Source organism: Neoarius graeffei, chromosome 23 (assembly GCF_027579695.1).
Source record: "Neoarius graeffei isolate fNeoGra1 chromosome 23, fNeoGra1.pri, whole genome shotgun sequence".
Taxonomy (NCBI): Eukaryota; Metazoa; Chordata; class Actinopteri; order Siluriformes; family Ariidae; genus Neoarius; species Neoarius graeffei.
The window spans coordinates 46,087,928-46,227,696 of record NC_083591.1 but is presented as its reverse complement, the minus strand read 5'-3'; the positions used below and the strand labels follow the sequence as shown (position 1 = coordinate 46,227,696).

The following is a 139,769-nucleotide window of genomic DNA, read 5'->3' as shown; positions in this document are numbered from 1 at the left end:
TGAGAAAAATCCAACCGTTAATTGAAATGAATTTATTCAGAGAAAAACAAATCCCTCAGGTGGCACGGTGGTGTAGTGGTTAGCGCTGTCGCCTCACAACAAGAAGGTCCGGGTTCGAGCCCCGTAGCCGGCGAGGGCCTTTCTGTGTGGAGTTTGCATGTTCTCCCCGTGTCCGCGTGGGTTTCCTCCGGGTGCTCCGGTTTCCCCCACCGTCCAAAGACATGCAGGTTAGGTTAACTGGTGGCTCTAAATTGACCGTAGGTGTGAATGTGAGTGTGAATGGTTGTCTGTGTCTATGTGTCAGCCCTGTGATGACCTGGCGACTTGTCCAGGGTGTACCCCGCCTTTCGCCCGTAGTCAGCTGGGATAGGCTCCAGCTTGCCTGCGACCCTGTAGAAGGATAAAGCGACTAGAGATAATGAGATGAGATGAGATAAAACTATTTGTTTGGTACTGCAGTTCAAAACGGATCCAAAATGCGCCAACAATCTAACAGCAGAAACTTTTTCTCTCATCCCGTCGCTAATCACTTGTCAACATAGAAACTGTACTGCATATACTACACATGCACAGGGTTTTACGCTAACTATTAGGCACTTACATGCCTAATGTTTGAGATAATGAGATGAGATGAGACAAATCCCTCATCAAGAAATAATTAGTTTCAACAAAAACACGTGCCACTATTATTGGCGCCCCTGGAAATTATAGTGAACACAGTGTAACCGAAGCATGCTTCCTATTTAAATTGTGTAGTATTTTTGAGTTGATTGGAGTGTGTAGGAACTTTTGAGCTGTAATCCATGATTTCCTGATTAACTGGGGAACAAATATGAGGTAACACAGAGGCCAAATTCCCTTAGTCATCCATCAACATGGGGAAGATAAGAGAACACACAAACCAAAGGAGGGAGAAATGTGTTGACTTTCATCTCATTATCTGTAGCCGCTTTATCCTGTTCTACAGGGTCGCAGGCAAGCTGGAGCCTGTCCCAGCTGACTACGGGCGAAAGGCGGGGTACACCCTGGACAAGTCGCCAGGTCATCACAGGGCCGACACAGACACGGACAACCATTCACACTCACACCTATGGTCAATTTAGAGTCACCAGTTAACCTAACCTGCATGTCTTTGGACTGTGGGGGAAACCGGAGCACCCGGAGGAAACCCACGCGGACACGGGGAAAACATGCAAACTCCACACAGAAAGGCCCTCGCCGGTCACGGGGCTCGAACCCGGATCTTCTTGCTGTGAGGCGACAGCGCTAACCACTACACCACCGTGCCGCCGTTGACTTTCATAAGTCAGGGAATGGTTATTTAAAAAAAAAAAAAAAAGCTACTTGCCTGAAAATGACCATTTCTACTGTTTGGGCAATAATAAAAAGTGGACACCAACTGGAAGTATTACAAACTTGTCTGGAAGAGGACACAAGTTTTTGTCTCCATGTACAGTGAGGACGAGAGTAAGAGAGGCAAAAAAAAAAAATCCCCCAAGATCACTGTTGGTGAATTATAAGAAAAGGTAAAATCTTGGGGTTTCCAAGTCTCCAAAACCACCATCAGACTCCACCTCCATGCCAGCAGATTATTTGTAAGCTTTGCCAGAATAAAACCTTTTCTGTCAGTTAACCACAAACATAAGCACCTGAAATTTGTGAAATGTTACTACAACCTTGACTGGAACTGTATTCTCTGGTCAGATGGAACAAAAATTGAGTTTTTTGCCAGTAAACACTCAAGGTGGGTTTGGTGTAAAAAGAAGGCTGGCTATAATGTAAAGAACCCAATCCCAACTGTAAAATATGGTGGAAGTTCTATGATGTTTGGGGGCTGTTTTTCCTCCAAAGGCCCTGGAAACCTTGTTAGGGTACATGGCGTCATGGGCTCCATGAAACACCAGGATATTTTACAACCCCTATTCCAAAAAAGTTGGGACAAAGTACAAATTGTAAATAAAAACGGAATGCCATGATGTGGAAGTTTCAAAGTTCCGTATTTTATTCAGAATAGAACATAGATGACATATCAAATGTTTAAACTGAGAAAATGTATCAACAACAACACATCTCAAAAAAGTTGGGACAAGGCCATGTTTACCACTGTGTGACATCCCCTTTTCTCTTTACAACAGTCTGTAAACGTCTGGGGACTGAGGAAACAAGTTGCTCAAGTTTAGGGATAGGAATGTTAACCCATTCTTGTCTAAAGTAGGATTCTAGTTGCTCAACTGTCTTAGGTCTTTTTTTGTCGTATCGTCCGTTTTATGATGCGCCAAATGTTTTCTATGGGTGAAAGATCTGGGCTGCAGGCTGGCCAGTTCAGTACCCGGACCCTTCTTCTACGCAGCCATGATGCTGTAATTGATGCAGTATGTGGTTTGGCATTGTCATGTTGGAAAATGCAAGGTCTTCCCTGAAAGAGACGTCGTCTGGATGGGAGCATATGTTGCTCTAGAACCTGGATATACCTTTCAGCACTGATGGTGTCTTTCCAGATGTGTAAGCTGCCCATGCCACACGCACTAATGCAACCTCATACCATCAGAGATGCAGGCTTCTGAACTGAGCGCTGATAACAACTTGGGTCTTCTTTCTCCTTTTTAGTCTGAATGACATGGCGTCCTTGATTTCCATAAAGAACTTCACATTTTGATTCGTCTGACCACAGAACAGTTTTCCACTTTGCCACAGTCCATTTTAAATGAGCCTTGGCCCAGAGAAGACGTCTGCGCTTCTGGATCATGTTTAGATACGACTTCTTCTTTGAACTATAGAGTTTTAGCTGGCAACAGCAGATGGCACGGTGAATTGTGTTGACAGATAATGTTCTCCGGAAATATTCCTGAGCCCATTTTGTGATTTCCAATACAGAAGCATGCCTGTATGTGATGCAGTGCCGTCTAAGGGCCCGAAGATCACGGGCACCCAGTATGGTTTTCTGGCCTTGACCCTTACGCACAGAGATTCTTCCAGATTCTCTGAATCTTTTAATGATATTGTGCACTGTAGATGATATGTTCAAACTCTTTGCAATTTTACACTGTCGAACTCCTTTCTGATATTGCTCCACTATTTGTCGGTGCAGAATTAGGGGGATTGGTGATCCTCTTCCCATCTTTACTTCTGAGAGCCGCTGCCACTCCAAAATGCTCTTTTTATACCCAGTCATGTTAATGACCTATTGCCAATTGACCTAATGAGTTGCAATTTGGTCCTCCAGCTGTTCCTTTTTTGTACCTTTAACTTTTCCAGCCTCTTATTGCCCCTGTCCCAACTTTTTTGAGATGTGTTGCTGTCATGAAATTTCAAATGAGCCAATATTTGGCATGAAATTTCAAAATGTCTCACTTTCGACATTTGATATGTTGTCTATGTTCTATTGTGAATACAATATCAGTTTTTGAGATTTGTAAATTATTGCATTCCGTTTTTATTTACAATTTGTACTTTGTCCCAACTTTTTTGGAATCGGGGTTGTAAATCAGAATCTGGCTGCCTCTGTCAGGAAACTAAAACCGGGTCGTAATTGGATCTTCCAGCAGGGCAATGATCCAAATGTCCAAATCAACACAAAAATTGTTATCTGAGCACAGAATCAAGCTTCTGCCCTGGCCATCTCAGTCCCCTGACCTGAACCCCATTGAAAACCTGTGGGGTGAGCTGAGCTGAATAGGAGAGAGCACAAGAGAGGGTTGAGGACCCTGGATGATCTGGAGATGTTGTGTAAAGAGGAACGGTCTCAGATGCCCTGCTCTGTATCTCCAACCTTATAAAATGTTATAGAAGAGACTGCTGTTTTACTGACAGAGCGAGGTTGTACAAAGTATTAAATCCAGGGGTCCAAGCATAGTTGCACATGTGTTTCTGTTGAAAATAATTATTCCTTGATGAGGGATTTGGTTTTCTCTGAATAAATTTATTTCAATTAAAGGTTGGATTTTTCTCATTTAATCAGTGTGAGATGAAGCGACTTCGCCAAAAGGTGAATATTTTTCGAACCCTTTTTATTAATCTTTACAAGGGGTGCCAATCATTGTAGAGAGCACTGTATTTCTGTTTGCATGAGGGATGAGTCTCTACATTTAAATTAATAGTCAAAGTACAATTGAACACTAAATTAATAGTAAAACAAGAGCAACAGGATAATAAACTACAGGAATCCACAGCTTACATTATAGAAAAACATACAATACTTCTAGAGTCGGAACAAATGCAACTAGCCAGTCATAAGAGGGTATGAATGTTAATAAGTACAGGAAGACAATACCATGTAAGGTAAGTGATGGGTCTAGATATTCAGAAATATGGGTGCTGATCCATTTAACAGAAATAATCCTTGCCAAAAATAATGCAAACCATTTCACGGCAACTATTTACCTATATGATGTTAATACTACTACTACTACTACTAATAACTTTATTTACATAGAACCTTTCGTATAAAAAGACGTTCAATGTGCATAACACAATTTATACCACAGTGCTGTTGAATTCTTGAATCCGATTGGTCAGGGCATGATTAATTTTCTATAACAGCAGCTCTAAATGTAATTACAGTCGTTCAGACTGTAATTCAAATCACAGGTTTATATTAATGCACTTGTTCTTATACCATATCGTTTCTATGGTAACAACTCATTCACAGGGACTTGTATTGACTTATATTGCTTCATGTAAAGTAAGGCCAATAATAATTATTCTATCCACATTCACTGGATATGAGTGATCGCGCGCTCTGATAGCCTAGTAGTAGCTAATTGTACCAATCAACTCGTATACCGTGTTTAGAGAAAAACAAAATGGCAGAGCATGTTGCTGAACCAATCAAGGACGAAATAAAAACTCTACTCGAAAACAAAACCCCTAAAATTGTTATCAAGTATTTAAAAGAAACAGGAATAGCTAAAAGAATATAGTCCCCCCCCCCCAAAAAAAAAAACCTCCAAAGAAGAGGAGGGAATCCCCCAAAATACAAAAAAAAAAAACCCGCAACAAATTATGGAATAAAAATATTTGATGGCAAGAACGTATCTTTTTTTATTTTGAAGAATTATTATTATTGCATTTTTCACAAATTGCTACTGTAATTTTTCCAGTTTGTTTACATTCTAAGCGGAAATGATTTTGTCGGACGTTTTGTCTAAAGTTTTTATTTATCGAATTTGCTAAAAATAAAAATGCTCTGTTTCTCAAAATCCAGTGAATGTGGATAGAATAAAAGAGTTATTCCACTCAAGCTTGTCGTACGTGACTTGTAGCCGACTCAGCGCTAGGTGCTTCGTCGACTATCAGCTCATGTACGACTCAATTTCGTGGGATAATTGTTAAATGGATTTAAAAAAAAACATTTTTGTTATTTAACCATGACATACAAAATGTACACTTGTTGATATGTAACAACAAAGCTAAGGGGGAAGGAGTCTCCAGTGTCAGTGCTTTGTAACACTCAGTAACTAAATAACATCCAGTTTTTAAACTTTTTGCAGTATGAACTACAACAACTGGTTACATTGATACAAAAAAAATATGTGACGTATATCATTTAGACAGGTTTCCCACAATTCTGTCCTTTGTTCCATAGGAGAAAAATCAATGGGGTTGTGCTGAGATGGCTCTTCGGCCATTAAGTGCTTTCAATACAGAAAGACTGGATGTTGACTAAGACTGATATGATCAAAGCGACGCTGCAACGTGTTGTTTGCATCAAAGGAAGAAAGCATGCACCGTCTGTTCACATCAAAACACCTTTTAACTTGATCTGTTGGACTTTTTGTCTTTTTGTCACATCAATATCATAATCAGGCTCATAAAATTGATGAAGAGGCAGACTTGGTACCATAACAAAAGTGGAAGCAGACTTCTGCATTCAAAAGAAATAAAAAATGCTCCAAGGATAATCTCATCTCATCTCATTATCTCTAGCCGCTTTATCCTGTTCTACAGGGTCGCAGGCAAGCTGGAGCCTATCCCAGCTGACTACGGGCGAAAGGCGGGGTACACCCTGGACAAGTCGCCAGGTCATCACAGGGCTGACACATAGACACAGACAACCATTCACACTCACATTCACACCTACGGTCAATTTAGAGTCACCAGTTAACCTAACCTGCATGTCTTTGGACTGTGGGGGAAACCGGAGCACCCGGAGGAAACCCACGCGGACACAGGGAGAACATGCAAACTCCACACAGAAAGGCCCTTGCCGGCCACGGGGCTCAAACCCGGACCTTCTTGCTGTGAGGCGACAGCGCTAACCACTACACCACCGTGCCGCCGCTCCAAGGATAATATAAGTTTTAAATTGTTTGTAACTTGCATTGCCATATTGTCTAATATTTGTGTTCTCATCTCATCTCATTATCTCTAGCTGCTTTATCCTGTTCTACAGGGTCGCAGGCAAGCTGGAGCCTATCCCAGCTGACTACGGGCGAAAGGCGGGGTACACCCTGGACAAGTCGCCAGGTCATCACAGGGCTGACACATAGACACAGACAACCATTCACACTCACATTCACACCTACGGTCAATTTAGAGTCACCAGTTAACCTAACCTGCATGTCTTTGGACTGTGGGGGAAACCGGAGCACCCGGAAGAAACCCACGCGTACATGGGGAGAACATGCAAACTCCACACAGAAAGGCCCTCGCCGGCCACGGGGCTCAAACCCGGACCTTCTTGCTGTGAGGCGACAGTGCTAACCACTACACTACCGTGCCGCCGCTCCAAGGATAATATAAGCTTTAAATTGTTTGTAACTTGCATTGCCATACTGTCTAATATTTGTGTTCTGTTGAAAGAAATAGATATATGAAGAAAATGGTGATGTTTTTTTATGCAAATGGCCGCAGGAATAACACTGTGACTGCATCCAAAATCCCTCATAATATACTGAGTGTCAAAATGATATTTAGCAGGCAAGATCAGTGTAGGGGTTTGGATATAGCCTTTGTCTTTTAATTATCACTGAACAGAGGATTGTTCTTCCTGAAGCTCTATAAATAACTTTGTTTAGTGAAGTGTTTTAATGATAAGGAACTAGCCATGGGTCTGAAATGATGCCCTGCTCCCGGTTCCCTGCAAATACCAAAGTCCATGATGGACAAAGATACTTTCAGTAGTATAATGACATGATAATGAAAGTCATGAAGGCCCTCATGATTGATATGTTTTATGACCATGAGGCATGTATATCATTGTATTTCTTTATTATACCGGTAGGTATGTCCATTTTGTGCAGAACACAAACCAAAATTTCAGTTCATTGACGTTGTTGAGGGGTGGCACGGTGGTGTAGTGGTTAGCACTGTCGCCTCACAGCAAGAAGGTCCTGGGTTCGAGCCCAGCAACCAGCGAGGGCCTTTCTGTGTGGAGTTTGCATGTTCTCCCCATGTCTGCGTGGGTTTCCTCCGGGTGCTCCGGTTTCCCCCAAAGACATGCAGGTTAGGCTAATTGGTGGCTCTAAATTGACTGTAGGTGTGAATGATTGTCTGTGTCTATGTGTCAGGCCTGCGATGACCTGGTGACTTGTCCAGGGTGTACCCCACCTCTCGCCCATAGTCAGCTGGGATAGGCTCCAGCTTGCCTGCGACCCTGTAGAACAGGATAAGTGGCTAGAGATAATGGAATGGACGTTGTTGAGTATAGCCAGGGGCCCACAACATTCAAATTTGGTTACAGTGGTGGAAACCACAACCCACCATTACTGAAGTTAATAATATCACATATACATACATACACACATTATATATATATCTCATCTCATCTCATTATCTCGAGCCGCTTTATCCTGTTCTACAGGGTCTCAGGCAAGCTGGAGCCTATCCCAGCTGACTATGGGCGAAAGGCGGGGTACACCCTGGACAAGTCGCCAGGTCATCACAGGGCTGACACATAGACACAGACAACCATTCACACTCACATTCACACCTACGGTCAATTTAGAGTCACCAGTTAACCTAACCTGCATGTCTTTGGACTGTGGGGGAAACCGGAGCACCCGGAGGAAACCCACGCGGACACGGGGAGAACATGCAAACTCCACACAGAAAGGCCCTCGCCGGGCACGGGGCTCGAACCCGGACCTTCTTGCATTTTATATATATAAGAGTTATTCCACGAAATCGAGTTGTACATGAGCTGATAAGCCATGTACAGTTGTGGTCAGAAGTTTACATACAGTGACCTGAATGCCATCTTGGATATGAATGTCATGGCAATATTTGGGCCTTCAGTAATTTTCAGTGAACTCTGAACTGTTCTTTTTCTGTGGCAGAATGATTGTACAGCATACATCTTTAAAAAAAAAAAAACCTAGAATTCGGTGCACAATTTTCTTTGGGTTTTCTGAAATCAACACAGGGTCAAATATTTACATACAACACACCTAATATTCGGGTAAAATGTCTCTTCGCAAGATTCACCTTGACCAAACATTTTTTGTTTACCATGAACAAGCTTCTGGCAGAATTCTGGTTGGATATTTCATGACTCTTCATGGTAGAATTGCTAGAGTTCAATTACATTTATTTATTTTTTTTCTTGGCATGGACTCGACTTATAAGCATGCTCCATATATTTTCAATAGGGTTGAAGTCAGGGCTTGTTTTAAGCTTAATGTTAGCCTGCTTTATCCTCCACAACCAGCTCTGATGTGTATCTGGGTTCATTGTCCTGTTGTGACTCCCAATCATGTTCAAGTTTCCAGTGGTTTGAGGTTTATGCTGAAGAATTGAGGTAGTCCTCCTTCATTATTCAATCCACTTTGTACAATGAACCAGTTCCACTGGCAGTCAAACAGCCCCAGAGCATGATGCTGCTCCCACAATCACCACCAGCTGGTACAGTGTTCCTCTGTACATCGTGGTCATTGTGGCCAAACAACTCAATCTTTGTCTCATCTGACCATACAGCTTTCCTCCAGAAGGCTTTTTCTTTGTCCATGTGGTCAGTCGCAAACTTTTTTAAGCTTGAAGGTGTCAATTTTGGAGCAGGGGGTTATTTCTTGGATAGCAGCCTCTTAGTCCATGGTGATATAAAACTCACTGAACTGAAGACAGTGATCCATCAGCTTCCAGTTCATGGCAGGGCTGTACCATGGTGGTTCCTGGGTTGTTCCTGACAATCTGAACCAATTTCCTTTCAGCTGAGGGTGACAGTTTGGGTTGGCAAAGTGACTACACCTCCCAGTAACTTACATACTGGAGCTTTTTATTTTATTTTCTCTTTTTAAATTTTTTTGTGTGTTTGTGCAGTTTGATGTTTTTTTTGTTTGAGTGTTTTTGTCTGCTGGTGGTGGTGTAGCTCCAGACCCAGTTTTGGGCGTCGGTTCCCTCCAGGCCTTGGTTCGCCATGGATGATGCCTGTGCTCTTAGCTATGGACTGCAGTGAGCTCGTTGCTCATTTTAACATCGTGGTTGTTCAGTGCTCTGTGCTTTAGTGCTTGGCATGGTGTTCCAAGCGATGTTGCTCGGTGGCATCATGGCGGCTGTGCAGGCAGTTTGGGATGTACCGGCACTCTGCGTGGCGGTGCTTCTGTGCTCGCTTTGTGGATCCATGGCATGCTGTTCTGAGTGATGTTGCCCGGCGGTGGCGCGGCGGCTGTGCTGGCAGTTTGGGACTTATTTTCGTGCGCCTTTTGGTGGGATTGTGGCTGCTACACCATTGGAATGACGTCCTGGCCTCTATTTGGTGGACTTTTTTTTCCCTTTTTGTTCCCTATAATTGTAAAGCGACCTTGGGTTTTGAGAAAGGCACTATATAAATTGAAAAATTATTATTATTGTTATTACATAGAATTGTTTGAACTGATCTTGGGATCTGCAGTTGTTTAGAAATGGCTCGAAGAGACATTCCTGAGTTGTGTACTTCTGTGATCCTCTTTCTCAGATCTGCACTGAGCTCCTTGGACTTTCCCATTTTACTGCATGTTGATCAATCCATTGAGTGCTGTAAACAAACCCTTTTTATGAAGGCACAGAGAAGCGACCAGCTGTAGTCAATCATGATCACTCACAGGAAGTTAAGAGGCCTTGGCAAGATAAGAGACATTTTGGAAGTCTCAGCACCTCCGAATTAATAATCTAAGTGAGTGTATGTAAATATTTGACCTTGTATGTATAATTTTGACCCTGTGTTGATTTTAGAAAACCCAAAGAAAATTGTGCACCGAATTCTAGTTTTGTTTTGTTTTAAAGACGTATGCCATACAATCATTCAGAAAAACAAGAAAAAGAACAGTTCAGAGAAATCATTGAAAGTCGAAATATTGCCATGACATTCATATCCAAGATGACATTCATGTTACTGTATGCAAACTTCTGACCACAACTGTATATATAAGGGAGTACTTCTGAAAGTTCTCACCCAGAAAATGTCACAGATTGTTCATGCATTAGTTTTCAGCATAGTCTCCTTTAACTTCAATGCACTTGGTCCACTGACGTTCAAGCTTCGCTATCCCTTCACAGAAGAAGGTCACATCTTGAGCCTCCAGATCCTCCTCAACAATATGGATGACTTCATCATCACTCTGAAAATGGCAACCATGCAAGTGGAATTTCAGTTTGGGAAACAGATAGAAGTCAGGCGGTGCCAGGTCGGGTGAGTAAGGTGCATGGGGCGGCAGTTCAAAGCCACATTTGGCTGCTTCTGCCCCTGCCCCCTTGTGCTGTGTGGACGGGCGCATTGTCCTGGAGCAACAGCACGCCAGCTCGAAGCTTTCCTCTCCTTTTTTCTTTCATTGGAACTTTTGTGGACAGTGATATAAGGCTATAAATATGCCTTCAAGAATAATGAAATTAAATGTTTCTCCATTAAAAAAATCACTATAAAGAGCAGTAAACAGTAATAAATGAAACAAAAAACATTGTAGTCTCAGGTACATTTTGTGGCATTGTATAAGGAAATGAGCTATAGGTTTTACTGAGCATCTTACAGAACCAGACACAGTTCTTCTGGAAATTTTGACTCATTATCTCATTATCTCTAGCCACTTTATCCTGTTCTACAGGGTCGCAGGCAAGCTGGAGCCTATCCCAGCTGACTACGGGCGAAAGGCGGGGTACACCCTGGACAAGTCGCCAGGTCATCACAGGGCTGACACATAGACACAGACAACCATTCACACTCACATTCACACCTATGGTCAATTTAGAGTCACCAGTTAACCTAACCTGCATGTCTTTGGACTGTGGGGGAAACCGGAGCACCCGGAGGAAACCCACGCGGACACGGGGAGAACATGCAAACTCCGCACAGAAAGGCCCTCGCGGCCACGGGGCTCGAACCCGGACCTTCTTGCTGTGAGGCGACAGCGCTAACCACTACACCACCGTGCCGCCCGGAAATTTTGACTGTCACACTTATCACACCGGACCTTCTTGCTGTGAGGCGACAGCGCTAACCACTACACCACTGTGCCGCCCGGAAATTTTGACTGTCACACTTATCACACCTCTTATTTTTGCAGCAAAACCCAGCAGCTTTCATTATGTTTTGTGTCTGAAAAGTGCTCTCACCCAGCACAATATGCTGCTTTCTTTACTGACAGTGTTTGACAAAATGCAAACATTTTTCTGTAACATTTTAATTTTGTGCTGGAAAACTAATGTTTGGAAAGCTTAAAAGTTTTTGTACTGAATTGATAATGGAGAAGTCATAAACTAAAAATCTATAACAAAGTTTGTACTAAAAGGAAAAGATTTTTGCATGGTACTGTATGTATGTATGTATGTACCGGTATGTATGTATGTATGTATGTATGTATGTATGTATGTATGTATATTCCAGTAATTTCAGCAGTACATCTTTTCCATGACCACAAGGTACATCTGCTGACATGGTTATTTAAGAAATGAGAAGCTACTCACTGCATCAGTTCGGGTTAAAAGAACTGTTGCCAACTGCGGTAATTATCAAATCAAAGGCTCTGAAGTATTTACTTATTTAAATCCAAATGGTGACTTTTTTTTTTTGGCCAGGCAGTGTATATACAGTACCAGTCAAAAGTTTGGATAACCCTACTCATTTATGTGTTTTTCTGTATTTTGACTCTTTTCTACAACCCCGATTCCAAAAAAGTTGGGACAAAGTACAAATTGTACATAAAAACCGAATGCAATAATTTACAAATCTCAAAAACTGATATTGACTCTAAATTGACCGTAGGTGTGAATGTGAGTGTGAATGGTTGTCTGTGTCTATGTGTCAGCCCTGTGATGACCTGGCGACTTGTCCAGGGTGTACCCTGCCTTTCGCCCGTAGTCAGCTGGGATAGGCTCCAGCTTGCCTGCGACCTTGTAGAACAGGATAAAGCGGCTAGAGATAATGAGATGAGATGAAAAACTGATATTGTATTCATAATAGAACATAGACAACATATCAAATGTCGAAAGTGAGACATTTTGAAATTCCATGCCATATATTGGCTCATTTGAAATTTCATGACAGCAACACATATCATCATCTCTAGCCGCTTTATCCTTCTATAGGGTCACAGGCAAGCTGGAGCCTATCCCAGCTGACTACGGGCGAAAGGCGGGGTACACCCTGGACAAGTCGCCAGGTCATCACAGGGCTGACACAGAGACACAGACAACCATTCACACTCACACCTACGGTCAATTTAGAGTCACCAGTTAACCTAACCTGCATGTCTTTGGACTGTGGGGGAAACCGGAGCACCCGGGGGAAACCTACGCGGACACGGGGAGAACATGCAAACTCCACACAGAAAGGCCCTCGCCGGCCCCGGGGCTCGAACCCAGGACCTTCTTGCTGTGAGGCGACAGCGCTAACCACTACACCACAGTGCCGCCACAGCAACACATATCTCAAAAAAGTTGGGACAGGGGCAATAAGAGGCTGGAAAAGTTAAAGGTACAAAAAAGGAACAGCTGGAGGACCAAATTGCAACTCATTAGGTCGATTGGCAATAGGTCATTAACATGCCTGGGTATAAAAAGAGCATCTTGGAGTGGCAGCGGCTCTCAGAAGTAAAGATGGGAAGAGGATCACCAATCCCCCTAATTCTGCGCCGACAAATAGTGGAGCAATATCAGAAAGGAGTTCGACAGTGTAAAATTGCAAAGAGTTTGAACATATCATCATCTACAGTGCATAATATCATCAAAAGATTCAGAGAATCTGGAAGAATCTCTGTGCGTAAGGGTCAAGGCCGGAAAACCATACTGGGTGCCCGTGATCTTTGGGCCCTTAGACGGCACTGCATCACATACAGGCATGCTTCTGTATTGGAAATCACAAAATGGGCTCAGGAATATTTCCAGAGAACATTATCTGTGAACACAATTCACCGTGCGATCTGCCGTTGCCAGCTAAAACTCTATAGTTCAAAGAAGAAGCCGTATCTAAACATGATCCAGAAGCGCAGACGTCTTCTCTGGGCCAAGGCTCATTTAAAATGGACTGTGGCAAAGTGGAAAACTGTTCTGTGGTCAGACGAATCAAAATTTGAAGTTCTTTATGGAAATCAGGGACGCCGTGTCATTCGGACTAAAGAGGAGAAGGACGACCCAAGTTGTTATCAGCGCTCAGTTCAGAAGCCTGCATCTCTGATGGCATGGGGTTGCATTAGTGCGTGTGGCATGGGCAGCTTACACATCTGGAAAGACACCATCAATGCTGAAAGGTATATCCAGGTTCTAGAGCAACATATGCTCCCATCCAGACGACGTCTCTTTCAGGGAAGACCTTGCATTTTCCAACATGACAATGCCAAACCACATATTGCATCAATTACAGCATCATGGCTGCGCAGAAGAAGGGTCCGGGTACTGAACTGGCCAGCCTGCACTCCAGATCTTTCACCCATAGAAAACATTTGGCGCATCATAAAACGGACGATACAACAAAAAAGACCTAAGACAGTTGAGCAACTAGAATCCTACATTAGACAAGAATGGGTTAACATTCCTATCCCTAAACTTGAGCAACTTGTCTCCTCAGTCCCCAGACGTTTACAGACTGTTGTAAAGAGAAAAGGGGATGTCTCACAGTAGTAAACATGGCCTTGTCCCAACTTTTTTGAGATGTGTTGTTGTCATGAAATTTAAAATCACCTAATTTTTCTCTTTAAATGATACATTTTCTCAGTTTAAACTTTTGATATGTCATCTATGTTCTATTCTGAATAAAATATGGAATTTTGAAACTTCCACATCATGGCATTCCGTTTTTATTTACAATTTGTACTTTGTCCCAACTTTTTTGGAATCGCGATTGTACACTGTAAAACGATATTGAAGAAGTCAAAACTATGAAATAACACATGGAACATATCGGGAATTATGTGGTAAACAAAATTAAAAAAACCAAAATATCTTTCATATTTTAGATTCTTCAGAGTAGCCACCATTTACCTTGATGACGCTTTGCACACTAGTGGCATTATGTTAACCAGCTTCATGAGGTAGTCACCTGGAAAGCCTTTCAAGTAACAGGTGTGCTTCATCAAAAGTTGCAATTTCTTGCTTTCTTAATGTGTTTGAGGTCAAACAGTAAATAGTAAATAATAAAAATACAATAAATACCAGCAGCACGGTGGTGTAGTGGTTAGCACTGTTGCCTCACAGCAAGAAGGTTCTGGGTTCAAGCCCAGCAGCTGACGGGGGCCTTTCTGTGTGGAGTTTGCATGTTCTCCCCGTGTCTGTGTGGGTTTCCTCCGGGTGCTCCGGTTTCCCCCACAGTCCAAAGACATGCAGGTTACGTTAATTGGTGGCTCTAAATTGACTGTAGGTGTGAATGGTTGTCTGTGTCTCTGTGTCAGCCCTGCGATGACCTGGCGACTTGTCCAGGGTGTACCCCGCCTCTCGCCCATAGTCAGCTGGGATAGACTCCAGCTTGCCTGCGACCCTACACAGAATACGCCGCTACAGATGATGGATGGACAGTAAATAGCCCTATTCCACAACTGTAGTAATCCATATTATGTCAAGAACTGCTCAACTAAGTAAAGAGAAACGACATCTGTCGTTACTTTAAGACATAAAGTGCCTTTTAATTCATAAAAATAAAGAAAGACCATTGAATTAGAAGATGTGTCCAAACTTTTGACTGGTACTAGACAAGAAGTCAAGTCAAGTTTATTTGTACAGCGCTTTTAACAATAAACATTGTCGCAAAGCAGCTTTACAGAATTTGAATGACTTAAAACATGAGATAATTTTATCCCTAATCTATCCCCAATGAGCAAGCCTATGGTGACAGTGGCAAGGAAAAACTCCCTCAGACGACACGAGGAAGAAACCTCGAGAGGAACCAGACTCAAAAGGGAACCCATCCTCATTTGGGCAACAACAGACAACATGACGCTTGCATTAACAGTTTTAACATGAAGACAGTTTCGTTGATGTTATAACTCTTCATTGATGGAAACTTGAGTGCAAAACTGTTCATGACAACTGCAGTCCTAAAGTTAGCAAGTCAACTGTAGTCCTCAGCCATAAAAGCATTACTGTAAGGGTCCAGAGCGTCTTCCAAGTGTGACATATGGGGCCGTCCTCCACAGGAGCGATATGATGAGACTCCAACCAGACAACCAAGAAGCTTTTATTTATCACATGTATACTCAAGCACAGACTTAAGTGAAATTTCTCCTCTGCACTTAACCCGTTTGAAGCACATGCACACACAAGTGAGCAATGAGCACACACACACACATACCCAGAGCAGTGGGCAGCTATACAGCGCTCGGGGAGCAGTTGGGGGTTAGGTTCCTTGCTCAAGGGCACTTCAGCCCAACCTTCAGGCCATGGCTGCCCCATGTTAACCGAACCGTGTGGAAAACTGGAGCACCTGGAGGAAACCCACACAGACACCGGGAGAACAAGCAAACAACACATAGAAAGGCACCCATCAGCCACTGGGCTCGAACCCAGAACCTTCTTGCTGTGAGGTGACAGTGCTAACCACTACACCACAGTGCCACCCAGTAATTACCACTACTGTACTATATATAAAACACACACACACGTGTGTGTGTGTCTAAGTGTCTTCTTCTTCTTTTGGCTGTTCCCGATTAGGGGTCGCCACAGCGGATCTTTCGTCTCCATTGCTCCCTGTCTACCGCATCCTTCTTTACCACACCTGCCACTTTCATGTCCTCTCTTACCACATCCATGTATCTCCTCTTTGGCCTGCCTCATTTTTGTTTGCCTGGCAGCTCCATCCTCAACATTCTCCTTCCCACATGCTCTGCATCTCAGTCTCATCTCTCTTAGCTTAATTCCCAAGGTCTCCACATGTGCGGTCCCTCTGATGTGGTCGTTCCTTATCCTGTCCAACCTCGTCACTCCCATCGCAAACCTTAACGTCCTCAACTCCGCCACCTCCAACTTTGCCTCCTGTCTCTTCGTTAAGGGTACGGTCTCCAATCCATACATCACAGCTGGTCTCACTACTGTCTTATACATCTTACCTTTCACTTTTGCTGGGACTTTCCTATCACAAATGACTGCCGAAATCCTTCTCCAACTACTCCAACCTGCCTGCACTCTCTTTCTCACCTCACTATTGCAGCCCCCATTTTCCTGCACAGTTGACCCCAGGTATTTGAATTCACCAACTTTCTTTACGTCTACTCCTTGCAACTTCACTACACTCTCATCCCCATTCTCATTGATACACATGTATTCTGTTTTGCTACTGCTCACCTTCATTCCTCTTCATTCCAATGCATCCCTCCATCTCTCCAAACCCAACTCAACCTCCTTTCTACTTTCACCACATATCACAATCGCATCTCATCTCATCTCATTATCTCTAGCCGCTTTGTCCTGTTCTACAGGGTCGCAGGCAAGCTGGAGCCTATCCCAGCTGACTACAGGCGAAAGGCGGGGTACACCCTGGACAAGTCGCCAGGTCATCACAGGGCTGACACATAGACACAGACAACCATTCACACTCACATTCACACCTACGGTCAATTTAGAGTCACCAGTTAACCTAACCTGCATGTCTTTGGACTGTGGGGGAAACCGGAGCACCCGGAGGAAACCCATGGGGCCGTCCTGGAGTGGCCTAGCCAGTCTCCAGATCTCAACCCCATAGAAAATCTTTGGATGGAGTTGAAAGTCCGTGTTGCCCAGCGACAGCCCCAAAATGTCACTGCTCTAGAGGAGATCTGCATGGAGGAATGGGCCAAAATACCAGCAACAGTGTGTGAAAACCTTGTGAAGACTTAGAGAAAACGTTTGACCTCTGTCATTGCCAACAAAGGGTATATAACAAAGTATTGAGATGAACTTTTGTTATTGACCAAATACTTATTTTCCACCATAATTTGCAAATAAATTCTTTAAAAATCAGACAATGTGATTTTCTGGATTTCTTTTTTCTCATTTTGTCTCTCATAGTTGAAGTGTACCTACGGTATGATGAAAATTACAGGCCTCTCTCATCTTTTTAAGTGGGAGAACTTAAACAATTGGTGGCTGACTAAATACTTTTTTGCCCCACTGTATGTACATCCCATCTACCTTGATAACGTTCTTCCATAACCTTCAAATAGTTTTACTACAGGTGGCACGGTGGTGTAGTGGTTAGCGCTGTCGCCTCACAGCAAGAAGATCCGGGTTCGAGCCCCGTGGCCGGCGAGGGCCTTTCTGTGTGGAGTTTGCATGTTCTCCCCGTGTCCGCGTGGGTTTCCTCCGGGTGCTCCGGTTTCCCCCACAGTCCAAAGACATGCAGGTTAGGTTAACCGGTGACTCTAAATTGACTGTAGGTGTGAATGTGAGTGTGAATGGTTGTCTGTGTCTATGTGTCAGCCCTGTGATGACCTGGCGACTTGTCCAGGGTGTACCCCGCCTTTCGCCCGTAGTCAGCTGGGATAGGCTCCAGCTTGGCTGCGACCCTGTAGAAGGATAAAGCGGCTAGAGATAATGAGATGAGATGAGTTTTACTACAGTGGAATTTTGCTTATCTGGAGGGTAAGCTGTGGAGAAAAAACTTGACGTGCTAGAAAAAAAAACTGACTGCAATTTTGGAATCAGCATGCCAATTTTAGTTTTAATCCGCATAAAAATCTAACTCAACAGAGAATTTTTTTCGAATTGTTCCCCAGTGTGAATAGAGTTTGTTTGACTCCAGAGGCGGGTGATTGACAGCAGTGGTGTTGTGCGCGTGAGATCTGCGTGCGCGCTCCCGTGTGCCAGTAGTGAAGGCTTGGATTTCTCCGCGCTCGCTCGCGCTCGGTGACTCTCTAGAAACGGCGGTCCGGCGCTGCAACTCCCCCCCGGCAAACATGTCCAAACTGGAGCAGGTCCTCATCCTCGATCCTCCGACTGACCTCAAATTCAAAGGTAAGCCAAGTGCGGTTCCGACCCGTAACTGACATCCGATCTGGAGAATAAATATTGTTAAAACCACGGATTTCACACTCCCATTGCCTGCACCCGCCGCCATGTTTGAGGCAGGGGAACTCACTCGGGCAACTGCGGATCCCCGGGCTCGAGTGACGTCGCTATGCGGCCCAACACTCACCTTACTTCGGTTAGCTTCACCAGATAGCTCGCTTTATACATTACACAATACAGCAACCACGATAAATTTTTTTGCTTGTTTGTTTTTGGGTCCAGGTTGATATTCAGTGATGTTTAATTTTAATTTCTTGGTCATCCCCCCCCTCCCCTCGGTGTCCGGCTTCTTTTTGGCACCGATTTGATTAGCTAGCATTAGCATCATGAGCTAGTCAGTGTGGATAGGGTTACAGGGACGACGTGGATGTTGCTAGCTAACTAGCAGGTGCTAATGTGGGCTAATTCTTTGGCGTAACTTAGCCAAGTAAAAAATTAAATAAATAAATAGTTGTACACTTCTCTCACACACACACGTATGTTTTTGTATATTTTAATTCTTAAATATTACATGTGTATGTATATGTATGTTTTTTTTTGTTTTTAATTAATTAGTTTGGTCTGTGTCTGAGAGAATAGCTCGATAAATATTTGATGCTCAGGTGCATTACAAGAAGACAATGTTCCCGCTTCAGTGGTTTTTTATTTATTAATTTTTGAAGGAAGCCATGCAGCCAATCCTGTTCGTTTTTATCCAGTATATATATTTTTTTGTTATTAAAAAATAATAATAAATTGTGAAACATGGCTAGTGTCTAGCTTTAATGAAGTATCTGAAGAGGGCGGGGTTCTTTAGCCAAATGGGATTTTAGCTTGATGGGTTTAGTATGGAAGTAGGGTGTGTGTGTGTGTGTGCGGGCGCAGAGATCAATTCTGCATCATCATCTCTACATTTCAGACTCCTCATTTATCCTTTATTCAGAGTGGCTTTAAATTATGCAAGATCCGCAATCTGGGGAAGAGGAAAAAAAACCACGCATACAAGCTCATAAACCTGTAATTTAACATCACTGAGAGTCTCGAGTAAAAATAAACGAAGTATATATGACGCAGAAACGCACTTGGTAGGTTAATTTGTGAACTGAAATGCATGAATGAGACGGAAAAGGACAACGTAAACATTCAGCCAATGAAATCGCATTATTATGGTCACATGATGTTGGTTTTTAACCAGTCACTGTGTGTCACGTGATCAACGCAGGCATGAGAGAACAGAAGAAATGTTCAATTAGTTTTTATTTTTAAATAATAGAGCATCAGTTCTAAATATAGTCTGAAAATTATAACTTTAAAAAAAAAAATTTTTTTCAAAGGCGGCACGGTGGTGTAGTGGTTAGCGCTGTCGCCTCACAGCAAGAAGGTCCGGGTTCGAGCCCTGTGGCCGGCGAGGGCCTTTCTGTGCGGAGTTTGCATGTTCTCCCCGTGTCTGCATGGGTTTCCTCCGGGTGCTCCGGTTTCCCCCACAGTCCAAAGACATGCAGGTTAGGTTAACTGGTGACTCTAAATTGACCGTAGGTGTGAATGTGAGTGTGAATGGTTGTCTGTGTCTATGTGTCAGCCCTGTGATGACCTGGCGACTTGTCCAGGGTGTACCCCGCCTTTCGCCCGTAGTCAGCTGGGATAAGCTCCAGCTTGCCTGCGACCCTGTAGAAGGATAAAGCGGCTAGAGATAATGAGATGAGATGTTTTTTCAAATCGTTGAATAGAGTTATTGGTTTAGAGCTAAAAATCAGTTAGTTAAAGTGCATATCACGGGTAAATCAATCAGGAGCAAGATCAATGTAATCCTCCTATTTTATATTAAGCTTTGGTCAAATATCGGTCACATTTTGCATTTTGTGCAATACCAGAAAAATTCAGTTGAAATCAAGCCATTTGAGGCGAATTGGTCCGCCTCTGAAAAAACTTGGCGTTTGGATTTCCCGGGAAATGTTGATTTTCGTGACGTCGCGTGCGGGAAGCCTCCTTCCGAATCCTGCGTCAGCGCTGGTTTGTTTATGAGAAAACGACCTGGTGGTTTTCTGCAAATTTCTTCAACATTATCATGTAATTATTAAAATAGTTATCAGATGTATCGTAGGAGGGTGTAGCAACACCAATCTTGATGGGATTAATACTCATTGTTTCCCACATTGCGCTCAGGTGACAATTCCATATTTCAGTGCAAAATTGCTAGCTGCTAAACTTGGTCTACACAGGCTGTGCACTGAAACCGTGCAAGCTCGCGCAGCCTGCTGGCGCTTCCGCAGATGATGTCACAAATCTGGCTCCAGACTCCCTTGGGATTTTTCCAGATGTGTTTTATTTTATTTTTTTCTGCTGTAGACAGATGGCCTTGTGCAAAATTACCCTTCTGGATGAGTGTGTAAAGGTCGTTCTTTCATATATATAAAAAAACCCCCAAAACACCTCCACGAATTTGGTCCAGGATATGCACTTTAAAGCTTCACACTGATGTTTCTAACATGTCCAATAGCTCAAATCCAATCTTTCAGTACATCTGGTTTGAGCATGAAGGTGAAGTCTGATGTAATCTGACCGTTCGGACTGTATATGATTTTTTTTAAATTCCAGTTTGAGGTTTTTGGACATGTGACTCAGCCAGTCGGTCAACTCGGATGTTGTTTTGCTCGTTTTGTCCGTGATGTTTTCTAATGTCCTGGCTTTGTGACAAAAACAGCATTGTTGCACATATCATAAAGGCAGGTCAGGGTAGGGCAGTAGACTGTGTATTATATTTATTCACCGACATTGACATGGACCTGGTCTGACTGCAGTATCTGTGGTTCCATCAGCACCAAATATGTTAAACATTACTGCTGTCTGTGATGTGTTACCGAACCGTGATTGGATTTTGCTGTTGTGGAAAACATACGTAATTCCCAATGAGATTTCCGTGCTGTTAGATAACTGGTTGACAAACTTTCACCTGCCCAGTGTATGCTAGCTTGCGTAGTTTTATTATAACAATCACAATAGATATGTACACACACAGTGTGAAAAAAAGCCCACTTCTGTAATTGCCAGCATGATCACAGAATCACAAAATCTTAATTTAAAAGACAACCCAGAATTGTCTTGCTGTAAAACCAGGATTATGAAGTGCCACACAGATGTAAGATGATAGTGCATGTTCGTGACCAGGTCTTGGTCAAATACTTGCTCAGATGATCATGTCCCATGAGAGACCTCGTCTTGAGGAGTGTTTATCGGACAACGCGTGCGTCTCTGTCGTCTTCTGTAGCCTGCGTCTGTAGTATACACTGGTACAATTTGAAGGTGCTTCCAAAGATTGTCGTCATCATTCATGCTTTAATTTTTCTGATGGAAAGACGACCAAAAACCCTGAATCGTTTGAATGGCCCACTTGAATGGCATCTTCCCACGCAGAAACTATGCAACGGCTATTAAAATACACCTTTAAAAAATTTATATCCCTCTGGTCATACATTAACTAACCCCACCTGTCCTGAGCTGCACTGTTGTTTTCCACCATTAGCCACATGATCTGGCAGTAAACCTTGCCTGCAGGTGCAGGTCGACTCGAGTGTCCCTGTATCACCCAGCACAGAGATCTCCAGCAGTCCATCGCTGCAGGAGGAACGTCTTCGTTTAGCTCCTGTTTACATGATTCTTTCAGCACTGAACTGCTGCTCGAGCTCTGAAAGGCCAGAGTGGGCCCGAGCGACTGTGTCCGCGGAGCTAAAAACAGCAGTGCAGCAGCAGGACTGCTCTGATCGACTGAGTCTCTCTCTCTCTCTCTCTCTCTCTCTCCCCCTTTGTGTGTGTGTGTAATTTCTTCCGTCTGTAGTTCTTTCTCTGTATCTCCATCTATCCTACGTATCCGTTCTCTCTCTGTATCTCAATGCGTCTGATGTCTTTCTCCACCTCTGTCTCACTCGAAGTCTTTTTCTACATGACTGTTTGTTTTTCTCCTGTGCTGTCTGTCTGGCTATCTATCTGTCTTGCTCACTCCCCCCTCGGTCTCCCGCTCCCCCTCGGTGTTATTTATAGAGGCAGGGAGGCCTGGGAGACTGGTACAGCGTGAAAGTGGAGGAGATGGAAGAGCTAGTGTAGAGAAAGAGGACACAGGCTTCTTAAAACAGAATAGTTTTACAACGTTGTGCTCCTGTGAGACTGAATATCCAGTGAATACACTTACAGCTTGTAGAGGACGACAGGTATGGAAGGAATATACAGGTCGTCTCATGCGTGTTGCACCCAGGACACAAAGGAACAATACTGAAAGTATTCCACCGTAATCGGATCGTCATTAATGAGTAATCAGATCTCAGTCAGTATACAAGACATGTAATGTTCATATGCGAAAGGGTATCTGATCGCCCCATAACGTCCCTGTGTGTAGACATTTATAACACGTTATATGCAGTGCAACATGAGAAACCAGCACACGAGCCTGTATCTTAGCGGACTCGGTCGCTGAGCGAGTGGCGTTTTACGGACATTTCTCAAGGATTAAGTTTACAAATGGAAGCTGAATTTAATCATGAATCCGTTTAGCAATTGGCCACGATTCAAAAACCCTGTTTTCCCTCAGCGCCCGATTTGAGACGAGAAGGGAACTGCGAATCGACCTCGGCTCATGATGGAGTGGTTTAATAGGCCAGAATAACAAGAGACCTTGGTTCTTGTTAAAAACAAACAAACAAAAAAAACCCAACAGGCTGTTATCGCCCAGTATTCTGCAGTAAAGCCACTTTTGGTGAAATTTTACCCAGCTGGAAAACTTAAAAGTGGATGATCACTGACCAGGCGAAGACAGAAGGTGGGAAAAAAATATAGATCGCACATGTACTGTGCGAAAATACATAACCACTTTTGAAGAAAGGGTGGCATTATTTTGAAGAGGCGTTAAAATTCCAGTCAGTTCCTTCCAAATGACCTCAAACCAAGAAAATTAGCTATATTCTTAGTGACTTGTTTGAAGCAAGCAGAATATTATCCACAACCATGTACAGCTCTGTACGTACAGGACTTTGTTTTCTGTACCCGGCTTGAGTCAGGAGTGCTAAAGATGAATAATTGAGGACTCCGTGGACGCCATTTTGCAGAGGAAACGGTGCAGATCCAGTGTTCCTGTTAGCTTTCCGAGAGGGCAAGGTGCTAATGGTGATCAAGGGCAAATTTGCGTGCATCACTATAGACAAAGAATCTATCATGCAAAATTTGCCATACTGGGCAAGATCGATTACTTTCGTAAAATAATCAAATCTGAAATTTCTTCGTTAACCAGTTTAATACAATGCTTCATGACGTGGCCTCTACACACGCTTGTGCTTGGAGCGCCTTGAACTGTCAGTCTCAGTAAGCTCTTTCAGCATTTTGCATCCATCTGTCGCCCGTTAACATGACAGCCTAATGTTAGTTAATACCACTAATAGCATTAATCGATCTTTAATATTAGTCCAGGATATTAACGTTAGATTAGATCTAGTCGGACACGTTAATTCTAACGTTAACATTAGTGACCTAGATTTTCTTTAGCTTTGTATCTGGAGTGTAGAGCTATCGGTCCTAACTTTTGACTGAATTTGTTTAGTCCTCAACTTCTAAAGGCCTCTGCATGCTCTTGAGACAAGGCTTTTGCTTTTCGCAGACAGTTGTAATTTATTGTTGAGCGGGGAGTAATAGGTGTGCGCGATGTTATTCACCGGCACAACGCAAGGGGGCGCGAAGTCGCTAGGAGTAGTTGGTGGGTGTGGTTAGTGGAGTGTTTATCCTCCGGTTACTTATAATGACTAGAACTTTTTTTTATTTTTTATAATGACTAGAACTGGAGTCGTATAGATGTCCGTACTTCCTCAATCAACCGCTGTTCATGCTGCTCCATCTTCGCTCGTGTTTTTAAAAATGCCGGTCGTGAAAACAAACCAAACCGGGAAAGTAGGGAAGCGGAAGTGCGTGTACAGCGGATGTAGAGTGGACCAATCAGAGCCCTCTTGTCTGTGACGCTGTCTGCGAGGCTTCTGCGGTGGTCACAATTTTTGGGAGGTGCGCGCAGAGTGTCTGCGAAGGTGGGGGGGCTACGCAGACGCTATCTGCGACACCGTCTGCGAGGACTGGGTTGTCAGCATAAATTGGCCTTAACCCTGCGTCCAAAATCACTCCCTACTCACTATATAGTGGACTGTATAGTGAGTTTGCCATTTTGTAGTGCTGTCCGATGGTGTAGTGAGAATTATTATACCCTATATAGTGCACTCAACCGCGAGTTGGCCTAGTGGTTAGGGTGTCCGCAAGTTCTACTCATGGTCGGGTCATACCAAAGACCATCATAAAAATGGTACCTACTGCCATCTGGCAAGGCACGCTGCAATACAGATGTGAGTAGGGAGTCAAACTCTCGCAGTTACCAGAGGACTAGCCCCCCCCACTGTAACCCTAGCTATGTAATAGGCGAGAGGCAGAGGGAAACGGAGATCGGCGCCGCCACATGGCGTGGGAAGGGACTTTTTTTTTTTTTTAATATAGTGCACTCAAAGTATCTCACAATGCATCATGGAAAGTAGTGTAGTACTGATGGTCACGAACCAAACAATGTATGCCATCATGCATGAAATCAAATCAAAAGGCTCAAATTTGATTTAATAAAAGGCAGCGGCAAAGAAGAAAATATTGAGCCTTGATTTAAAAGAACTGAAAGATGCAGCAAACACACAGTACTTTTGTATTAATTAACGTGGGAAATGCACTCAGTATAGTGGGTTTTTTGTTTTTGCATGTATTTATTATTTTGAAAACCCACCAGCCGACTGATCTGGCACGTTTTAATTGTGCGACAGCAATGGCGTAAATAACAGCGTGACGGAGTAGTGTCCGAAAGCGTTTTAATTTTACCAATGAGCTCACGACATAGTCGTCTATATAGGGAGTAGTGAACGAGTGAGTGGTTTCGGAAACAGGGTGGATCTACGGTACTTGCGTTCTGGCAAACAGAGAGCTGCTTGCTGCTTTTACCAGTTCTCTTTTTCTTTCGCGCCTTTGGAGGTATTGCTGCCTTTCAGACGTACCTTGCTTCTCTGACTCATTATCGTAATAAGGCAAAATGGTCGACAGAGCATGACTATGACCCCGCGCTAATGGCGTGCTGTGATTGGTCAACATGCGTTGCCTTCGTTGAAAGCCGGCAACGCTCGTTTATGGAATCGATTTTGTGCCAAAATGTTCATACAATACTTTTGAAATATCAAACAAAAACGACAAATCAAAATACAAAAAAAGAAAAAAGTCAATTTTTTTTAGACTGGCAAACAAATTATTCGTGTAATCGTGCAAAATATCAGTCTATTACTCTTCAGAAACCTTTTATTTTTGTTCCGCGTCTTTCTCAGTTTTGTTTGACGTAATTAACCCCGCCGACAGTAGTCGGAGGGGTTATTATTTTCACCTGCGTCAGTCTGTGTGTCTGTCTGTCTGTCTGTGTGTGCGCAAGGTATCTCAAGAACCAATGGATCGATTTGGACCAAATTTTGTACGTGTTGCCAATCACCCAGGAAGGAAACCATTACATTTTGGAGGTCAAAGGTCAAGGTCATGGCAGAACTTCGAAATTTTGGCCCAATGTATTTTAATAGGGAAAAGGCGGGGTTTGCACTCGTTAGTGTCCCTGTCTAGTTTATTTTGGTTGCGATTCCAGCTTTCTCGTTTGCGCTCCCTGACTTTTTGCTTGCAGTTTTGGCACAAACTTGACGTGTGGGTGGGCTGTCCAGGAACGCATTCCCATTGGCTAACTTGTGTTTGACTGACAGCTACGCTCAGCCATTCCCTACTCGGATTCTGGCGGACTGTTTGACGAGTGACCGATCCATTGACGGTAAACAAGGATCGAGTGGACTTCAGTGGCGACTATGATATTGAATTTACACTTTGTTGAAGTAATTCAGTATCATAGTCGCCACTGAAGTCCACTCGATCCTTGTTTACCGTCAATGGATCGGTCACTCGTCAAACAGTCCGCCAGAATCCGAGTAGGAAATGGCCGCAACAGCCTCCGGGGGAATGGCTGAGCGTAGCTGTCAGAAGAGTGATAGACTGATATTTTGCAGGATTACACGAATAATTTGTTTGCCAGTCTAAGAAAATTGACTTGTATTTTGATTTGTCGTTTTTGTTTGATATTTCGAAAGTATTGTATGAACATTTTGGCACAAAATTGATTCCATACTCGTTAGGGCTCGCTTTTTTTCTGCGGCGGAACGTATGTACCGGGTGTTTGGAAAGTTTTGGAAGATTATGAGGAGGGCCTGTATAATTTTGGGTGTGCTGCTGGTATTCGAGGGCAGGAAGCATTGTCCTGGTAAAATAAACTAGCTGGAACACTGAGGTCTGTAAAGGTTTGTTTATGCATGATTTGAGGAATACTATAAAGCATGGATTTCTACACCGATGGATGATGGACCAAAGCCAAATCTCTCCCAGATCAGTAGTTCATCGTTAAGTAATGCAACAATTTGCTGAATCATCTGCTTCATTTATTATGTGCATATCATGTTTGGCCATTAAAAACATCATTGTGATTGTAGTAGGCGGCGGTCTGAGTCATAATGAGCTGAGTCATAGGTCTGGCATCTTCCCTTTTTTTTTTTTTTCCCCTTTCCCAAGAGCCGAATGCGTAAACCAAACATCCTTCTTCTCTTTTAAGAATGTTGAACAGTAAAAAAGACTTAGGATGAAAATAACCTGCTGCGTTGGGGAAACACAGCCATGGGTTTTTTTTTCCTTCACAGAAAATATTTATCCAGACTCTTGAAAGGAATGTCGATCAGTATAGGTAATCGTATGGGGCCGAGTAAAATTAAGGATTAATTTCACGAGTGATTTTGAAGTTTTGAAAATTGCCTGAGTCACGAAGCAACGAAATCACGAGTGAAATTGATCCTTAATTTTACGAGGAACCATACGATTACTTGTTTATAATATATAGGGCCAAATTCATACTTCAGAAGCCAGGCTTTCGTCTAAACGGGGGAACAGGGGTGCTGCGCCCTCTTACTCTCGGCGTGTGCCCCCTTACCGACTCCGTGAAAACATCCCAGCAACACTACGTGACAATGTGTCTGTTCATCAAATACGTTATAATTACTCCAAAAATATTCCAATCATAGTAGATACACCGCCAGACGGTGCAAAAACAATCCGAATTGGCGTTTTCCAGACTGAGGCGCCATGTTGTTTAGTTGTTTACTTGTCGCGGCTGCTCTCGCGAGATTTGACATGGGTTACATACAAGGTCAGCTGACTTGTAGAGCGAGATTTCTCGAGACTGAATGACCTTTCACCCACCGGCGCGGGAGTTTTTGACAGAAGTAGTTCGCGAGTTGTTTTTGTTGACACTTGGGCATTTAAAGATGTCATCCCGCGGCACGAAGCGGAAGAAAGCCAAAGACTGTCCGGGGCAGAAGAAGATTACTTCTTTCTTTTTCGATGTTGACAGATAATTTGTTACAATTTCCCTCTCAGATAGCCTCAGAATGTCCCATTGGAGCATTTTTCAAAGGCTTTGCACGGTGGGGGGGGGGACAACCGGCACCCCCCCCCCCCCCCCCCCCGCGCTCCCTCGCCATGGTGAGCGCCCTCATACTAAATTTTTCTAGAAAAAACCCTGGAAGCCATTCGCGTTTTCTAAACCAATCAGGGCGCAAGACTATCTTGCACGTTTGAATCAGTTTCTAAAGCGTCTTTCATCATGACCGTGTATTCTAACTCGCAGCATTCATATGCCACTACTGTGTTTCCGATATGTACAATTGGCTGCGGCAGGCCGCTGCACCTTGATTTTTGCCGCCGCACCTTCAGGAATACCCCTAGGAGCTATATGTATTTGACTACATTATCCGTTGCTTGCCCAGTCTTTGCGTTTGGGGCGAAGCGCAGTTCCACTGGCCAAGCTAGCAGTTACTTGATTGGTTTCCATGGGTCGCCGTGGGCTCTGATTGGACAACATTCCGTCTGGAGCAGCGTAGCCAAGCCAACCTGAGGTAAACTAACTGCTACGTTTTCTTCGCCGATTGTCGGGAGAATTAAAGGGATAGTTCGGGATTTTTGACATGAATCTGTATGGCATCCCCATCAATAGTGTCGTGCAAACACACTGACTTACCCCTGACAGCATCCTGTGAGTCCAGTTCTTGTCCAGTTTTGGTCCAGACGAAAGTAGTCCGGCAAGTTTGTTGGGGTCACGAAAGTAAAACGTTTTTCGTCTCAAGACAGTATGTGTTCAAAAGAGTGATATATTTGCATCACAAAACCGTTGCCAAATAAAAAGTCAGAACTCGAAATCACTTGGCACTATTTTCTCTCCCTTCTTATCACTGCGCGCTGCCGCCAGGTGACAGCGAAACGCAGACCCACTAAGCTGGTGGGAGACCACGGCTTACACACGTGATGGCACGGGGGATGTGTATAGTGGCAGCATCTGTCCCCCCAGAGAGGATCTTTTCAAAAGCAGGACAGATTATAACTGAGAGGAGAAACAGAATCAGAATTAACTAGTTAATTGCAGCAATTAAAGGAATAGGTAGGAAAAGGAAGGCGCAAAGACACCGCGCAGCGCCTGAAAATGGGTTTTCAGGCACTGCGCACCCGTTTTCAGGCGCTGCGCTGTGTCTTTGCGCCTGCAGCGGTGCTTTGCCTGTGCTGTGGCTGAAAATGGTTCCAGATATAAATTGGTCCAGTAAATCCCTTCGTGTTAATTTGCATTGATGTGTACTCGATGTGACTGTACAAGTCATGAGAAATAATTATAAAAAATCTTGAGTTATTTAATTCACTTTTGCAACGACAATGCTAGCTGGACACACCGGATTACAGCGACTAAGCTAACCGGGGCGTTTATAGATCAGGACAATGGCTGGGTCGGCTACAAAACGCTTTGGCTCACTCATCCAACTCTAGGGACTGCAGGGACTGACTCAATTTCATCTGGGGGCGTATTCCTTTAAATCAAAAATAAAATCTTGGGAGCCGAAAGAGCCGGCTCCTTATAGTAAGAAGAGCCAAAAAAGCCGGCTCCCGAAAAAGAGCCGAAATTCCCATCACTAAAACAATGAATGAAACAGCCGTGGCTGTCACCTGGCGGCAGCGCGCAGTGATAAGAAGGGAGAGAAAATAGTGCCAAGCGATTTCGAGGTCTGACTTTTTATTTGGCAACGGTTTTGTGATGCAAATATATCACTCTTTTAAACACGTACTGTTTTGAGACGAAAAACGTTTTACTTTCGTGACCCCAACAAACTTGCCGGACTACTTTCGTCTGGACCAAAACTGGACAAGAACTGGACTCACAGGATGCTGTCAGGGGTAAGTCAGTGTGTTTGCACGACACTATTGATGGGGATGCCATACAGATTCATGTCAAAAATCCCAAACTATCCTTTTAACAATGAATAATCGAATAATTAACATCTTTATATTAAAGTAATCATAATTATTGCTATAATTTTTCCCATTAGATTCCATGGCGGCCGGCGTCGGTGTTTTAATAAGCTATATAGGTGAACGGACGATGCCATCATCCCATTTACAGATGAGCCTAAATACTCTTAAGATCAATATTTCAGACCCTCATTGATTTTTCATAATAAAAACATGTCTTTGTAATCAATTATTTTTAGATATTTTAGTTTTACTATAGATCTTGCGGTTTGCGAGCCGTCCTTGGATACAAACCACAGGTTCTATCTGATAGCCTATACACTAAATATCGAAACTTCAGACCCTCTTCGGTGTGTTTTTAGAACCAAAGCCATAACGTTTGTATTTAACTATCTTAGTTTTACGATGAGATGTTCCAGCTCCTTCTTGTCCGTAGTCTAACACCGAGTCGATAGTTGGAATTGAGCTGAACCGCCACCGTCATTTTACAAGGCTCCGGTGTGCGCTGTTCAAATGGTAGGCTACATTATTTTTGTTGTGGATGAATTGTATTTATACGCTCCATTATAGTGGTGACAGTAAACTTGGACATTTAAAAATGGTCCCACGCCACACTTCGCCGTGCTGCTTCATGTTGATTTTTAAGCGATCGACCTACGCTACGGAAGCTCGTAGGTAACTGAAGCCAGGGTACGGCCAAATGTTTGTCCGTGACAGACAGCGAAATTCATTGCTTGAAGACTTGCACTACACACAACCTATGGACCCTTTTCACGTGACGTCACGAGAAACGCGGCCGCCATTTTGGACGTGTACTACCAGTAGTTTACCACAGCCAACATTGAGGAATGGCAGCAAAGAAAGTGTTTATTTTCAGCAAGACTTCCATCATGCCACTATATTGTTGTGCACCTGGATGTAGTAACCATCAACAAACAAGGCAAGGGTTATTATTTTATCGGATCCCGGTAGATGCTGACCGACGGAGAAGATGGATAGCGGCATACCAACGCTTGTGTAGTGACCACTTTGTTGGAGGTAAGACGAATAAAATTAGCCAGAAAAGGCATTACATTGCTGTTAACATTCCATTCTAGTTTACTGTAATTATGATCTGGCAGCTATTTACACCAGATCCAGTGTAAATAGCTGCCGGAGCCAACGTCTGAGGTTCCGGAGCACGCTAGCTCGCGGCCGGCTCGGACGTTGGCTCCGGCAGCTATTTACACTGGATCCGGTGTAAATAGCTGCCAGATCATAATTACAGTAAACTAGTAAATACAGTTTTCTGCATCTCGCTCCTTTTTTCTTTTATGTTTGTCGCCTTCCTCGCATTCAAACCGATTCGAGCCGAAGTCCACTACATGTCCAAAATGGTGGTCGCGTTTACGAAGGTCACGTGACTGAAAAGGGTCTATAGGCTATTCATTTTAGTTGATGAACATGAACGTCATTCTTCTTAACGACATTCTTAATGGTCAATTATCGATTAATCTAGACTATTGGTTATGTGATGTCCATCCCTAATTCGAGCATACACTGTCGCAGAAAGTACAACACCGACGCAAGTTTTTAAACACAGCCCTTTTTCCGAACGTCAGTGCGTGTGTGTGATCATCTGCGAAATGCCATATCGGATCAGAAATGATCAAAACCACGTTAATTTCAAAATGTCCATGTAAATGTTTTGAAAATATGAACATTTTAGGCAGGTAGCAGTAATCAAGCAGGAGAGTAAAGCAGACTGCCAGAACGGGAAAGAGAATGTGAAAAGAGGGAAGAGAGGGAGGAGAGCAGCCAAAAGAAGGGCAAACACAGGGCCACGGGTTGGGACCGTACATGGGTTGACAAGCCCAGATACAAACCTTGGCTTTATCACACTGACCATGGCAAGTATTCTGTGGCTACTTTAAAGCTAGCCGCACACTACGCTGATTTTCAGCGTACCGAGCCAACTGAAGTCGCGAGTCAGGCGTAAAGACTAGTTTTCGATGGTACCGACTCATCTCACAGCCGATTCGAAAAACTAATCGGGAGCCAGACTGATCGGCGAGAGTCGCTAGCAATAGCCAATCATATCTTTCGCATATAACACGTGATATTTCGTGATCATGTGACTTCTATCTTTTCGAAAAATGAACGGACTGACAATGTCAAACTGAACCGTTGATCAAGGGAGATCCGCGCCCCGACATGCGGTGTGCGCGCGCACTCTGCGCATGCTCAGTTGGGTGAATGTGTCATGCACCGAAACTAAGAGATTTACAAGCCAGGAACGCCTCATGATTCAGTACGCAAGAAAAGAAAGATGATTTACTTCCATTTTACTTTGTATTTGAGTAAAGTGAATGAATAAATGGTCTGTGGAAAATACACTTAACCCTGGGAACTGCGTGCACAGGAGTTTATTTTGTTTCCCCCCCCGGCTGGCTACTTATTTGTCATGGCTGGCTAGTGTGAGCCTTAGTGGAAAGCCCTGGGAATGCGTAAATGTCAAGTTCGATTTTAGATTTCCGAACCCGAAAAAAATGTCGAAAAACCGGCATTAAAAAAATTTCACCCGCACAAACGGCACTCACCCGGCCGGTGGACCGGAAACAGAACATTTTTTAATAATGGCCCAAGATATTAACTTCTGCTTTCTTTCAGTCGTGAGTTAGTCGGGGATATGTGCGTGCCCTGTCAGGAGTCGGCTCTGAAATGGGTCGGTTCGGTACCGCGTGGATCGGCGTAGTGTGCGGCTAGCTTTAATATCAACCAATTCTGCCACTCATAGTCTTGTGTTAATTACCTAGTCTTTCAAGACTAGGTTTATTCATTTATTCCCTTACAAAGGGTCACCATTTTAGAGTGTTTTGTCAAAAAATTTCTCAGAATGCTCCCGTATCCTCGTACTGGGGTGGGACGTCTGAGCGCAGGTCTTGCCACCGCACCTTCAAACATTTTCTAGGGGAAACACTGCACTAGAGTCGTTTATTTGTCTTTCTGCGGCCCATTTTTTAAACACGGAAAGCCAAAAATTTGTACTTTTTTTTTTTGGTATTTTAATTTTCGCTTGCAGCTTTCAATTGGTTTATCATTTCTTCGTCAAATATAGCAAAACGTGGCATTGCTGAGTCAGCCATTTTGTTGACAAAATTTGCTAATTTTTGTAACCGTAACCAAGCAACGAACTAGCCAATAGCATTTCAGAAATACGGCCCCGTGTTGAGGAAAAAAGCCTTCCTTGATTGACCAATCAGAATTGAGTAATTTGGCCCTATGTATTATAAGTATAGAAATTAGGGGTTAACTGATTTCTTATATATCCCCCCCTCCCAAGGCTGATACTGATACCGATTATTAATATCAAGAACACTGATGAATGATATTTGGGGCTGATATTCCTTTGCCATAACTTTTGATGTTTGTAGTATGAAAATGTACAAGAATTCAAATCTTACTCAACTTGCATTAAATGAGCAGAATATTATATTTAACCTCCTAGGGCTTAGCGGTCACATGCGTGGACAGCACTTTTTAGAAATTCGGAACAAGAATCCACATATGTGGACATACTTTTTCTCTAAAAGTACATCTTATCAAAAGATGATGCTTAGTTTTTATTCTAATCAGGTTCTAATAAGCCCAAATAGCAAAGAGAAATAAAAAATGCATGTAAAAAAACAGCTTGGGCCTTAGGAGGTTAAAAGTACTTTGAACAATTCCCGTGCTAAAGGTATGCCGACGACAGGCGTCGTCTCAAGGTGCGTGCGCAAGAATGAGAGGGCAAAATTTACCTGACCACGCACTTTTTGTGCTTTTTGCCAACCGAGTTGTTCATCCTCGACAAGTTCTTATCTTTCCACTCAAAAATGCTCAAATCCAGCAGCAAGAAAAGATGAAAATTGAAGCGTTAGAACGAACACTTTACAAATGGTCAGAGTGGTACTGATAATTCGATGGCGGTTAGAAAGGCCGTTTGTTCTCCTCTGCCAGTCAGCAAGATGCATTCATACAGCATGATCAAACCCATCGCTGTAGTAACTGAAGTTTTTGTTTCTACAGGGTGTATGGTTGCACGGTTACTTATTCATTTCAAGACACAAGTATTTTCGTTAATAAAGGAAGAACGTGTGCATGTAAGTGCCTAATAGTTAGCATAAAACCCTGTGCGTGTGTAGTATATGCAGTACAGTTTCTATGTTGACAAGTGATTAGCGACGGGATGAGAGAAAAAATTTCTGCTGTTAGATTGTTGGTGCGTTATGGATCCGTTTTAAACTGCAGTACCAAACAAATAGTTTTATCTCATCTCATCTCATTATCTCTAGCCGCTTTATCCTTCTACAGGGTCGCAGGCAAGCTGGAGCCTATCCCAGCTGACTACGGGCAAAAGGCGGGGTACACCCTGGACAAGTCGCCAGGTCATCACAGGGCTGACACATAGACACAGACAACCATTCACACTCAGGCCATCCTTAAAAAAAATCCGTTTCCTGTCCACCGGGTGGGCAAAAAAAATTTCAGTCGGGAGGGAGGGATTTATTTTTATTTATTTATTTTTATTATATATGGATGGATAAGAAATCGCAATGTTGTTTTGCTTTTTCTTTCAGTACTTTTTTTTAATACAAAAGCAGACACATTTAATAAAATATGACAGTTAAATCAACTGAAACTTGTACAGAAACTTTGTTAGCATTTTAAATGCTGACTGCAACATTTGCAAAACTTTTACAAAGGTACTTAAAATGTCCGACACACGGACTTTCTGTAGTTCTAAATCGAGCGTTAGGCCTAGTTCGGATGAAACTACACTATTAAAATGATCACTGAATGACTTGTTTTTCTGAATCTTTACTATTTTGTTGTTCGCTAGAATACCATTTTGCGATTTCACACTTAAGCAAATGTTTGAAAACTCCGGATCTGCTTCCTTCATGGTGGCTGCCATTTTTTTGTGCCGCACGGCGCATGCGCAGAGCTGATTCGACAGGGCTTTCCACAAGCACCGGCTGCCGGCCACACAATTAAGTCCAGCCGGCTACTTTAATGACTATTTTTGTAGCCCACAGGCTCTAAATATTAATTTTCGATTTTAATAAAATTAAATGTTTATCTAATGGACTGACAATGTCAAACTGAACCGTTGATCAAGGGAGAGTAACTCATCCGCGCCCCGACATGCGGTGTGCGCGCGCACTCGGCTGCGTGAATGTGTCATGCACCGAAAATAAGAGATTTACAAGCCAGGAACGCCTCATGATGCAATACGCAAGAAAAGAAAGATTTACTGCCATTTTACTTTGTATTTGAGTAAAGTGAATAAATAAATGGTCTGTGGAAAATACATTTAATCCTGGGAACTGCGTGCACGGGAGTTTATTTTGTGTTTACTCCCCCCCGGCTGTCTACTTATTTGTCATGGCTGCCTAGTATGAGCCTTAGTGGAAAGCCTTGGGAATGCGGAAATGTCAAGTTCGATTTTAGATTTACGAACCCGAAAAAAATGTCGAAAAACCGGCGTTAAAAAAAAAAATTTTCACCCGCACAAACGGCACTCACCCGGCCGGTGGACCGGAAACAGAACATTTTTTTAATAATGGCCTCACATTCACACCTACGGTCAATTTAGAGTCACCAGTTAGCCTAACCTGCATGTCTTTGGACTGTGGGGGAAACCGGAGCACCCGGAGGAAACCCACGCGGACACGGGGAGAACATGCGAACTCCGCACAGAAAGGCCCTCGCCGGCCACGGGGCTCGAACCCAGGACCTTCTTGCTGTGAGGCGACAGCGCTAACCACTACACCACCGTGCCGCCCCACAAACTGCTGTTAAATATTCTGATTAATAACGGAGAGTAGATGTCGGGGATGGGCGATATGACTATCGTATCGTAGGAGAAGCTGTGTTCGAAAGGTTGGAGAAGTAGCTTTGGGACCAAAAGGTCGCTGGTTTGATTCCCTGGACAAGCAGGAATGGCTGAAGTGCCCTTGAGCAAGGCACCTGACCCCCCCCCCTACTGCTCCCTGAGCTGCTCATTGCTGTGGGTATCTCAGGGTCCTGTTGTACATCGTTCTGGATAAGGGCGTCTGCTAAATGTCTGCTATGTTATGTAATATCTTGATTCTCTGGTAAACAATATAAATCACAATATGTGGGTTTGCTTGCAAGCTGCCAGCACAATAATCTGGAAAAAATATAAATTTTAGACAAATTATTAAGTGTTTATTGTTAATTTAACAAATGTTAGATTTTAAAATAAGATTTTTACTTGTGAAGTGTCTACAAATATTTAACATTGAAATTTTTATAATTTTTCCAGATTAAATGCCTAGTTTGTAATTGTTAATTTTTTTTTTTTAATATCCACAGTATCTCCGAAAAGCATATTGTGACTTATCCCAATAACAATTTTCTATAATTAGCCTAATAATAATACTTTTAACTAAATGATTTAATTTTCATAACCTGTAAAATGCTGTTGGGGTCAGCCTGAAAGTATTGGCACACCCGTTTCTTGGTTTATGTCCTCACCCTAAAACAAACTGTATCCGACTCGGTGGTTCATCCCGTGAGAGAGACGTGCGTCTGAGCCACACGCGTTTTAACCAGACAAACGGTTTTATATAACGCTTTTGAGTTCCGAGGAGCATTTTACTGCTCCTACCCATCACTATCGCTAGAATTTTCACAGGTAGTGTTATGTAATCTGAAACGGACAAACGCACACTCCAACCAGGGTACGGCTAGTTCGGATTTATTACCAAGCTGTGTTTTTGTTCTTCAGTGGAAATGTGCTACAAATCATCATCTTCTCCAGCATTGACATTGGAGCTTAAATAGGCTTGGGGGGGGGAGGCTGTATACAAATCTTCTCCGACCTAGATTTATGAAAAATGCTGTCTAAATGTCTTTTGGCTGGAAATGCACTTCTTCAGGCTTTGGAAGGAAGGCAAATGCTAGTCTTGTGACTTTTATTTTTATCTGAGATGCGCATGAGTGTTTTTGAGATTGCACACATACTCGCCAAATTAATACATTTAAAATAACACGTTGCTGTCTGTTATTCTTGAAAAATGTTTTTTAATTTGTCCAGTTACTTTGGCTTGCTCATGTAGCGTAGGAGGAGATTTTTTTTTTTGGTCGTCCGCCGTTGGATCATTTAAAATGCTTTTAATCACTATGCCTTGACCCAAGAGAGTCTGAGCTGGTCAGCGTTGTACATAATTGAAGAATTCTTCTCTAATGATGCTTGCTGTTTGCTTGAACATCTAAAAAGTCAGCGATCCTTAGCTCATTTTCTGTTTTTCCAGTTTGATGCGCACATTTAAGTCCGGTTAGTGCAGAGGTGCCTTTGGGGTAGGGTGATAGAACATGTAGCTGTTGCCTTCATCTCTCACCAGAGATTGTCTTCCAGAGTAATTAGGTTTTGTTTTTTAAAAAAGCTCTACTGCATTGTTTATAATGTGGGCGTTTTTAAAAAAAATTTGACTGCAATTTAGTCTCAACATCAGCCGTTCAGATGTTAGTCGTGAGTCATGGGTCCATAATGGGTGGGCCTGAGGTTACTTTCTGTTGCCCCTTTTCCACCAAATCAGTTCCAGGGCTGGTTTGGGGCCCGTGCTTAGTTTGGAACCGGGTTTTCTGTTTCCACTGACAAAGAACTGGCTCTGGGGCCAGAAAAATCGGTTTCAGGCTAGCACCAACTCTCTGCTGGGCCAGAGGAAAGAACCGCTTACGCCAGCGGGGGGGGGTGGAGTTGTTAAGACCAACAACAATAGCAAGACCGCGAAAAGTCGCCATTTTTAAGCGCCGAGAAGCAGCAGCTGTACAAACGCGAAGTCATCCATTAGGCCATTATTAAAAAATGTTCTGTTTCCGGTCCACCGGCCCGGTGCCGTTTGTGCAGTTGAAATTTTTTTTTTTTAACGCCGGTTTTTCGACATTTTTTTTCGGGTTCGTAAATCTAAAATCGAACTTGACATTTCCGCATTCCCAGGGCTTTCCACTAAGGCTCATACTAGCCAGCCATGACAAATAAGTAGCCAGCCGGGGGTGGGGTGGGGGGAGTAAACACAAAATAAACTCCTGTGCACGCAGTTCCCAGGATTAAATGTATTTTCCACAGACCATTTATTTATTCATTCACTTTACTCAAATACAAAGTAAAATGGCAGTAAATCATCTTTCTTTTCTTGCGTACTGCATCATGAGGCGTTGCTGGCTTGTAAATCTCTTATTTTCGGTGCATGACACATTCACGCAACTGAGCATGCTATGAATTAACAACGACAACGGTCTGCAGTGGGGCTACACAATTACACACTCAGCGAACATTTCTCCATGTGTGTATGAAAATGCACTCCAACCACTCAGTTTGGCTTCATTTACAACCAACGGTGTCTTTTGATGCCAGCACATAATTGAATGAGAGAAGACTGGTTTACCGGAGACAAAATAAGTGTCGTCTCTGCTTCTGTTCCCTCCGACACACTACTGCCTCCGCCGAGTGCGCGCGCACGCACGCACACACCGCATGTCGGGGCCGTGGATGAGTTACTCTCCCTTACTCTGCGCATGCGCCGTGCGGCACAAAAAAATGGCAGCCACCATGAAGGAAGGAGATCTGGAGTTTTCAAACATTTGCTTAAGTGTGAAATCGCAAAATGGTATTCTAGCGAACAACAAAATAGTAAAGATTCAGAAAAACAAATCATTCAGTGATCATTTTAATAGTGTAATTGCATCCGAACTAGGCCTAACGCTCGATTTAGAACTACAAAAAGTCCGTGTGTCGGGCATTTTAAGTACCTTTTGTAAAAGTTTTGCAAATGTTGCAGTCAGCATTTAAAATGCTAACTTAGTTTTTGTACAAGTTTCAGTTGATTAAACTGTCATTTTATTAAATGTCTGCTTTTGTAATAAAGTACTGAAAGAAAAAGCAAACACAGCATTGCGATTTCTTATCATATATATATAATATATATAGGGCGGCACGGTGGTGTAGTGGTTAGCGCTGTCGCCTCACAGCAAGAAGGTCCTGGGTTCGAGCCCCGGGGCCGGCGAGGGCCTTTCTGTGCGGAGTTTGCATGTTCTCCCCGTGTCCGCGTGGGTTTCCTCCAGGTGCTCCGGTTTCCCCCACAGTCCAAAGACATGCAGGTTAGGTTAACTGGTGACTCTAAATTGAGCGTAGGTGTGAATGTGAATGGTTGTCTGTGTCTGTGTCAGCCCTGTGATGACCTGGCGACTTGTCCAGGGTGTACCCCGCCTCTCGCCCGTAGTCAGCTGGGATAGGCTCCAGCTTGCCTGCGACCCTGTAGAAGGATAAAGTGGCTAGAGATAATGAGATGATATATAATATGTATAAAATCCCTCCCTCCCGACTGAATTCTTTTGCTCACCCGGTGGACATGAAACAGATTTTTTTTAAGGATGGCCTTATTGCTGCTGCTGCTTCTTCTCCATGTTGTTGTTGCTTCGATGTTCGCGCCAAGGTTTATGCAAACGCAGCGAAGTAACTAACGTATACACTGACGTATACAGCGACGTAACTGACGTGGCTCCCCTTAGCACCCCGAGCTATGGAAAAGCAAACTGGTTCTCAGCTGGCTCGCAAGTTGAACGAGTTGTGAACCAGCACTGGCCCCGAACCAGCCCTGGAACTGATTAGGTGGAAAAGGGGTATGTGTGGGATTGACAGACTAAGACCTGGCACTAATATAATTTCAGCAGCGCTTTCTGCTTTTTCTTTGCTCAGACAGAGTTCCAGCTTTTCAAGGTGCTTTTCACGCATGCAGTGTTTAATCCTCAGCGTGATTTTGTTTGAGCAGATGAGAACACCACAACAGTCACACTCGGGTGTGAACCAAAACAACTGGAGCAGCAGTAGCACCAGAGCGAGGTCATCTCATCTCGGTCCATTTCCAAGGAAACTCTAGTTCGGTTCAATGGCAGTGAAAAAGCGAATCAAGCCAACTGCTCCAAACATGCACGGAGAGAACTGTAGGGCGTTTTGTTTTTTTATAAGTTAGAAAAGCTAATGATGTAATTTGTGTGTGTGGTTTGATTTATTTATTTATTAATTATTTTTTTAAATGTAGTTAATTTTGTTTAGTGCTTGCTCAACAGTACTTGTTCTCTTAAGTTGACAAACTGATTAGCAAACATTCAGCTCAGTGATTATATAAACACAGGCGGGGAGGCTCCATGCCCTTCCGTTCTACAGAAACGAAGCCAAAATTCCTCTGTATTGTTAAGTTTGGAGTCAGAGTTTGCACAGTAGGGGTTTTATGCTGTTATCTGGAGCCAGAGTCTTCGCAGGGTCTACAGACGAATCAGTCAGGTACACCTACTCATTTGGTAGGCCCCGCCCCTTTCTCCCAGTCCCAAGTCCAGTGCGTCGCCAAAGCGATCAAGCACTTTGTTCCCAAGTGCATCCATGCCGCCTTAGAATATTAGTTTAAAAACTAATTTCTGGGGGAAAAAATGTGCAGCTATCAGCACAGGGAAACTGTTGCACAGTAGATGGAAAGACAGTTTAAATGAAAAGGCGACATGGATTATAAGTTGTTTTTTCATTGAAATGCATGTGATGCTACATGTTATACCACAGCCAGCCAGCAGGGGTGCTAGACCTGTAGTGTTTTTTTCTTTTTTCTCTTCCCCCTCCCAGTCATTGGTTCAGCTTTGTGTTTTCAAAACAAGTTCAGCTTCATCTGATCATTTTGGAGCACATCTAATGACAGTTAATATGCTAATACGAGTCATGCTCGGTCATAAGAGCCAGAGCTTTGTCCGAATTGAAATTCATGTCAATTAATGTGCCGGTTATCGGCCTGCGAACAAAGCCATGGAGCTCAGGAGATGGATCATGGTGTGTTTTGTGGGTGGAAAGGCAAGACCATCAGGTGGTTTCTCTGAAAGCTTTTATTAATCTGTAGCTACCTGATGTACTGGTGACTGCAGTGATTTGCTGGCTGCGTCATCATACTTTTATATGGAAACCTCTGAAGCTTCACAAAATGGGTTTTGTGGGTTAATCTAATGCCACAAAGGGTATGAACGATATGTTAGACATCCTGTTACGTGATTAACATTTAGAGCACTTCTGGCAGACTCCAGGAACTGGACAGGAGGAGTATTTTGGTAGTAATAGTGTAGTACTAAATGAGGAGATATCGGACTACAGACACCGATACTGATGTCGTCAGAACGGCCTCGTAGCTGGTGATGGCTTCAATCAGTAAAGCCAGTTCATAAGTGATGTGATCAGGTTCATAGATTTGAATTGAAAGATCTTTACACTCGTAAACATCACTTTTTCTCTGAATCACTGGATAGTAGGGTTGGGGATCATTTGGGTTTTTCCCAATACTGGGGATAAAAGGATGCATTAAACATGGTGCCTGTGCGTGAACTGATACTTTAAAAAGAAAAGTGCAAAATGAAGTCAGCAACATTTTATAAAACACTTAAATATCATTTCGAAGGCAAATTTGAACTTCAGCAGTATATATTTAAGCTTGTAACCATGTTTAAGATAGCTGCTAGTTAACTGTAGGTGTCTGCTGCCATCAGAACAAGTATAATGTTAACTAGCGATGGTTCATGAGATGCAGTGATGCCTATGTTGCTCGTAATGGCTGTTTTAGAGCACCAGAGGGCAAATATTTTTATTTATTTATTTTTGTCTCGTATGTTTCATGACTGGGGCGGCACGGTGGTGTAGTGGTTAGCGCTGTTGCCTCACAGCAAGAAGGTCCTGGGTTCGAGCCCCAGAGCCGGCGAGGGCCTTTCTGTGTGGAGTTTGCATGTTCTCCCCGTGTCCGCGTGGGTTTCCTCCGGGTGCTCCGGTTTCCCCCACAGTCCAAAGACATGCAGGTTAGGTTAACTGGTGACTCTAAATTGACCGTAGGTGTGAATGTGAGTGTGAATGGTTGTCTGTGTCTGTGTCAGCCCTGTGATGACCTGGCGACTTGTCCAGGGTGTACCCCGCCTTTCGCCCGTAGTCAGCTGGGATAGGCTCCAGCTTGCCTGCGACCCTGTAGAAGGATAAAGCGGCTAGAGATAATGAGATGATATGTTTCATGACTGTAATCTTGGTAGAATCTTACACGGTTGCCCATGTCACGCACTTTTTAGACGGTCCCTTATTGACTCCATAAAGGTGCTATATGCTGGCGACCTGCATATCTGAATGATAAGCTTTAACTTGTTTTAAAGGTAGAAAGGTTAAATATATACAGGTAGTCGTCGACTTACGACTGCGTTTGGTTACGACTGACCGGTCGTAAACCGATCTGGTTGTAAGTCGGCCTATGTTAAATGAACGTAAGTATATTGTGATGTGTAATGATATTGTAATCATCTTAAAGTCTTATTTTATCAACATTTATTTCATTACCGTGGCTCATTATTTGGTTTAAGTCAAACACTGCGTACTACACTGCATACAGTACAATTCGTTTAATCCCTTTGGTGACTGACCCCTTGAAAATGGTTCCTCCAGGAACGATGACTTTTCAGTTGTCAGGACAACGGAAAAACTAAAATACAAAAACAGAAAGATACGTCACAATGCTCTTGTGCACAAAACAAAATGCTCTTGTATTTTAGTTTTTCCGTTGTCTTGACAACTGAAACGTCATCGTTCCTGGAGGAACCATTTTCAAGGGGTCAGTCATCAAAGGGTTATTAATATGTGCAAAACAAAAAATACAAAATACAGGTGTGAAAAATAGAAAGCATTTTAGTTTGAAACGTACCAAAATACAAATGTAAAACATAGCAAAATACAAAATTTAGTGACTGCTGGCATCACTGGTGCTTGACTGTGGGTCATCTACGTTGTCGTCAGCTGTTGCAGCGCTCGGGCTGGCGGGAGGATTTGCTCGTTTCATAAACCAGGAGCTGGGGCGGAAACTGTGTATGAGGGAGCGTGAGAGAGACTGCGCATGTGCCTGGAGCTGGGGCGGAAACTGTATAACAGAGTGCGCGAGAGGCGCTGCCGGGAGCTGGGACGGAAACTGTCGTACGCTCAGCTAGCTCAGCTGGGAAACACTTGCCAGTCATAACCAGACGGTCGTAAAGTCGATCGGTCGTAAGTCGACGACTACCTGTATATTCATTTGTGCTTGGTTCTCTTGTACTGGAGTAAGAAAATGCACATTTTGTCCTTTGTGTGTTTATTTCTTGAGAAATGGAAGAGAGAATCTTGAATACACTGTGCATGTCTCTAATTGAAACCAACTTTACTGTGATGCATTTAAAGTGGCATCTGAATGAAGCTCTGAAATCTGTGTTGCGGTTCGGTCTGGCGGCACATTGGTACTGGGTTTCAGTACCCAACCCTACTGGGCAGTGTCAACGAATAAGAATTTTGTTTGTTTGGTATTGGGCAGGAACAGTGCAATCACATGACCTTCATACTGATTTTAATAAGTAATGAATAAATTTCAACAGGGTGTGCTTGGATAGGAAAACGAGACGGTCAGTGACTGCGTAGTTCACTCTGGGCCCCGTCTAGTCCAGAAGGAACGCTCTAAAGTGGGCCATCTTGTGCAATAAATGTCCGTCCGTCCGAACTGCTCATTAAGGCTTTAATTAGTCCGTATCTTCATTACTAATTGCAGTTATGCAAATCATGGGTAGAAGCTATATGCACTCCAGGCAGACCTACCTTCCTGCCAAAAAGAATAAAAATCAGTGAAGAATTGAGAGAAGAAGCGATTTTTGTGAAACGTGGACAACGCTGGACAGACAACACGTGATGGCATAAGCTCCTCACCTGTTGGCTAGATGAGCCAATAACTGTGAGGTGTACTGAAAGTTGACTTGTTATCCTATAACACGGTCACAAAACATTCTATCCCACTGATCCTTATTGTCAGTACTTACCAACTTGCTTGCCAACACAAAATATATATCCATTCATTCAAAAACACATCATGCCTTTTAATCCATTTTTAAAGTTGTGGAATGTCCATGAGACAAGTTCATTCCTGTTATCACTTGTGTTGCAGCAGATATAAAGTCGTTCTTTCATCAGCCTGTTTCCCCCCCTCCTTGTGTAGTTAATAAGACATAAATGCAGCTTGCCATTGTTCAAAGAAACTGCTACAAAGCGCTAACGCGGGAGACTTGTTCTAAAAACGCTTACAGAAAACTTCACCGTATCAAATACACCACCATACAAGTCCTTGTGGAAGCTGTTACTATAGAAATTACCCTGTATAAGAATAAATGTAAACGTGTTATTGGAATTACAGCCAGAGCGACTGTCAGGGCTGCTTTAATTAAAAAAAAGACAAATCAACGGTCTGACTAATCCTGATGGAGAATTCAACAGTGCTGTGGTATAATAAGATTTTCCACCTAAACGACATCGATAGATTTCTGGTCTTTTAATTGATGTTTGCTATCCGTGACTTCTAGTGAACGGAGTTTGCAAATTATGACTTTTAAAAAAAAAAAAAAGACTACGTCGACTTCTCACAAATTGACAGATCCGTGTTGCTCGTGTTTTATTAGTAGTAACATGTTAGTCATCTTGCAGGCAGGGTTAAGAATCTTTTCAAAACACAATTCTTTACTTGGTATCGGGCCTGTATTCTGCCGAGAAAGTGCGTCAGTGTTTTTGTGTTTCTGGTATTTTCAAGCATCATCTTTGTGCCGTGATCTGATGACAGATGCCATCTAGAGCAAAACCAAATCACATTCTGGAGTCCCTCTCATTACACAGTGCTACGCTGTTGGAATGTCATCAGTGAAACACCCTCTCCTTCACCACACCCAACTGTAAAACAAACATCGCTGGAAAACAGTGAGACTGGTTCAGTGGTAACTAAGCAGCAGATAAAGCGACAATACGGTCCAAAAGTCTGAGTATCATTAACTATTTTTATCAGTTGCTAGACAGGCAGGTGACAGATTACATGAGAAAGCACTAGTGCTATAAAACTGTGTGTATTTTGCTGCTTTAGGTTGTGGGTCAACTTGTCCCCTTGGAGGGAAATGTCACTGTGACTCTCTGGACTGATCAGTTTGTCCGAAGATGAAACTTTTTTCTATCCTGGTCTCTTTCAGGGCGAGCCGCCGATATCAACAGGGTACGAAGGGCTCACTGAATGGTTATCATGAAGTTGTAAATAATACGCTACGGCCTTCGATCAGCCCAGTTGAACACCTGTAGGGCAGATTCTACCGTAACTGGATCCATTAACCACTTGCCCACAAAATAAGAAATTTTTCTTGTCCTTTTTCCAGTGAGGTAATATTTTCAAGATTGAAAATATGGTATTTGGTCTTCTAAAACAGCACGTCATTTAAAAATACACTGATGCCGCTTTTCCACTACAAACGCGGCTGAGTCGGGCTGAGCCGTGCCGTGCTGAGTCGGGCTGAGCGGGGCTGTTGGAGTTGCATTTCGACTACAACCGCGCTGAACCGTGCTGGCTGGAAGTGGGTGGACACATTGGGTGGAGTTAGCGAAAGTGGGTGGACGTCACGTAATGTCGTTAAGCAGCGCAAACAGTGACATCAGTGAGCTTTTAAGCGGTAGTCTCACGACCCGGAGAGTAAACAGTAAACATGGAGGACATGGAGTCGTTAGTGTTGCTGGTCTTGGTGCTGTGGCTTGTTGTCACCGACAACGCGGACAGATACTGGCAAGAGCGTATAGATGAGGCGAGGCGCATAAGGCTTCAGAAATTCTCGTAATTCGTAATTCTTCTTCTTCCGGGTTTGCGGTGTTTACAGATCCCAGCGTGCTCGCGGGGCGTGTGTGGGCATGTGAGGACACTCCTCCTCACCAATCAGTGCACAGGGGAGTGTCTGCTCACGCCCCCAGCCTCACTCGGCACGGCTTGGCTCGCTTCAGCCCCACTCCAAAACGGTGCGAGTTTTAGGGGCTAAGCAGGGCTGAAGCGAGCGGAGTCGTGCTGTTTTTTGGTAGTCGAAACGCGAGCCGTGTCGGGCTGAAGTGAGCTGAAGCAAGCTGAAGTGAGCTGAAAAAGGGTAGTGGAAAAGGGCTATGAGTATATCAATAAAATATTTTTAAAGAATAAAGTTCTATTTCTTTGACATATCTGACAGACATAACTCCCATTTTAAAAATGGGATGGGCGATATGGGCAAAAAATAATATCTCTATTTTTTAGGATTTTAACGATATTTTGGCGATATTTAAAAAAAAACACTTGCTTAAAGATTACAGTGACTAAAAGAATCATTGCAGTGACACAAGTATTTAAGGAAAAGCCATATTTATTTTCTTAAACAACTTTAAATTAATAAAAATGAATAATTCAATTGACAGTTCGTAACGGCAGCAAACATTCTAATCAACCGTCTCTGACGGCAGTACGGGTCTGCAAATATCCCGCCTGTTCCGCTGCCAACAACCAATCATGTGTCGATCTGAACCAACAGCTTTCCAATCATCTTGCAGCTTCGTGCTCCGCTGTCCCTCTCCTGCCGTTATAGAAGTACTGTGCCTGCGCAGTGTCAAAATAATCCACAAGAAAAGTGGATTTTAAAGCTTTTTCTGAGTCATGAGAACCAACCTAACACTCAAGTATAATCAACTTTTCATGGCGATTTCAATCATATGCTCTTCGCGACCGTTAGTTTTCACAGAGTCCAGTATTGATATCTCCCCATTCACGTTCAGAGGGTCTGGTCTCACTAATCCGAAAAAGATGCCTGAAAGTGGCCGGCGAGTGACCGCACTTGGCCTGATAGGAGCCCGTCACAGCTGCTTCTTCGTTTTTTTTTGTTTTTTGTTTTCCCCTCAAAAAAAACCCGTAAACTACAAGTCAAAGTTTTTCAGTATAACAATAATAAAGAAAAATGTGCTCAATTTAAAATGTATTGAAACTATTCGAAATCGGCTGATCGGTTCATTCATTATTATCCGTGAGTACAGAAACACTAGTAATAATTTCTGGATCATTGCTATAAACGTGGACTAATATTTCTTGGGAACCAATGGGTTAATGACATGGAATGAACCAACTGACCAATCGCATTTTTTCTTCAGATGGTATCTGGGTAAATGAGCAGCTGTCTCAGCCAATCACATTTTATTGCTGGACGGGATCATATCACGACATCTTCCGGTAGATACCTGAAATCAGCTTTGTGCGTTGTGAGGCCAGCGGAGCAAAAAAAAAAAAACTTTTAATATGCTGAGGAATGTTTGATACATTTTGGAAAGTTGTTTTAGTTGCTTTATAGGTTTCTTAGAATATTTAACTCGTCACGCCTGGGTTGCTAGAAACAGTTGTGTTGCCCTGGCTTGGCGTATAAAATGTGTGCCCCCCCCCCCCCAAAAGCAATTCAAGGCCCGTCCGTCAGTCCGTGTCTGGCGCCGGGTCTGCTCCGCTCTGTATTGATTTTTGGCGGCTTAATTAAAAAAACTCGATAATGCAAAATTACACATCGTCAAAACAACATTCACGATGACATCGCAGACGATACATATCGCCCACCCCTAGTGCCAACAGATAGAGTTGAAATAGATCAACAGCGAAAAAACTAATTCGTTCACGAGAGAAGCCCACAGTTATTTTTAAAAAATGCTATCGTCAGTCTGTCAGTCAAATGCACCTGACGATAGCAAAATTCAAGCCCTCACCACGCACATGTTGACTGACGCAAAGAGGAAATTCTACTGCGCATGATTTTTGTGACAGCAGACATTTACTTCCGGGCAAGACTTGGAGTTCTGACAGCTAGATTTCATCAAATAAATCAAGGTAAGATTTTCAGTCAGCTATCCTGACGATAGACATTTTTGACGATAGAAACATTGAGAATATATTTGTGCATTCATATTTAAATTTTTCTGGAGGAAAACTATCGTAAGTTGAGAGAAATCAGAGCCGCTTGCGACCCTTTCAGCCGACAGGCCATTTCAATGTGTTATTTCCCCGCGAAAGTGACACAGTCGTGTCTATCGCCACGGTTCTGACAATTATTGTTGATATTTCAATTTTGAAAATAAATTTTCTCTTTTTTATTTCAATATTTTATTTTATTATTTGGTTCTAGTGATGAGGTATTTAATATTATTACTAAATTTGTCAGATTAATAATGTAAGAAACAGTTTTGTTGCTATTGTCATCTAGAGTGTCTGTCAGAATATGATGGTAGACGTTAGTTTGTCGGTCAGATTTTGATGATAGAAACCGATGTGTTTCTATTGTCATTTAGCATGTCTGTCATGTCAGGCTTTTATTAATTAGTTACCAGGACTACTGTCCTAAAATTTACTGTGCATGTCCAAGACCTCAAATGCTACTAGAAAAACTTAATAGAATGATCAAAATAATCAATTCAGCAATTTAAGGAGATGGGACTTAACTGGCCTCTGTTATGGTAGAATCTGCCATAGGAGAATTTGCAACGTTTTAGACAGCAGTCACCACCACCACCATCAAAACACAATTACACCGTATGGCCAAAGGTTTGCGGACACATGACCATATATGGGTCTTCCTCAAACTGTTGCAACAAAGTCGGAAGCATGCAACTGTAAAGGATGGTTCTTTTGTATGCTCCAGCGACGGGAAATTGTAAGCTGTTCAAGCATGACCGTGCCCCCCCGTCCACAAAGTGAACTCCATGAACCACATGGTTTGCCAAGGTTCGAGCGGAAGAACTTGAGTGGTCTGCACAGAGCCCCGAACACCTTTGGGATGAACTGGAACCCCAACTACACCCCGGGCCTTGTTATCTGATCTCACTCATGCTCTTGTGGCCGACACTCCACACTTTAGTGGAAAACCTTCCCAGAAGAGTAGAGGTTCTTATAACAGTAAAGGGGACTAAATCTGGAATGGGATGTTCAACAAGCACAACTGCGTGTGATGGTCAGGTGTCCGCAAACTTTTGGGCATATTATTTTTGTGTATGTTTTTAGCCGAGAGATTTTAATAAGATTGGAACGTAGCTGGTTATTCTGCTCAAACTTGAATGGCTTTTTTTTTTTTTCCCCACCTCCCCAGATTATCTAATTACTACATGAAAGAACTTTTGTATTTCAATGAGCAATGGTAATGATTAACACTTGATGACTCAACATGGCATGCTGACTCACTGGATTTCTTTATCTCCAGTCTGCTTCTTATCTAACCTTTTTAGATTTTGATTGATGAAATAAAGTCAGGTCTTGGTAGTGGACTTGGATGTTTGCTTACCCTATGGTTATACGTGTCCAGGAAATTAAAAGCACCTGCGACTAAACTTGAACCATGTCCCGCCCAACTTGGGAGGGTGAAGGCGTGAACACGTGCTTCCTCTGAGATGCATGAAACCTGCCAGGTGTAGCGTCACAACCTGCTGCTCACAGGGTACATTCTGAGGAAAGCGCTATCGTCCCTCTTCCACATACATGAGCTGACAGTCTCCTGCGATTGGCTAGTGTCACTGTGATTGACAGAGCGGAGTATAATTGGAGTGTCCTACCCAGAAAATGCACCCAATTTTGCTCTTTTGGCTCCTGGTTACTGAAGGCTGTGGCATCCTTGAGATATAAACTTGGAATCTTCCTTCAATACGGGAAACACCTTTTATTTATTTATTTTTCTTCCCCTTCCCTCTTGCTCCATTTGGGAGCCAGAGTGATTATCTTCTGCTTGATGCTAATACAGAACAACACAACTGAAAAATTGCCCAGCTGGTGTTTTGTCAAGGGTGCAAACACCGTGCACCCTTAAAGGGGAACTGAAGTCATTTTTAAACTTGCTTTATTTCTTAATTAACATGTTATTCAATTACGTTTTCGGTTTTAGTAACCTTATATCGTGACTCGTATTGGTAGCTAATTGCGATTAAATATTACACTTATCGGCCTATTCGGTTTTTAGCCGTGTTGAATTTAGTTCATTTGGTCCACGGCAGGCGTCGCTTATCCGCGCGATCTTCACGAGACTTGCGCGAGACTTCGAAACGTGAAGTGTCAGCGCCGCCATTTTGAAAACTGTTTTCCAAACAAAATATTGCACAAAAACGAGTTTAAATGATGATTACTGCCTACGTTCCTGATTGCTATCAAAACAAACACAACTTCCGGCTTTATTACATCCGCATTCGAAAGAGAGCGCGCACGTCTCTCTTGACAATGTTGGTCACTTTCCCTGTGTCTGAAATCACTCCCTACTCACTATAATGGTGAGGACGCCGTTTTGTAGTGCTGTCCGAAACCTTAGTGAGGATTATTTACACCCTATATAGTGCACTCAAAGTATCCCACAATGCATTACGAAAAGTAGTGTACAACGATGGTGACTAACCAAAGCAATATATCCCATCATGCATTGCAGTTGCGCTGAAAGAAATCAAATTAAAAGTCTCAAATTTGATTTAATAAAAGGCAGCGGCAAAGAAGAAAGTATTCAGCCTTGATTTAAAAGAACTGAAAGATGCAGGTACTTTGTATTGATTAATGTCGGAAATACGCTCAGTATAAAATGGATTTATCACAAAAATACATGCATGTATTTATTTTGAAAACACACCAGCCAGCTGATCTGGCACGTTTTGATTGTGCGACAGTAATGACGTAAATACCAGCGCGACGGACTAGTGTCTGAAAGCGTTTTTTCATTTTACCAATGAGCTCACTGTATAGTCCTCTATATAGTAATTCCCTGAGTAGGGAGTAGTGAACGAGTGAGCGATTTTGGACACGGTTTGATTTCCGCTGTACGTTTTACTTCCGTCCTATGATGTCTTGCACAGGTCTCAACAAATCTCGTTTACGGTCATTGCTTTGACATATGGATTGATATATTACATAGCATATTTCAAACCCTCATAACTTGCTATAGCAGTGACAAAATAGCTATCAAAAATGCATTCCGATATTTAATAAAATGGGAGAAATAAAATTTTGATAAATTTGCCTTCAGTTCCCTTTTAAATAAGTTAACTGTCTTGTCATAAATGATTACATTAGCTATCATTTTTTTTAGGCTACTCAGTTACACGAGATTGCGCAAGCGTATTGGTGTTTCCAGTTTCCCATTAGGCTAGCTAATAAACTGCTGATTTCTCCACCCTTGCTTATCTTATCTCATCCTTATATGACTTGTTATTGATCAGTAACTCAGCATTGCGTAATTTTAGTATACCTGTACTCAAGTCTTGGTACAGTCTGTAATGACTGAGCAAATGCAGCGCAAGTCATTTACGTGCTTTGATCTAAGAACTGCGCTTGAGGATTATGGTTCTCGCTGAGAACTCTCAACCTTCTAGTCATGAGCACGGAACCTTTACCACTGAACTACCACATGACATTGGAACTGGCAGACTCGAAAATGGGAATTTGCAGGAAAACCTTGAGCTCTGCAACCTATAACTTTGTTTCTCTCACTGCTCTGGTTTTGCATGTATTTAACAGTTACTCCACGAAATCGAGTCGTATATGAGCGGATAAACCATGTACGACGAGATTGAGTGAGTGGAAATGATTGTTTTATTATATCCACATTCACTAGATTTTGAGAAACTGAGCCTTTTTTGCAAATTCGATAAATAAAAACTTTATACAAAACATCTGATCATTTCTGCTTAGGCGGACTACTTAACCTATCGATGGCTGCACAAATTGACTTTTTTAGTGTTGTTTTTTTGTAGAAAGTGCCATCTTGCTGTCGTGCCGAGGTATAGAATAGCTTTAGACGTTCATTTAATTCTTCCTTGGACATTTTCAGTTCTGTAATTTTTCAAGTTTCTTTTGAGCTTTTTGAACCAGTCTAAAAAAATTTCAACAAATTTTAATGCTTAAAGATGAAGAATGTAAACAAACTGGTGACATGAAGGTGGCAATTTGTGAAAAATGCTATAATGGTTCTTGGGGGGAGTTCTTACCATCAAACACCTTTTCATTCCATATTTTGTTGCTTTTTTGGGGTTCTGTTTTCGAGTCGAGTTTTTTTTTTTTCGTCCTCGGTTGGTCCAGCAAAATGGCGGAGTATGTTGTTTTTCTCTACTCGCAGTATATGAGCTGATAGCCTAGTGGTAGAGTAGCCAATCAGAGCGCGCGATTTGCTCATATCCGGTGAATGTGGATAGAATAATAGTAATAATAAGCAAATGTGTCATTGTGTAGGGACAGCCACAGTCCCGTCTAGAACTACAACTCCCATCAACTAACTTCCGCGATGACCTACGTCACACCTAGGCGGGATCACCTACGTCACTTCCTCCATGACTCTATAAGTGACCCGGAAACCTTCTCTCTTCCTCTTTCGCGCTGTGGACTCTGTGTCATACAGACATAAAGAGACACCCGCTCATCAGAACATCCAAGATCAAGACGTCTCCCTTGCAAGAAAAAGGACTCAGCGCGCTCTCGTATTTACCACTGGCCGCGGTAAAGAGTGCTTAAGTTGCGCTGTCTCACTCAATTGAGTTACAACCGGTTTTGTTTATTATTAGTAACGTTACGACTGCAGCCCAAGCAGTTAATTAAAAGTTAGAAGCGACCGGATTCCTTCTGACTTGATCGCTGTGCACATTGTTTGATCAGAGACTTTTCCTCATGAACGACGAAGTTCGGACCAAGGAAACCTCTGCGCTTTCACGGAAGTGACCCACGAGCTTCTGTGAACCCCGCGAAACTTCAGGATATCTGGAAGCAAGGCTGGCATTTGGGCAAATTAGTCTTAGGAATTAGCTTTATGAAGTAGTGTGAATTTAAACTCAGGAACGATTTAATTGTGCACACTGTAGATACTGAGTGTTGAGTTGATCATTGTGGTTCTATATCGTTCTCTCAGTTGTTTTAATAGATAGGTTGTTGCATGCTTTTCTCTATCCTTTCTAACACCTTGAATTTCATTATTACACATTTTGACCTCATCAAGATTTCAGTGGATTGAGTAATGTTATAGTGTAGTGGATTAGCAACTACGGCTAATTCCTTTGTCTCAAGAAGACCACGAGGTGATTCTCACCTCCCCCAAAACACACACACACCCTCGCTATCCCTCTCTCTCACACACACGCACGCGCGTGCGCGCGCAGTACTACCTCACCGTTTATGCTTGTGTGTGTGTGTGTGTGTGTATGTGTAATATATATATCGCTGCTATTTCGATTACGTTCATTATATCTTATATTAAATATAGTTAGTTTTTTTTTTCTTTTTTTATCAGACATCTAGTTTTTGGGTTTGTTTACCTGACATGTTTCGACGTACGACTGTCGTCTTCCTCAGAGTATCACCGGATGTTAATTGGTGACGCATCTTTTATCAGCTGATGTTTCTGAAGGCGTGGCCTTCCTGTCTGGATTGACAGGTCGGTCACGCCTTCTACTGTCTGTTCGTCCCCTGCAAGATGGCACTCCAGGTGTGGGAGAGCATGTATGCTCCCTCATCCCGGTTGATGGTCCTCGGGCTTCGCTTACGGATCTCTATGGCCTCCCTGATCCAGCGCTGATGTTTGTTATCTTCTGTGCGGATGACTCTGGCATTCCCCCAACACAGACACAGCAGGAAAATTATAAGTCAGCTATAACAGATCACTGCAAAAGGGAAAATCATATTATGGACTGGGGGAATGCCAGAGTCATCCGCACAGAAGATAACAAACATCAGCGCTGGATCAGGGAGGCCATAGAGATCCGTAAGCGAAGCCCGAGGACCATCAACCGGGATGAGGGAGCATACATGCTCTCCCACACCTGGAGTGCCATCTTTCAGGGGACGAACAGACAGTAGAAGGCGTGACCGACCTGTCAATCCAGACAGGAAGGCCACGCCTTCAGAAACATCAGCTGATAAAAGATGCGTCACCAATTAACATCCGGTGACACTCTGAGGAAGACGACAGTCGTACGTCGAAACATGTCAGGTAAACAAACCCAAAAACTAGATGTCTGATAAAAAAAGAAAAAAAAACTAACTATATCGCTGCTATTACCCATTTAGTATCATTGTTATAATAAATTCAATTATTCTGTTAAACTGTGTCTGTTTGTTGCTACTATATACTTGAAGTCACACAATCTCAAAGAACTCCAAATTGCCTTCACCCAAGCGTATGAGAGTGCTATTGGCTGTAGTGTCTATGTAATACGGTAAGTAATACATTATTGCTGCATCAGTAGTGATCATATTAATTTGGAATATACCATAACCTAGCTGTTTGGTAATTTATTAAACAACACCAAAATTAATGGTATTATTAATGAGACTGATTTAATGAGACTGATCACTTAAGACCAATAGCACCTAGTCTGGCTAACGCGACTTCAAAGCTCTGCGAGCATTTGGTCTGGCAAAGATATTAAGCCCAACCGTTTCCCAAAGTGCGTGGTTGACCCGCCTACCTGAAATGCCTCAGTTTGCTACTGGTCGAAGCCAGAAAAGGCTGTGACGAAGCTTAAACCAATCACATCACTCTTTCCTCTGACGTATGTGACGCGACGGGGCTCACTGGTAGATTAAACTCTTACCGAAGCCGGTTGGGAGCAAGGCGAAAACGGCCTTCCTTTCAATAAATACCTCCAGGGCTGCTCTTTGCTCCGTTTTCAATGAGAACTTGCTCCATGTTCGTAATGTTTCTAGTGAATGAAGCGCTTCCGGCATAGATTCTGTAAACAATCTATGGCTTCCGGTTGCAGTTCTACTACGTCACTGCCTTGAACACGCCTCTACCCAGGGCCGTTGGAGATGCTCAAAGTTGATTGGCTCCCGATTTTTCGGGAGCTTGGAAGAGCTGTAGATAGCTTGCCTTGCCAGACTAAGCTCGCAACAGGCCCTCGTGTTGCGTCACGCTTAGGATGGGCGGGCCCAGGCTAAATAGCACCCACAATTGGAAACTCAGAAATCACCACCTTCAGCCAGGTGACTGCTAGCTTTTAACATCTAGGCTAATAAGTCATTAGTAGTGTAGCGCTTTTATTTTAATTGCCTTGGTAGTGAAACCCCTGCAAGCTGCATCATCATATCATATGCTGGTTTTCCCAGTATTTATACTGGTAAATCTCATTCTAGAGACCCATTGCTGTAAAGGCCAATTTATGCTGACAACCCAGTCCTCGCAGACGGTGTCGCAGACAGTGTCTGCGTAGCCCCCCCACCTTTGCAGACGCTCTGCGCGCACCTCCCAAAAATTGTGACCACCGCAGAAGCCTCGCAGACAAGAGGGCTCTGATTGGTCCACTCTATATCCGCTGTACACGCACTTCCGCTTCCCTACTTTCCCGGTTTGTTTTGTTTTCACGACCGGCATTTTTAAAAACACGAGCGAAGATGGAGCAGCACGAAGAGCGGTTGATCGAGGAAGTGAGGAAGTACGTACATCTATACGACTCCAGTTCTAGTCATTATAAGTAACCGGAGGATAAACACTCCACTAACCACACCCACCAACTACTCCTAGCGACTTCGCGCCCCCTTGCGTTGTGCCGGTGAATAACATCGCGCACGCCTATTATCCCCGCTCAACAATAAATTACAACTGTCTGCGAAAGCTGTGTCGCACAAGCATGCAGAGGCCTTAAGAGTCGAGCAGGCACTTTTCAACTGTTGTCTCCAGTATATCAGTGATTTTATCCATCCTCCGTCATCCAGGTTACATTCACGTCACAAAAAAAAAAAAAAATAGGGAAGGTGGGTGAGAGTGAGAGAGTATGCTAGGAATAGACCGTGTTTAGTGAAGTGTACATTCGCTGGCCAATTTAATAGGAACTTTGTCTTGATTCTAAGATTCCTGTTCTTGGCTGGCAGGAGTAGAACCCAATGTGGTCTTCTGCTGTTGCATGCTGAGATGCTTTTCTGCTCACCACGGTTGCTATGAGTTGTGTTATCCTTCCTGGCAAAAAAGCTCAAACCAATCTGTCAGTTTTCCTCTGAGCTCTCTTATCAGCAAGACGTTTGTTTCCACCGACCGAGCTGTCGCTCGCTTACTCGACGTTTTTTTTTCTGTGTAAACTCTAGAGGCTGTTTGTGAAGACCCCAGGAGATCAGCAGTTTCTGAAATACTCAACACCCATGCCACAGTGAAAGTCACACGTTTCTTTGAGATCAGTTTTTCCCATTCTGATGTTTGAAGTGAAGCTCTTGATTTGTATCTGTAACATTTTTATGCATTGTGCTGCTGTCAAGGGATCGGCTGATCTTTTAGGTAACCGCAGCAGGTGGATGGGTGCAGGGCTCGAAATTAACTTTTTTTCTTTGTGTCCCCCAGTGGTCCCGAATTCTGTGTTGTATTGTCCCGAATGGAAGCAATAGTGTCCCCGTTTTTTTTTCCTCTCTGAAATAACCAGTGGTTAATATTATCATATGAAGTTACTATTATATTTGTAACTATGCAATTTTGAACCCTTTATATCATTTTTACAATAAGTCACAAGACACAAGCGACACATGTCCTATACATCATCTACTTCAAAATTAGTTATTGCATTTTCAGTTTATTAAACTTTGGCGATCTCACTGTATGAATAGATACCCGTTTATTTAAAGGGGCCAACTAGCTCATTCAGAAAATGTTTCAACTCCCTACATCTGCAGTACACTTTAGTTGAAAATAAGACCCCTTTTATGTTCATTTCATCTACTTGTACCTTGAATATCTGTTGGCACTTATAAGGCCAACTTATAATTTTCACCATTACCGTTATCCATTTTTATGAACTTTCCGTTATCCATTTTATGAACTTTCGCTGCCAAAACGTGGGTGCAAATGTTAGCAACATCAACATAGTGCCAGGTCCGAGCCTAGTTGTGCTGCTGACTGACTAAACTTTCTGAACTGGAAAGACACCAAGAAAACTCACTTATTCTGTTGAACGGTATCTTCGTCAATATCATCCACATCATTCCTGTTGTATGTTATAACGTGTCTAACAGTGTTCATTCAGTTCATTCAGTTGCTAGCGTTGCCTGCAGACCAGGCGATGACACTTTGGATCCTGAAGGTCCCGGAGACGTTATGTCTGGGCTTTGTTTCTTCCCCGCGGTCGGTCCGCTTCAACCACTTAAGCATTTTTGTTCTGGCAAGAGTCGGCGCAGCGTGTGCGGTAGCAATTCCATTCCAAGTCCATATAATGCGGACTCCGGCCGAAGATTCTAGAACAGAATGCGCTGCTCTGTAGCCTACGGATGCAGGTGCATCGAAAGTGAAGCTACTATGTATTTTTTAATGATGCACCGATCGATCGGCTGCTGATCATGATCGGCCGATATTGCCCAAAAATAGCCTGATCGGCGATCGGAAAAACATGCCGATCAAAAAGCCGATCGCGTGACGTAAATTATTAGCGACGTTTAAAACTGGCAAGCGCGCAACCATAGCCTACAAGTGCATCTCGACAACGCGATGACTTCTCCTGTCTGGACTTTCTTTAAAGTGAGTGAGGCAGATGTGAAACTTGCTGTATGCAATGTATGCAATGACGCAATACCTCGAGGTGGAAGTACCCCTCGACAGTTCAACACCACTAACCTCATTAGGCATCTTAGAATTCGCCATTCAACTGAATATGCCGAGTACGAGAAACTTGTCAAGCCGAAGGCAACCGGTTCATCCCCATCCCCCAGCCAGCCGACTTTGAGCGAAAGTTTACATCGACGTGAACCATACAGCAGAGAAAGTAAGAGGTGGAAAGACATCACGTCTAAGGTTATGGAATTCGTTTGCCTAGGTGAACAGCCACTATCTGTTGTGGAGGAGAAATCTTTCCGTCGAATGATGACCTGTCTTGATCCCCGTTACGACGCCCCAAGCAGGAGATATCTAACTGATGTATGTCTCCCTCAGTTGTACCAAACTGTGTACGCACACATTGAAACCCTTCTGAAGGCTAACGTATCCATTAGTTTCACCAGCGATATTTGGAGTGCAGACGCATGCCCAATGTCTCTACTTAGCTTAACAGCGCACTTTATTGATGCTAATTTTGAAAGACACAACATTGTGCTACACTGTCAGGAGTTCACGGGGTCTCACTCCGCGGAGGCTTTGGTGGGGGCTTATCGCTGTATGTTTCAGTCATGGGGGATCCAAACGGAGCGAATCCACGCCATTCTAACCGATAATGCAAAAAACATGCAAAAAGCCATGAGAGACGCAGATTTCCCTGGGCTCCCATGTATGGCTCACACGCTACAGTTGGCGGTACATGAGGGAATACTGTCTCAGCGCTCCATCTCGGATATTGTAGCATCAGGAAGACGCATTGTTGGACACTTCAAACACTCTCCCTTGGCATACAGTCGACTGGAGAGCTGTCAGAAGCAACTCGGCCAGCCAATTAAAAAACTCCGCCAAGATGTACCAACGCGCTGGAATAGTTCTTTCTACATGCTCCAGAGTCTCTTGGAGCAGAAACTGGCCCTCGCATCATATGCAGCAGAATACGAATTGCCATGCAACTTCACAGTCCACCAATGGAAATTGATTGAAAACACAATAACCATCCTGGCCCCGTTTGAAGAGCTAACCAAAGAAATCAGCTCATCCACTGCGTCCGCTGCGGACGTAATTCCATGCATCCGAGCGCTCACTCGTCTACTTGAGAAAACAACTGAGACGGACCATGGCGTGAAGACGGCGAAATCAGTGCTACTGGAAGCTGTCCGACGACGATTCGCTGACATTGATGCACAGAAGTTGTACACAATAGCTACAATGCTAGACCCGAGGTAAGAGACACGTCCTGACCCAATTAAGTTGCCTATATTCCTGAAGCCCAACAATACAATATATAATATAATATAATATAATATAATATAATATAATATAAATGTAAAATATCAGCTGGCAATGGATGTATTTTTTTCTAGGCTACCTGACTGAAATGAATGTTATTTTGCATATCACTATAACCTAATCAATTTCTCGTTTTCATTTTTGTTATGTCTGTTTTAGGTATAAAGACAGATATTTCTCAGAGGCACTCAAACCATCTTTCCATGAACAGCTTCAGAACGCCCTTGAAACCAGCCACCCTGAACTACCCATCACTACAAGCACTGTGGAGCAACCCAGTTCCAGCAAGTCAACTGACAAGACCCCACCTGCCTGCTCTTTGCAGGCAATGTTCGCAGAGTTAGTCGATGAGGTAGCAGGGCAGAGTGAGCAGGAAATTACCATTATCACCCAGGTCAGCCAGTACATGGCAGAGTCTGTATTGCAGCGCAGTTCAAACCCACTTGCCTATTGGCAGCTGAATAAAGGCCGCTTCCCTGCACTTGCACAGACAGCAAGAGCCTATCTTTGTTCACCATGCACAAGTGTGGATAGTGAGCGGCTCTTTAGTACAGCTGCAAACATCATTGATGACAAAAGAAACCGTCTCACCCCCAAAAATGCAGAGATGCTCATAATGATCAAAAGAAACTTGCCCCATGTTATTGGGCAGTGAAAGATTTTGTCCTTTGTGATAGTAGGCCTTGCACGTTTTGGTTTTGTGGCCAATTGTTTATTTTATCTTTAACCAGCATTAACAAGCCAGTTTTCAAGTAGCCCAAGTTTTTTGTAATGTGAGTTAGAAGCTGTCTGCTTGGCTTTCTAATGTTCTTTTATTTACATTTTGAATGGAAAGATTCATATTTATATTTTGAATGGTGACATGTTGTCACAAAGGCTACAGTAAAATAAAGGCATTCTGTGCATTTGAAGATTTTGACTTTTTTTTATATATATATATATATATATATATATATATATATATATATATATATATATATATTAGTTCATTATTTTTAAAAAAAATCGGCAGTGATCGGCAATCGGCAGATCAAGTTGTTTGGTGATCGGTATCGGTGATCGGCCCAAAAAATGGTGATCGGTGCATCACTAGTATTTTTCGCTGTTAACGTTTTAAAATTAAAACTGAGAAATTAGGTGAATGTCTACGCATGTGTTACGGCTTTGTAAATAATATTAATGTAGAACTTTTTTTCTAGATCTATTTTTTTCCATTGTCCCGGGATTGTCCCAGATATGATAATTTTGTGTCCCGATGACATTTTTTATGGTCCCCGGGACGTCGGGACACCGTTAGTTTCGAGCGCTGGATGGGTGTTCGTAATAAAGTGGCCGGTGAGCGTAAACACTCTTTCAGCCTGAACCTAACTCTCTTGGGTTTTCTCAGGAACGTTTTCCTGTCAGGGTTCTTCAGATTAGTGTGAGCAGCACCAGTTTCAACCTGTGACCGATACACCTCTTGAGGAGTTCTCGAAATGTAGCCACCAATCCGAATAGGCGTGAAATGGAGGTTTCACAGTCGTGAAGTAATTACACGAGTGGCACTCGATCGCAGGCTGTTAAAGCACAAGGGATGCAGTGTGTACAAACTGAAAGTGCAGCGTTTTTCCCAGAATGACTCAACTGTGTGTTTATGTGACTGTTCTGGACAAAGTAAAACCTTCTAAGGTCATGTTAAGCAGACTGGAATTTGGGAACTGTCCCCTTTTTTTTTTGAGTTTGAATCAGGTTGCAGCATTTTTTGTAATTATGGGTTTAGCCTGTATGATGATTTGTTAGAAAAGCTGTTCAGTTCTCGAGTACAAAACGTGCCTTGAATCTGCTTGGACTTGCATAAAACACACAGCGTCAGAAAGCAGGCATAAGGTGAAAGAAAATGCACGAAGTACTAGTTACTTGGAGAAGGAAACTGGTATGTGAGGGCGGACCCGCCGTGCTGATACGGACACAAAGTATTTTTGAGCACTCGAAAAATGCTGCATCAGAACTGACCGTAATTCAAATTCAGCGAGCACAGATTTTTAAACATGGAACCAGCTCTGCTTCTGTAGCAGATCCTCTCTCGTGCCCTTTTTTGTGGCGAATCACATGCAGTTTTGTGTAAATTCTATCACTAAATGCAGCTCTTCAAGAAAGGAAAGTGTTTTAACAGATTGTCATCGATTTTCTTTTACCCTCTCTGGTCTGATTTAGGCCATGTACACACGTAGCCGGGTATTTTTAAAACCGAACATTTCCCCCCCTCCGTTTATAAAAATGTTTTATCCACACCACCTCGTCTTCGAAAAAAATCCCTTCCACACTTAACCGAACATCTGCGTTTTCAATCACATTCATAAGCATTCCAAACCTGTAGATGGCATTATTTCCCCAAATCCTACCCCCTAATCACATCAGAATAGCCCTCTGTTGGCGTCACTTGCGCCTAAACATAAAACATGGCGCCAAGCTCGTTCGTCTGGACAGACTCGGAAACAGAATTGCTTCTAAACACAATTTTGGAGTATAAACTTCAAAAGACGCAAGAAAACGTTGATTGGGAATCTTGTCAAAGCAAATATGTGGACATATTGACCCTGTTTTTGGAGCAGTATCCCGCGGAGAGTTCTAACGACTTCCCTCATGAAAGGGGCGAGCTAGTCAGGGCAGATTTGTTGTCATTTTTTTGGCGCAGATTGTGACGTTTTAAAACGCAAAACTCCGGTTATCTCTGTCTACATGAAAAGGCATACACGGAGTTTTCAAAAATCTTCACTTTGCCCGGAGTTTTTTTTTTTAAAATATTCGTTTTTGATGTGTTTTCATGTGGATGACAGGCCAAAACGTAGAAAAATATCTTCGATTTAGCAGATACCCGGCTACATGTGGACGGGGTCTTAGTGAAGTGACAGCTCGGCTTAAAAAAAAAAAAAAAACAAAGGTTGACGATGAAAACAAAATGTTTAAATATGAATGTATGTGTTTTGAGCTGAGAGCAAATAGTAATAGTGCATCTCATCTGTTCATAGTGCATGGCTCTAGTCAAAAATGGAAATCTGAGGTACTGATATATGAAACAACGATCACAATTAAAGCCATGTCTTCTTTGTAGCTATAAATGAATCGTTAATGATTATGACTGAATGGCGACGTAGTCTTTGTCGCTGGATCGTGCTAAATTGTCTCCTATTCCCTCAGGTCCGTTCACAGATGTCGTCACGGCTAACCTGAGGCTGACGAACCCGTCAGACAAGAGAGTGTGTTTCAAAGTGAAGACCACAGCGCCACGCCGGTACTGCGTACGGCCCAACAGCGGCGCCATCGACCCCGGCTCCTCGATCAACATTTCAGGTTGGCTTCACACTGTGTATACTGTCAATCAGGTCACTTTTTAACATTAACAGTTGGAAAAAGGAGTATAGATGTGTTTACATCTGAAAGGAAAAGGTGACCCGTTTTAATGCTTCACAGCTCAATATGAACCTGAAACGCGGTTCGTTAAAATCCAGCGTGAAAACGTGTTTAGAGGCTTCAGAAATCCTTTGCACTCGTCTACGTTTACGAATAAGGAGGCTCGTGAATGTGAGCTTGATCGATCAGCTTCAAAGCCCATGCTTAGCATGAGTTACTGTAGTTTTATGTTTTTTGTATGTGGCATGTTTCATAATTATTTGACACTGCTGTCAACCAGAGGGTTGAAAAATTGACTTTCCCAAATTTTGAATTAAAGGGATAGTTCGGGATTTTTGACATGAATCTGTATGGCATCCCCATCAATAGTGTCGTGCAAACACACTGACTTACCCCTGACAGCATCCTGTGAGTCCAGTTCTTGTCCAGTTTTGGTCCAGACGAAAGTAGTCCGGCAAGTTTGTTGGGGTCACGAAAGTAAAACGTTTTTCGTCTCAAAACAGTACGTGTTCAAAAGAGTGATATATTTGCATCACAAAACCGTTGCCAAATAAAAAGGTGCAAAGACACCGCGTTTTCAGGCGCTGCGCACCCGTTTTCAGGCGCTGCGCGGTGTCTTTGCGCCTGCAGCGGTGCTTTGCCTGTGCTGTGGCTGAAAATAGTTCCAGATATAAATTGGTCTAGTAAATCCCTTTGTGTTAATTTGCATTGATATGTGTACTCGATGTGAATGTACAAGTCATGAGAAATAATTATAAAAAATCTTCCGAAAGAGCCGGCTCCTTATAGTAAGAAGAGCCAAAAGAGCCGAAATTCCCATCACTAGTAAACAATGAATGAAACAGCCGTGGCTGTCACCTGGCGGCAGCGCGCAGTGATAAGGGAGAGAAAATAGTGCCAAGCGATTTCGAGGTCTGACTTTTTATTTGACAACGGTTTTGTGATGCAAATATATCACTCTTTTGAACACGTACTGTTTTGAGACGAAAAACGTTTTACTTTCGTGACCCCAACAAACTTGCCGGACTACTTTCGTCTGGACCAAAACTGGACAAGAACTGGACTCACAGGATGCTGTCAGGGGTAAGTCAGTGTGTTTGCACGACACTATTGATGGGGATGCCATACAGATTCATGTCAAAAATCCCGAACTATCCCTTTAAAGTATGTTTTCATTTGAGAGTAGTATCCAGCTGATAAGAGTGCCAAAAATCTAAGAAAAAAAACAATGTTTCGGTACTTTTTTTGACCAATGAACATGCTAAGTCAGCAATAGTTACGTACGGGACCAAGGCCCTTACCGCACCCAGAGTAATACAATAAAAGGCCAAAAAAGATCTGATATTGATTTCTGATATTGATTTCAGATTGTCTGATGAAATGGTCTTAATATGGCTCTAAGACTTTCTATCAAAACCATAGTTTGGCTTACCTGACAAATAGTTAGAGCTACAATTTCAGTTACGGGTCAGTCCATGAAATGGGGTTACCAAAATGTGACATAGAGGGAGTCACTTAAAACAATTTACAACTGAAAACAACTTTTTATTTCCATGAAGCATTGACCATATAAGAAAATATAACACAACTCCTGCTCTACAATGTATGATAAAATCCATAAATATTTACCCGGTTGCTAATGTAACAAGGACACGAACAAGCTTTTAAAAATACATTTTTTTGCTTTTATTTGCTTACTTTAAACATTAACACTGAATAAGAATTCATTAGAAATATTAGTTCAACATCATAAACACTGAAAATATGAAATACCAGTATTTCACAAACTTCATAAAATCTCTAACGCTACGTTCACATTGCAAGGCTTAATGCTCAATTCCGATTTTTTTGTGAGGTCGTTCACATTAACAAATATATGCGACTTGTATGTGATCCTCAGTATGAACGAAAAGCGACCTAAAAGTGTTCCGCATGCGCATTGCAGGATACGACGACGTCACACGCAGTGAGCATGGCCAGTGTTTACGGAAGTAAAACTGCCCGGTTGCGGTATGACCCATCCAATCTAGCTTGAATAGCTGCGTCCCCCCAAATGGAAATCGGCTCCCTAACCTCTGCGTCCTTCCATTGAGAAGATTCAGAACCTTCACAGCCCGAAGTGTCCCTCGCATTGATGTCATGCGCCATGTTGTAACTTTTTTTGAGAGACCCGCCGCCTACTTCAGCGCAGAATAGTGACGTTTGTGGCTTGTTGATGACGTGTAAGTCGGATGAATGCGACCTGGCGGTTCAGACTGAAGTCGCATATGAAAAGAGCGGATAGGAATCGGAATTAGGACCACATATCCAAACGGCCTGGGTCGGATTTGAAAAAATCGGATCTGTGTCGTTCATATTGTCAATAAAAGATCGGATACAGGTCACATATGGGCGAAAAGATCGGATTTGAGTCGCTTCAGCCTGCAGTGTGAACGTAGCCTAAGATTTGAACAATAACAACAGTCATTAACAGGAAACAGTTTCATCCTATATGGGGTAAATGAGATTATTGAATTCATTACTTTACTTAGTCACACTTGTATCTGCACTTCTCTAGAGCACGTGTTGTGGCGTGTGAGATCCCGCGAGAAGTTATCTCGCGTCAGTTCAGCTGACCTAGATTGAGTAAATAGGTCTCGCAGGTTGTGAACGAACCAGGAAGTGAGTGGACGCTAAGTTAGGATGTGAGAAAAAACATCGATAATTTCTTTTATTACCGTTTGTTTAAATTTCTTTCTACCTACATCGTTTTATAGTATATTCTTCTTTATATTAAAAACATCATGATTTCAACTCGTTTTATCATTTTTTTATAAGCCTGGTTTCTAACGTAACACGGTAGGACACCACAATGTTACGTTCACAACCTATTTTTAGTGGATGAATTCGAAGCTAAATAGTTTATAGAACCTTCTTAACTTTATTATGTGAGTGTAAAACTAAATTGCAAGTACCATGAAACTAATTTTATTGAAATTCTCAAAGTAATGAAGGTTTATTTAAGCTCAAAGTCAGCAAATATTCCATGTCTCAAAAAACGTGTCATCCGTGTCCAGTCACAGGGGAAGAAAATGTTTCACATTTCTTTATTTCAAAAGAAAACTTCATTTTTTAAAATTTATTTTATTTCTTCAAACAATATTTATGGATAATCTGCTAAATATTTCTTTAAATCATGGATATTAAAGATGAAATTATTATGTAAACCCGGACCAATGAAAAGTAACATCATTTCATGGACTGACCCTTACGTACGGGACATTTGATGAAAAATTCAAAAACGTCAGCCCTATTATTGCTCTCACATTACAGAACTTTTTGTCCAAGCGAGGTAGCTCACTAGGCTTAGACATGAAAATTGATACTTTTTCTAATAAAATAAAGTAATCAAAAAACTTTCTGATGCCTCTAAGGACTATTTCTAATCCCCCTAAGTTACTATATAAAATCATTAAGTTACGTATGGGACAAACCTCTCATTTTCCATTCTAAGCCCATGTGGAATGAAGAATTGTTTATTGATCTAATCATAACCTCTTCGAATTATCGACAACTTTATTCAGTTTATCCCTCTGGCATCTGGTCTATGAAATCCATAATTTTACAAAAATTCTGAAGACTGAAAAAATCTGGTTACGTACGGGACAATTTCAGTTCCAATTTTGCATAGGCAGTCAGGAAGTCACGTAATCACATTGAAGTTCTTTCCTTGTGAGGGATGATAGAAATAATGTCGCATCATAAAATGACCAGATATTAACAGTTACTTTAGTTAGGCATTCTTATTGGCAAAACTATTAGTTTAAAAAGAAAATTTTTGCTTGGCGTTACAAAAATATGCAATTACATATAATTAGGGCTGTAACGATACACCCAACTCACGATTCGATTCGTATCGCGATTTTTGACCCACGATTCGATACGCCCATGATTTTTTTTTTTTTTAAAGTAGTAAATTTGACTTATTAACATTTACTTACTTACATTAACTATTTAAGAAATAATTCAGACCACTGCAGAGAATGAGTAATATGTATGCAAAAATGAACAAATGTATATCCAAAGATTGTTTTATTTCTCAAAATAATACTGTTGAGCTGGAAGCTCTGTTTTTTTTCGGTTCTGAAAAAGTCATTTTTCCAAATCGTGTAAATCCGTTAAGATTTTTTTTTTGGGGGGGGGTGGCTCTCTCACTGTCTCACTCTCATAGGGCCAATGATTTTCTGTGATCGCGGAAAACAGATGGAAATTACGGAATTTTTATGGTGAGACATTGCTCGCGTGTCAAAATGTAACTGCCGCAGAAGGCTTCCGCCCAAGCAGACATGCCTTCAGTGTTGCCAGATATTGCTAACGTTTTCCACCCCAAAATATGTTCAAAACCAGCCAAAAAGCACCTAAACCTGCCCAATCTGGCAACACTGCATGCCTTTCCGGTCAAGTGATTGTGATTGGCTTGTGGCACACCTAGCCAGCCAATGAGCTGCTTGTTTACAGATTCGCTCCCCGCGTCGCAACCAGAATGGCGACCGCTTAAAAGAAATGAATGCTCTGCCAGTGGCGAGTGTGGACGTTGCGTGACTCGCAGAAGATTGTCGCAGGTCGGCGAAAAAACGACTTACTAATAGATATAAAAAAATAAAAGTAATTTAAGAAAGTTTAAAATGTAATTTAAATAAAAAGTAAAGTATTAATAAATTGAAGTTTGGAAGCGCCTCTGTTTTTGGGCTGAGGAGAAGTTTGAAAGGGTGTACCGCGATTCTGCCGCCTTGTATCGCGATACGGATCGTGGCTCTGCGTATCTCGATTTCGATACGCATGTCGTTACAGCCCTACATATAATGAAATATTTTTTTTTGTTTCAAATATCAAATAAATTCTATCTGGTTTCCACAATATTTCAAGAATTCCTTGTGACTTAACATTAAGGATTCTTTAGTGGAACAGCTTCGAATTGGAATGGGCATTTGTAAAAATAGATACATCATCTCAGGTTGACGCAAATTGAGGGAAAACAGGTTATGTACGGGACACATCAGGTGAATTTCTATCCACACTGGTGCCTTTATGCAGGAACAGTTTTTTTTAGATTGCACAATAGGTCTATAGTTGAAACTAGAAACAAAAGAAAAATGCCATGGCCTATGCATTATCTTTTCATTAGCCTGTTACAGAATTTCAGTCCTTGGTGTCAAATTTTTGCGAAATATGCCTTGTGTAAATTTATACAGATTTTGCCTTCACGTTTAAAGTGACAGGTCGATGTGCTGGTTCAGGAATCCTTTAATCCACTCCCCTTTTCTGAATCGTTTGAGCTGATACCCATCCCCATAGCTGGTATGCATCATCTTGTTTCAATACTCTACAGCACAATCATTCCTCAGCAGCTCATTCACAAACTGGACCAGCTGGGACTCAACACCTCCCTGTGCAACTGGCTGCTGGACTTCCTGATGGGGAGACCACAGTCTGTACGGGTCGGCAGCAACTCCTCCAGCACCATCACACTAAACACGGGGGTCCCCCAAGGATGTGTGCTAAGCCCCCTCCTCTTCACTTTGCTGACCCACGACTGCACACCAACATCCAGCTCAAATCTCTTCATTAAGTTTGCGGATGACACGACTGTGGTGGGTCTCATCAACAATGGCGATGAGACAATCTACAGGAGTGAGGTGAGCCGCTTGGCCATGTGGTGCAAGGACAACAATCTCTGTCTGAACGTGGAGAAGACGAAGGAGATTGTTGTGGACTTCAGGAGAGCGCACACCCAGCATGCTCCACTAACTGTCGACGGTGCTGCAGTGGAGAGGGTGAGCAGCACCAAGTTTCTGGGTATACACATCGCTGAAGACCTGTCCTGGAGCAACAACACCGCATCACTGGCCAAAAAAGCCCAACAGCGTCTGTACTTCCTCTGCAAACCGAGGAGAGCAAGAGTCCCGGCCCCCATCATGCACACATTCTACAGAGGCACCATCGAGAACATCCTGACCAGCTGCATCACTGTGTGGTACGGCGCCTGTACCATGTCCTGCTGCAAGAGTCTGCAGCACGTCGTGAGAGCAGCTGAGAGGATCATTGGTGTCCCTCTCCCTTCTCTAATGGATATCTATAACTCCCGCCTCACCCGCAAAGCCATCAGGATCTCAGGTGACCCCACCCACCCATCTCACAGCCTCTTCAGCCTGCTGCCGTCGGGGAGGAGACTGCGGAGTCTCCGGGCCAAAACCAGCAGGCTCAAGGACAGTTTCTTTCACCAGGCGGTCAGGAGGCTCAACTCCCCTCCCTGTTCTGCCCCTCCTCCCCCCTCTGCCCCCTGCCACAGATTCTGCTCGCACACCCCCCTGCCCCCCCTTCAGCATCTGACATGTCACCCTCACAGTTTCCCCCCCAACACGCACGCACGCATACATACATACATACATACATACATCTCATCGTTCATTAACACTCTGAACTCAGGGACCGCACATCTCACTTTACCTCACTCATTTGCACTATTCCGCACTACCTCACCTTAACAGCTGCTAGTTTGTTTATTCTGCTTATTTCATGTTTACCTGCTATACCTCAAGTGCCCTTGACTGTTTGGTTATTTGTACCAATTTATATATATATATATATATATATATCATCTCATTATCTCTAGCCGCTTTATCCTGTTCTACAGGGTCGCAGGCAAGCTGGAGCCTATCCCAGCTGACTACGGGCGAAAGGCGGGGTACACCCTGGACAAGTCGCCAGGTCATCACAGGGCTGACACATACGCTACGTTCACACTGCAAGGCTTAATGCTCAATTCCGATTTTTTTTGTGAGGTCGTTCACATTAACAAATATATGCGACTTGTATGTGATCCTCAGTATGAACGAAAAGCGACCTAAGTGTTCCGCATGCGCACTGCAGGATACGATGACGTCACACGCAGTGAGCATGGCCAGTGTTTACGGAAGTAAAACCGCCCGGTTGCGGTATGACTCATCCAATCTAGCTTGAATAGCTGCATCCCCCCAAATGGAAATCAGCTGCCTAACCTCTGCGTCCTTCCATTGAGAAGATTCAGAACCTTCACAGCCCGAAGCGTCCCTCGCATTGATGTCATGCGCAGGGGCGCAGATACGTTTTTTGAACTGGGGGGGACAAAGCTGCCAGCAAACCAACCCCAACCCCGATATGCCTGTCAAACTTGTTGTTAGTAACCATAGCAACCAAGCTCGAGCTCGCAACCTGTGCAGTCCGCGCAGCTCAACCAACCGAATATCAGTCTTTGTTTTGTTTTATGTGAGTTGTTGCAACTATATGTATACACTGCTGTGCACCTCAATAAACCGAATGGTAATTAGTCTTTTGATTTTTCCGTGAGGTTTGCCTTATGCAAAGAAAGACAGCATAGATGTTTTTTCCTCCCTATAAGTGGGGGGGACCGAACGAGGTGAATTTAAATATGACTCGTCCCACCCTCTATCTGCGCCCGTGATTATGCGCCATGTTGTTGTAACTTTTTTGAGAGACGCGCCGCCTACTTCAGCGCAGAATAGTGACGTTTGTGGCTTGTTGATGGCGTGTAAGTCGGGTGAATGCGACCTGGCGGTTCAGACTGAAGTCGCATATGAAAAGAGCGGATAGGAATCGGAATTAGCACCACATATCCAAACGGCCTGGGTCGGATTTGAAAAAATCGGATCTGTGTCGTTCATATTGTCAATAAAAGATCGGATACAGGTCACATATGGGCGAAAAGATCGGATTTGAGTCACTTCAGCCTGCAGTGTGAATGTAGCCATAGACACAGACAACCATTCACACTCACATTCACACCTACGCTCAATTTAGAGTCACCAGTTAACCTAACCTGCATGTCTTTGGGGGAAACCCACGTGGACACGGGGAGAACATGCAAACTCCACACAGAAAGGCCCTCGCCGGCCCCGGGGCTCGAACCCAGGACCTTCTTGCTGTGAGGCGACAGCGCTAACCACTACACCACCGTGCCGCCCTATATATATATATATATATATATATATATATATATATATATATATATATAAAAAAAGTGTGTATATGTGTGTGTGTCTGAGTGTTTAATCTAGTTCATATCTAGAGTGTTTACACTGTTTATATTGTCTGAGTGTTTAGTCTGTCTTGTTCTTATCTAGTGTTTATACTGTTATTTATACTGTTTATATTGTTTGAGTGTTTAGTCTATGTCTAGTTCCTATCGAGTGTTTATACTGTTTTATATTGTTTTTTTTCAATTATTCTATTTTTATTTATTGCATTGCCAGTTTGCACCGTGGGTCAGAGAGGACTGATATTTCATCTGTGCTGTATGTCGAGCATGTATAGCATATTTGACAAAGTTGACTTGACTTTATTTACTAATGCGCAGCGTCCTAACCACGTATTAAGGGGTGTTCACGCGGCAACTTTTACTCCGGTGTAGCACCGGGGCTGCCCCGGTAGAGCGTTCACACGGTATAAAGTTATAGCGGTGTAGCCCCTGAAAGCTGCTTAAACCGGTGCAAATCTAACCCTGCGCGGGAGGTGGTTTAAGAAATTTACTCCGGAGTAAATGCTAGTTTGCGGGGCAGCACCGATATAAAATGGGACGTCTGAACGCTACAGGGGTAGACTCGCTACGCGTGAGGAGAGTTGATTACATACGGGCATTGCATAATTTGCATCCTGGTATTTTATGGCGAATATCAACAACAACAGAACTGTGTCTTCCAGTGTTGCCAGATTAGGCAGTTTTAAGTGCATTTTGGCGGATTTTAACATATTTTGGGATGGAAAACGTCAGCAATATCTGGCAACACTGGTGTCTTCATCCATGTTGTTTTCCCGGCGCTTGGTGATGCCATGACAACCGGGAAAAGGAAGTACATTTTCACGCATGCACATATTTCATTTCCGCTTTATTACTATCAAAAAAAATGATAGTAATAAAGTTTTTGCTACTATAGCACGGTCGCAGAAACTGCCGTGTGAACGCAAGTGGGGCTGCACCGGTGCTAACACGCTTCTCTCTAGTAAGCAGGGTTGTGACGTGTGAACGCTGTGCAAAATTTACACCGGTGTAAGATATATCGCAACAAAATACATCGGTGCAGCATCGATGCAAATATGTGCCGTGTGAACACCCTATTAGTCAGTTTACAAACCACTCGCTCAGCAGCCAGTTCGGAAAAGTCATGCGCGGGTCAGAGGTCGCGACTGCGGAGCCACAGCACACAGTGGTGCTTGAAAGTTTGTGAACCCTTGAGAATTGTCTATATTTCTGCATAAATATGACCTAAAACAATATCAGATTTTCACACAAGTCCTAAAAGTAGATAAAGAGAACCCAGTTAAACAAATGAGACAAAAATATTATACTTGGTCATTTATTTATTGAGGAAAATGAGCCAGTATTACATATCTGTGAGCGGCAAAAGTATGAGAACCTTTGCTTTCAGTATCTGGTGTGACCCCCTTGTGCAGCAATAACTGCAACTAAACATTTCCGGTAACTGTTGATCAGTCCTGCACACCGGCTTGGAGGAATTTTAGCCCGTTCCTCCGTACAGAACAGCTTCAACTCTGGGATGTTGGTGGGTTTCCTCACATGAACTGCTCACTTCAGGTCCTTCCACAACATTTCGATTGGATTAAGGTCAGGACTTTGACTTGGCCATTCCAAAACATTAACAAACTTATTCTTCTTTAACCATTCTTTGGTAGAACGACTTGTGTGCTTAGGGTCGTTGTCTTGCTGCATGACCCACCTGCTCTTGAGATTCAGTTCATGGACAGATGTCCTGACATTTTCCTTTAGAATTCGCTGGTATAATTCAGAATTCCTTGTTCCATCAGTGATGGCAAGCCGTCCTGGCCCAGATGCAGCAAAACAGGCCCAAACCATGATACTACCACCACCATGTTTCAGAGATGGGATAAGGTTCTTATGCTGGAATGCAGTGTTTTCCTTTCTCCAAACATAACGCTTCTCATTTAACCAAAAAGTTCTATTTTGGTCTCATCCGTCCACAAAACATTTTTCCAATAGCCTTCTGGCTTGTCCACGTGATCTTTAGCAAACTGCAGACGAGCAGCAATGTTCTTTTTGGAGAGCAGTGGCTTTCTCCTTGCAACCCTGCCATGGACACCATTGTTCAGTGTTTTCCTGATGGTGGACCCATTAACATTAGCCAATGTGAGAGAGGCCTTCAGTTGCTTAGAAGTTACCCTGAGATCCTTTGTGACCTCGCCGACTATTACACGCCTTGCTCTTGGAGTGATCTTTGTTGGTCGGCCACTCCTGGGGAGGGTAACAATGGTCTTGAATTTCCTCCATTTGTACACAATCTGTCTGACTGTGGATTGGTGGAGTCCAAACTCTTTAGAGATGGTTTTGTAACCTTTTCCAGCCTGATGAGCATCAACAGCGCTTTTTCTGAGGTCCTCAGAAATCTCCTTTGTTCATGCCATGATACACTTCCACAAACGTTGTGAAGATCAGACTTTGATAGATCCCTGTTCTTTAAATAAAACAGGGTGCCCACTCACACCTGATTGTCATCCCATTGATTGAAAACACCTGACTCTAATTTCACCTTCAAATTAACTGCTAATCCTAGAGGTTCACGTACTTTTGCCACTCACAGATGTGTAATATTGGATCATTTTCCTCAATAAATAAATGACCAAGTATAATATTTTTGTTTCATTTATTTAACTGAGTTCTCATTATCTACTTTTAGGACTTGTGTGAAAATCTAATGATGTTTTAGATCATATTTGTGCAGAAATACGGAAAATTCTAAAGGGTTCACAAACTTTCAAGCACCACTGTACATGGCGGCTCAGCCAGATCGAACGAATCGAGACAAATTGAACTATTTAGAAAAATACTTCGATAAAAATCGAGAATTGAAATATTCCAAATCGAAACGCACCCGTGAGCTTGAAGGCGCTCGTTTCGGTGTCGGAGGCCGCCAGTTCCACCATGCTTGTTGCGACCTCGCTCGTTATAATGAGGATAAACTTCAGCCGTGTCAGTACCCGAGTGTAAACATAAGCGCACTGAAAGAGAATGAGCTGCAAAATCAGAGATATGAGGCAGCAGGCAATACAGCGTGTGATTTTCATGGGGTTATTTTGGCTCCACAGGGTACGATTTGTCTTTTTAATGCATCGACCTGTCACTTTAAATCATTTATTTCAGTTGTACAGGTAAAAAGTAATGTGTGAAACTTTTAATTTTTTTTTTTTCTTTCTAAACCCATCGGAAAAAATAGAAAAGCGCCCTAGAAGAGGACAAGGATTTAGTGTGTAGCTGACGCAGTAGCTGAGCTGCATTATTGGAAAATTTGGAGCATGCCACATTTAGGAAGTGCTCTTTCACTGTTTAGTTGCCATGGTGTTGTCGTTTTCAGCTCTGTGAGCTTTTTGCCTTTTATGGAGCTTTGTGGGCTTCATTAACTCTAAATCTGCTGTGATCATGCTTAAAGGGGAACTGAAGTCATTTTAAAACTTGCTTTTTCTTAACGTGTTTTTCGGTTTTATTAACCTTTTTATATCGTGACTCGTATTGGCATATTATATTACACTTATCGGCCTTTTCGGTTTTTAGCCATGTTGAATGTAGTTCGTTTGGTCCACGGCAGGCGTCGCTTATCCGCGCGATCTTCACAAGACTTGTGTGAGACTTCAAACGTGAAGCATCAGCGCCGCCATTTTGAAAACTGTTTACACAGCGGCCAGATCGCCATATCATTCCAATTTAGATTAATTTTGAGATTTACCAGCTGCATCAGTGATGGAGATTATTCCATACGACTTCCAACCAACGTGGAGTAGAGAAGAGTTGGAAAGACGACAGGATAAGGACGAGTCCGTCGCGCTGGTATTTACGTCATTACTGTCGCACAATTAAAACGTGCCAGGTCAGGCGGCTGGTGGGTTTTCAAAATAATACATACGCATGTATTTTTATGATAATACATATTATACTGAGCGTATTTCCCACATAATCTTCACTAAGGTTTCGGACAGCGCTAAAAAATGGCGTCCCCACTACATAGTGAATAGGGAGCGATTTCGGACACGGAAAACTTCCCGCTTGATTGCGTCAGCATTCGAAGGAGGGCGCACGTGTCTTTTGACAATGTTGGCAGATGTTGGCCGCTTTGATTTCCTCTGTACGTTTTACTTCCGTCCTATGATGTCTCGCACAGGTCTCAGCGAATCTCGTTTACAGCCATTGCTTTGACATATGGACTGAGTTATTACATAGCATATTTCAAACACTCCTCTTGCTTTAGCAGTGACAAATAGCGATCAAAAATGCATTCCTATATTTAATAAAATGCGAAATAGAATTTTGATGATAAAAAAATTTGCCTTCAGTTCCCCTTTAATGCATCAGTACGAGCATGTGATGTGAAGACGAAGAAAATCAGCATTGCCAGAATTTTAATTCAAGTGGGAAGATTTGGTTAGGTTTTGCCTTTGAAGAAAACATTTTGCACATGTAGCGTTACTAAAAATTTGATTTGAGTATCTAGACACTGAGGCTAATGTTTGCTAAAGAACACGGTTTAGTAAACAGGGTGAGGTTGAGGTTTGTTTCTTGAATACGGAATTCTTTCTTAATTGTGAAAAGTGTTTTAACTTAGAAACCTCTCACTAATTCTTTTTTTTTTTTCCTTCTCTTTTGGCAGTTATGCTACAACCCTTTGACTACGACCCCAATGAGAAAAGTAAACACAAATTCATGGTGCAGACCATCTTTGCGCCAGCCACCATCACAGATACAGAGACCATGGTATGTATGAAGTTAAAGTGCATATCACGGGTAAATTCAGGAGCAAGATAGATGTAATTCTCCTATTTTATATTAAACTTTGGTCAAATATCTGTCACATTTTGTGCAATTTTTTTTTTTTTTTATCTTGCGCAATACCAGAAAAATGCAGTTGAAATCAAGCCATTTGAGGCGAATTGGTCCGCCTCTGAAAAAACTTGGCATTTGGATTTCCTGGGAAACACTGATTTTCGTGACATCGCGTGCGGGACGCCTCCTTCTGAATCCTACGTCAGCGCTGGTTTGCTTATGAGAAAACGACCTGGTGGTTTTCTGCAAATTTCTTCAACGTTATCACGTAATTATTAAAATGGTTAACAGATGTATCGTAGGAGGGTGTAGCAACACCAGTCATGATGGGATTAGTACTCATCGTTTCCCAAAAGACTGGACAATGAGAGAAATGGGAGCGCTTGGTCTCCACAGGCTGTGCACTGAAACCGTGCAAAGCTCTCTCAGCCTGCTGGCGCTTCCACAGGTGACGTCACGAATCTGGCTCCAGACTCCCTTGGGATTTTTCCAGACGCGTTTTGTTATTTTATTTTTTTTCTGCTGTAGACAGAGAGCCTTGTGCAAAATTACCCTTCTGGATGAGTGTGTAAAGGGACATACTTTCATATATTAAAAAAAAAACCCTGAAATTGGTCCAGAATATGCACTTTCAGGTCTGTGTTGTAGTCCTCTTTCTGAGTCAGTAGAGGGCAGCAAAGACTTTTCCTGTAGCCATGTATACTTTTATCAACAATATCCCAGAGTCCCTGTGCAAAAGTTCTTGTGAAGGATACATGCTTTATTTTACTTGTTTAGAAAGCTAACAAATTTTGGGAACGCACAAAAAAGACGTTTGACATGACATCCTGCCGTTTATCACTGAATGATGGGAGAATGGAAATATTTTGGTTTCATGTTTTGCTTATCAAGTGTGTATGAGCAGCGTGGAAAGCTCACAGCTGTATCGTGTTAGTAAATTTATCTTCGGTAAACGGTTAGATTATCTGAATGCAGGTATTTAAATATTCCGGGTCGAGCCAGACAACAGGAACATAAAATCACACCATTCGCGCTTTTTACTGTTTTTGTCAATGAGACTAAATGTAGCTCAGGATTACGTCATGACGCCACTCCATAATAAACCCGCAAAATCCTAGACGACACTGTGCATTTGTTTTTCAGATCGAGCAGAGATTGCACTCATCTTGATGCATGTACGCTTTTACCCCCCGTGAACTTTCATAACAATGATTGTGTCGCAAATCATGAAAGAATTCCTAGGCTGCGAGTTAACCTCACTGGTCTCGGATCACTTAGTACAATTTGGTGCCTTCACAATCAAAGACGGGCGATGAAACAAGTTATGGCAGTGCCAGGCATTTCAAAATGCGCATGTGAAGATCAGTGTTGCATTGTACAACTATCGTGACAGGATCTGAATCCTGTAATCTGATGTACAGCACACGTGACCATATCTCAAGATATCGTACAGTCTGCTGCAGAATTTGACTAAGCTTTTCTAAGCATGATTTATTCCAGTGTGGCATGGGATAAACTCGTAGTACCTCTGTTAGAACACTGAGTAAAGCAGACCTATGAAATGTATGGGGGTGTAAACATATATCCTCGAATGTTCCATACAACGCTTATAATTCAGTGTGCAGGCTATTCAGCATAAAATATGTATGATTATACTACATACAGGACCCTTTTTTTTTTTTTGATGGAATAAACATGTTCTATTCCCTTCTAGCAGGTTTCATTCATTTGGTTTGATAGCATGCAATATTGTTAGCATACCGCTTATCCTACGTGTATTACGTCACTCTACTCAGTGGAGAATGAGCGCTGAATATGGTTTACGATATTGCATGGTTGTCGAGACATGTCGCGTAAAACTTCCGCACTATTGACACTGACAATTTGTAAACGAACATGGCCGCCAGGTTTGCTTCGTTAAATACGGAAGACTTTGAGAGAGTTTTCAAAGAGAAAGACACGTTGAACACCCGAAAGGAATGTGTATGCATAATAATGGCTTTTTTCGTGGTATATCCGATATATTCCTCTAGATCAGGGCTTTTCAAAGTATGGGGCGTGCCTCCCCTAGGGGGCGCCAGAGTTCTTCGGGGGGGTGCAACGTGAGGAAAAATAAACCAGAATAAGTTACTATTGCGGACATTTGGCAAACTTCAGCTAGCCTTTACCAGAGACAAAAATGGATCGATTTTTAGTACCTAAAGCTGCAGTGAGTGAGGAGACGGAGTCTGGGCCAGGCAAAAAAAGAAGGAAGTATGACCACGATTATTTAAAGTTTGGATTTTCATGGACTGGATCTGAAGATGCTCCACTGCCACAGTGTGTTGTCTGCCAAGAGGTGCTAGCTAACGATGCTATGAGATGTTTAAAATGTGTAAAACAAGATGTTTTAAAAAAAAAAAAGCACAGATGTTTAAAATGTGTAAAAAAAATTGTTTTAAAAAAGCACAGATGTTTAAAATATGTAAAAAAAAATGTTTTAAAAAGCACAAATGCTTAAAATGTGTAAAAAAGGTTTTTAAAAAAGCACGTTTAAAATGTGTAAAAAAAAAACGTTTTAAAAAAGCACAGATGTTTAAAATGTGTAAAACAAGATGTTTTAAAAAAGCACAGATGTTTAAAATGTGTAAAACAAGATGTTTTAAAAAAGCACAGATGTTTAAAATGTGTAAAAGAAAATGTGTACAACAACCTTTTTTTTTTTTTTAAATACGAATGGAACATTTAAGTATAGCAACAACAAAAATTGTAAGGGGGGGCGCGCTGTTTATTTGCTCTCTGCAGGGATCCCAGACGTCTGCTATTTAGCGGAATTCCGCTATTTTCTAGCGAAAGTGTTTTTTTTTCTTCTTTTTTCTTCTAAATCTCTTGTATATCCATTAAAAGTATGTTTAAGTAAAATGACCAGCAGAATACGTTCTGATTTGGTTTGCTTGTTTAGCGACGTTTTCGTCGGCTTCGTTCGTTCTCGTTGACATTCGGGAACACTCGGAAGTTAAATTGATGTAAATACCGCGAGCAGTGTTGCCAGATTGCGCGGTTCTCCGCCCAGTTGGGGGGTTTCAAGTGCATTTTGGCGGGTTTTGAACATATTTTGGGTTGGAAAACGTCAGGAGTATCTGGCAACACTGACCGCGAGACTGTACGCGATAGAACAAGAAAACAATATGGCTGCGCCCATTTGCTAGAAAACATGTTTTAACTCCGTTCGTGCTTTTGTTTCTAATGCGTTGAACTTAATTCAGAGCACTGCAGGAACATCAGAAAAGCAGAAGGAAAGATCAGAGAAACAAAAGCAGAGAAAACTGGAGGAAAGACAGAATGCACCCCAGAAAAGAGCATTAAATTCCTTTGCAGTGAAACCTTTCAAAAAGAGAGGTTTAAATCAAATATCTCCAGTATTTGCTGTACATATGTATATATCTAATATTACTGAATCATTGATTTCTGCTCATATTCATGATCTTTGAAAAATGAATGTGGCTTATATTAGACTAGTTTTGACATTAACTTGAAACAAAAAAAATAAACAAATGAGATGAACTATGGATACTATTGTTATAACAATCAGTGGAATATTTAGGCAAGTATATTCTTCAAAGCTACATTTTCGTCTAATTTTTATAAAAAAAATTTTTTTTGCCACTTATGTCATTGATTACAAAATATGGCATCAAATAGATACACATTATGGTTAAATTCTGTTGCTTTTCTATGTTAAATCTATGTAAAAAAAAATGTGTTCTATAGCATCTTTAAATGTTAAAATCTCAACAGCTTCAGGCAGCCCCCTTGACCCCTGCTGATTAGTTTCTCATCTCATTATCTCTAGCCGCTTTATCCTGTTCTACAGGGTCGCAGGCAAGCTGGAGCCTATCCCAGCTGACTACGGGCGAAAGGCGGGGTACACCCTGGACAAGTCGCCAGGTCATCACAGGGCTGACACATAGACACAGACAACCATTCACACTCACATTCACACCTACGGTCAATTTAGAGTCACCAGTTAACCTAACCTGCATGTCTTTGGACTGTGGGGGAAACCGGAGCACCCGGAGGAAACCCACGTGGACACGGGGAGAACATGCAAACTCCGCACAGAAAGGCCCTCGCCGGCCCCGGGGCTCAAATCCGGACCTTCTTGCTGTGAGGCGACAGCGCTAACCACTAGCCTACACCACTGTGCCGCCCGGTGATAGTTTCTTACGTTCCTCTATTTTTTTTTTTCAATTACTGCTGGGATCCCTGTCTCTGAGGGGGGCTGACTCTCCCACACTTTGAAAACCCCTGCTCTCGATGAAAGTCTTCCGGATTTACCCGGAAATCTGGATATTTGACGACCCTTGAAAATCTCCGGTTTTACGAATGGAGAAATGGATTTTCGCGTTCTTAGACACGGCGTAATACTTCATCATCCTTGCATGGGCACAGTCCTGAAATAGCCCAAACATAGTTCATTGATTAAAGACAGGTGTTCTTTGTTAATGGCGCGCGTGCCGGAGCTCGTTAGGCCCAAGGCACGTCTTCAGGTGCTCGTGCTAAGGCGCGCAGGACTGACACCGTTCTGCGCAACACAATCGCACTAGAAAGCATGGTCAAGCTGCCAGTGGAGCTGCAGTCTTTTTAGTTGCGAATTACAAGTATTTCCTCGTGTTAATAATTCGCCATGTCAAAACTAGCACAACTTTCCTCCTTCTTTCGACGTGAAGAGAGGTAAGCAATTTATTATATATCTCTTTTCCATCAAAGTTGCATTTTGTGGTTTCAAAGCTAAGTTTTAGTGCCGCTTCTAGAACACATCAAGAAAACGTGGAAGAAACAGCAATAATGGAAGAGCCGGTTTCTAAGCTGCCTAAAACTAGCAATGGTAATTTTATTTTTTGTTACATAATGTACTCAGGCCGCCAGTCAGTGTCTGACACACACACACACACCCTGAAAAATCCTAGCTACACCCCTGATTTATATGAGAAATTTGGTATTCATTGGTGTTTCAATTTACAGACAATACGAACTACTGTAAACAATTGGCTTCAACTCGCAGAAATATGAATTGGAAATGTTTAGTTCACTTTAGCTTATGCAAACGCACAACTCTACTAAAAGATTGATAAACGAGGCTCAACGTCCCCAACATTGAAACCTGAAAGCTTTAGAAACTCTAACAGACCTTTACTTTTTAACAGTACTGTTTTGGGATTTTGCTGAGTTTACCTTCAACTGTCCGATTTTTTTCAAAGTAATGAAGTGTGTAGCAGGAAAATCACCGTGTTTTCTAAAAGCACTTCTGAAAATTACTCAACTAGGGGAATTAAATTTTTATATTTGACGTTAATCATCAATGTACATGAAAGAAAAAGGCTTAAAAGTTATAACTTTGTTTTAGTGAAAAATAAGTACTTAAATGCACTAGAATGCAGGACTTTGCGTGTTATTAAAATTTTTTTAGGGGGACGTTGCCGCCCCCCCCCCCCCCCCCCCCCCCCCCCCCCCCCCCCAAAAAAAAAAAAATCATAGTTTGACTTTCAAAAGTTCAGGATTTTTTTTTTTCTTTGCTCCACTTTCATCTCTATATTCCATTTAGCTAGCATGATCTTGAACTCGTCTTCTAGCTGAATGGAATATCTGATATACTGTGGGGGGGGGGAAAGCCAACCAATATTATTTGTACATGTATTACATGAGGCTTTTCTCATGTAACACTTCACCCAATTCACGATTTGATTCGATTCACAGTACTGGGTTCACGATTTGATTTTCCCCATGATATTTTAGGGGGAAAAAATTGCCAAAAAAATTTGATATAAAATTTCTTGTTCTTTTATCAACTTAAATATTCCTTTTGTTAAATCACTAAAACCACTTTTTCATTTTCTTAATAAGCAAAATAATTATTTACCCACGTTTGCAAAGGTTGGGGTCAAAGATTCCTTTTATTAAAAGTGAAAAAAGTTGATAACAAATGGGCCTTTTTCTTAATAAACTTTTGAGCAATAGAATACCTCTATATTCTTTTCTTTAGCTTTCAGCAGTCTGTAAAAAGAAGTTCCGATTTCTTGTTAAATCTATTCAATTGCACAACAGCTCTTTCCCATTTTACTTGTGTGTTTTGTCTTTCATGGCATTAGAGCTGTGCTACTTCCACCTAGGGTGAAGTCCCATTACATGTACCGTACGTTACAGCTTGGGGGAAAAAATAAGATTACGTAGCCTGATCAATTTTTTTAAATTTTTTAAAATACATTTCATTGATTCAACTTGTCCGTCATACATTAGTATCATGATTTATCATGTGATATCATGACCTGCTATTAGTATAGTAGAGAAGACCAGATTCGGAAACACATTGAAGCTACAGAGAGCTACATGCTGCTAATAATCTGAATGGATCACACACAACTCCACTGTCATTTATGTTTTGGTTATTGGGCTGAAAATGGGGAAAAATCTCAAGACAATAACTACTGTATTATATTTTCTCTAATTTTTGGTCATTGTTGCATCTTTAGAAAGAGGTTATGATTAGAAATTGTGTCTGGTTTCTGTCTCCTTCTGTTCCAGTATGTATAAAAGTGCAATGATCAGATCAAATAAATCTGTTAATTTTAGAAGCATAATTAAATTTACTGGTTGATAGATTTTTATGTTCCTGTAACATTTGTGGGCGAAAGGTCTCCCATTACATCCAGAGTGCAATTGCTTAATATCTGTTATTGAAGAATTACTGAAAGGTAAATTGTCTTAACATTTTATATTGAGCCAAAGTTCCACTCTGGGGTGTACGGCAAGTCTAAGCATCAAAACCACACCACAGCGAGCGGTTTAACCGATTTAATCGAGTTGCGGGCGCTGGGTCTTATTTAGCCGCTCTCTGCACCTGCACTACAGTAACGTGTCCGACATTTTCCTGGCTACAGTTTAACCTCAGACATGAACCAAAAACACGTAGGCTGTGGTACTTCTTCCTTGTTAGCCTGGGGGGCACGGTTTAAACTAGGTGTGCTGGCATGTGCGCTTGTGCACAAGCCTGTATGTAAACATGTGGGGTGTCTGATGTGTTACTGTTTTACTGTGACTGCTTGTATAGCGTGTGTATGTGTGTGGGATGAGGTTCCAGCTGCTAGCTTGTCGAGCCTGATGAATTGCATGTCTGTGTTTTCAACCCTGCAGTGGAAAGACGCAAAACCCGATGAGCTCATGGATTCCAAACTGAGATGTGTGTTTGAGCTGCCTTCTGAAAATGATAAAATGGTGAGTATACGAGTAATGGCGAGATGGATGCATGGAAGAAAAGGTAGAATAGGAGAAAAAGAAGGAATCGAGGGAGAAAAGGAAGGAAAAAGGAACAAATGGGAAAGGAAATGGAGGAAGGAAGGAATGAAAAGGGGGGAAAGTCAGAGGGAAAAGGGGACAAATCTTAAAAAAAAAAAGTGAAGGAAGGAATAAAAGAATGGAAAGAAAGGGGGGAATTAAGGAAATAAAGGTGCGAAGGAAGCTAAGGAATGAAAAGGGGAGCGGGGGGGGGGACCTCCAAGATGGGAGGAATGAAAGGTAAGGAAGACAAAATGAAAGGGAATGTAAGACTGAAAGGAAAGAAAGATGGAAAAGTAGTACAGTGTCTTGCAAAAGTATTCATCCCCCTTGGTGTTTGTCCTGTTTTGTTGCGTTACAAGCTGGAAATAAAATGGATTTTGGGGAGTTGGTACCATTTTTGATTTACACAACATGCCTACCACTTTTTTAATATATATTAAAAAAAAAAAAAAAATATATATATATATATATATATATATATATATATATATATATATATATATATATATAAAAAAATAAGTAAAATTCTTATTTTAAAATTGACAAAAAATATAAGATGGAAAAAACAACAGAAATCTATTGTGCATAGGTATTCACCCCCCCAAAGTCAATCCTTTATAGAGCCACCTTTTGCTGCAAGTCTCTTGGGAGTATCTCTCTGTTAGCTTCGCACATCTAGCTACTGGGATTTTTGCCCATTCCTCAAGGCAAAACTGCTCCAACTCCTTCAAGTTAGATGGGTTGCGTTGGTGTACAGCAATCTTCGAGTTATGCCACAGATTCTCAATTGGGTTGATGTCTGGGCTTTGACGAGGCCATTCCAAGACATGTAAATGTTTCCCTTTAAACCACTCCAGTGTAGCTTTAGCAGTATGTTTAAGGTCATTGTCCTGCTGGAATGTGAACCTTCGTCCCAGTCTCAAACCTCTGGCTGAATCAAACAGGTTTTCCTCCAGAATTGCCCTGTATTTGGTGCCATCCAGCTTTCCTTCAGTCCTGATCAGCTTTCCTGTCCCTGCAGATGAAAAATATCCCCACAGCATGATGCTGCCACCACCATGCTTCACTGTAGGGATGGTGTTCTCAGGGTGATGGGTTTGCACCACACATGGCGTTTCCCATGATGTCCAAAAAGTTCAATTTTAGTCTCGTTTGACCAGAGAATCTTCTTCCATGTGTTTGGGGAGTCTGCTACATGCTGTTGGGCAAACTCCAAACATGTTTGGTTTTTTTTTCTTTTCTTTAAGCAAGGGTTTTGTTTTGTTTTTTTTCTCCCCCCGGCCACTCTTCCATAAAGCCCCACTCTGTGGACTGTTGGGCTTAAAGTGGTCCTATGGACAGATACGCCCATCTCCGCTGTGGATCTTTGCAGCTCCTTCAGTGTTATCTTTGGTGTCTTTGTTGCATCTCTGATTAATGCCCTCCTTGCCCGGTCTGTGAGTTTTAGTGGGCGGCCTTCTCGTCAGGTTTGTAGTGGTGCCATGTTCTTTCCATTTTGCTGTAATGGATTTAATGGTGCTCCCTGGGATATTCAAAGTTTAGAATATTTTTTTTATAACCCAACCCTGATCTATACTTCGCCGCAACTTTTGTCTCTGACCTGTTTAGAGGCTCCTTGGTTTTCATCTTGCTTGCTTAGTGTTGCAGAGTCAGGGTCCTTCCAGAACAGGTTGATTTTATACAGACATCATGTGACGGATCATGTGGCACTTTGATTGCACACAGGTGGATCTTAGTCAACTAATTGTGATTTGTATGAAGTGAATTGGTTGGACCAGCTTTTATTTCAGGGTTTTATAGAAAAGAGGGTGAATACTTATGCACACTCTAGATATGTGTCCTTGTTTTTTTTTTCCATCTTAATTATTCTTTGTGTCCCAGTTAAAAAAAAAAAAAAATTGCACCTTCAAAGTGGTAGGCATGTTGTGTGAATCAAATGATGCCAACCTCCCAAAAATCCATTTTAATTCCAGCTTGTATTGCGACAAAACGGGACAAACACCAAAGGGGATGAATACTTTTGCAAGACACTGTGTAGGAATGAAGTAAAAAAAAAAAAGAGGGAATGGAGGAAGATGTGGCAGAAAAGGAAGGAATGAAAACAGGAGGAGAAAAATGGGATTGAAGGAAGGAATGAAAGAAAGGTGGGGGTGAGGAAAGAAATTAAGGTGCAAAGGAAGCTCAGAAATGGGAAGAAAAGCGGAGCAGGGAAAACTCCGGAATGAGAAGGAATAAAAGACAGGAAATGAAGGGGAATGTAAGACTGGAAGGAAGGAAGGAAGGAAGGAAGGAAGGGATCAAAAGAAGGAAGGACATGGCAGGAAAGATGGAAAGGGGTATTGGAAAGAAGTAAGGGAAAGTAAAACGAGGAGGAAAGGTGAAGCAGAAAATAAAGGAAGTAATGAAAAGAATGAAATATGCATAGGAAGGGGTGGAGGAAAGAAATAAAGGAGAAGCGAATAAGCAAGGAAAGGTGACTCTTGTGCCCCCCCCCCCCCCCTTTTTTTTTTAAATTTCTCTTTGCATTTTCTCTTCTAAGCACTTCAGTGTTTCATTTCAGTCCCAGCTCCTACAGTTTGGAGTAGGAACCCCTATGCCCGGTGCAGATGAGCATGGCACTGAGAGGGCACGACAGCTGCCCCCTCACGTCTCTGCCATACCCACCTCAACCTATGTCGAGTTCCTCACCCCGCTGAGAGCCCGCCCTCTTTTTCCCCCAACTCCCAGCAGCCTTAGTAGTAGGAGTGAGCCGCAGGGCTTCAGGACCGCGCCCAGTTCAGAGATCAAGAACAGGAGAGAGATCGTGAGTGAGGGTCAGACAGGCAGGCAAGCAGCAGGGCCAGGGCTGGCATACGGATACCGGGTAGGTCAAAGGTCAAGTTGAGGTGATGTACAAAGTGGCACTGACAGACAGACAGGAGACATTCTGTTAAAAAAAATTAAAAAAAATAAAAAATAATGGAGTCAGTGGTTGACGGTTATGGTTATTATCTCCATAACAAAGTAGCAAAACTTGAACCACAATTCAGAAGGCATTCACAGCCCCTTTTCAGCCGCGTGACATCATCATGAGCGTCGTCCCTGGTGACGGCCCACGTCAAGCCGCAGCTTGGGACTTTCTAGCGCCAGCGCCGCTCCCATGGAGTTAGCGACAGATTTCCCTCCCTGCCTCTGTGATGTGGTGGGTTTGGGAGTCTCGATGAGGTTGTGTCTTGGCTTGGGCTGTGAATGTCCTGAATATCATTTAAGCAGATGATTGCGTCATTCCCCTCCCCATTCCATGTGACTCCATTATTTCCCTCAACATTTCAGTACACAGCAATGGCAGAAGTCCTAATCTTGCTACCATGACCACCGTGCCTATCCTGTCCATGCACATAATGCTGAGTTTAACGAAAGCTTTCAATCATGTAGGTCAGTCTGAACGTCTTCAAGTCACTTTGATTTACTAACGCTGCTTTTCACGGCGATCACAGAACGATGTGGATGCTGTGAACAAGGCCGCCCCTGTGTTAGCCTCCTCCAAAATGGACGGACCGGCTGCACCCAAACCCGCGAGCGCTGCCCTGGATGACACGGAGATGAAGAAGGTTATGGAAGAGTGCAAGCGACTGCAGGTGGAAATGAGCAAGCTGCAGGAGGAGAACCGGCAGCTTAAGGTAACGTCAGGAGACCACGGCTGTGAGGGGTGGAGTTAAAAATGTTGACTGAATTATATGAACAAAAACTGGCCTAAAGATGAACTAACGTAACTTGGAATTAGTTTGTTTTAAACCACTTTGAGACCACTGGAACTCACAATAGTATGAAATCGGAGTGGTTTATAGGCTCACAACAGTTTAAAATGTCAGAAAGATCTGATGGCTGGCTGCTTGAATTTCACTACGTTCAGACTGCAACCTGAAACGACCCATATCCGATTTGTTGTGAAATCCGATTTTTTTGTTAGGCCGTTCACATTACCAATTATATGAGACTTGTATGCGATCTCCAATATGAACGGAAAACGACCCAAAAGTGTCCCGCATGCGCAAATTGACACGTAATAAGCACATCTACGTAATACGTAAACCAAAAAAAAAGCGCACTCTTCATGTTTAATGATTTTTTTGTTTGTTTGTTTGTTTAATTATCTGGTTAGTGTTAAAGTGTGAGGTCTCGTGTGTGTTTTTGTTTCTGAACTGAAATGAAAACGTGTAGCCTGGTAACGAGGGTTGACTCCTAAATGTCTCTCTAGTTTCTATATAAGTGCACTACATGTTACTAGGAAGTAATGGATTTTAAACTCTATATAGTGCACTCGAGCTTCAGTAGGCAGTCATTTGGGATACGGCCGCTGTATTACCAAACTCTTAATTCAGGCTTAATAATTTGCACATATTTATTTCGTCATATTAATAAACTTTTTCTACATTTTTATAAATATTTATTTAGATTGTTTATAGCCAGCTGAATTCTGCAACTTCTCTCAGCGCTGGCTCAAGGTGCATAAACGCCAGTGCAGTTTGCTATGGAGATGAGGCGAGACCTGGCGATGTGGTTTTTGTGGCGGCGGCGGAACTCACACAATAATCTGATTAATGTGGGCAGCAGAGTAATGAGACCGAAGGTGTCAAATTACTGGAAATTTCCAGAACAGTCTTATCTTGTAATACAGGATGGTTTAAGTTAGGGCTGGGCGATTTTACGATTACGATGTTATTCACGATATAAAATCTCTACGATTAGAAATTAGACACGTACGATATGCCTACGATAAGCCTGCGCCTTCAATAAAATTACTTCATCCGAAGTTTTGACAGACACGCGAATAGCCAATCATAACTAAACAGTACCGCACGTAACCAATCAGTTGGAAGAGAGCCACGTCAAGTTAGGTTGCGTGCACACACAAAAACACACACACGTGTAGCAGCAACGCACAGCATGGCTGTGGTGAAGTTTGCAGGAGCGCGGCATTTCTCCAACAAAGCGTGAAACAAAGCGATTATAAAAATGAGCGAGAAGCCGACTGACCGGAGTTCTGAACAGGAAAGTCAGAGCACTGCCCTGGAGGACATCGTTGAAAAGAAGGGCCAGAGATCTTCGGTTGTGTGGAGGTATTTTGGATATTTAAAATCGGACATACAACAAAGTGTTACACAAAACCTTAAACACACTGACGTACAGGATTGCACTTTTTTTCTCCTTGCAGCATAAGGTTTACACGTCAATATGTCTTTTATGTCTATTTGAAAGCTGCTAGAATTTGCACAAATGATTAACAATGGTATATAGTTTTTATTTTTCAGTTTCAATTTATTCATTCGAACAAAAAGAACAAAAGAATGTGCATCCAGTTCGTTTTGGTTCTGTGAAACTTGAAGGCTTGTTAAGCTATTTTTGTTAATTAGGAAGGAACTACTAATTTGTAATGTTCATATTTTGAGCAGAAAATTAAAGAAAATACAAAAATGGTGATTTGATTTATATCGTGATATATATCGTTATATATATCTCATCTCATCTCATTATCTCTAGCCGCTTTATCCTTCTACAGGGTCGCAGGCAAGCTGGAGCCTATCCCAGCTGACTACGGGTGAAAGGCGGGGTACACCCTGGACAAGTCGCCAGGTCATCACAGGGCTGACACATAGACACAGACAACCATTCACACTCACATTCACACCTACGGTCAATTTAGAGTCCCTGGTTAACCTAACCTGCATGTCTTTGGACTGTGGGGGAAACCGGAGCACCCGGAGGAAACCCACGCGGACACGGGGAGAACATGCAAACTCCACACAGAAAGGCCCTCGCCGGCCACGGGGCTCGAACCCAGGACCTTCTTGCTGTGAGGCGACAGCGCTAACCACTACACCACCGTGCCGCCCTGTTATATATATCGATATAATTTTTTCTCATATCGCCCAGCCCTAGTTTAAGTTATAAATCAGTTATAGAAACTGTTTTATTTAATCAGGCTAACAGATCAACATCCAGGTCCCTACCAAATCCACCATTAGCTTGATCAATTCTATAAAAGTCTATTTAAATTCTGAAAACTGTACAAATGTTGTTGTTTTCCACCAAAGAGGCGGGATTAGCCAACGCAGAATAGTGACGTTTGTCTCTTGTTGATGACGTGTAGGTCGCATGAATGCGACCTGTCCGGTCAGACTGCAGTCGCATGTGAAAATAACAGATATGCATCAGAATTAGGACCACATATCCAAGCGGCCTGGGTCGCATGTGAAAAAATCGGATCTGTGTCGTTCAGATTGTCAATAACAAATCGGATACAGGTCGCATATGGGCAAAAAAATCGGATATGGGTCGTTTCAGGGTGCAGTCTGAACGTAGTCTTTGTGGTGTGTGACAGTCGGTATAGTATTTTAACTCGCGTTGACCAATCAGGAAGTGAGTTTTTGTGTTTTCTTTTGCAAGTATGGCTGCTTATCATGCTAAGCATTGACGCAAGTAAAATGAAGACAAGCCAGTAGAATGATGGCGGGAAAACTGGTTAAACTAATTAAAAAAAAAAAAATGTTCTGAATATTATGGAGTATTTTACATAATATATTTGACTTGCTGTTTGCACAATTTAGTAGAGGACGACAGTAGCCCCTTACGCGTTGTTGGTTTTGGGTATGTTACCATAATTTTAGGGTTGAGATAAATCTCTAGGTCTTCAGCTGACACTTTAAGTGGAAAAGCATCACAGTTGGTGACACGTGTGTGAATCACTGCTTTCGTTCCCCCTGCTTTCTCAGGATGATGGATTGAGACTGAGGAAAGCTCAGCGGCCCGAGCACACGGCCTCCAACTCCAGCTCTCTGATTGGCCGAGAGGTGGCCACCAGCTCCCTCCCATCACTCTTGGTCGTCATAGCAGCCATCTTCATCGGATTCTTCCTCGGCAAGTTCATCCTGTAGATGGACAAGTGGAGGGGAGTCTGACGTGTCTGCCTGCCTATCAACCGGTTCCGGAGAGAGGGAAAGAGAGAGGGAGAGCTCACGCGGCCTGGATGAAAGGAGAATGTCTTTCTGTTGACTTTGCCATATCATTGGTAGCTGGGCCAGCGGCAGAAACACACATCTGTGCGGCATCATAACGTCCTCAGCCTCACATACAGTTAGTCCAACACATGAGAGAGAGAGAGGGAGAGAGCGAGAGAGATGGACGGAAAGAAAGAGAGAACACAAAGCAGGAGCAGAAGTAAGGCTCTTTCCCCTCTCTGTCTCTCTTTTTATTCCCACACTGTTCTTTTCTTTGTGCAATGGACAGAAGGTAACACAGCAAAGGTTTGAGAGAGTGATAAAACCATCTCACAAAGAAAAAAGACAGGACACATCCCCAAGACCCAAATTATAAAGGTCTTAATATAAATATTTTTGTCCCTCACATCTCCACTACAACCACCACTGCACTCCTCGCTCTCTCTTTCTCGTTTTATTAAAAGTTCAATGGAATGTTAGGTGTCTTGTAAATGTAATTTTAATCCTTTTTAAGAAAAGGAAACGCAACCTCCATCAAAGCAAAACAAAAAAGACCTTGTGACCCTTTTGAGCCCTGGCAGCCTCAGAAAGATGGCAGATATTTCTACCCTTCGCTGCCTCCCCCCTTTCCACGGGAACGTCAACAGTTGGGCTGGGAACAAAGATGCCTCCTTTTGTACATTTTGTCTTTTTTTTTTTCCTGTCCCTAACGATACCAATGCAGACTTTTATTACTGTTATATCATATTAATATTATTAATGTTCTTTATTTTCCCTTAGTACAAAGCATTTATCCCTACTTGAGGCAAATGTTGACTGAAGTTCGAGTCTACACCTCTCCTGTCCTGTCCAATGCTATTCAACATTAAAGAAATAAAGTGGGAAAAGAAAAAAAAATCAACTTCCATTTGTACTGCTGTGGGTTTTTTCCCCTTCTTTGTGTTCGGTCTGATCCATCCATGTCCTCCTCTTCTGCATATACGGGTGTGAGTGAGATCTGTAAGAGGTAGAACTTTCTGCAACACTCAAACCGTCCTTTTTTTTTTTTTTTTAGGTTAAGTTACTAGCAGCCATATTTCATGATTTAACCCTCTATTGTCATCACGATGTCACTTCGCAGTACCTGTGATTAGCATACGATAAAGTAAAATTGGTCAGGGTTCTGTCTCGATGTTGATGAAGGGAGAGGATTATACACTGCAAAAAATGTCATCTTGTTAAGAGAAGGATATCTTTAATATGGGTGAATTTATCTAATTTCTAATAAGATTATTAGAACTCCAATATAAGATTTAGCTTACTTTTAGACCCTTTAAATTTTCTTATTCTATTGACAAAGCTTGAAATGAGAAGTGTCTAAAAGTAAGCTAAATCTTATAGTGGAGTTCTAATAATCTTCTAATTAGAAATATTAGATAAATTTGCCTGTATTAAAAGGTAGACTGCCTTTCAGATTTTAAGTGTAGGTCATTAAAAAATTTTTTCCCTGACACCAGTTTTTGTTTAGTGGACTGAAAGCTATTGAATTCTACGGCAGAGCAATAGGGCCAGGGTTTTATATTTTATTTGGAAACTTCTGAGAAAAAAAAGTCAGTCAAAATCTGTAGAAGGCGGGCTTCCATACGGAAGTGACACTCACTCGCGGCCGGTAGACATGAATGACTGAGACCAGAGCCATGGAATTCAGAGTTGTGACAACCGGGGTACAGGAAGTCGGTTGGTGATGTGATTCACGTGGATTCAAATACTTCTAGGCAGCGGCTTTGTTTGCTAGAGACTAACACAGAACCACTACATAACAAGCAAAGATTAAGTAGAAATGAATTACATTTAGCTTTACCACACTTCCTGTGTTCTACGGCCACTTCCTGGAACTAGTGGAACCATGTCAAAGGCTCCATGAGCCACCATTGCTGTGTGAAAAATGGACCATTAAGGTCAATGGGAGTGGCTGAACTCTTACTTCCATGGCTCTGGCTGAGACACTCGTGCACTTTTTTTTTTTTTTTTTCTTCTTCGAAAATTTCAAGTTTATTTTCTCAACTTTTGACAAATTGACACTTCTTGAAAATTTAAATTTTTTTCTCAAAATTTGACTTTCCATGAAAATTTCGACTTAATTTTTGACTTTTTTTCCTCAAAAGTTGAGATTGTTTCTCGAAATTTGAGTTTTTCTCAGAAATTTAAAAAAATATGTATTTCTTAGTGGAACTATCGCTCTTCCGTAGAATTTGAATCACAGACTTCTAATTTATTTTTCTTAACTAGAACAATTGATGAATTTAGAGCCACATGGCCCTAAATTCTCCACCATTTTATCCTGCTTCACCATGACCCAATTCAAGATACTACGTCATGCATTACGTGGTGGGCTTTCCCAGTTTGCACAAGGCATTGTGGGATACAAATTTGAAACAGGAGAGAAAAATGGCGGATGTGAACGTGCGAATAAAACGTTAAAGACCAACTACAGTTATGGAAAGCGAGAAGAAAAGGTGTTATGTTGTGAAGGAAAGGAAACGCAGGACCAAACTAATAAATATCGGTGGTCAGCGAGCACCTCGGTGTGATCAGCTGTTCGTTTAGCGACAGAATGATTGAAAGGTCAGTGTATGGTCAAAGGTAAACCTGTAGAGAGCAGTAATGTAAACACTGGATGCTGCATGACGGAAAACCCAACAGAAGACAACGAAGGTATAGCCCAAGACTATTAGCTCAAAATTGAGTCCAACCCGGAACAAATTAGTAACAAGCTGAATTTTTCAGAACATGTTCAGAATACCCTTAGGAATAACATACTAAAAGTCCCTGGGAATCCACCTTGTGCTCTCTGAGAAATTCAAGAGGGTGTCCAAAATGGCCGCCGATTGGAGATTTTTCAATATCTCAGGGATAAAACATAATATAAATGCAATTAAAATGTTAAATTATATGTTCTCTCATACAAGCAATGCAAATTCACCGTTGTCACACTGTTAAAATTAACCAAGATTACAAGGTCATTAATGTGGAAATTACATGGAATTTGATGGTTGACATGATTGACAGATTAGCTTAGTAGGCTACCTACATACATGAACATAATGTAAGACAACAATTAGACATCAATTTCCTTAATATTTAGTGCATCTTTAAGCTTTGATAAAATATTAAAGGGAAATTAAATTTGAGAACTCTATCTTCTAAAACTACAATGGCAAGCTGTTTCAGTACACTTCTTCAACATTCCGGCGACTTTCATGACGAAAAGGTCTGCCTCAATAAAAGCTCTTGCTTATAAACAATGAGTAGACTTAAACACTTCTCAGTTGTAATGCTTGGACCTTTGTTGTACCATCAATGAAGTAGGGAATTTATTCAAGCTTGTTTAAGGGTGGAAAAAAAATTAATCTTTGAGTTTCTAGCGCCAGTCTTTACTACTAGCAATGCCAGTGTGTTCGGACAAAAAATGACTGAACTCAGCATGACCTTTTAACATGCCATTTTTCATTTTACACCACCAATTTACTTTAATTAATATTAATGAAAATAAGTGCTCCAACCCCTAGTAACTCTGTTGTTTTGTGAACAGAATAGGATGATACGGAGTGAACGAGTAACCAATGGATCCACACTCTATAATCGGTAGTGTACATTAAAATAGCACATGTATAGATTTACAATTATAAGTCTGTAATTATTAGTCCTAAACATTAAGAACTGAAGCCATTTCAAAAACATATGAGATATCTTCATGATACCATAACGATTATTTTGTCATAACAGTCATTGTTATTTCTTCTTGGATGTGAATTTATGGGCCAGGGCGTTTCAAGATTGATACTTGATTCAAGGATCGGACTGGATGAAGCCTACACACATTCATAGTACTGTGCACATTCATAAATGTGACCTGGTGAAGTGCCAAAAATATGACAATCTAACCAGACATGGCAAGCGAACACATTATACACAAATATACTGTTATAATAATGTGTACATTATTATATAATGTTAATACACAATGTAATTAATACACACATGTTGGAATTTACTCTCCTACCCTACAAAACACATATTCTGACCTTTTAATTGCATTAATATTTTGTTTTGGGCCTGAGATATGGGCAGATCTCCATTTGGTGGCCATTTTGGACGCCATCTTGAATTTCTCAGAGAGCACAAGGGGGATTTCCGGGGACTTTTAGTATGTTATTCCTAAAGGTATTCTGAACATATTCTGAAATTTTCAGCTTGTTACTAATTTGTTCCGGGTATAACCCTATTACTCCTGGGCTAGTAAACCTGCGCATGTGCACACCGGACTTCCTCTGTCTGCTTGACTGTGCGACATGAGCGATTTCATGCACGTTATTTGCTCGGGAATCCCTTCGAATTAAATAACTTCCCAGCCACAGAATGATCTGGGGTGGGGTGGGGTTTAAGATATTACAGAAAAACATCACAATGACTATTTCAGACCGAGCTAAATTTCACCGATTTTATGAAATCGAAAGGCAGTCTACTTTTAAAAGTTTTTTGCAGTGTAGGGTTAAGAAAGAAATAATATAAGGGCAAGTCAAAAAGTTAAGACAAATTGAAAATCTTTATTTATGAAAATAAAGCTATTTCTTTACATATCCTCCATTTAAGTCTAAACACTTCTGCAAGTGGTGTTTCCATCAGAGAATTCCTTCTTTGTAGAATTCTGGGAGATGTCTTTCACACACGTTTTGAAATTATAACATCTGTCTTAGAACTTTTTGACTTGCCCTTGTATGGCTACTAGTAACCCGACAACCACCAGGCACATTTATTACCACGTAGATTAATGAGAAATAAAAAAAAAAAAAAACACCACTGCATACATTACAACCCATTCAAATAGTTTAATTTCTATTTATTTTACAATCCAGTTATTAGGACAATGTCTTTTTAAGGCACTTACAGGTAATGATGCATGTAGTTCAGCTGTGGATCTACATAGGCTTTAGTAACAATATAGTACTCTGTATCAAAACAAATCCGAAGGGGGAAAATTAAAAATCTCTAATGCCTCATAACCTCTCGGTCTTAAACAGTATCATGTCTTACTCTGCTTGCTTTTTCCGCAAGCACAATTCATCCCGGTGGGGGAAATTAATATTGCTATTTCATTTCCGCTGCAGTGAAAAACATCAGTTTTTTGGTTGGACATCCGAAGCTACAGTTGCTTGGAATATTCTTCGTGCCATAACCCAACACAGTAAGCAAAAATGATAGCTTCCAGCACGCATACAGACATCAGGAAATCAGAACTGGCACTCTTCTGCCGCCCTGTTCCAGCTCTGCTCCAAACTAAACATGAACACCGTGTAACAACTTTACAGTTTCCTGTTTCATGGATGGGAAACAAATGTTAATTCTTTACCGTCCTGTGAGAGTTTATCACTGACTATATGGTATGCTGTCATTTCCTTTCAATCTACGTACACAACCGACCCTGAATTGGTTCGTTCTGTCCTTTTAAATGCACTTACACACCCTTATGCTCATCATACCCATCGAAAAATCTCGTTGTTAGCATATATGTCTACAGTAAAGGTTGAGAAAATAAACAGGAAACCCTCTTTGAAGAAGCTCATAACATAACGTAAGAGTTACCAAATACTTTTTAAATATGGGAACCATACAAGTTGCCAGTCATGCTTTATTAAAGTGCAGTTACTGTGGTGCAGCAGTTTCAGTTCTTTTCAGGAGAGGCAGAAAAAGACGTCCCGCCTCTCGATACGTTTCTCCATCTCCATTTAATCCACCCTTGATGTAGGCCAGAAACCAGAAAAATGAGCAGAATGCCCAAGTGCGTCAAGTAAACTTGTTCCCACATGGCCAGAGTGCGTTCTTTCGTTTCTCTGGTCCTCCTTGTGTCAATATGTACAAAGATGTACAGAAATACCAGTTCAGCTTCTGGGGTTGTTCTTTCAACCAAAGAAGTGCATAATCAGCATGGTTAATCCCACAAGAACCACACTTTCCATCAAGTAGCTTTTGTGAGCTGGGCAACAGCTGTTTTTCAACTTTTGCTGCCGTTTTGTATGGTGACCAAAGTTGACCTCTGACTTCTGGCTGTTGGTCGAGCACTGCACCAGCGGCGTCTGGTAGGAAGTGGCACGTTTATCAGGCCGGTCAGGGCTGGAGCCGTCGCTGGGCCGCTGACCGTTGTAGAGCAGGTAGCGACCGTGAGAGTCCTGCTCCATGCGAAAGAGCTCGTACTCGGTGTGCGGGAGGCGGATCCCCAGCGCCACACAGCCGTTGGTCAACGTCACGTCCTGCTCCACACCAATCTGCCACGAGCCTTGAGCACCACATTTGTTACCGTCAAAGATGTTCAGGAGAGATGTAGTGCCTGGGTCCATCGGTACCACCCGCATGTGGTTCACTACAACCAGAAAGACAGAGCAAGGCTATTATTTTCCATATTTCATTTTATACACTGATGGCCAGATTTTATACAAATTCCTTGTGAAGTATCAGTAGGATTGTTGGGTCCTCCCACTCTGGACTCTGGGGAAGCTATGGCCTAATTGGTTAGAGAAGCAATTTCAGGACTGAAAGGTTGCTGATTCGATTCCCTGGATCAACAGGAATGGATGAAGTGCCCTTGAGCAAGGCACCTAACCCCCAACTGCTCCCCAGGCTGCTCTGGGTATGCCGTCCGTCGCTCTGGAGAAGACTGTCTGCTCAATGCCATTAATGTAATGGACTGTTTTTATTCTGTAGGCTACCCTGTCTACTCTGGGCCACTGAAACCATCCCTGAAAACCCTGCATCTGGTCAAAAAACAGGAGGTGTTGATGTCTCTAAAAGGCTACTTTCAAATCATTCAGCAAGCTAACAAAAACGTACCCACACTTACCCTTAAACACGAACTCGGTTCCCCCCATGACACGTGTGGAGTGCACGCCATGGCTGTACCTCCCTCTGGCAAAGATGCTGAAAGTCGGGTGCTTGCAGATGGGATCGGAGTAGTGGTAATAGTGACCCTCCCATGTGTTGTTGTTATCATGGAAGATGAAATGCCTTGTGAGGAAGAGCGTGTCCGGACGAACTTCGCACCGCTGGGAAACCCACTGGCCGTGCAGGTCTACAGTGAGCTCGGGCCGCGGCAGCAGGATTGGAGGGTGGAACTCGTCCGAGCGCGAGATGATCCGACACGTGATGCAGTTATGTTCGTGACTCTGAAGGTGAGAAGGTGGAGGAAGAGAGAGATCAGAACCGAGAAAGCTTTTTACAAAAAAAAAAAAAAAAGTGTTCAGGTGGCTCCTGTATAGACCCCTTTCACTGACGTCACCCGAAACCGGAAGTAAACAGACCCTGCGTCATTTTGGAAGACCAACAAACTCGTGATTAGGGGGAAATAACAGCAGCGGTATCTGAACCCACGAGAATAAAGTGGAGTGGCAAACGACTTAAACAAACAAATCTGAGCTGTTTTATTTATGATTTATTGGCCCAACAGTAGATTTGAAAGAAACCTGTGTGAGACTTGGCAAAAAACTGTGGATATAATGGATAAGTCTGTGCATGATCTGCGGACACTTTGAGGTAAGCAAACGCAAGAAATTCAGATTTAAAACATGCTAAATTGGCCCCAAGTTGATAACTGGATGAGGAGCAAGCCTCCCAGACTTCTACAATTTAATAATAATAATAATTTAGGATGGTTTGGGGCTTGCTCGCTGCTGCCAGGTTGGTTGTTGAGTAGCCTGACTGTTTTTTTTTCTTGCGTGTGGTATCATTGTTGACGCGAGGTTGTTTTTTGAACATGCCAATGCGGACACGATTTCCCCTCATGAGTTATGACTTCAGACGCGATGCGTGTGTGGAGTCCGCGTGACATGTGCGTAAGATTAGGCTTCTCATGTGTTTGGAGATCCGCACTCCGAGACAAGCGCAAGCGCCCCCCCCCCCCCCCCAAGGGAAAAAAAGGGACCCCCCGAAAATATCGGCATAGTTCGAACACTGAGTGTAGGCACTGGGTGTAAACAACAAATAGTTTACAATGTCTGGGTAGCAAACAGATGGCAGAATTGGTGTCCGGTCCTCCTTATGTTTCCATTCTCCCTTGCCGCGAGTCTTATCATATGGGTCAAACCCATCAATCACAGCCAGTTTCTCCACATACCGTGCCCTTTCTGCAGCTGGTAATGTACTCACATAACCCGAATTATCAGCCATCGTGTCACTTTACTCTCGCTCGTACTTTGTTTTATATTGTGAGTGCATGTACTTGGTCTTCCAATATGGCGCCTAACAAAATCTCGCGGCGCGGTGACGTCATGTGAAAGGGGTCTATTGCTGTAGGAAAGAAATATCGCAAATGCTACGGCTATACCGTACGAGTTGCCGCCTCGACGAGAAAGCGTTCGAAACATCAGTGGAATTCAAGATGTCTTTTACAAGCGAGTTTACTGCAAATGGGTTATCAATATGTGGAAATGTTTCAGTTCTAGTCCAGGTTTCCTCCTGTACATGCTAAGAATGTGGTGGATAGAGAAAACATTAAGAACACTTTACGTTCTTGCTTTTACATTAAAAAAATATGAAACAGTGTGTGTCAAAGTGAAGGTCAAACCAAACGGGCCACATGTTTAGACTTTACTAGCAAAGAGGGGCTGTGAAACAGGATCGTCAGGTTTTGTTCAAATGCTTAAACAGGCTTCAGCGTCGAACAGACCCATGCCGATATGTGTCCAAAGGATTATATGTTCCGTCTGGAAAAAGAAAAACAGCCTCGAGTTTTTAGAGAACTTGACGTGTCGTTCTTTCTTTGTTTTTATTGTTTTAATATATTTTTATTTTATGCAGTGGCAGTAAACGGTGTGTATGTTTTCTTTCCTCCAGTCCTTCAGTGTGTGAAGCAAATATTTAACCCAGGGACAAAGAAAAGAAAAGAAAAGAAAAGAAAAGAAGACAGACTGCATGTGTGGACAAGATGTGTTCTGTTCACCCTATCCTGCTGATGAAGATTTCAGTTGATGAATCCCTGATCTTCTGGCTAACCTCAGGCTTAGCAATACAACACATCTGACAACACGTCTCACTCTCTCTTCCTCTCTCCTCCTCTCTCACTCCGCCTGGCTCCAGTTTCTCACTCGTTTAGCCAAACTGACCAAAGTCATTTGGAAGTTGTGATTGCTGTAGTTAAAAACACCACATGAGAAAAAACGACGTACATTTTCCTTTCACGTTACTTTCTGCACCATTAAAGCATGATAACACCAACATCGAATTTGTGTGCTTACTTAGACACTTGTGCCAGTCAATTAACAATCGGCACCACTTGCAGACCGGCTCAAACTGGTTTGGGATGGAAAGCAGTGGCGGAGGAATGGGAAACGAGAGGAAAACAGTTGACTGCTCCTGGCCTTTACCCATGCAGCTCTGATCCACCCAATAACCACAAATGAGCAGAGTGGCACTTTTGAATCCTCTGAAAACAGATCCGGAGCTGGGCACGAGCTGCTATTTGTGATTTATGGCTGGAATTGTCATTACAGCAATAAAACATCTTAAAAAAAAAAAAAAAAAGGAAGTATCTTTCCTTCTCCTGTGGATGGCGGCGTTGTTAATTAAATGTCTTTTATTCATGGTTCTGCCATGTTTGGATGATGCGGTCACAATGCATCAAAGTGCAGACCAAATCGTTAGGCTTGATTAGAATGAAAATGAGTGCCACATGCTTCAGAGCTCATTTACGATTGTTGTTGTTGTTGTTTTTTTTTTTTCCCCCCTGTGGCTCGGTCTTTAGAGCAGCTCGTTTGGAAATCCATGTGGCCGGATTGTGCGAAACCGTTTTTAATGGCACGCATTTATATGGACATCGTTTCTGTAAGGAGGGCTTTCTGTGTCATTGAAGCGAATCTGAAATTAAACCAGACACAAAAATGTTATGAGCTTTTGGAAAAGTGGGAACGTAAACGCACAATGTTTTCCACATATTAAAAAAATTTTTTTTTTCCCTGTACAGTTCTTGTGCCCAAGGCCAGGCTGATCGTTCATGACGATCTTTGCCGTGTTTCTGAACCATCCCACTTGAAAGACGTTATATTCTGTAAACTAAAAGGCCAGTCTTGAATGAGGCCTTTATTTTCGTTTTGTGGACAAAGGCAGAGGGGCTGAGAAATGGAGAACTTTCCAATACTGCCCCAGGCATGCATGAAATCAGACCTGGAATGTGTTTGCTGGAATAATTCATACGGCCGCGCGAATTCTACAAATACCACATGTCGATTGCTCTGGGAGATAGGATAAAGTTCGCCTTTCGTGTCCTTGCTTGGAGGAGCTTAACACTGCAAAGCTTGTTGTTGGATAGAACATGTGATCACCGTTCCACCCTGTTCAGAAGAACACCGACCCTATGCTGATCTGTAAAACGTTAAATCATCTAAATCATCTGAAACAAGGCTTGGTTTATTTAGACAGCTGTTTAACGCCAGGCTAGTGCATGATGTGACCTGTACTATGACATGTATCCAAATGAGACAACTGCTGGACAGGAATGCACACACTTGTCTAAGGGCATAAAGAGACACACAATGTGAGCGATTGTGAAGGACTAGGAGTATGAGCCAAAGTGTAAACCGACTAAAATGCTCATCAAAGCTCAAATCAGGGCAATTTCACTGGCGATTTATTTTGAGTGTTTGACATAGCACGAGCAGTGCCAGAGCGTGGTGAACAAAAACCAGTGTTTCGAAAGTTTTATTGAGAACTTTGATCTTGTCGTGGGTTCATTTTATTGAGGTAAACAGACTGAAGTGGTCGACGTGGAACTATGCTTAAAAGTGGAAAGAAAAAAAAAAAAGTCCTGCCTGGCCTGGAGCGATCATAGTGATTCATCTGAAGCAAAGTTCCTTCCTTATATATATATATATGAGAGAGAGAGAGAGAGAGAGAGAGAGAGAGATGTCTAGATATCCAAAGCTAAATGAACAAATGATACAAAAAACACAGCTGGTTGCTTGTTCCCTCCAATTTCTGTCTTAACAGCCGGGGAAGGCATACTTTCCACTTTCACTCATGCACACAGACACATACATATGATTTCAATCTGATTTACAATATTAAAATCATTTCTTGCACTCCTCAACTCATGTCAAGTCACGAAGTTCTCAAATCGCCTTCCAACAGTTTTATATGCACACATGGAAAAGTGCATAAATGTATATGCACACGCACTGACCTTGGCGTTCTGCAGTGGCGGCTGATAGCTGGACGGCCTGTGGCTCATCCTCTGGCTCGGCTCAGTCACGATATCACCTAGGAAGAGCTCCTCCACGGGCTGCTCCATGTTCCTGTTCAGGTATTGCTTTTCAACACGCAGTAGCTGTAGCTCATGCATGGCGAAGTTCAGGCTACGAGAGCAGTTGCAGCTTCCTTCCTCGCTACAGAGCTCATAACTTATGTTCGGCTCCAAGGAGGTGCTTTTCATTCCCTCGCAGCTGTGTGTCAAACGCCTGCTCAGCTCCTTTGCCGTGCTCACAGAGTGGCACACCACCTGGATCACAGGTACAGCAGTCTCATTACATCTCATATACTGTACACATCACAATAAACCTTGACCACACACTCGCACACTGATTGGCCGGCAGGTAGATGTTACAGGTCGAAAAATTTCAACTCATCTCATCTCATTATCTGTAGCCGCTTTATCCTGTTCTACAGGGTCGCAGGCAAGCTGGAGCCTATCCCAGCTGACTACGGGCGAAAGGCGGGGTACACCCTGGACAAGTCGCCAGGTCATCACAGGGCTGACACATAGACACAGACAACCATTCACACTCACATTCACACCTACGGTCAATTTAGAGTCACCAGTTAACCTAACCTGCATGTCTTTGGACTGTTGGGGAAACCGGAGCACCCGGAGGAAACCCACGGGGAGAACATGCAAACTCCACACAGAAAGGCCCTCGCTGGCCACGGGGCTCGAACCCGGACCTTCTTGCTGTGAGGCGACAGCGCGAACCACTACACCACCGTGCCGCCAAATTTCAACTGAGGTGAATTTTTTTTTTTAACCAAGTTCATAATTTCCAACCCAGGTAAAATTTTGGATTATCTAAGATACTTAAAAGGGATTTTCCATCACTTCTTTTGTCTCTCTTTCTTCTATCCACTTCCTCTTTGTCTTCACCTACCTAGTATTTCCTCTTGTCTGTCTGTCTGTCTACCTAATTAGCATTTTTTAAAAATGTCCATTTTCATACTTAACTGAGACTCAAACTCAGACCCTTCTGATTCTTAACCCAACACCTTAACCACTAGACCAACAACAATTGCAATGGAAAGAGTGATATACATTTTGAATTTATTAATAAGTCCGGGGTGGCGTAGTGGTTAGCACTGTCGCTTCACAGCAAGAAGGTCCAAGTTCAAGCCCAATGGCCAACGAGGGCCTTTCTGTGCGGAGTTTGCATGTTCTCCCCGTGTCCGCGTGGGTTTCCTCCGGGTGCTCCGGTTTCCCCCACAGTCCAAAGACATGCAGGTTAGGTTAACTGGTGACTCTAAATTGACCGTAGGTGTGAATGTGAGTGTGAATGGTTGTCTGTGTCTATGTGTCAGCCCTGTGATGACCTGGCGACTTGTCCAGGGTGTACCCCGCCTTTCGCCCGTAGTCAGCTGGGATAGGCTCCAGCTTGCCTGCGACCCTGTACAGGATAAGCAACTACAGATAATGGATGGATGAACCTGTAACATAAACACAGCTGAAGGAGATCAAGTCAAAATTTAATCATAGTTCTAAATCAAGGCTCATACTACTATTTTAGATTGGAACATAACTATGACAGTAAGCATAAATTACTTTAAACGAGGTCAGTTTTTAATGCTTTAATATTGGCTTTGCTACACTCAATGGAAGGAAAATCCTATATATTGCCATATAGAGTAATTCCATGGGTGTAATAAAGAAGGGATGGGGTGTGCATAGATCTGGAACCACAAGGAACTTAGGAAGCAAATAAATATCCAGAAGAATGAAAATCATCCAGGGTGGGGGGGGAACCACAGTCGCTACATGCCACAATACACAATCCTCCTCAGTCTTCTTTTTCTACAAGTTATGACATGGAAAAATCCCAAAGCTGGGGGTTACCGTGTTAGAAGTCATGTACTTCGTAAACTGCTAGCTCCATGGCCAGTCTACCAACCTTATTTTGATCATGAGTCAATAAAGATTACTCAGCTCAACAGGCTATTCGATTCAAGCCGATAATATTGATCCAAACAGTCAATTTTTTTCAACTAAGAAGAAAACTTCCAGTCTACTCTGCTGGTGCTGCCATTTTGGAAGTCACATGATGCACTGCTGCATGCTGACTGGTTGAAAGGTGAGTGACGTTGAATTCGTCTGCAAGAAAGCACGCACCAATGTTTTGAACGTGAATGGTCAAAATGAGTAACAAAAACGGGACTAAAGGCTCAGAACACACCGTGTCATGGTATGGAAGGGTTGGAAATTAAGGCGTAAGGTTCACGAACACCGTTTTGAGCTTTGGCCAATCAGGAATGCAATCACGTGATTTTCAGTCATGGCGGCGCCAGCAGAGTAGACGAACTTTTTGGCTTGATTCAGAAAATCATCAGCAGAGGACACTAAGGCCCAATCCCAATTCTAATTTCTACCCCTTCCCCTCCGCCTTCCCCTCCGCCTTCCCCTTGGCCCTTCCCCTTGAAACTGAGCTACAAGGGATAGGGCTTGAAATTCAACCCTTACGTATTGGGATAGCCCTTCAACGATCGCATACGTCATCGCGTACCTCCGTCAGCGTTTACGTTAGCAAAACGCGACGCGTCATTGGCTGCGACCAGCCGCTACAGTCAGAGGCAGAAATCTCTGCTGGCAGGGTGTGATTTGTTAACTAACACCACTGAATGGGAGATCTTTGGCGCTTCGTGCACCACATCCGACAGAATGAGGTGTCAGAACACTCATGTAAACAATAAAAGCGAGAATAACAGAACAAAACGTACGCAGTCAAGCAACCGAAAACAATACTCACTCCCAAAGCTTTTTAGCAGCAGCTTGGATTTCAGAAATCGCTGCTCATTCTCAGCTCGAAAGCGAATCAAGCGGCGTGTTTCCTCTGGATAACAACTTAAAACACGTAAATAATGGAGAAAATACATTTATGACAATCTTTCGCCGCGGGAACCGCCATCTTTCTGAAATCCGCATGAAATCTCGCTGAAATCCGCATGGCATTGTGGGAAATCACTCAAACCCCTTCGTTCGGAGTCAGCTCCAGGAAAATCTCCGTTTGGAGGGGTACAGAAGCCCTACCCCTTCCCCTACCCCTCTGCGTTAACTGGGATTGGGATACCCCTACCCCTTCACATGAACGCGCAAAATGGAGGGGAAGGGCCAAGGGGTTGGTCCAAGGGGTGAAATGGGATTCGGCCTAATATTGATTTGAAGTTGCTGAAATGTTGATTCGGGAAACCTTTATTGCTTTGTGATCAAACGGAGACGGACATATCGTATGTGGAGTGGACCGTTCATGAATTACAGCTTTTGGGATTCTTCCGTGTCATAACTTGCAGGAAAAGAAGACCGAGGAGGATTGTGTATTGTGGCATTTAGTGACCATGGGTGGAACAGGGTATTTCCCTGTCCTGGTGTTCAAAATTCACACCAGCGTTCCTGGATTCTTCAGGTTTCCCTCTGGAAGAACCCTTAAATATTCCATTAGCCACTTCAGAAGTCGCTTTATGAACTCTGAACTATGGGTGGGCGATCTGACGATCTTATATCATCTCATCTCATTATCTCTAGCCGCTTTATCCTGTTCTACAGGGTCGCAGGCAAGCTGGAGCCTATCCCAGCTGACTACGGGCGAAAGGCGGGGTACACCCTGGACAAGTCGCCAGGTCATCACAGGGCTGACACATAGACACAGACAACCATTCACACTCACATTCACACCTACGGTCAATTTAGAGCCACCAGTTAACCTAACCTGCATGTCTTTGGACTGTGGGGGAAACCGGAGCACCCGGAGGAAACCCACGCGGACACGGGGAGAACATGCAAACTCCGCACAGAAAGGCCCTCGCCGGCCACGGGGCTCGAACCCGGACCTTCTTGCTGTGAGGCGACAGCGCTGACCACTACACCACCGTGCCGCCCCAGACCGCATCAATAAAAAAATAAATAATGAACCAAGCAAAAGCATGATTGGTTGTGACACAATTTGGATGACACTCAGTGGACACTCTACGCATGTTAGGAGGTGTAACTTATTTTGTAAACAGAAGGCAGCATGGTGAACGAAGAATAGTGCCAAGCAGACCAACATCCTGAAAGAAGCTTCAAAGCGGTGGAGATATGAATCACATTTGGTCAGAACTTTCAGAATAAAATCAGAACGCAAACAGGGGTTTAGCAGAGGTTTGTGAGTTGGGCTTTGAGCCTTGAGTTACAGGTTAAAGGAATCAACAGGCTTTGTATCCAGGCAACTATATGCACAACTAATCATGTGATCACGTGTTCCAACTAAATCTATGTGAAGAACTGCGATTCAGATCGTGATCGCTCAGAATTCCCACCTGTACCCTGGACCATGAAAGGGACTAATAATAGATTGCATCACATTGCTAAATTGACTGACATGGATTTTAACCGTTTGAATTAGTTTTGAGTACCAAAGTTGCTACAAAACGTGATATTTGAAATTAATTCAATAGGATATAATAAAGTGGCAATTTCAAATGACTGGCTCATACGATTCCTCAGACCAATCCTATGAAGTGTGTGGGCCGGCGTTTCTCCAGTTCCCCACTCATAACTTTTAGTTCTCACTTACTCTCTGACTTCAAAACATGGAAGACAAGATCAACAAAGTGAGCTCCTGCTCACTTATGTATGTCCCCACTCTCACTTCTCTCAGAATGCAAGCAATCGAAGGAACAGGACGCCTATTATGAATGTTGACTTCAACAAATAATGAACCCCGAAACAAGTAAGTAAAGAGCAGTGTCTCTCCCCAGGGATTTCAAATAGCATCCTGGTAAACTGTCATTTTGAAGTAGCATTTTGCTTTTTGAAATAGTCTCAAAATCCACGCTATACAGTATGTTTCGTAAATACATTCAGTTGGTAAACAGGAAGTCGATGTGCGACAGACCTGAAAACAGCACACACAGTATAGAACCCCAAGCTGAAGCTCGATACCAAATATCAAGCAGTTGTGATTTGTAGTTGCTGAGAAAAATGTTACGAAAATTTTGTAAATCCACGCTATGTGTTTCATAAATACATTTCAGTTGGTAAACAGGAAGTCGATGTGCGACAGACCTGAAAATGGTATACACGATATAGAACCCCATGCTGAAGTTTGGTACCAAGTGGCTATGATTTGTGGTTGCTGAGAAAAAGGGTGTTTCAGACGGACGGAAATACGGAGATACCGGTACGGACGGACAGAGGTAAACCAGTATAACCCCCCCTTGGCGCAGGGGTATAATAAAAAACTTAACCATGATTTCACCTTATCCTGTCATATATGACGTTTCACTAAAAGTTTATAGAGACGTTGTGAAGAAAATAAAGCCTGGAAGGAAATAGCAGAGATCGTCGGTGCCTCTTTCTTGCTACTACCATTTCTTATTGGAACCAAAAAATGGACAGTACACATTCACAAGTGGCAGCACGGTGGTGTAGTGGTTAGCGCTGTCGCCTCACAGCAAGAAGGTCCTGGGTTCGAGCCCCGTGGCCGGCGAGGGCCTTTCTGTGCGGAGTTTGCATGTTCTCCCCGTGTCCGCGTGGGTTTCCTCCGGGTGCTCCGGTTTCCCCCACAGTCCAAAGACATGCAGGTTAGGTTAACTGGTGACTCTAAATTGACCGTAGGTGTGAATGTGAGTGTGAATGGTTGTCTGTGTCTATGTGTCAGCCCTGTGATGACCTGGCGACTTGTCCAGGGTGTACCCCGCCTTTCGCCCGTACGATTATTGCCATCTTCCAGCTTGCCTGCGACCCTGTAGAACAGGATAAAGCGGCTATAGATAATGAGATGAGACATTCAGAAGTGGCTATGTGCTCATAATAGACAAACTACATGACAAGCAACTTGTAGCTTTCTAGGGTTCGAAAGAATAAGAGACGGGTAAATTATAGCAATAGAAGCAACTCCACATACGCAATGTTGTGATGTGGACGAGAAAGTTAGCGAAATAAAATAATCTATTACTTTCAAATTGCCTGGTTCTGAGTAAGCAAAACATGGTAGAAATGAGAAAAGTGTCCCAATATCTGAAACAATGGACTTGGTAGAAGAAAATCCACTAGTGGTCCAAGTTGTCTCCATTTTGTTTGTTATTTTCTTTACATTAAATGCCATGAAACCCTGAAACAGCAAGGCAAGTATTCACTTTTTGAAGCTGTGTCCGAAATGACTCACTCATTCACTACTGTCTACTCACTATCTACGGAATTCTAGCTATATAGAGGAATATATAGTGAGCTCACTGGTAAAATGTAAAAAAAAAAAACCAAAACAACAAGAAAACACTTTCGGACACTACTCCGCCATGCTGTTTTTTACGTCCTTACTGTCGCACAATTAAAACGTGCCAGATCAGTCGGCAGGTGGGTTTTCAAAATAATAAATACATGCATGTACTTTTGTGATAAATCCATATTATACCGAGCGTATTTCCCACATTAATAAATACAAAGTACTTTGTGTCTGCTGCATCTTTCAGTTCTTTTAAATCAAGCCTGATACTTTCTTCTTTGCCGCTGCTTTTTATTAAATCAAATTTGAGCCTTTTGATTAATTCCTCGCTCTGCACTGTCACTTTTATTCTTGTATTTTATGTCTTATTCTATTTTAGCTTTCTTCTATTCTCTTACTATTTTTAATTGGACTTGAATGTCTGTTTATAATGCGTTTCTTCCTCCGTCCATTCACCCAAACACACTACAATATTATTGCCATTTTCACACCACAACTTATAAATCTGTCTCGTGCCCATTGTCATAAGGAAAAACAAACTACTGTGATAATCTATACGTCTGCCATTTTTCTTTCAGCGCGACCGCAATGCATGATGGATTATATTTAGTGACCATTGGTTGTATACTACTTTTCACGATGCATTGTGGGTGTAATAATTCTCACTATACATTCGGACAGCACTGCAAAATGGCAAACATGTGATATAGTTAGTCTGAACAACAATATACACCATTCTCGGTCATATTTATGAAGGACACACTTCAATTTCGAAATATTTTTGTAAAACCCCCATCTACACAAGTAGCCTACAGCATATCATTGATGGTGTTATAGATTTTCTTATTACAGTGTACTGTCATGCTGTCTCACCCGAAGGTGGTGGATGTGGTAGTCAGCCTCTGTGCCACCGCGAATTAACCATGAGGCCTGGCGCATGTGCACACGGCCCTGGATCACTAGCGTGTAGGTGGGCACCGTGCAGTGGTTATCGGCGTAGTAGAACTGGTGAGCCTGAAACGTGTGGTTGTGTTGGAAGTGGTAGAGGCGGGTGATGAATTCTGGGCCAGGACGTACCTCGCAGCTGCCATAGCAACCGGAAAATGAAAGGAGGAAATGAGGTGTGGAGGGTTAGAAAGAAAGATATAACCAAGTCAATTATATAAATTATAATGCACAATTAAATTATATTCATGCACAATTACGCTACCGTTCAAAAGTTTGGGGTCACCCAGACAATTTTGTGTTTTCCATGAAAAGTCACACTTTTATTTACCACCATAAGTTGTAAAATGAATAGAAAATATAGTCAAGACATTTTTCTGGCCATTTTGAGCATTTAATCGACCCCACAAATGTGATGCTCCAGAAACTCAATCTGCTCAAAGGAAGGTCAGTTTTATAGCTTCTCTAAAGAGCTAAACTGTTTTCAGCTGTGCTAACATGATTGTACAAGGGTGTGGCAGCGGGGGCATGGTCAAGCGCCAGTCTGTGACAGGAGGGCGGAGTCGGGGAAGGTAAGTGGCAGAATCGCTACACCTGAGGGTAATTAACCTGTGTTTTGTGTGTGTTTTCCCCCAGTAAACCGCTCCCTATTTAAGGAGGGAGAGTGAGAGCGGAGGGGAGCTTCCCCAGAGGAGACTACAGCGCGTGTGTGTGTGTCTCTCTGATGCTTGATTTAAATTGTCCGACTGAAAAGTACGGCAATAAAGCCTTCTGTTCACCCTGATCTCTGTCCTGCCGTCCTCTGTGCTCCACCCACACGTTATTCTCGCTACAAAGGGTTTTCTAATCATCCATTAGCCTTCTGAGGCAATGAGCAAACACATTGTACCATTAGAACACTGGAGTGAGAGTTGCTGGAAATGGGCCTCTATACACCTATGGAGATATTGCACCAAAAACCAGACATTTGCAGCTAGAATAGTCATTTACCACATTAGCAATGTCAGCGTGGATTTCTGATTAGTTTAAAGTGATCTTCATTGAAAAGAACAATGCTTTTCTTTCAAAAATGAGGAAATTTCAAAGTGACCCCAAACTTTTGAACGGTAGTGTATATTATACATACACAATTAATGCACAATAAAAAAATCTATGTTCAAAAATGACTCAATTTTAAAAATGTGACTTTGTCACCCTAAGATTTTAATTTCACTTTGATGTTAGACGCTGGATGTGATCTAAATGCCAACCGATTCCTGATATTTGGTGGTGAAGTGACCTTGGGTATGAGAAAGGTGCTATATAAATTCAACTGATTATTATTATTATTATTATTATTATTATTATTTTCTTAAATTTTTCAAAATGTAAAATAAGGTTAGTGATTTGGGAAAAAAAACATTATTTCTTAAGAGGGTTAAGACTTTTAAAGATTGTTGGAAAGTTTGTTGGAAAATTTGTTATTTCGTTATTGTTTAGTCAAGAAAACAGCATGTACTCATCAAAATATTATACACAATTTTTCATTATAAATTCTAACCTGATAACTGACAATTTTTGTAAACTTCCGTAATTGTAATCTGTAAATATTTTTCATTAAGGATAGGAATAAACATCAACGTGTAAATTTCATGAAAGCAGATCATATAGAAAGATTTTTGGTTATGAATATAGTTGTTTTTTTTTTTAAATAGTTACTTTTTTTTTTGTATTTCTACTCTAGTTTTATATACATGATCGACAACCAAAATCCATTACTTCCTGTAGTGTTTTGCCTTAAAGCTGACTCGTATTCTAAAATTATTTCCACAGAATAAGCAAACGTTCAAGGTAAAATGCTAAGTGAACCTCTTTATGTTGTCCATTACATAATGTTCAAGTCTTTGACTTGTTGGAAATTTGTTCCAAACAAATAATGAAAGCCAACATGGGTTAGATATTCCTTAATTAATCCATTGTTTTTGGATTTTTTTTCATTCCCTGTATGGCACAAAGCATCACTTTTCATATTTAGTACTTTTCACTCTTACAATTCAGAATCAGTTTTGATCTCAGGTCATGTGCTCACCTGGTGGAAACCCAGTTGCCCTCTATATTGGGTGGCATCTGCACGGTAACACGTGCTCCGTTATGGAGACGCTTTAGCATGTGCTGGCACTGCATGTCTTTGGGTGGCCAGCTCAAGCTCTTCTCCAGAGCCAGACGAGGTGATCGACCGTCTGCGACATACAGAGATGAGCCCACTGTCCAGCCTGCTCAACACACAACCACATGAAGAACAAGCTTAGCGCTCTGCCTATATTGTATTATGTTTGGTTATAATTTTAAGGACTATAAAATAAAAGCACTGGTTATTAATTAGGAGATACCGACTTGATACTATATACTGACTTCATTAAGATCTGGATTTTCATGCACGATCAGTAGTCGCTGGAGTTTACACAAAATGGTGCAAAATACATCATGTGATGAGCAGTTCGTTGGGAGAGTGCAGAAACACCTTGATGAGAGAGGTTTGAGGAGAATGATCAGACTAGCTGAGTCAAATAGCCACTCTATACAAGTATATTGAGCAGAAAAACATCCCAGAAAGCTGGATAAGCTACAATAGTAGACGGTCACATCAGGTCCACTCCTGTCAGCCAAGAACAGGAATCTGAGGCCACAATGGGTACAGGATCACCAAAACTGGACAGTTGAAGATTTGAAAAATCTGACCTGATCCTTTTCCAAGCTTCAGAGCAGTTCTAACCATCAATGGCAGATCATGATGAACCACTGATAGATGTAATTTGGGTTTGACATGACTACTGTTCCAGCTTTTGGTTTTTTGGGGGTTTTTTTTGGATGAGATGGAAAGAAATTCAACAATAGATTACTTAAGTAAACTGGCACAAACTGATTTCCCACTGGGAGCCTTCAAAACAGCCCACTCATGATGGTTCGAAAATGTGAGTTGGAAAGTATTGAGTTGTGAAAATTGTAGCCATCAGTTATTAGGTTATTAATTATATCAGAGGGAAACTGTCAGGGCCTTCTAGGCCTTCAGAGAAGGCCCAAACATATCAGCATTTCAAATGTTAGATTTAATTTCTTTAATTCTTTCATTATAATTATTTTTCTTCTAATTTGGCCTCATTTTCTATCAAATTTGCTTCAGAAATGAAAGGGTTACTGTCCTGAAAACATGAAAATAGAGTTATCCAATGAGTTTTTTTTGTTTGTTGTCTCCAGGCTGAGAAGAGTTTAGAGCTGGCTCACTCATTGGTTAGGACTTCATTGCCAAGACAGAAGGCTATGGCAGTGTATGTTTATGTAAGAAGTGACAGATGAATTAACCAACCAACCAACCAACCAACCAACCAACCAGATTTTGATTTATAGTGAGAGGGACCAAAAAAAATTTACCGCCCTAGGCCTTCTTGAAGGCCAACGCTAGCTTAACTGCGAGTCGGCGCCATCAGCACAGCAGTGAAGTCACCTTCCAGCTGGTGTAGCATTCATCAGTAGTGTTAGCGAATGCTAATAAAGCGGTCAAGCCAGTGCTATCAAGAGCAAGTAGCACAGGCTAACAACCGAGAAACTAAGATTTCAGTCTCCAGACTCTTCTTCCACGCTGCACGCTCGCTACAACATTTTTCACTCAGACTTCAGTATTCATTTTCCTGTGTAATTTACTTAGTTACTTTTAAAATCAACATTGATAACTACACACAACGGAGCTACCTGGCAGCCTGCTGCTACTACCTTGCAAAATCCTTTGCCCTATTGCTTTTTTGGTGTTTGGCTAAGTTTTGGCTGAGCTCAAGTCCCAGCTCTAATAGTAACGGTTCGCCACATAGAGTCTATGGTTACCTTGAAATCGTGAAAAAGTTCAGATATAGTACTACATCTAACTGATGTAGCTGAATGCTAAAACTGCACTTATATGTTGCAGTAATTCTCTGACTTGTAAATAATGGTTGTAGCAGAACAGTTCACACTCGGCCTGGGAGGATAATTCAATAAAAATGAAAATGTGTAAGAAATTTTATGACTTCAAAATTAGAAGCTACAGGTGTGTGGTCTGCTTGGCTGCTGTGGACGCAGCTGTCTTAGTTGTCTTCCTCCCCTTGTTACTGAAAGGCATGATTTATGGAAATATGCAATGTGTTGGAAATATACAAAGTTCTGCAAAGGGAAAACAAAAAAGGAATGGATGCTAATATTAACCTTACTGAAATGATTGTGTTAAGGACAGTATTTAAAAAGTTTACATACATTTATCATGGACATGAAGGTCATGGAACTATTGGGCTTCCAATGATTTCTTCAAACTGTTCTTTTTCTCCAGAAAAATCATTGTGGAACATACATCTTTAATGGGAAAAAAAACAGAATTTGGTGCACAAGGTTTAATTTGCTTTGGGTTTCCTGAAATTAACACAGGGTCAAAAATATACAGTGGTGCTTGAAAGTTTGTGAACCCTTTAGAATTTTCTATATTTCTGCATAAATATGACCTAAAACAACATCAGGTTTTCACATAAGTCCTAAAAGTAGATAAAGAGAACCCAGTTAAATAAATGAGACAAAAAATATTATACTTGGTAATTTGTTTATTGAGGAAAATGATCCAATATTACATATCTGTGAGTGGCAAAAGTATGTGAACCTTTGCCTTCAGTATCTGGTGTGACCCCCCTTGTGCAGCAATAACTGCAACTAAACGTTTCCGGTAACTGTTGATCAGTCCTGCACACCGGCTTGGAGGAATTTTAGCCCATTCCTCCATACAGAACAGCTTCAACTCTGGGATGTTGGTGGGTTTCTTCACATGAACTGCTCACTTCAGGTCCTTCCACCACATTTCGATTGGATTAAGGTCAGGACTTTAACTTGGCCATTCCAAAACATGAACTTTATTCTTCTTTAACCATTCTTTGGTAGAATGACTTGTGTGCTTAGGGTCGTTGTCTTATTGCATGACCCATCTTCTCTTGAGATTCAGTTCATGGACAGATGTCCTGACATTTTCCTTTAGAATTCGCTGGTATAATTCAGAATTCATTATTCCATCAATGATGGCAAACCGTCCTGGACCAGATGCAGCAAAACAGGCCCAAACCATGATACTACCACCACCATGTTTCACAGATGGGATAAGGTTCTTATGCTAGAATGCAGTGTTTTCCTTTCTCCAAACATAACGCTTCTCATTGAAACCAAAAAGTTCTATTTTGGTCTCATCCGTCCACAAAATATTTTTCCAATAGCCTTCTGGCTTGTCCACGTGCTCTTTAGCAAACTGCAGACGAGCAGCAATGTTCTTTTTGGAGAGCAGTGGCTTTCTCCTTGCAACCCTGCCATGCACACCATTGTTGTTCAGTGTTCTCCTGATGGTGGACTCATGAACATTAGCCAATGTGAGAGAGGCCTTCAGTTGCTTAGGAGTTACCCTGGGGTCCTTTTGCTGACTATTACACAACTTGCTCTTGGAGTGATCTTTTTTGGTCTACCACTCCTGGGGAGGGTAACGATGGTCTTGAATTTCCTCCATTTATACATAATCTGTCTGACTGTGGATTGGTGAAGTCCAAACTCTTTAGGGATGGTTTAGTAACCTTTTCCAGCCTGATGAGCATCAACAACGCTTTTTCTTAGGTCCTCAGAAATCTCCTTTGTTCGTGCCATGATACACTTCCACAAACGTGTTGTGAAGATCAGACTTTGATAGATCCCTGTTCTTTAAATAAAACAGGGTGCCCACTCACACCTGATTGTCATCCCATTGATTGAAAACACCTGACTCTAATTTCACCTTCAAATTAACTGCTAATCTTAGAGGTTCACATACTTTTGTCACTCACAGATATGTAATATTGGATCATTTTCCTCAATAAATAAATGACCAAGTATAATATTTTTATCTCATTTGTATAACTGGGTTCTCTTTATCTACTTTTAGGACTTGTGTGAAAATCTGATGTTTTAGGTCATATTTATGCAGAAATATAAAAAATTCTAAAGGGTTCACAAACTTTCAAGCATCACTGTACATACAGCACACCTAATATTCCCTTCGCAAGTTTCACCTTGACCAGATACTTTTGGTAGCCATCAATAAGCTTCTGGCAGAAGCCTGGTTGGATATTTGACCACTCATCAATTAAATTTGTTGGTTTCCTGGCATGGACCTGAATTTTAAGCACAGTCCACATATTTCTGATAGGGTTGAAGTCAGGACTTTGGAAAGGCCTTTCCAAGAACTTAATTTTAGCCTGATTTATCCATTCCACAACCAGCTTTGATGTGTTTGGGGTCATTGCCCTGTTGGAACACTCAAATATGTCCAAGCTTCAGCTGTCTAGCTGATAGTTTGAGGTCATGCTGAAGAATTCTGAGGTAGTCCTCCTTCTTCATTATTCCATCCGTTATGTTTAACCATGCTTAACTGTTGCTTAACAGTTGGTACAGTGTTCTTGGGGTTGAAAGCCTCACCTTTACTCCTCCAAACACACCTCCGCTCTTTCACTGTGGCCAAACAACTTAATCTTTGTCTTATCTGACCATAAAATGTTCCTCCAGAAGGCTTTTTCTTTGTCCATGTTGTCAGCTGCAACTTTAGTTGAGCTTGAAGGTGCCAATTTTGGAACTGGGTTTTCTTTCTTGGATGGAAGGCTCTCAGTCCATGGCGATATAAAACTCGCTCACTTGACTGTAGACAGTGACACTGGTGTTCCAGGCTTGGTGGTTCCTGGGTTGTTCCTGACCATCCGAACCAATTTCCTCTCAGCTGAGGGTGACAGTTTGGGTTTTCTTCCAGACCTTGGTGACGTGGCTAGACCTCCTAATAACTTGTACTCGTCAAACAAACCATTTTATGTTGATACAGAAATGCTACTCGCTGTAGTCAATCATGATTACTAACAGGAAGTTAAGAGACCTTGGCAAGTTAAGACATTTTCAAACTTTCACCACCAATGAATTAATAATCTAAGTGGATGTATGTATAATTTTGACCTTGTTCTGATTTCAGAAATCCCCCCCCCCCCCCCCCAAAAAAAAAAAACAACAACTTCTGACCGCAACTGCTTATATAACCTTGGTAATAAGTGCACTATTAGCAAAGTGAAATGCTCAGAATTTTGGTAGTCAGTGTTAGTCGTACAATAAACCTTCTTTACGGCTATTAAAATTATACATATTCTACAGTTTATTTATTAGAACTCTTTGGATTCCTTTGGTTTTCTATACCTCTATGAAGAATCGTTAGGGCAGGGGGTCTCTAATTACTATGACAGATTCATACAAGATCAGATATCTCTGTCCAGATTACAGACATGTACAGATTGTCATCACACCAAGAGTGACATGCTTACATTCTACATCACTTTTATTATAAAGTAGAGCTTGTTTTCATGTAATTTTGGTTACATGCTAATAAAAATGCATGTAAGCTATACCTTTAGCTAGGAACACAGTAGCTAACTATCTTTATATTTTATTATTCACCACTTTCAATAAGGATTCGGTTGAGTTCAGGTAAGACACAATAATAATAATAATAATAATAATAATACCCAGCACTTGCTATGCTTAAGAAAAAGGCATATAGGATATGATGGAATCTTTTCCAACATGTAAATTTGTAGGGATATTTATAGAGGTTGATTTTAGTAGGTAGAGGACAGCATCATCTTTTCAGACACAAGAACATGTAGCCAATCAAAAATAAAAATAATAGCCTCAATGAGGCTGTAGCTCATACCGGCCATTGTTGTTTTGTGTGAGTTTGAAATCCAATCAATCAATCCTGTAGGAGGAGTAGCGATTTTCATGAAATTGCATATGACCCCTGTGTAACCGCATCCATGGCAGGTGGTGCCACCTGGTGAACAACTCTTGTTGGAATGTCTTTAGAGTCTTCTGGATGAGTTTCAATGAAAACGTCCCAGCAGTTTATGAGAAGTAGTGTTTAATGTGAGGAGTCACCCAAAAATTTCAGACGCCCATAAAATTGTACATATGAAAGGTGGCACCACAATCTTGACTTTTATGCACACCCACCTGGGGAACATTGTACAGGAGTTTGATCAAAATCCGATCAATCCTGTAGGAGGAGTAGCGATTTTTGTAAATTGTGGATGGACGACGGACGGACGACACGTGATTGCATAACCTGGCCTATAGCCGGATGAGCTAATAAAAATCACAAAAGTTTTTAGATTATATGTAATTACCACAGCTAAACTAATCCCATTCAGACAGGGCTCTAGAAACATATTTTTTCATAGACAGTGAACAGCACTTTGACCAGTGAGGACAAAGTAACAGTAGTTTATCCAAAGTGTTTTGAGAGTTGATAAAGGTGTGAGCAGAATCTTGACCCAGCTGACCAACAAGCCCATGAAAACCTCTTTCAGGTCTCATATCAGTGTACTACAGTCTTTGCATCTGGCACATTCCCACGTCTGTCTGTCTGTCTGTCTGTCTGTCTGTCTGTCTGTCTCTCTCTCCACCCTGAGGACATACCGGCTCCATTTGCACCTGCACCTACTCCCCCTCACCAAGCCTGCCAAGTGAATAATTCTAAACCGTGATACCTGAAACCACTGTAGAGAAGTTGGCCACGGCAAAACCCGGAAGGCTTCTATTATGTAAACACACTGCGATAACATGAAAAGGCAATCTGACATGTCTGCTTTTGGGAGATTTTCTAATGGCACGTTAGCACCTTGGCCTTATCATGGAGTTGCACATTTGCCATTTTTTCAAGGAAGACCTCGGATTTTTTTTATTCACAGCATTTTTAACAGAAAACCTTGCTACTGATCCAAAGGTTGATCAAATTTGATTTTATGTTTATATCCAGAGACTCATGAAAAATCTGAACCAAGCTCACTTGAAGCTGGAACAGATCCTTCGACAGATGAATGTAAATTTGGTATTGCATGAAACTTGATGGACAGAATAAAGCCAGGACAGTGATGAGCTATTGGAATAAACAGGATCATCCTCTCATAAGATCACCAGCATTATGAAAGCATGCCAAAACCTACAGTATAAATATACAGTGGCCCTGAACCATGGAGAGACCCACAGAGGGCCTTTACGACCTACTGGCGTCCTGCAGCCTGGGTACAGAGAAAGGGCATGACTGGACATGTCGTCATTATAATTCCCATGCATGAGTATGCTGCCAGTCTTTGTCTACTGTACCCTTAAACGTTACTAGTGCATCGCAAATGAGATGGTGCTTGACCTGGCCTATTTTTCTGCTTTCACTTAAGAAATCTGCTTTTTAAAATCCTTCATACGAGGTTAATTGTCAAACCTCCATGCCTGGAAGCCAAATAGCCCATTCTACTCCAGCCTGAGGCCCATAACCACTTTTTCCCAAGCTCTAATTCAAAGCACCCACTCAGTTCCCCATGCTTTAACCACCAAGAACATTTCCAGTTGGACGGATCCCATCAGTGAGCTAACGGTTCTGGGACGGCTGACAAAAAGACGGATGAGCTCCAGAATCGACCGTAACTCGAGAGAGAAATCTAGGACTTCGGTGACATGCTGAGTCTCTTCTAAAGCATTTTATCATGTCTCCATGCATGTCTGAGGGACAGTCTGTTTTTGATTGCCTTCTCTCAAGATACCTTTTTATTAGTCCTGTGTCAATACAAGTTACACACACACGTTTTATGTATCCACAGGAAAAAGAAAAAACAGGAGCAAGTGTATGTATTATGTTACATTGCATTATGTCTGTTTTGCTTCGTGTCTAATTAGATTTGGACTGAAAATTTTCATGGCTTTTGTACTTGATTAATGTTACTTTATACTTTTTTTTTAATTGAGATTTGCTAACTGCACGTGCCAACAGCCAGATTAGTTTGCATATTAGTCTGTCGTGCCGGAGTTCACAGCTTTAGTGTCAATGTGCAGAAAAAAAAAAAACGTCTCTGCATAACATCAAGCCGAGCTCGAAACTGCTCCTTTGGTTTCTCTTCGACCTTATCCTGAGGTTTTCCCCCCCATAAATTTACAGTACACTCTAATCCAGCCTGACATCGGCAGTTTTATGGGTGCCAGGAAACGCTGCAATAACGTGCCACTTAATTGAATGTTAGACTCCTTTAAACACACTCGAGAGTTAAGTGGATTTGAAAATATCACTTTTTTTTAATCTCTGGGCCCCATTTGAAGTGCGAGTTGAATGCTTGGCCTCCGGCTGTCATTTCTAGCAGATGGAACTGGTCAGGGGCAGTGCAGTAATCTGTGTTCCCCCTCCATGCCAGGCCAGCATCACAGAGCGCTAAAGTGAAGCCTTCAACTCCAGAATGACCCTCATCTAACCAAAAGCCTGAGGGAGTGCACTTTACTGCCTTCCCTTCCTCTGAGAAGAAATGATTTAAACATAATCTCCCTACTGAACTTCCATAGTACGGACACTTTGTTCTTATAAACGTGAGAGAAAAGAGAAAGCGATGCTGAAGAAAGTCAGTGATGCACCCTGTCCAGCACATTTGGTCTTTTCTCTGCTCTAACACACCCATTTCAACTTAGTAAGTGCTGGTAATTAGCTGATTAACCGAAACAGGTGTTTTCGGAGCAGAGAAAACACTCAGGACAGGAGAGGACTCCAGGACCAGAAGGTGCTCGTGAGCGCCCTCTGTGTGTCCTTGCTGAAGCAGACACAGCAACGGGATATGACCCAAAACCTGCGGCAATTATCAGAAGACTCAATCACTGCAGATGATTTGTTAAGAGGGAGTGCAAGGCTAAGGCAGCAACATTAAAACATGCTATCAAGCAACATATTATGTGAAATTGATTGCACAGAGTGTGATCAGTTACCTGATACTGTATATGTGTACTGTTTCTGTATAGCCTACACATTTATAAACTTTTAGAAAGAACTGCTACGTGCAATCAGCTGATTATGTCATGATGCGCCATTTAAATTTGTAGGTGTGATCACTCACACCCCCTCATCATCACCAAAGTGCAGACTTCAAGAAGGAACTCAAAAACTTAAAGCACCATTCGGGACAGAATCAAGACCAAAAGTTCAATTTTCATCAGCTTCCCCCCCACTGTGAAATGACAAACCAAAAATGTAATCTTTCCAAACAACAGGTGATTACATTTTCAAAAATTGTTCCTCTTCAGATTGACCACATTTGCCGAATGGATCCTATAGAAAACAAACATGCATGTGAAGACTCACTCACTTCTTCCAGCTTACCCCACTTATGTGTGTGGGGTCACTGCCATGTGGACCCTACTATTGATCCACATGTCATATTAATTGGAGCATAATTTTACACCAATTGCCCTTCCTGCCACAACTCTCCCATTTCCAGGTTTGGGAAACAACCATTCACACACACCAGTGGCGGCTGCTGGTTTTTAAAACAGGGGAAGCCCATTTTACGCATTCATCGTAAAACCTGTAGGCCGGATATCAAAGCATAGAAAGGTGTGCCCCATTAGCATAGTGAACTAGACAACCCTACCTAGTGGCAGAAAGTATTTTTGCTTGTACATTTCATGTTATAGTCTGGCTTGCCAGGCTAGTGCCTCATATCCTTAATCAAAAATATCAAACATCCAAAAATCACTGGCTATTCAACGAAGAGCCTTGAACATCATACCCTGATATGCAACACAGAGTCTTTAACACAACACCCAGCTGTGCAACACATCCTTGAACATCTTCTGCAACACAGTCTGGAAATTCATAACCAGGTAGGCTATGCAACACACAGAACCTTGAATATCATACCCAGGTATAACCTATAACACAGAGCCCACCATTCTCTTAACATTACTGAACAATATACACACTTCAGATTCATGAACATGAACACTATTTATACACAAATTCTGCCCTCCGCTCCTTTTCCAGAAAATGGTCTGTGACCCTGTCATACTACCTGGTTGTGCTTTCCAGAGACTTCACCAATTTCTGTTAGCAGCTAGCACTGCAGATCCCAATAAGGCTCAAGCTAGCCTACAACCAGATTGAACTACAAATGAAATAAACGAGTGAATTCACGAATGATCAAACTGATAGAATGGATGAAAGTTAACGGAGCACAACGAGTAATATTTACATTTATTTACAGAGTAATGTACAGAGACATCAATGAGAAGAAACGTTTATATGAAAAGAAATTCGGACAGCACTTTGGCACACGACTACACTTTCTGATCATGCGCTTACCGTGTTCCTCGCCAACGCCAAAGTACAGAGCCCGCCCTCCTCATGTCTTTCAAACACTACTTCCAATAATCCTTCATCAGCCAGGCTTCTTGCCCCTCCCACTGTCTCGTTTAGTCCCAGAGAAGCCCGGCTTCCCTGGAAGTGACGATTTTGTCGATTTTAACCAATAACAACTAGCCGAAATTGGCTGTTCAGAGCCCTTTCATAGACTGCAACGGAAACCCGGCTGCCAGCGCATAGAGCCCATTGAAATAAGAAAGGTTACAGCCAGTGTTGCCAGATTGGGCGGTTTTAAGTGCATTTTGGCGGGTTTTGAACATATTTTGGCTGGAAAACGTCAGCAGTATCTGGCAACGCTGGTTACAGCCTGGCAGCAAAGGTGATTCTCGTAGCGAACTGCAAGTTCGTCAGACATCACTCAAATAAGTTACAGGATAGTTATGAACGTAAATACAATCTTAGGCATATATTATGTTATGCAAGTTATTGTTTTAATGAGAATTCAACGTCATAGATGCCGCAGTTTGGGGAGAGAATTTTAGGGGAAGCTCGGCTTCCCTTGTTGTCTCTGAGAAATCGCCCCCGACACACACATCCACACCTATGGATAATTTAGAGTAGCCAGTTAGCCTAACCTGGAAATGTCTTTGGACTGTGAGAGGAAAGGAAACCCATGCAGACACAAGGAGAACATGCAACCTCCACACAGAAAAGCCCCCGTCAGCTACTGGGCTTGAACCCAGAACCTTCTTGCTGTGAGGCGACAGTGCGAACCACTGTACCACGCATGCAGACTAATATCAGTAAATTTGCACAACATCTAGAGCGTGCAATAAAAATAAGGAATGAACTAGAAGCACTCGGTAGAGTGTATACCTTCACCAAGCTACATATCATCAACATCAAAACTTGAACCTAGGATAATACTAAGGCTGTACACCAAATTTCATCCAAATCCGTTCACTATTTTTTGAGGTACGTTGGGAACAAAAAAAAAAAAAAATCCTGGATCAACATACATATCTGGATTTGCATCAAAATCTGATCAAGTATTCTTTGGCCCATGGTCCACTTTTCCTCAAAATTTCATCCAAATCCGTTCAGTACTTTTTGAGTTACGTTGGGAACAGACAAACAAACAAACGGAGGTGTAAACATAACCTCCACCAGCAAAGTTGGCCGAGGTAACAACTGAAGATCATGTAGAATAAAATTACGCACCAAGTGTGTAACATGTTTTGATGATATGGCTTCATGAGCCGGTTTGCATATCGTCGACAAACATTCAAAATTAGCGTTACTTTATATATTACAGATGTACACTGGTTTATGATGCGAGTTATGACATGGTGGCACATTTTCAGCAAAAATAGTTAATTCTGAAGAATCTGGTCGACTATGGGATTTGAAGAAGAGGAAATGTATATAACCTATAATTGTTTGTTGTTACAGAAAGAAAGAAAGAAAGAAAGAAAGAAAGAAAGAAAGAAAGAAAGAAGCATCACAGATGTGCCATTTCTCAAACACTCTTTGGATTATAGAGACTCCAAGGTTAGCTGTTGTGTGAAATATTCCTTACGAATAAACTGAGAATGAACTAATAAAAAAGAAAAGAAAAACCTGAATCCTGACTACAACTTTAGTCTTATTGATAATATGGAATAAAAATGTCTGAATCTTCTGTTCAAGCAGTGTGAGTGGATGAAACATGCTGCCCCTTATATCTGATATATGAAATATATGATCAGATATGATAAAAGGTTTAATCAGATCTCTTAAACACACACTCAAGTGAGCAGTTTTCAGATTTATTTGTGCATACACACTGACATTTACAATGTGCACATTTGTGGAAGTGATCCTGTATGAAGTTGCTGTGTACTGAAGCACCCGAAAGGGTTTTTGCTCTGTCCCTCTGGGGATCTGAACCTCTGGGAACCCGTTTAGGAAGCCTGGACTGATAAGTGTTGGTTATTATGAGAGCATGTTTAGTAACACTGAAAACATGAATGAGTGGCTGAGACTCACCAAGCAGCAGCAGCAGCAGTGTTAGAGTGGAGTCCATTCTCCTGCAGCCTGGAACGCACACCCTCATGGCGTCTTCATGCAGTGCTTTCGGTAGTTCAGTGCTGCAAATCAAAACGCGCAAAAACACATCCAGACTTCAGAGAAACCGCTGGAGACTGTGCGGGTTCAGAGGGAGCCTCCGGATCTCCGAGTCGCCTGATGAACCGGTCCGTGGCGGGTGAAGAGTCGGCTCGTCCTCCAGCCCAGAAGCCGATGAACCGTGTCGGTGTTGTGAGTGTGTGGAGTCGTCAGACCACCGAGCAGACCCAGGGCATTGTACCAGGATGAGATGAGCTCAAAGACAACTTCCTTTAGTGAGCTTTCAGCTCCAGGTTCGCCATCACCACTGGAGGCTGAGCTCTAAAACCAGAGCCTTTTACTAGTGACAAGAGTTCCGATTCACTGTACTGATCCGACTCTTTGGAACATAGACTACTATTATGCTATGAGTGAATCGAATCATGTGAGGGTTGATTCGTTTGATTCACCAATCAGAGAAGGATCCAACATACTCGACTGTTCGAAGCAGAGGAGTACTAGAGCGGCGGCTACAATTATCGACACCTTAACGATCTATTTGGCCGCTGCAAAAGTAGAAAAGACTTTCAGTACGTAAATTGTGCATGAATACTTACTCGATTACTTAGCGTATCAGATCATGTGACACCGTTCCACAATTATCGAAGCCTTTGTCCAGTTATCGACATCGTTCCACAATTATCGACGCCTTTGTCCAGTTATCGACACCATTCCACAATTATCGATGCTTTTGTCCAGCTATCGACACCGTTCCACAATTATCGACGCCTTTGTCCAGCTATCGACACCGTCCCACAATTATCGATGCCTTTGTCCAGCTATCAACACCGTTCCATAATTATCGACGCCTTTGTCCAGTTATCGACACCGTTCCACAAATATCGAAGCCTTTGTCGAACTATCGACACCGTTCCACAATTATCGACGCCTTCATCCACAGTTATCAACACCTTAACAATCTTTTGGCCACTGCAAAAGTAGAAAAGACTTTCAATACGTAAATTGTGCATGAATACTTACTCGATTACTTAGCGTATCAGATCACGTGACACCGCTCCACAATTATCGAAGCGTTTGCCCAGTTATCGACACCGTTCCACAATTATCGAAGCCTTTGTCCAGTTATCGACACCGTTCCACAATTATCGAAGCCTTTGTCCAGCTATAGACACCGTTCCACAATCATCGATGCCTTTGTCCAATTATCGACAACGTTCCACAATTATCGATGCCTTTGTCCAGTTATCGACACCATTCCACAATTATCGATGCCTTTGTTCAGTTATCAACACCGTTCCACAATTATCGACGCCTTGGTCCAGCTATTGACACTGTTCCACAATTATCGACATCTTTGTCCAGTTATCGACACCGTTCCAAAATTATGGACGCCTTTGTCCAGTTATCGACACCGTTCCACAATTATCGATGCCTTTGTCCAGTTATGGACACCGTTCCACAATTATCGACACCTTTTCCAGTTATCGACACTGTTCCACAATTATGGACGCCTTTGTCCAGTTATCGACACCGTTCCACAATTATCGACACCTTTGTCCAGCTATCCACACCGTTCCACAATTATCGACACCTTTGTCCAGCTATCGACACCGTTCCACAATTATCGATGCCTTTGTCCAGTTATCAACACCATTCCACAATTATCGACGCCTCTGCCCAACTATCAACACCGTTCCACAATTATCGACTCCTTTGTCCAGCTATCGACACCGTTCCACAATTATCGAAGCCTTTGTCCAGCTATCGACACTGTTCCACAATTATCGATGCCTTTGTCCAGCTATCGACACCGTTCCACAATTATCGACTCCTTTGTCCAGCTATCGACACCGTTCCACAATTATCGATGCCTTTGCCCAGCTATCGACACCGTTCCACAATTATCGACTCCTTTGTCCAGCTATCAACACCGTTCCACAATTATCGAAGCCTTTGTCCAGCTATCGACACCGTTCCACAATTATCGATGCCTTTGTCCAGCTATCGACACCGTTCCACAATTATCAATGCCTTTGTCCAGCTATCGACACCGTTCCACAATTATCGACGCCTTTGCCCAGCTATCGACACCGTTCCACAATTATCGACTCCTTTGTCCAGCTATCAACACCATTCCACAATTATCTACGCCTTTGTCCAGCTATCGACACCGTTCCACAATTATCAACGCCTTTGTCCAGCTATCAACACCGTTCCACAATTATCGACTCCTTTGTCCAGCTATCGACACCGTTCCACAATTATCGATGCCTTTGCCCAGCTATCGACACCGTTCCACAATTATCGACTCCTTTGTCCAGCTATCAACACCGTTCCACAATTATCGAAGCCTTTGTCCAGCTATCGACACCGTTCCACAATTATCGATGCCTTTGTCCAGCTATCGACACCGTTCCACAATTATCGACGCCTTTGCCCAGCTATCGACACCGTTCCACAATTATCGACTCCTTTGTCCAGCTATCAACACCATTCCACAATTATCTACGCCTTTGTCCAGCTATCGACACCATTCCACAATTATCAACGCCTTTGTCCAGCTATCAACACCGTTCCACAATTATCGAAGCCTTTGTCCAGTTATCAACACCATTCCACAATTATCGACGCCTTTGCCCAGCTATTGACACCATTCCACAATTATCAACGCCTTTGTCCAGCTATCAACACCGTTCCACAATTATCGAAGCCTTTGTCCAGTTATCAACACCATTCCACAATTATCGACGCCTTTGCCCAGCTATTGACACCGTTCCACAATTATCAACTCCTTTGTCCAGCTATCGACACCGTTCCACGATTATCGATGCCTTTATCCAGCTATCGACACCGTTCCACAATTATTGAAGCCTTTGTCTAGTTATCGACACCCTTCCACAATTATTGACGCCTTTGTCCAGTTATCGACGCCGGTCCTCAATTATCGATGCCTTTGTCCAGCTATCGACACCGTTCCACAATTATCGACGCCTTTGTCCCACTATCGACACCGTTCCACAATTATCGACGCCTTTGTCCAGCTATCGACACCGTTCCACAATTATCGATGCCTTTGTCCAGCTATCGACACCATTCCACAATTATCGACTCCTTTGTCCAGCTATCGACACTGGTCCTCAATTATTGACACCTTTGTCCAGCTATCGACACCGTTCCACAATTATCGACTCATTTGTCCAGCTATCGACACCATTCCACAATTATCGACTCCTTTGTCCAGCTATCGACACTGGTCCTCAATTATTGACACCTTTGTCCAGTTATCGACACCGTTCCACAATTATCGACACCGTTCCACATTTATCGACACCTTTGTCCAGCTATCGACACCATTCCACAATTATCAACATGTTTGTCCAGCTATTGACACCGTTCCACAATTATCGACACCTGTGTCCAGTTATCAACACTGTTCCACAATTATTGACACCATTCCATAATTATCGATACCTTTGTCTAGTTATCGACACCGTTCCACAATCATTGATACCTTTGTCCAGCTATCAACACCATTCCACAATTATCGACACCTTTGTCCAGTTATCAACACTGTTCCACAATTATCGACACCATTCCACAGTTATCGATACCTTTGTCTAGTTATCGATACCGTTCCACAATTATCGACACCTTTGTCCAGTTATCGACACCGTTCCACAATTATCGACACCTTTGTCCAGTTATTGACACCATTCCACAATTATCGACGCCTTTGTCCAGCTATCGACACCATTCCACAATTATCGACGCCTTTGTCCAGCTATCGACACCGTTCCACAATTATCGACACCTTTGTCCAGTTATCGACACCGTTCCACAATTATCGACACCTTTGTCCAGTTATCGACACCGTTCCACAATTATCGACGCCTTTGTCCAGTTATTGACACCGTTCCACAATTATCGACGCCTTTGTCCAGTTATTGACACTGTTCCACAATTATCGACACCTTTGTCCAGTTATCGACACCGTTCCACAATTATCGACGCCTTTGTCCAGTTATTGACACCGTTCCACAATTATCGACGCCTTTGTCCAGTTATCGACACCGTTCCACAATTATCGACACCTTTGTCCAGTTATCGACACCGTTCCACAATTATCGACGCCTTTGTCCAGTTATTGACACTGTTCCACAATTATCGACGCCTTTGTCCAGCTATCGACACCGTTCCACAATTATCGACGCCTTTGTCCAGCTATCGACACCATTCCACAATTATCGACGGTTAATGTTTAATGTTTAACCAGTGTTAGAAAATCTTTTTGTTCCACTTTCTACCCACTTTCTAAGTATTTTCGTATATCGCATTTTGTTAATCCTTCATTCTTGTTTGTATTAAAGGAGAACAGAAGTCATTTTTAAACTTGCGTTATTTCTTAATTAACATGTTATTCAATTACGTTTTTTGTTTTAGTAACCTTATATCATGACTTGTATTGGCAACTAATTGCAATTAAATATTACACTTATTGGCCTATTCGGTTTTTAGCCATGTTGAATGTAGTTTGTTTGGTCCACGGCAGGCGTCGCTTATCCGTGCGATCTTCATGAGACTTGTGCGAGACTTTGAAACGTGACGTGTCAGCCAGGTGTCCTCGGCATCTTGTGTCACATTTATTCCACAAAATGAATTGTTTTCCAAATGAAATATTGCACAAAAATTTGTTTAAATGACGATTACTTCCTACTTTCTTCAAACTTTCCTGATTGCTATCAAAACAAACAAAACTTCCGGCTTGATCACCACATCAGCATTCGAAGGAGGGCGCGCGCGTCTATTGACAACGTTGGCAGATGTTGGTCACTTTGATTTCCGCTGTATGTTTTACTTCCGTCCTACGATGTCTGGCACAGGTCTCAACGAATCTCGTTTACGGCCATTGCTTTGACCTAAGGACTGATATATTACATAGCATATTTCAAACACTAATAACGTGCTATAGCAGTGATGACATAGCTATCAAAAATGCATTCCTATATTTAATAAAATGAGATAAATAGAATTTTGATAATAAAACATTTGCCTTCAGTTCTCCTTTAATTTCTAGTTTTGTAGTTTACCACTAAATGTCAACAGGCAATTGATATTGTAACCACATGAAAATCCAGGTCAAAGGTCACATGTCATTCCTCGGACCAAAATATAAAAGGTCTACTGATATTGTAATATGTGGTAGATATTTACAACAAAATGCAAAAAAAATATTTTCTGAATGGAATAGAAAAATCTGAATATTTCAAGCATGTAATTTTTTTTTAATCTCATCTCATCTCATCTCATCTCATCTCATTATCTCTAGCCGCTTTATCCTGTTCTACAGGGTCGCAGGCAAGCTGGAGCCTATCCCAGCTGACTACGGGCGAAAGGCGGGGTACACCCTGGATAAGTCGCCAGGTCGTAATTTTTTATATGCTAGGAATTTAATTCTGGTCTAATTCTATTTATTGCAATGAGATTCCAAATACTCCTTCAACATTCCATTCTGTTATGAATCAGAAAAAAATCTATAAATCACAGCACTTTTATTTTTTTTTAAAGTACTTCATCTACTTCAACAATGTTACACAAAGATCGAGCCATAACAGTTGTAAATGTCACTTAATTCCACAGGGTGTCGATAATGGTGGACACCGGTGAAAGTGATCACTATTATCGAAACATCACGTGACTTCTCAAACACGTGTTTAGATACAAAATGGCGACTGTCAAATGAAAGAGTAAGAAATAAAGTAGGTTTCGACAAGGAGACGATGAAAAATCGGTGAATTTGATAAGTAAAAACGTGTCCATGATCTTTCCACCATGCTTACCTGTGATGATAACGTCTGGGTTTTCCTCAACTTGCGTCATCAGACAACAAGATCAAAGGGCGAGGGGGGTCTTCCAGTTGATTAATTAACCAATAATAACTGAAGTAACTGAAACTCACCTTTGTAAAATTGTTTTTTATTGCTAAATCTGAAAAGGTGTCGATAATTATGGACTGTCGATAATTGTAGCTGCTGCTCTACTGTAAAATAAAATTAAAAAATAATAAGATAGATAGATCTCCAAAATTCTCAGTTCTACAAGGCTCATGTGACAGGGAAGCCATGGCCTAATGGTTAGAGAAACAGCTTTGGGACCAAAAGGTTGCTGGTTCGATTCCCCAGACTAGCAGGATTGACTTAAGTGCCCTTGAGCAAGGCACCTAACCCCCAACCGCTCCGGCAAGAGTGGTGGCGTACCTTGTGTCTGATTAGCCAAAGAAAAACTGATGATGTGATCATCAGTTCGGGCATTGAACTCGACCAACTGAACTGTGACAGGTTACAAGTAGAAACATGGAATATTTAAACGAGACTGTCAGTGACGCTATAGCTCACTCTGGCCCCGTCTAGTCCAGAAGGAACAATCTAAAGTGTGCAATAAATGTTGCAAGCTATATTCACTATATAGAAGCTATATACACCCTAGGAATACTGACCTATTTGCCAGAAAGAATCCAAAACGGCGAGGAATTGACCAAGAAGAAGCGACTTTTGTTGAACTGCTCATTAAGGCTTAATTAGTCCATAACGTCATGAATAATTGTAATTAAGCAAATCTGGGTAGAAGTTATATGCACCCTAGGTACCCCTACCTTCATGCCAGAAAGAATCAAAATTGGTGAAGAATTGAGGGAGAAGAAGCGATTTGTGTGGAAACTACTCGTTAGGGCTTAATTACTCCATATCTTCATTATTAATTGCAAATATGCAAATTTGGGTAGAAGCTATATGCACCCCAGGCAGACCTACTTTCCTGCCAAAAAGGATAAAAATCGGTGAAGAATTGAGAGAGAAGAAGCGATTTTCGTGAAATGTGGACGATGCTGGACGGACAACAGACAACACATGATGGCATGAGCTCATCACCTGTTGGCTGGATGAGCTAATAATATTGGCTGGCATTGAGTGGTATTTCGGATATATTCCATTCAGCTAGCATGATATTGAACGAGTTGGAGAGGAGTTCAATATCATGCTGGCAGAATGGAATATATCTGATATACCATGGAAAAAAAGCCATGCGTGAGGATTAAGCTTATTTCATTCCTTCTTGAGACTGGAACTGTTTTGTCGAGTCAGGTTTTGGGGAAACTGAGATTTTTCTATCACTGTACCAGCAGTGTGTGTTCATATAGTTCATATGTTACAAGTTTTGATAAGAAATAAAAATGAAACATGTAAGCCAAGAAACTAATGTTATGGTAAGAGGGGATAATAAATACTCTCTAATGCAATATAAATGTGATGCTACCTGCAAAGAATTTCGCACAATCTGTAAAAGCTGAAAACTGGTCCCAAGTCTCCCCGCTCTCCCCGATGCATTTTCAAATGCTATAGCCTACATTTTTGTAAATATAAGTTTTAGTCGTTGCCACACTTGTAAGCTCTAGGAAAGACACTCTCTAAATTAACACAAGTTGATCAAATAAATCCAACCTTTTTAACAAAATGAAATTCATTCACTAACTTACATTTATTCTTCATTGTCCAACCGAACACTAATGTTAATACTGCTACACTGAATATACACACAGTGCTGTGCAAAAGTCTTAAGCACATACAAAGAAATGCAGTCAAGCAAAGAAGAAGAAACCTTTATTTGTCACATGCACACTTCAAGCACAGTGAAATTCATCCTCTGCATTTAACCCATCTGAAGCAGTGAACACATGCACACACACCCAGAGCAGCAGGCAGCCACACCAGAGCACCTGGGGAGCAGTCAGGCGTTAGGTACCTTGCTCAAGGGCACTTCGGCCCAAGGCCACCCCATGTTAACCTAACTGCATGTCTTTGGACTATGGGGGAAACCAGAGCACCCAGAGAACATGCAAACTCCACACAGAAAGGCCCTCGCCGGCCACTGGGTTCGAACCCAGAACCTTCTTGCTGTGAGGCGACAGTGCTAACCACTACATCACTGTGCCGCCCCAAAGATGCCTTCAAAAATAATGAAGTGAAAAGTTTCAACATTAAAATAATACTATAAACAGCAGTAAGTCATAATAAATGAAATGAAGTCAATAGTTGGTGTGAGACGACCCTTTTCTTTAAAAAACAAAGTAGTCTCAGGTACAGTGAGTGCAGTTTTATAAGGAAATGAGCTATAGGTTTTACTGAGCATCTTACAGAACCAGCCACAGTTCTTCTGGACACTTTGACTGTCACACTCGCTTCTTCATTTTGCACCAAAACCCAGCAGCCTTCATTATGTTTTCTTTTTCAATCTGAAAAGTGCTCTCTTGTGTAATATGCTGCTTTCTTTCCTGACATAATAAACGTTTTTCTGTTACATTTCATTTTGTCTTGGAAAACTAAGGTTTGGAACTCTAAAATGTTTTTGTACTGACTTGATCATGTAGAAGTCATAAAATAAACATCTACAATAAAGTTTGTCATAAATAACATAGGAATTCTCAGACTTTTGCACAGTATTGTACAACGCCGATTCCAAAAAAGTTGGGACAAAGTACAAATTGTAAATAAAAACGGAATGCAATAATTTACAAATCTCAAAAACTGATATTGTATTCACAGTAGAACATAGACAACATATCAAATGTCAAAAGTGAGACATTTTGAAATTTCATGCCAAATATTGGCTCATTTGAAATTTCATGACAGCAACACATCTCAAAAAAGTTGGGACAGGGCAATAAGGGGCTGGAAAAGTTAAAGGTACAAAAAAGGAACAGCTGGAGGACCAAATTGTAACTCATTAGGTCAATTGGCAATAGGTCATTAACATGACTGGGTATAAAAAGAGCATCTTGGAGTGGCAGCGGCTCTCAGAAGTAAAGATAGGAAGAGGATCACCAATCCCCCTAATTCTGCGCCGACAAATAGTGGAGCAATATCAGAAAGGAGTTCGACAGTGTAAAATTGCAAAGAGTTTGAACATGTCATCATCTACAGTGCATAATATCATCAAAAGATTCAGAGAATCTGGAAGAATCTCTGTGCGTAAGGGTCAAGGCCGGAAAACCATACTGGGTGCCCGTGATCTTCGGGCCCTTAGACGGCACTGCATCTCATGCAGGCATGCTTCTGTATTGGAAATCACAAAATGGGCTCAGGAATATTTCCAGAGAACATTATCTGTGAACACAATTCACCGTGCCATCCGCCGTTGCCAGCTAAAACTCTATAGTTCAAAGAAGAAGCCGTATCTAAACATGATCCAGAAGCGCAGACGTCTTCTCTGGGCCAAGGCTCATTTAACTCTTTACCCCTTAATATCCCATAATGACGACATATGATGCCTTGTCTAAAACCTTGTCAAAACCTTGTCTTTAGACTTTTTTTTCTTGTAAATATGTTCTCAGGGTGAACAGTATATACATATACAAGGGTGGCTGTAGTACCTGCTTTAAGGGGTAAAGAGTTAAAATGGACTGTGGCAAAGTGGAAAACTGTTCTGTGGTCAGACGAATCAAAATTTGAAGTTCTTTATGGAAATCAGGGATGCCATGTCATTCGGACTAAAGAGGAGAAGGACGACCCAAGTTGTTATCAGCGCTCAGTTCAGAAGCCTGCATCTCTGATGGTATGGGGTTGCATTAGTGCGTGTGGCATGGGCAGCTTACACATCTGGAAAGACACCATCAATGCTGAAAGGTATATCCAGGTTCTAGAGCAACATATGCTCCCATCCAGATGACGTCTCTTTCAGGGAAGACCTTGCATTTTCCAACATGACAATGCCAAACCATATACTGCATCAATTACAGCATCATGGCTGCGTAGAAGAAGGGTCCGGGTACTGAACTGGCCAGCCTGCAGTCCAGATCTTTCACCCATGGAAAACATTTGGCGTATCATAAAACGGAAGATACGACAAAAAAGACCTAAGACAGTTGAACAACTAGAATCCTACATTAGACAAGAATGGGTTAACATTCCTATCCCTAAACTTGAGCAACTTGTCTCCTCAGTCCCCAGACGTTTACAGACTGTTGTAAAGAGAAAAGGGGATGTCTCACAGTGGTAAACATGGCCTTGTCCCAACTTTTTTGAGATGTGTTGTTGTCATGAAATTTAAAATCACCTAATTTTTCTCTTTAAATGATACATTTTCTCAGTTTAAACATTTGATATGTCATCTATGTTCTATTCTGAATAAAATATGGAATTTTGAAACTTCCACATCACTGCATTCCGTTTTTATTTACAATTTATACTTTGTCCCAACTTTTTTGGAATTGGGGTTGTATATAATTGTCAGAATTATCTTTGTCTATGGACAGTGAGCTGCCGTGTTTCCACCAGTTTCAACCATGACTCAATGTGGTGCTCAGTGAATTTTTTCATTAAAATATCAATAACAACCCCTTTAAAAAATTGCATTTAACAAATCAGGTAAATCTAGTCTACTTGTATTATAATAGGTTTTACTTAATTCCTTTTATAGAGCTCTGATGCAGACATGTTCTTTCTTTCTTTTTTCTTCATCCTGATGCCCTATAGGCCAATTGGCCTGTCAGTTGTTAGCCTCTTACGAGGCTGTCTGCGTCTATCGAGAACACACAAACACACTTAAGCCTGGCGCACACGGGCAATTTTCCATTGCTTGGTCGTGCAACTTTTTGGCACAAGTGAAAAATTGCTTCGTGTGCGGATATTTGAGACGGCAATTTTTTGTTGCTTGCGACAGATCGCAGGTATCAAACATGCTTGATATTCTGCGACAAAAAAATCACCAGTTGCTGACTTGTTGCACCGTGTGTGCGTGTCTTTGCAGTAACGAAGCGATCACTTCCAAAAGCTAAGCCAATCCCGACCCGTGAAGTAGTCATGTGATTTCCACGTGACTTGCATCCCCCTCCCCAAATTGCTCACTGGTCGCAGATAACGCGCACACGCAGCTACCCGAGAGGGGAAACTTGCGTCCAAAAATCGCAATACGCTTGCGACGAGAAGTCAGCCCTGTGCGCCGGGCTTTAATCTACTGCCAGCTTGGTAGGCCTGTCACAGCTTCACAACTATTTGGTCAATTTAGAGCCACCAATTAGCCTAACCTGCATGTCTTCAGGGGAAACCAGAGCACCCGGAGGAAACCCACGCAGACACGGGGAGAACATGCAAACTCCACACAGAAAGGCCCCTGTCAGCCGCTGGGCTCGAACCCAGAACCTCCTTGCTGTGAGGCGACAGTACTAACCACTACACCACCGTGTTTCTCATGTACATACTTCAAGCAAATGAATCTGGTCATGTGGCCAATGTGCACTGCACATTTTAGTGTTTTTCTGCTCTAACACACCATAATTCAACTCATCCAATCATTAATAAGTCTGTTGTGAATTAAAACACAAGAACAGAAAAGCAAAATCTCTAAACTATAGAAGTACAACATTGGAAACACTGGACTAATCTAAAATTCTATTATAATACAACAATATTCAGTCTGTGTATTGATTTCATCTAACCACAGTCAAAAGTTATTTCCATGATATTAAGCATAAAAAGCTTTCGAAAAAATGTTTCTCATCAAACTTTCATTTCATATTTTGGTTTTAAACTTTGGTAATGTACAGAAAAACAGAAAGTCCTCCACTCTCACTATCCTATCATTCATTTCTTCCCCTGTGGCATGAACAATATAGGAACACAGCAGTGCCTCAGGGAAGAGATGTGTAATTTCCTGCAAATGTGATAACTGCGTGACCATATGGAAAGGGAAAAAGCACAAGTGTACAGAATTTGGGTTTGGTTTCTATGTGTTCAGAAGACTTTAATCTCTCACTTTGGCCACAATCAGACATGGCTCTTTTTCTCTCTCGCTCTCCCTTTCTTTTTTTCTTTTTTTGTCTCTATGTCTCTTGCCCTCTCGAGAGACCCTGCAGCTGTAAAAGTGAGAAAATAGAGAGGCCGGAATGGCGTCTATAAAGTGGTGATTTCATGCATATCTGTTTCTGTCAAAGCTGGTTTTTCACCCTCACCCTCTCCATTGTTCTAACTAAATGTTTTCAGCTTCGGAAAACCACAGGTGTTAGAAAAAACAGCATCCACACCCTTCTCTCTCTCTCTCTTACACACACACACACATACACACACTTCTCTGCAGTGTGCTGTCTGAGATCACAAGTAAAGACGAGCTGATATTAAAAAAAAAAAATCCCACTTGGCATGGATGAAAAAGCCTACAGAGCTTATTATCTGTAGATTTCCAGTGATATGAGCCCCCGATATGAGCTAACTTCTGCGTCAAGACTTCTCCTCAGTAAAAGCAGCATTAATATGGACCTTTAACAATAAATTAGTGCATATTTTATCTCGTTAATAAATAATTTAAAAAAAAAACAACAACTCTCAAGTCAAATTCTCATTTTGCATTTCTCCTTCTTGAAAATATAATGCCTTTTTATAGTCACAATTATTTCATCCAAGACTCTGTGTGTGTGTGTGTGTGTGTGTGTGTGTGTGTGTGTGTGTGTTGAGGGTTGGGAGGAGTGTATGTGACGAAGGTGTGGTGTCCATTCTAATTTATCAGTTTTACTAGTCATGGGTGCGATCCATATAAGAACCGCAAAAATTCATTAACACACCACACCACACCCTTTTTTTTTTAACTCTGACTTTTGACCCCGATCTCTCTCTCTCTCTCTCTCTCTTTCAGATGTGTGTCTGTGTGACCTGTAGAACTGATCCATGAACAACTTTTACACACCCTTTCTGATGTTTTAACCCATATGTGTTTCAAGATCTACAACAAACACCAGCCTCCTGCCCCAGGCACTAGAGAGACCCCTGGGATGAGTTCCTGGCTTATTCAGTACTAACTCAACTCACTGATCTGCAGCTCACAGGCTTAACACCATGGCTGGCTCTGTATACTGGACATAAAACATGTTTTATGTTTACATAGTGACATGTAGCCATGTATACACTGTCATGGTGGTTTTTGTCAGCCCAAAATAGATACTGGGCAAAAGAAACGCTTCAAAGAACTTTAGTTACACATTTGGGATGTAACCAAATGCGAATACGAATCCATTATTCAGGATGAACAAATAATGCGTCCTAAACATGATACACATACTGTTATGAATACAAGACACTCTATTGTTTTTTCATGCCAGAAAGAGGCACAGGGTATCAGGACTGGGACTGGGAAACCCACATCAGGGTTTATTCCAGGCTATAACACATCACAAGGAACAGGCCTGACCCTAGAACTGTCCTGAAAGAGGCTCGTAAATGACCATCACACACTCACTATGTATAATGTTTGGAGAAGATGCATAGTGACACCCAGGTACCAGCAGCCCAGACGTCCTGGAGTTGTACACCTCTAAATAAGATAGATGTATGAGCAGGAGAATACGGCAAGAGCATCAAAATTTGCTCTGGCTGCTCTGCCAATGATGCTGGTAAGTTCTGTGGACACTCTGTGATGTAGATGACGTAGAGGTGGCTACAGGATTGTTCAGAATGATTTGCCTTGCAAACTATTTAAAAGGGTCACAAAGCAAACACACGTCACCTGGTAGCCTATATCTTAATAAAAATAACTAGTAGTTATTGCCCGTGAACCTGATTTCGCTGGAAGTCTCTGGCGAGGAGTGCAGATTGTGAGATCCCATATAATTGAAACTCTCAGGCGAGTGGATTCCCTGCCAATGCTCCATGCAGTGTGTTAGCGTGAGCATGTAGCCTATGGGAAATGATAGTGTCTTGGATTAGCACTAATCCTATCTCATTATCTCTAGCCACTTTATCCTGTTCTACAGGGTCGCAGGCAAGCTGGAGCCTATCCCAGCTGACTACGGGCAAAAGGCGGGGTACACCCTGGACAAGTCACCAGGTCATCACAGGGCTGACACATAGACACAGACAACCATTCACACTCACGGTCAATTTAGAGTCACCAGTTAACCTAACCTGCATGTCTTTGGACTGTGGGGGAAACCGGAGCACCCGGAGGAAACCCACGCAGACATGGGGAGAACATGCAAACTCCGCACAGAAAGGCCCTCGCCGGCCACGGGGCTCGAACCCGGACCTTCTTGCTGTGAGGCGACAGCGCTAACCACTACACCACCGTGCCGCTGCACTAATCCCATGTTTTGGAAAATCGAAAATGTTGTCATGGGCCCCTCTGGGGTGTCACTAATCCATGTGCAAATTATGGAGTATGTGTGTCCAGCCATATCGATTTGCATAGGTGAACAGACGGCAAGACAGAGACAGAGAGATAGACAGCCTTCCTTTAGTAGTATATATTTTAAAAAATACAACAATTAAAATCAAAATTTACACAACTGTGTTTTTTATTGTTCTTCAGAACAGATCACTTCTAAATTCTGATTGGATGCTGCCAAATCATGTCATAGCTCATGACCATAAAATTGCCTGGAATTCAACTTTATTCTGACACCTCGACCGCCCAAGATGCACCGCCGACCATCTTGACGCCGAGCGACGCTGGCTCACATAGAAAATGAATGACTTCCGGTCATTTTGACACTCTTGCTGTGTTTGGCAGGAATGTAGGGTCAGAGAGTGGCGTCCAGACCCTCTACGAGCTGAGATGATAGTCTGAGTGGATCAGAACTGTCACGTCTGATAACTGGCAAGATTCAGGACGTCAGAGCTGGACGGACGACCCTCAAGTCTAACTGGTTTATCTTTTCATCAAAAAATTGTGGGTAATTCTTTATTTTCCTAAAGCGAACTTTCTTTCAGAACTCTATTATTTGACCATAAACATGATCTCTAATCACGAATCGTGATGTACACATTTTTCCTAAAACAGGAAAAAGAATGAAGCTACCAAAAGGTAGCTTACTAGCTAACGTTAGCAGCACATTTGAATGAACGGACTTCAGAATTATAACTTTGTGCATGGAAACAGGACATCTGGTGAACATTATTAATTCTAAGTGGTTTTGGTTCGTTCTTTTTTTGCTGACTTTTCTTCCCTAAAGAAAATCAGTTTGTCTGTCTGTCAGTCTCTTTCTTTCTTTCTTTCTTTCTTTCTTTCTTTCTTTCTTTCTTTCTTTCTTTCTTATAAAATCATGATTAAGTGATTTTGGCCCACATCCAGAGTCTCTAATTAAATTTATTGTTTGGGGGATTTCTTCTCCTGTTGCGTTACCATGGAGTTTGTCACGGTATCACCCTCCCTTATTCACTCTCTGCTCTGCTCCACACATCCCCTCATCCCGTCTCTCCTTCATTCGCCTTCTTTTTCCCAAATTACGGATAGGCAGAGGCCAGGATCCGGAACAATGCTCACAGAGAGAGGAGGGATTTAGCAGCCTGGCTTAGAAACCAGAGAAGAAGAAGGAAAGCGAGAGAGAGAGAGGAAGGGAGCTAGGGAGACAGAGAGTCACGGTGTGTTAACCATGTCTGTGTTCAGTAATCAAAGCCTCTTTCAGAATCAGGATATGCCTGCAGAAGTTATACACCAAGGTTTCTAAAGAAAGAATAATTAAATATGCTTCTAGTTTAAGACTCGATAGTTAGAATGAACCTTATACCTTATAAAAATATTGTATGACACACTGTGTTATACTGCAGAGCTATTGAATTTTTGAATTTGAACAGTCACACATCTGTGATTCATTTTCGATAACAACAGCTCTGACAATAGTTCCATCTGCAAGACAAATCACAGGATTATATTAAAGTGTTCGCTCTAATACATTATCGTTTTCACAGCAACAGCTCATTCACAGCTCAGGAACTTGTCTGGAGGACAATCTATATAAAGTAAGGCTAATGAACAGATGAACACCGACTAATACAGAGATTAAAAAAGAAAATTGTATAATCATTATTATTCTATCCATATTCACTGGATATGAGCAATCGCATGCTCTGGTTGGCTACGGTATTCTACTACTAGGATATCAGCTCATATACCATGAGTAGACAAAGAAAATGGCGGACCACGTTGCTGAACCAACCGAGGATGAAATAAAAACTCTATTTGAAAACAAAACTCCAAAAAATACAAAAAAGCAACAAAATATGGAATGAAAGTATTTGATGGTAAGAACGTATCTTTTTTTTGTTTTTCAAGAATTATTATTATTATTATCATCATCATTGCATTTTTCACAAATTGCTCCTGTCGTTTCACCGGTTTGTTTACATTCTAAGCGGAAAAGATTTTGTCGGACGTTTTGTATCAAGTTTTTATTTATCAAATTTGCACAAAATAAAAATGGTGGGTGGCACGGTGGTGTAGTGGTTAGCGCTGTCGCCTCACAGCAAGAAGGTCCTGGGTTCGAGCCCCGGGGCCGGCGAGGGCCTTTCTGTGTGGAGTTTGCATGTTCTCCCCGTGTCCGCATGGGTTTCCTCCGGGTGCTCCGGTTTCCCCCACAGTCCAAAGACATGCAGGTTAGGTTAAGTGGTGACTATAAATTGACCGTAGGTGTGAATGTGAGTGTGAATGGTTGTCTGTGTCTATGTGTCAGCCCTGTGATGACCTGGTGACTTGTCCAGGGTGTACCCCGCCTTTCGCCCATAGTCAGCTGGGATAGGCTCCAGCTTGCCTGCGACCCTGTAGAAGGATAAAGCGGCTAGAGATAATGAGATGAGATGAAAAATAAAAATGTTCTGTTTCTTAAAATCCAGTGAATGTGGATAGAATAAAACAGTTATTCCACTCAATCTTGTCGTACATGGCTTATAACTGACTCGGTGCAACGTGCCTCGTCGGCGTTGTACGAATCGATTTCATGGAATAACTGGCAAAGTTTTCCAGAAAGAGATGTTTATTTAACAATTTTATGCAAGGAGTCTCCAGTTCCAACACTTTGTAATGGTTCAAAGATGTTCCATCACAGAAAAGTTTTCAAGACAGGAGGTTTCTGGATTGTTGGTAACATGTCTTGTGGATGTTTCACAACAATAAATAAAACACGAATTCAACTAAATGGTTCAAAAGCATGATGCGTCCTTCATTAATGAATAAAAATTGTAATCCTTGGCAAATTGTGGTATAAGAGAAAGAAAAAACACGATGCTGATATTGGAAAGGAATCAAATTTGGGATGGTAAAAGTATCTCCAATTTGTGTCAAGCTGCATCACATCACCCTGTCAATGGTTATTTTATTATAACAGTATGCCATGTTGCGTTTTTTCCTTTTCCAGCTAATATAATTATTTAAACCGTCAAAATGTGTGATGACTGGTAACGGCCTGTCGCTTTTTGGTCATTTTCAATGAGATTGATGTCGGAAATTCATCTTTCTGTGTGTCAGCTGCTGTACCACGACTTATGTGTTGGACTTGTCACCAGGAAGCATTTGCTTTTCAGTAAAACCGGACGTTCACCTTTCTGTCCTGCAGCTACTGTATGGTTGCTTTGTTCCTGAACTTGTCACACTGAAAGGTGATCTTCTCATTCTCACTTCCTAGCTGAGGGCTGCAGGCTTTCTTCAAAACTTCGCCTGTATTTTGCGCCATCCATCTTCTTTTAAATCCTGACAAGTTCTTCACTCCCAGCTAAAGAGAAACACCTGCACAACAGGATCCTCTCACCAATGTCTTTTACTGCAGAAATGATGGTTAAATACACTGGCTTTTCTCCAGACGTACTATTTTGGATGACATCCAAATTTTTTTTTTTAGTTTCGTCTGACCACAGCACCTTTTTCCACTTTGCTAGAAAATATTTAAGGTGCTTTTTAAGTAAAACCTAACTGACACATAATGTGACCTTTTTTAGTCAAGGATCTTTTTCATGCAGGAAGAATTTTGGAGAGATTGAAATATTGTGGTCACCTGGACACATTGAGCACCATTTGCCAGGAAAAGCTGTAACTCATTCAGAGTTTACATCTACTTTTTTTTTCATTTGGCTGATGTTTTTATTCAGCGTGACTTGAGACAGTGAGACAGGTACAATCCAAGCACAAAGACTAAAAAATTTAAGACCTCAAATTTCTGGTCATCCTGGGATTTGACTCATAAA

At 42.1% G+C, this 139,769-nt stretch overlaps 3 protein-coding genes across 3 annotated transcripts; 2 read left to right on the top strand and 1 right to left on the bottom strand.

Annotated features, from left to right (window-relative positions):
• The first annotated feature begins 18,171 nt into the window (after window positions 1-18,171).
• vapal (VAMP (vesicle-associated membrane protein)-associated protein A, like) lies at window positions 18,172-89,947 on the top strand. Its single transcript, XM_060906250.1, has 6 exons — window positions 18,172-18,321; window positions 61,663-61,815; window positions 74,583-74,686; window positions 81,926-82,006; window positions 85,546-85,728; window positions 88,822-89,947. The coding sequence occupies exons 1-6, from the start codon at window positions 18,264-18,266 to the stop codon at window positions 88,981-88,983; spliced, it is 741 nt and encodes a 246-aa protein (XP_060762233.1). The 5' UTR covers window positions 18,172-18,263; the 3' UTR covers window positions 88,984-89,947.
• On the top strand, window positions 56,505-59,333 carry LOC132871238 (zinc finger BED domain-containing protein 4-like). Its single transcript, XM_060905359.1, has 2 exons — window positions 56,505-58,418; window positions 58,645-59,333. Exons 1-2 carry the CDS (start codon window positions 57,094-57,096, stop codon window positions 59,138-59,140), a joined length of 1,821 nt encoding a protein of 606 aa, XP_060761342.1. The 5' UTR covers window positions 56,505-57,093; the 3' UTR covers window positions 59,141-59,333.
• Window positions 89,948-93,894: 3,947 nt separating the features above from the next.
• Window positions 93,895-122,120, bottom strand: LOC132871762 (protein APCDD1-like). Its single transcript, XM_060906249.1, has 6 exons — window positions 121,705-122,120; window positions 109,537-109,720; window positions 107,397-107,607; window positions 100,250-100,564; window positions 95,921-96,242; window positions 93,895-95,443 (listed from the first exon to the last, which is right to left on the bottom strand). Exons 1-6 carry the CDS (start codon window positions 121,769-121,771, stop codon window positions 94,986-94,988), a joined length of 1,557 nt encoding a protein of 518 aa, XP_060762232.1. The 5' UTR covers window positions 121,772-122,120; the 3' UTR covers window positions 93,895-94,985.
• Between the last annotated feature and the right edge of the window lie 17,649 nt (window positions 122,121-139,769).

Bases quoted from the DNA above. Each gene is read 5' to 3' on its own strand.
- vapal (XM_060906250.1), top strand. From the start codon at position 18,264: ATGTCCAAACTGGAGCAGGTCCTCATCCTCGATCCTCCGACTGACCTC. The intron at 74,687-81,925 runs GTATGTATGAAG...TCAACCCTGCAG, and splicing joins TCACAGATACAGAGACCATG to TGGAAAGACGCAAAACCCGA. The intron at 82,007-85,545 runs GTGAGTATACGA...CGGCGATCACAG, and splicing joins CTTCTGAAAATGATAAAATG to AACGATGTGGATGCTGTGAA.
- LOC132871238 (XM_060905359.1), top strand. From the start codon at position 57,094: ATGACTTCTCCTGTCTGGACTTTCTTTAAAGTGAGTGAGGCAGATGTG. The intron at 58,419-58,644 runs GTAAGAGACACG...TGTCTGTTTTAG, and splicing joins GCTACAATGCTAGACCCGAG to GTATAAAGACAGATATTTCT.
- LOC132871762 (XM_060906249.1), bottom strand. From the start codon at position 121,771: ATGAGGGTGTGCGTTCCAGGCTGCAGGAGAATGGACTCCACTCTAACA. The intron at 109,721-121,704 runs GTGAGTCTCAGC...TGTGTTGAGCAG, and splicing joins ACTGCTGCTGCTGCTGCTTG to GCTGGACAGTGGGCTCATCT. The intron at 100,565-107,396 runs GTGAGACAGCAT...CCTGTGATCCAG, and splicing joins ACCACATCCACCACCTTCGG to GTGGTGTGCCACTCTGTGAG.